This window comes from Canis lupus, chromosome 17 (assembly GCF_003254725.2).
Source record: "Canis lupus dingo isolate Sandy chromosome 17, ASM325472v2, whole genome shotgun sequence".
Classification (NCBI taxonomy): domain Eukaryota; kingdom Metazoa; phylum Chordata; class Mammalia; order Carnivora; family Canidae; genus Canis; species Canis lupus.
This window is the reverse complement of record NC_064259.1, coordinates 13,145,858-13,290,036: the sequence shown is the minus strand read 5'-3', so window position 1 is coordinate 13,290,036 and position 144,179 is coordinate 13,145,858. Positions and strand designations below refer to the sequence as shown.

General features: G+C 38.0%; 3 protein-coding genes, 1 long non-coding RNA gene and 1 pseudogene across 6 annotated transcripts in view; 2 read left to right on the top strand and 3 right to left on the bottom strand.

Annotated features, from left to right (window-relative positions):
- Positions 1-229, top strand: part of LOC112664783 (uncharacterized) — a 4,417-nt gene extending 4,188 nt beyond the window's left edge. Inside the window, exon 3 of the long non-coding RNA XR_003139962.3 lies at positions 1-229. This exon is cut by the window's left edge and continues 1,525 nt beyond it. This is a non-coding gene — a long non-coding RNA (uncharacterized LOC112664783).
- Positions 230-6,943: 6,714 nt separating this feature from the next.
- Positions 6,944-8,154, bottom strand: MSGN1 (mesogenin 1). The gene has a single exon (XM_025454871.3). The coding sequence runs from the start codon at positions 8,152-8,154 to the stop codon at positions 7,588-7,590; it is 567 nt and encodes a 188-aa protein (XP_025310656.1). The 3' UTR covers positions 6,944-7,587.
- Positions 8,155-39,780: 31,626 nt separating this feature from the next.
- GEN1 (GEN1 Holliday junction 5' flap endonuclease) lies at positions 39,781-73,702 on the bottom strand. Of its 2 annotated transcripts, XM_025454608.3 has the most exons (14): positions 73,214-73,702; positions 64,945-65,147; positions 64,112-64,298; positions 59,770-59,946; positions 57,662-57,772; positions 55,278-55,351; positions 51,963-52,051; positions 49,869-50,019; positions 49,519-49,555; positions 49,159-49,239; positions 47,989-48,119; positions 46,252-46,313; positions 44,700-44,846; positions 39,781-44,164 (listed from the first exon to the last, which is right to left on the bottom strand). In XM_025454608.3, exons 2-14 carry the CDS (start codon positions 65,103-65,105, stop codon positions 42,846-42,848), a joined length of 2,727 nt encoding a protein of 908 aa, XP_025310393.1. In that variant the 5' UTR covers positions 65,106-65,147; positions 73,214-73,702; the 3' UTR covers positions 39,781-42,845. The 2 variants fall into 2 exon arrangements, with proteins under 2 accessions (XP_025310393.1, XP_025310394.1); XM_025454609.3 differs by lacking the exon at positions 64,945-65,147.
- Positions 73,703-73,765: 63 nt separating this feature from the next.
- On the top strand, positions 73,766-142,274 carry SMC6 (structural maintenance of chromosomes 6). Of its 2 annotated transcripts, none has more exons than XM_035700983.2 (27): positions 73,766-73,960; positions 81,572-81,711; positions 83,973-84,090; positions 86,510-86,615; positions 92,626-92,762; positions 93,371-93,432; positions 98,216-98,296; positions 99,276-99,377; positions 103,697-103,816; positions 103,919-104,017; positions 107,012-107,158; positions 107,448-107,536; positions 107,710-107,874; positions 108,484-108,662; positions 109,909-110,113; positions 113,206-113,320; positions 114,544-114,704; positions 119,594-119,729; positions 120,647-120,727; positions 121,793-121,963; positions 127,077-127,214; positions 128,168-128,313; positions 131,339-131,464; positions 134,306-134,411; positions 137,404-137,556; positions 140,657-140,754; positions 141,764-142,274. In XM_035700983.2, the coding sequence occupies exons 2-27, from the start codon at positions 81,577-81,579 to the stop codon at positions 141,876-141,878; spliced, it is 3,291 nt and encodes a 1,096-aa protein (XP_035556876.1). In that variant the 5' UTR covers positions 73,766-73,960; positions 81,572-81,576; the 3' UTR covers positions 141,879-142,274. The 2 variants fall into 2 exon arrangements, with proteins under 2 accessions (XP_035556876.1, XP_035556877.1); XM_035700984.2 differs by lacking the exon at positions 73,766-73,960 and adding an exon at positions 80,626-80,646.
- On the bottom strand, positions 94,693-96,100 carry LOC112664786 (dnaJ homolog subfamily A member 1-like; annotated as a pseudogene).
- Positions 142,275-144,179: the final 1,905 nt, after the last annotated feature.

Here is a 144,179-nt window from a genome sequence, read left to right as displayed (position 1 = left end):
CTCAATCAGGAATGCCATTTATATCTTACCACTAGATCTAAGATCAGAGATCCTGCCTCTCTCCCAGATACCGAGTGCAGGCCAGGAAACATGCCATGAACTCCTGAATTCTTCTTCAGTGCATAAATTCATCTTTATTGCCTACCCTTAAAGAATGAGTCAAGCAAAAAATAAAGGTATTTTCTCCATTCAACCCCTTAGCTTGCCATTTGATCCTTTACAATCTGTACCCAAACACCCATAGCCCACATGCCCACGTGCTGTGCCTCTTGCCATTCCTGCTTTAAAAAAAAAAAAAGATTTTATTTATTTATTTGAGAGATAGCGACAAGGGGGGTAAGAGGTAGATGGAGAAGCAGACTTCCCACTGAGCAGAGAGCCCAATGCGGGACTCCAAGATCATGACCTGAGCCAAAGGCAGACACTTAAACCAACTGAGCCACCCAGGCGCCCCCATTCCTGCCTTTGTACCTCAACTTTGCTGTTCTTTCTCCCTTGACATGCCACTCTGCCCCACCGAGATCCCAGTGACCCATCTAGGTTCACATTCAGTGCCAGTTTACCTACAAGGCCAGGTGCCCCATCCAACAGAACTCCTCTCTCCTCCCCTTATTCCCACTGATTTGGGATGCCTTTGTAAAAATTTCTTCTCTTTTTATATTTTGCTTATAATATGCTTATTTAGGGATAGATCTAGCCCCAGCTCCACTTAAACATCTTGAGAACAGAGACCACATTTTGCCCTCACAAGATTATCAGAGGGCTTGAACAAGATCACATAGGTCAAGAAAGATCACAGTGTCACTTGTGTTTAAAGTTGTGGCATCTTGACCACCCTGCACTTGTTTGTTGCCGCTAGGCCTCATACTCAGCCAGCTACACGTGTCGTTCATAATCTGCAGTACCCAGATGATCAAAAGAGTGAAAGAGACCTCAAGCCAGTCCACATGAGTGCTGTGCTCACAAGTGGATAGGATGACCATTGAACGAATGTACCCCGCAACTAAAGATTCTGGCTTTCTCTGCTTAATCTCCCCTCCCTCCCTAGGCTGGGCAGGGGTGGCACAGAACACAGGGAGGGCCAAGTACCGAAGGATGGGGACAGTGGGGAGAGGGAAGGGTGAAAGACAAGACTCATGTGGGTACAACTGGGGAGCAATTTTTTGCAAAGTTTGAAATAAAGGTGCAGCAGGGGCTGTGAGATACAGAGGAACCAGGCAGGAGAAGAAAGAAGGTTTGAAGCATTATCACTCTAGGCTGGGTTTCTCCTTTGTGGGTAGGAAAGAAGTACAGAGTGAGAAGTACAATAGGAAACCCTTGAGCATTTAGTAAATGAGCCACATGGGACACTGCCCATCATTTATTCTACATGTGTTATGTTCAACACCTGGTCTTTTTTTTTTTTTAATTTTATTTATTTATTTTAGAGCAAGAGAGAAAGAGACACAGAGAGAGACCATGAACAGCAGAAAGGGGACAGGGGGAGGACGAGGGAGGACTCCTTGCTGAGCCCCATGGGCACATCTGGAGTGGTGGTCAGGGCCAGTGTGGAGCATGACTGGCGAGGAGTGAATCCTGGGTTTGCTGCTACTAAGTTGCACAGTCTTGGATACGTTTTCACCTCTCTATGCTCCAGAGAGGCATAGTCCTTATCTTATCTTATAGGGTTGTTCGAGTAGCTAGCTCTTACATCAGAGGGGTTAAAATAGCTATTTCATGTAAAGTACTTAGAACGGTGCCTTGCAGCACCTGGGTGGCTCAGTCGGATAAGTGTCCATGTCCTACTTCAGCTCAGGTCATGACCTCGGGGTCCTGGGATGGAGCCCCTGCGTCAGGCTCCCTGCTCTGCGAGGAGTCTGCTTCTCTGTCTCCCTCCTCCTCTTCCCTTCCCCTATTCGTGCTCTCTCGCTCTCAAATAAAACAAGAAAAAAACAGAAAAAAAACAGTGCTTTACCCGAAGTAAGCACACAGTAAATATTCATTGTTATTGTTATTAGTATAACTGCCATATTAAGCTTTGTTATTTCATGCCTAAATGAAACTGAAGGAAAAGAGTGTGTAAACTGTAGTCCCTAAAAATGGGTATTTCTTGAAATCTAGTTTATGCTACCCCTGGAGGCATACACTCGCCCCAAAGTTGTTACAAAAGCCCCACACTTTTCTCGCATTCCATTTTACAAGAGAGAGAGAATGATCATGGTCCATGTCGTGTAGGAGGAGACTAGAAAGGGTATCACAATTTAAAATATGCCCTGATCTGCGTAAATCCTAATTAGTTTGTTTGGACCACGCAAATGCAAATGTCAACTTTTCCAGATGGGAGCATGGGCTTGTGGGAAAGGCTCGAATGCAGAGACTTTTCTTTTCTATTGTTTGCTTGCTGCGTTGCTGGCACATGGAGTTAGAATTGCCAAAGGAATGAGTCAAGAGGACCTGATGGGACCCTGGGCTCGGCACCAATTATGTGACCTTGGGCAAGGTGACTTGACCACTCTGACCCTGTTTCTTTATTTACAAAATGGGCTAATAATAGCCACGTGCTATTGTTAGCTGTCAGGTTTAAAGGAGAAAAAGTATGTAGAGACCTTGGCCCTGAGCCTGACATCTCAGATGATGAATCCACAATGTTGTTGGCTCTGCTGGGAAGAGCCCAAGATGGTGGTTTCCTACAGCTTCCCTGACCCCAGCCCTCCCCTTCTCCCCACTTCACTTAATGAAGACAAACAGAAGTCAGTAGAGTTCACTTGCAGAAGAATTTAGTGGGAGATTATGCTCAAGGAAGGAAGGTCAATAGTTTCCAAACCCAAGAGGCAAATAATTATCTTTTTTTCTCCCCACTTCCTCAGAAGTTCTTTGCTTTCTTCCTTCTCACAGTTTAAGGGCCTTTTTGGAACCAAAATATCAAGATCGAGTCCTGCCAGCTAGTCTAAGAGGCACAGTTTGGGCTTCAAGATTTCATTCTTGAGGTAGAGAACTCTCAGATTCTTAGAGAAGGACAAGAGGAGGCTGCCCCAAGCTCTAGTTGTCCTCAAGCCAGTCTGGGGTCAAGGCCCTGCCCTTTCTGCAGCCTGGAGCGTGTCAAGGAAGCAGATGACACCTCAGAGCAGGCACATACCAAGCTACTGGAGCAGGACCCCAAAGGCAATGACACCAAAACTCACTCGCATATGCATCTCCTTTTGCTATTGATTTTTTTAAATATTCAAAAGTAAAGGTGATTCCATCTACTTGTCGCTTCACGAAGGATCTCCCCTACCCCTGCCCTGGCCTCTCTTCCAATTCGCTAATGCGACAGAAACCACAAGAAGAACAAAGAAACCGCAGCCTGGTGTGAATTGTGGAACACTTTATTGAACACAAATGAACAGAAGTCACATTTCCTCAGTGGTCAGTGCTAGGTGCCAGCAAGGAAGTAAAAGGAATTTCAGAGGAAATGTTGGGGACAGAGGTAGAAGTTCAAAGGGAAATAATTTAGAGAACAAAATCAATGACAGCCTCATCAGAAATGCTTCTGATGGTTGAGAGAAATGAGGGTCCCAGTGATGGGGAAGCAGAGAAAGGGTCGAGAACCCCCAGGAGGGAGCGTTTGCCCAGAAAGCTCTCCACTGCCCAGCCCACGGTGTCCTGGGGCGAGCTGGAAGGAAAGACAGCAGGACTCAGGAGGGCCCGAGCTTTGGAGTTAGAGCTGAACTCTTGAGATAACCAGTCAACCATATGCCACTGGCTAATCGTGGTGCTTTGTGCTACTGAGCTGGCCCAGATCTTGATTCCCTCATCCTCAAGATGGGACCAATAATGCCCAGCTCCTGGGGTTGTTAGGAGGATGACTGAAATAATAAATATGAACAAATCTGACCACCACATAGTAGACCCACACAAATTGCAGTTCCCGGTCCAAGCACCAGAAATAACTTCTTCCTATTTATGACTTTGCCTGGGGCCAGCTGCTTCTAAATGCTCCCTAGAGGAATCAGGGACCTGATCCAGCTCTCCTCCCCACTAGGGAGGCATCTTCCCTGAGAATTGCTGCCGGAGTCAAATGTTGATGCACAGCTGCCTCTCCTGGACAGGGCTGGAGCTGCACAGCCAATCTGGGGTGGACTGCAGCTGTGCCAACCTGGGGCCTTGTCTGTGTGATGAGGTCCAGAGCCAGAAGCTGTCACCTTCTCCACATTTTCCAAATGCCTCCCCACCTGTAGACACCTTAGGAGTCCTGAGGGCCAGCCCAGCTAGTAGATGAGTCTGTGGCTTTCCAGATTTTTGGAGATGAGGACAAGCCACTCCAATTCATCCACAGTACCTGGTCCCCAAGGCAACCAAAATTACCCAAGCTATTTATAAACCATTCTTAATCCTTGAGCTTGAAAAAAATCAAAAGCCAAGAGCATTTGGGTCCCACTTTTAAAAATGGCAAGGAAAACAATGATTAAACTAAAACCTGATCAAAAAAATAAAAAAATAAAAAATAAAACCTGATCAAAGGCTAGATATCCCCTTCCCCAATTACTATTTTCCCTAATCCTCCTCCCCAACACATGAAAACACACACACACATGCATATACACGAATACATATACATGTGCACAAACATACACTCTTACATGAATATCTATACATGCATAGGGCAGAGTCCCTTAAAGAAAATCTTGATACTGTCCAACACATTCTAGTTTATTCTATAAAGCAGCGGCAACAAATATATGAGAAGTTGATGAAGGTTTGCATACATAGAACGACATTTTAATGACTGTGCCTCACCACAACCTGACATCACCTCTGATGACAATGTATTCTTCAGTTATGAAAGCACTAATCAGAAATAAAGTTAGATTCCTTCTTTGCACTATAGATAAAAATAAAATGCAGGTATGTTAAAGATACACATAGAGGCGCCTGGGTGGCTCAGTTGGTTAAGCATCTGACTCCTGATCACAGCTAGGATCTTGATCTCAGGGTCATGGGTTCAAGCCCCATGCTGGGCTCCATGCTGGGGATGGAGCCTACTTAAATAATAGTGCAAAATATGTTTATATTTTTAAAAGATACTTATATAAGTAACTATAACAAATTTGAAAAACTCAGAACATTTGAATAGGCTTGGAAATGGGAAAAATTAAGCAAAAGGAAAAAACACGTAAGCCATAAAAAGGGAGAGTTTTGATCATATATAAAAATGAAAAACTTCATAGAACAAAAAGATACCATAATCAAAATGATAAATATATGATAATGTAAGCAAGGATTATAACAAAATGATAGATTGAGAGAAAACATTTTCAATATGTATAATGTACAAAAGAACTCTCCCAAATTAACAAGAAGACAAGTAACACAATAGGAAAATAACAACATAGACCAACAAATTACAGCAGAGTAACCAAAATGAATAAAAGTTGCACAAAATTAAAAAAAAAAAGCACCATCTCAAACAGTAGATAGGGAAATTAAAGTTAACACAACAGTAACCTAACCATTTTTTTAATCCATTGAATATTTAGAAGATCGGTCATATCCAGTGGCAATGTAGGAGAGCTGGTTTTGTTGCATATTGTTAGAGGGACGGTAAATAACTACAACCTTTTATAAAAGTCATCTAATAGTCTTCATTTCAATTTAAAATGTGCATTTACTCTGATCCAAGAATACCATTTCTGGGGAATTTCCAGGCTACTTAAAATATCCATGGATAAAGCTAGTTGGCTGTGATGTTTGTTACAGCACTTTTTGCTAATAAAAACTGAAACAACCTAACTATCATTCAAAAGATGACTCTAAACAAATTATGCAACACCTGAGCCATGACACATTGAACCTCTGATATCCACTGCACACTTCACATGTGTAGCTCAGAGCAAGCCTGTGCTTCCATGTCCTCCTCTGGAAAATGAAGTTGACAATGGTACTTCCATCCCATATTAATCGTTGGAAGGACTTTTATTATGTATTGCTAAGTATAAATTTTTTTAAAAACAAGTTGCGGAATTAAAAGCATTTTTAAATGTGTATATGCCTCTATTTATTTGATGTGTTTATATCCACAAGGGCAAAAAGTGAAGGAGTTCTACATTAAATTGTGACACATCTACTGCTTTTGTTCATGGGTCATTACAAAGAATAAAAAGCCCTAATAGGAAAAGATGTGACTGGAAACATTAACAGACTACTCATTGAAACAAAAATGCAAATGGTTAATAACCATTGGGAGAAAAATGCAGCCTTAAAAAAAAAAAAAAAAAACCTTAATTCAAAGCCCACTTTTCAATGCCCTGTGCCACTCACATTGGCCAAGCTGAGGGCATGTATCACCCACTCTGTGAAGCAAGAGTGTGTGTTCCTTTTTTTTTTTTTAATTTTTATTTATTTATGATAGTCAGAGAGAGAGAAAGAGGCAGAGACACAGGCAGAGGGAGAAGCAGGCTCTGTGCACCAGGAGCCCGATGTGGGACTCGATCCCCGGTCTCCAGGATCGTGCCCTGGGCCAAAGGCAGGCGCTAAACTGCTGCGCCACCCAGGGATCCCAAGAGTGTGTGTTCCTGTATAGGTGCACATGGGATGGTGAGGGAAGGCAGGGAGGGGAAGATGTGTGTGGAAAGAACCCCTAGTCTCTAAGGGATTCGACTAGAGATGGACCTGAATTCTAATCCCAACCCTTTCACTCATATATAGAATTAGATTAGTCTCTTACTCTTTCTGAACCAATCTCTTCACTTGAGAAATGAGTGAGCGAAGGGATTCAGTGAGGTTATTTTCATACCAGGCTGGGCACAGGGAGTGCCTGCCCCCCCCTCCCCCCCCCCGCCCTAGGCCCACCCTATGGTGCTGAGTCCTCCCCCACTTCCTCCTCCTTCCTACCCTTTCCCAAGCACCCAGCAGAGCAGCCTCAGGTCCCCTGCATGAAGAAGAGGCCCTGGCCTTTGCTTCACTGTATCCCAGTGTAGCCTGCCTGCCTGTGCCTTGCTATTTAACCATGATGTTAATTCCTTTTGCATTTATGTGATTTGGATTCTTGCAAAACAAAAGGCATGATTTTAGTTAAACACATACACACACATACACACACGAGCACACAGACAAAATAAAAACAGGAATGCTGTAGCCCTTTACTTGATACAAATCTTTCTAGATAAGAATCCAGCTGTCACACTGGAGGCTCTACAAGACAGGGGTTCCGTCAGCCACAGAGAGCAAGCGCAACACCCCCCGCCCCCCAAAACGGAAACTGGGAGAGAAGATGAATGGTAACAATTTCACATTATTGACAAAATTCATCTCAAATCATTGACCCTTTAAGATACCTCGGAGGGGCAGCGGAAGGCAAAGTAATCCACCTCTTGGCCAAGAGGCTGGGCTCCCGACAAACCGTGGAAAAACTAGCAGCCAAATAACCTGCTCCTCTGACTGTTGAGTGTTCTGGTGGTTCCAACAAGTCCGGTGGGAATTCCCTTCGAACTTTCCAGGCTCCAAAGCCCCCACGCTTACTATGTGTATAGATATATAAAGAGCCCCACTGTGCGCTGTTGGTCCGCGAGCTAGTCCAGGTCTCTAAAGCGGGGGGCCCCGGCCGGTGGGCATCCGGGGGGGCCGGGCTCAGGCGCTCTGGGGCCGAGGCTCCCTCCCGCCGTTGAGGAGGTCCGTGAGCTCCCCGATGTACTTGATCGTGTACTTCAGGGTCTGGATCTTGGTGAGCGGCTGGCCCCTCTGGCTGTAGACGGGCGGCAGGTAGTTGCGGAGGGTGTGCAGCGCATCGGCCAAGGTCCTCATCCGGAGCTTCTCCCTCTCGCTGGCCTTGCGTCTCCGCTGCACCGACATCCTGACCTTGGCGCCCTTCTGGGCCTTGGGGCCAGCAGCGCCCTGCAGGTAGGCGGGCGGGAAGGCCAGCATCTCGTAGGCCACCTGCACCCCGCCGCCCCCGCCCCCGCCCCCCGCGCTCGGGGCGCCTCCCAGCCCACGCGGCAGCCCCGGGGCAGCGGGCGGGGGGGAAGAGGAATAGGACTCGAGCGACGGGGCCGGAGACAGGCTCTGGGGTGGGGAGGCCTGGCTCAGCTCGAAGGGCCCCCCTCTGTGGTCCCAGTCCCAGGAGGACAGCAGGCCCGGGCTGGCGGAGGGGCCCAGGCCCTCTTCGAGGCCGAGGAAGGGCTCCCGCAGGGTGTCCATGCCTGGGGACAGACGGCTGCAAGTGAGAAAGCAAGTCGGGCCGCAGCTCCCTTTTATGGGGGCGGGGGGGGGAGAAGTGATGAAGTGGGAAAGGGGGCCGGGTGGGGGCAGTTCAAAGGACACACCCGAGGACCGCGATGGAAGATGAACTCTTCAGGTGCCACTTTCTCCTCATCGATAATTAGCATCTTCCAGCTAAAATGTCTTTAAACAAAAAGGCCTCCGAGAGAAGAAAAAAGGAATTATCTTGTTGTAACTAAACCAATTAAGGCTGCATAACTAGACTTAGCATTGTCCTGTGGAACCCATTAATGAGGGAGCCAAAGAAAACAAACCTGGGGCAATTTGCAGCCCGGAGGGGGCGGCCCAGGGCCCTGGATGAGAGCAGCCGGGCGCCCCAGAAGGCCTCCACCCTCGCCAAGACCTGGATACCACAGAGCAGATGGGGTGTGCAGGCGGAGAAGGGGCACGGTGCTGGGGGACAGGTAACCCCGCTGGGCTTGGATTCCCCAGCCTGTCGAATGCAGACCCTGACAGCTCTCACTTCCCAGGGCTGTCAGGAGGAGGGCACACAGCAGGCCACAGTGAAGGCCTTTCCCCCTCGCCCTCCACTTCTGCACACCTTCCTGAGTCTGGTAGGGTGCAGACTCCTGCCTCCAGCACGCCCACACTCAGAATGACAAAGGCCAGCACCCCCAGTCCACCGGGAGCCTCAAGGAGCAGAAAAATATCCTTCCAGAAGCTCAAAGCCCTTGCTTTAACTGAGCAGCCTGGGATTCCCCACAGCAAACAGGCACCATGAAAAGGAAAACCCTTTTAAGGCAGGGAGTTTGCAGAATACCTGGCATTTTGCCTGCCGAAGGTCTTTTAAAAATCCAGCTGCAGTGTCACACCTTGTTTTTTGAAATGTATAGAGGAAGTGTGAAATTAACTGGGGAGCCTGTTTTCCCCACCATCGCTCCAAATGCCGCTGAATGTGTTAAGTTGGATGGGCCTGCTAGTTTGCTTCACTTCCTACCGTGCTCTGAGATAGACCCTGTGTGTTGGAACGAGGTCTCAGATTCTCCATTTGTCCCATGAACGTAACCTATTCTCCACGTAGCTAATTCGACAAATGAGTATTAACATCAGATCCGAGTGAGTTATGTATCTGAGTAGTAAGCACGTGTGCGTTAACATGGTTACGTCCCTTTGCAATTACTGAAAAGAAATGTCAATGGTCCAATTAGAACATTCACGGTATTTTTTAATTCCTTGGGTTCAGGGAAGAAAAAGCTACAGCAGATAATCCATAGAAGAATGCTCTTGAGTTTCCCATTTACTAAAGGACCCTAAGCCATATCTTGAAGAATGAGCATTAATGAAACATAATAAGTGTAATAAATAATCTCTCCTCCTTGCCCCTCTCTGCTCTTTCTCTTCCTTCAATTCTTATGGAGAAGCCTAGGATCTGCTAATACTATTCAAGGAAAGTGACATATATTATAACTAACCTTTATATATATATTTTTAAGTCTCATTTTACAGATAAAAATGTGGAGACCCTAAGAAGTTAAGAGACTCAGTTAAGATTTCCGTGGTAGGAAGTGATAGAGCTGAGATTCCTGGTAAGACCCCAAAGCCCACTTCTTAAAATAAATAAATAATTAAAAGAAAAATCAATGTTTTCTATTTTAGTTGATTATAGTATAGGCAGGTGACCTGAATGTGATTCAAAGGGAAGGAGAGGGGCAGTCGGGTGGCTCAGCGGTCTGGCGCCACCTTTGGCCCAGGGCGTGATCCTGGAGACCCGGGATCGAGTCCTACGTCAGGCTCCCTGCATGGAGCCTGCTTCTCCCTCTGCCTGTGTCTCTGCCTCTCTCTTTCTCTGTTTCTCATGAGTAAATAAATAAAATATAAATAAATAAATAAATAAATAAATAAATAAATAATAAATAAATAAATAAAACAAAGGGAAGGAGACTCTCAGGAGACCGGAGATGGCTGTGATGCTTCTAGTCCTTATGTTCTAAACTGTTGACAGTTTTCTAAGGTAACACTACTCCTGCTCTCAGACTCAAGTTCTTTTTCTTTTCTTTTTTGTTTTCCTCTCTATAGCTTCCTTCTAAAATTGCTTGTTTCTTTAAACTTCTATTTTTAGAATTTTCATTTCCTAAGTGAGACAGTAGCTGTCAAATGTTTGGTACATTAGAGACACTTAGTAAGTCTAGGTGTGTAGGCTTTGCTCTTGTTGGGACTGTCATCCATGGTCAAACTCACTGGTATCAGAATGAGTTACTCTGCTGTGACTTCTCCACCCCTGACCCCACCTCCTAGCAATGCCACTTCCTGGAAACCTATGGTTAAAGCAAAGCAAACTGCTTGGTTTCCATGTTCCTCAGTGTACACTCTCTGGTAAGAAATCAGTTAGAACTAAATGTGCATTTCTCCTGCTAGTCTCCATAAAGTGCTATATGCTCCATCTGTGGAAAATGGAGGTGCAGCGCAGTAAACACCATACGGTGGTTGGGCACACACTAGCTAGGTGTTTTTCTATTTCAATGTCCTTTGAAAATAAGGCAGTAAACTAGCCAATGCTAGACTGGATCCAGCAAAAGCTAGTTGAGGGTGTGGCGTAGCAGACAGATGGGCCAAAGTTCACCTCCTTTACAGCACATGGTTCAGCCTCTCAGGGCTCTTGTATTTTACTTTGTAAAGGAAGATAATAATATCTGTCCTGCCTTCTTTATGAAGTGCATTTCTAAAATAAGGTGTATGGAGCAAAGGATCATCAAACTTCCCTTCCAGGTCTAAAATGTGATGAAATGTGTTACTGTGTGAATGTGCTTGATTAAAAGAGCACCCACCATACCAGCATGAATAGAGACAATTGAGTCTATCATTTTATCTGCATTCTAGAGATGACAATGGCTTGTTTGATGTCACACCAAAAAGCTGTGCCAGAGATGGGAATAGAAAGCGAAATTGTCCAACTCCTAGATCTGTCATTTTTCTTCCCTAGAAACTGTACAGATTTAAGTGATGCATAAGCTTTCCTGTCAGACCACACAGTTCCCACATTACTAAGTTATTAGGATAAATACCTTAATATGCATTTAAAAGTTACTCAGCAAACACTGATAAGCTATCTGACTACGGTTGTAACACATTGAAAAGAAGTCCCCAACCCTGAGAGGTATGCTCCCAAGAGGGCTTGCAAAATGTCCTGGTCCTATTTTCCAAAGAATAACATGAAGGTACAGGTTGCCTCTCAAATCCCAGGCCCATGAGAGCCTTTCCATTGCAGCTCTGCCCTGTGAGGAGGACCCAAGATTTGCTACACAGATTCATAAGTGGCGTTGTATCTAATTTTCACCATGCTAAGCTTGTGAGGGGATGTCCGTCATATCCCTGATAACAGTAATGACAGGCATGGACAACTGGGCATTTTATAGTAGGCTTTAGTTGAGATTGTAGAGTCAATGGTAGACTCTGGAACTGGTCAAGAAGCTGGGCAGAGCCACTTATGACAAATTGACAAATACTGCTCAAAGAATCAACAGAAAGCAGAGGGCAATGGCTGCTTTGATGCTTGAACCTATAACCAACCACCCGTAGTCCCAGGTCACTGCCAGCCCATAAGGCACTTCTGTGCAAATTAAAAAAATCCCCAGCTTGGGCTCCTTTGAGCCCCCACTGACCTCCTTGGCCAGGCTCCTTATTCAGGGCTCCCTGGTGGTCCCGGGGAGCCCTCTGTGATGTGTCTCCTTTGCAATATTAGCATTTTTCATACTTAGGTGACAGCCCAAACATTTTTGGACAGATAGAAAGTGGCAGTAGTGGCAAATATGTGTTCACTGGAGTCATACTAATCTCACATTAGCTACTGAGTAATTAATTGTGACCTTGGGCCTGTTAGTGAATCTTTCTTTGCTTCAGCTTTGTACAATTGCAATACTCATACTTACACCATAGAGAACATACTTTTACCAGGTCTGTACGTTGTAAGCTTTAAGTGTGGCAACTAATATCACCTTAAATATAAACCATGTTCGATTAATTCTTTCTTTTTTTTTTTTTGTTCAATGAATTCTTTGATTCCTTGAGTTAAGAGAAGTTAGAACCATAGTACATGTGGCAAAAAATACATCTCTCTCATCTTTTTTAGCTTCAAGTCACTTTTGCTTAGAAATCAAAATTCCCTCCTTTAAATGAAACCGTTTTTCCTTTCTTTTTTAAAGATTTTATTTATTTATTCTTGAGAGACACAGAGAGAGAGGCAGAGACATAGGCAGAGGGAGAAGCAGACTCCCTGCGGGACTGGATCTCAGGCCCCCCAGATCATGACCTGAGCCGAAGGCATGCTCAACCACTGAGCCACCCAGGTGCCCCATTTTAATTTTTTTTCTTTTCAAACAAAACCAATTTAGATAGAGTTCTTTACCAAAGACCATTAGTTGCCCAGTGCTGGTGGTAGGAGCCATCAGCCTCTAATGTAGTCAGTGAAGGGAAGCATTGCCTATGGATTATAGGAGAATAGTGATAAAGCTGACTGAGTGTTGGTCTGTGTCTATCACTCTGCAGAGCCAACTCTAAACAATGACAAAAATAAAGCGAGCACTCCTCACTAGGAGAGAGCACTCCCACCACCGACTTATCCTTGGTAGTTAGTGCCCAAGAGAATTTTCAACTTCACTCAGCAGTTTGGAAGTGTGACTCAGGGCACTCCAATCCGAGTCATAGTTCTGACCCTGCTTTACTATGGAACCTTAAGTGAGTCATTCAACCTATATGCAGCTCGGTTTCCTCATGGGGCAGTTAGGGTCACCGTGTATACTGTGTTGCTAAAGAGCTAAACAGATTTAAAACTGAAGCTTGCCTTTGGAAAGTGGAAAGGGCTATAAGAATATGTTGAGATGTTTTCAAGATCGGCAAAAGTAACTACTGTCACCAATGAAATCATCTGCCCCAACCCCGGCAATTTTGCCCCATTATATAACACCAAGTAAATCAGCATGGAAGCTGGCTCTGTCAAAGCCTATCTCGTGAGAAGTAGCCCTATCCCCAGACTGTTGAGACACATCAAATGGAAGGTCTATTCCCCCTGCAACTTTCTCATCCCTGAACCATGTGAAGCAGTTTGCGTGGACCATTTGCTCAAGGTAGAAGGGGGGCTCCAGTGAATTTCAACCTCTCATGATGCTGCAGAAAATCCTTCAATAGATTGATAAACTAAAAAAACTAATCCTGGAAGGGTGCCTGGGTGGCTCAGTGGGTTAAGTGTCCAACTCCTGATTTTAGCTCAGGTCATGATCTTGTGGTTATGGGGATGGAGCGTGGAGCATGGGACTCCACGCTCAGTGGGGAACCTGCTTAAGATTCTCTCTCCCTGGGCTCCTGGGTGGTATAGTTAGCTAAACCTTTGACTCTTGGTTTTGACTCAGGTCATGATCTCAGGGTCCTGGGACCGAGCTCTGGGTCAGGCTCTACACTCAGAGGGGAGACTGCTTGATTTTCTCTCTCCCTCTCCCACTCCTGCTCATGCTCACTCACTCTCTCTCTAATATAAATCAGTCTAAAGAAAAAAAAAGATTCTTCTTCTCCCTCTGCCCTGCTCTCCCTCTCTAAAATCAATCAATAAACAAACCTAATTCTGTAGTCTAAAATGAGAGCTACTTTTTTGAATTCCCACCATGTCTGAGAATTAAACCTGTCTATTTTAGATTTATTAGTTTATCTTAATTTTCATACATCTCCATATGGTAGAGGTTATAATTCACACTCTCAAGAGGAGAGAACCTGTGTTCAGAAAGGATCCCAGCAGACACAACAAGAGGACGGAAAGGCAGGATAGTGCTACTGAAGCCTACATGAATGCCACATCCAAGCCTCCTTCCACTGTATACCCTGCACTCCAGAAACTGTCACCCATGTAATGTAATCACTGATGGCATCTGTAAGATGCAGGGGTTGGTTCAAATCCCACCTCCTCCAAGATGCCCTGCCTGCCTGCCTCAGCCCTCAGAATCTCTCCCTTCTCTTATGGACAGTACAAAGCTATGACCCCCATCCATTTGACACCAATATATACTGCCTGATGTTCTGGTTATCTATCCACATGAGTCTTACTTGCTTGCTTACTTACCTACTTACTTGCTTACGTTACAAGTTCTTTGAAGGTATGGATGATTATTTTGCTGGGTCTCAGCATGGTACACAGAGCTAAGAAAGTGGCCATCAATTAGCATGTAAGTTTTTATTTGGTACCTGGTGAGTGCCAAGCACTGTGCTGGGTGCTGAGAATAGAAAGTTAAATTAAGAAGCTTCTGTCTTCGTGTTGCTTAGAGTAGTGAGGGCGGAGATAGAGAAGTAAAAATACTGATGAAACAATGTATATGTGCTGTGATAAATTTAACACTAGGGCACATGCATGACTGTGTGTGACAGCCCTGGGAGTCCCCTGGAAAATGTCCCCATTACAATATTAGCACTTTTAGAGATTCAATGGCTCTCCAAACACCAGTTGGATGGATAGAAAGTGATATTAGTGTCAAGAGGAGAGCCTCTAGAGGCAGAGTAAACCTGAGTCAAATCTTAGAAATATTTACACACAGGGCAGCCCGGGTGGCTCAGCAGTTTAGCACCGCCTTTTGGTCCAGGGCGTGATCCTGGAGTCCCGGGATCGAGGCCCACGTCGGGCTCCCTGCGTGGAGCCTGCTTCTCCCTCTGCCTGTGTCTCTGCCTCTCTCCCTCTCTGTGCCTCTCATAAATAAACAAATAAAATCTTTTTTAAAAAAAAAAAGAAATATTCACACACAGATGGGCACACAAAAGAATCTGGAGGACTTTTCTGAAAAACATGACTTCTACAGTTTGCTTTTTTAAGTGACACTCCTGTGGATTCTGAAAACGATGATCCTTTAGAAGCAAAGCTGCTTTAACAAGGTAAAAGATTAGGGAAGCTCTTTCTCAGTATGGCTTGAAGTTTGGATATAGCATGAATTTGCAGAGAACCACTAGCAGCCCCATGTCTGCAGGGGATCCAGCCAAGGCTGAGGTTGAAGAGGAAAGCCTTGTCTGTAAGGATAAGGCACTTGGATTTTACCAGGCAGGGCACAAGGAGCTTCTGGTCATCACAATTAGGTCAAGGCAGAGGCGGGATGGGCCAGCACAGCCCTGGAACCACATACTACCTGCTTGTGGAGAACATGCTTAGGGGTCAAGGTTATACCAGATATTATTCTAGGTACTTAACTAACTCACTTTAATCTTCACAAAGCAGGTGCTAGTAATATCCCTGATTCTGTTTTACTAAAAACAAACAGAGGCATAGAGGGGGCTCCATGACCCCACTCAAAATGACTAGAGCCCCAGGATTCAAACCTAGGCAGACTGCCTGGGGTCCAGGCTTTTACCCACTGGCTAAAACAACTGAGAACAGTTGGGGGCATCACCATGATGATCCCTGTAAGGCTCTTGAAGTCAGAACTCAAGCTTGAACTACAACTCAGTAAATATGGGAAGACTGATTGGTGCCATTCAATCACATAGCCAATGTACACAGTCCCTGAGATTGGCCCAGGGTACTAGGCATCGCGGAAGCCAAAAAGATGTAGTAGATTTAAGCTCTCTATCTTCATTCCTAAATTAAGCATCCACAGAGCTCTATTCTGCCCCAGTGAGTGGGCTGGCCTCATTCTTATAGTCTAAGGAGAGTGCTGTGTATATGGGTGTGTGACCTGCAGAGGTGCCCCCTTTCTTGCCCATACCCAGTGATGATAACAATAACAATAATAAAGCCTTGTGTGATTTACTTAATTTAAGTCTTATAAAAATCCTTTAAAGGAAGCACTATTTTGTTCCATTTTATGTAAGAAAAAACTGAGGCTTAGAGAAGTTGCAAAGTTGCCCCAAACATGAGATTAAAAGGGGGAAGAGACATGACTTAGTCCCAGGTGGTCTGAGTCCGGAGCACCAGGCTCTAGGGGGTGATTTTACACCATGAGGGAGGACATGAAGGAGGGAGGGTTTCGGAAGGGGCTCTTGTCACATGTGGTGAGGACTGCAGCTGTTTTATAACTTTGGATTCACAGTTCGAGAATAGAAGACATCTGTCTCCCCCTTCCACTTTCTAGTACTTTCCCTGGCCCCAGGCCATGGAATTATCTTTATCAAACAGCAGGTAAGGTTAATATTTAAGCATGTTTTCTTATAATTGGAAATTCAGAGAGAATGTCTTATTATTTTGTAAATAAAACACTTTTCAGTATTAATGTCAATGACAACAGTGATAACGTTTTCCTTTCTTGAAGACTTACAGCACTGAGCCTCTGCTGGGCTACAGATGAGAGCCTCAGATATGCCATCTCATGTCATCCTCACCAGTCCAGTGAGCTAGATCGACATCATCCTCAGTTTACAAGAGAGGAAGCCAAACTCAGACGCTAAGGACCTGGCCCAAGGTCGACAGAAGCAGCTTCTATTTGCAAGGCCACACCTTCACCGGACAAGCCTGCAGCTGGCACACCCAGAGTCAGTTGTCCTAATGCATCCAGTTCCTGCTTCCTTGCCTCTGGCTCTGTGCTCAGCATGGGACACTCAGAGCGCCCTAGTTCTAAAGAGGTGCCTTAGCCTTTGGGGTTCCTACTTGCTCTGGGCTCTACACGCTCCCCTGACCTCTGTATATCCCTCAGTCCCTTGGCCCAGCAATAGCGACACACAACCAGCCCCTGGCCATCCTGGTAGGCAAGGGAGGCAGCCACTGTTTGAAAACAGGACTAAGTTGAAAACCTGGATCTTTTCACCTCTTCACACAATCTTGGCACTCAACTGAAACTCAACAACAACAAATAACCCAGATAATTCTTGTGGGACAAGGGAATATGGTGTGTGTTTGTGTGTCTGTCTCTATGTGCATGTGTGTTTGTGTGTATGTGTATCTGTGTGTGTTAAGAGAAAACACCTAAGTGCTATGTGATATCTTCCTATGTCCTTGAGCTAGTAAAGAGAAGTAAAAGTAGCAATTTCCTATGCAGTTAGGGAGAGAGCTCCTGTGTTGTCAAGCTCGTGAGAGTTTTAGCAAAGCCAGGATGAGGTACTTCGGAGGATTACTTTCATGTCACTGCCATTACTTTCATTACCAACCAGGGAAGTAATAAACATTTTTGGCTTTCCTGATTGGAGTTTGAAGCTCATTGTAAAGGTAAACAATAATATTTTGGTCTTAGTCTTCATAAAAATAAATTATAAAGCATCATGCAATAAATGAATAGATGATTTTCACAGGCTGAGTATTTGACCAGGACAAAAGAGCAGGAAAAAAATAAGAATAAAATAATTTGGCTTATTTCACGGGTGAGATGAAAGATAGAAGATTGATATGCTGAACTACAGAAATCTTTTAGAACAGAAAGAGAAACCTGCATAAACCTCTTCATTCCCAGGAGGATTCCTTGACCTGAAATTAGGTTTATCTTTACCCTGTTGCTAAGCCACATCATAAGGAAGGATAGCATCCTCCTTCACAAGCATTTATAAGGCTTCGTTTCTCCTCCAGCATTTAGATAATCTGAGCTCAAGATCCTAACTCATCAACGCACTCCGTAGTCAAGCACTGTGCAAATTTTCTTTGCAAAATGAATGTAGATAGAAGCCAAGGTAGTGTGGCCTTCTCTCAAAAAAATCCATTCCCAGGAAGCCATATCCTTTGGTGGTCTCTACGTCTCTTTCTCTTTTGAAAATATAACTAAATATGTTCACTTGGGAGGAAAAAACCCAGCCACCCTGTGTGTATAAACTAGGCATTTAGGTGGAAGACAGGAGGGTTGTAGAGAGGGGGCTGCAACATGTGGGTGGAGAAACATCAGAACAGAGTAAAAGGGTAGTAAATAGAGGAAGTGAAGCTAATTCTCCCTTGAGAGCAATGGGCAGGATGTGTTGACTAATCTTAGCTCAAGAGACTATGAGCAGTTCATCTTGGTTCAAAAATCTCATGTCAACAGTTAGTCCCAAATATTTTAGGTTTTCCCCACAGACCAAGGAGGGGAAGCAGCTTTGAGTGCTTCTCCATTGCTTCTTCAGCAACTGGCTAGCAAGATTCAAAAAAAAAAAAATCCCATGTGTTACATTTACACCTACTCCCCTTTTAAGTTGGGTTCTTTATTACCAGTGGTATTTGGGGTGGCGTTTTAATACCCATGTCAAAAAAGTTGAAAGCAATTTGCACTGAGGTTGGTCTCTAAGGGTTTGCCTCTGTTCTTACGAGCCCAAAGAGCAAAAACGTGTGAAATTACTTCTTTAGTCCTCTCCAATGCCAGAAATTAAGACATCGGAGCTCCTGGTATTAAAATGAATACTAAAAATTTTTACGAGGATAGCTGCATAATGACCCTGCTCATTTTCAGAAACATTAGCCTCTCCTTTGGACCATTTTAAATTTAGATTTCCTTATTTGCAAATTGATTGGCACCTAAAAAGCAGATACATGGCAAAGATACAAAGTTGGGGAAATATCTCTCATAAATAGAAGGGTCAAAAGGGTATTGTTCTGAAGAACTCATACAGATAAAAAAACACAGGCTTGCATTGGGGAAATGAACAAGGGAATGAATAAACAGTTCACAGAAGAAGAAGTACAAGGGACTAGTAAACACAGAAGGAAAGATCACCTCCATGGTGATCAAAGACATGTAAATGGAAAGAACGAGAGGTTTTTCACCTCTCAAATTGGCAAAGTTGGCAAAAGGGTAAGGAAGTGGTCTTGCCCACAGTTTGCTTGTAGAGGACTAAACTAGCTAGCTTCATTTTAGTATTTTATTTATTTTTATTTTTTTTAAGGATTTTATTTATCTATTTGAGAGAGTAAGTGAGAGAGCACAAGTAGGGGCAGAGGAAGAGGGAGAAGTAGGCTCCTCACTGAGCAGGGAGCCCGATGTGGGACTCGATTCCCCAGGATCATGACCTGAGCCGAAGGCAGACGCTTAACCAATTGAGCCACCCAGGTGCCGCTTGTTTTAATATTTTAAAATATCCAGAATGCATTTCAGATTCAAGAGTACCTTTGGCATGCGAGCTTTATTTTATAGAACTAAACAAAGTTGCAGTCAAATATTTCTAAACAGGAATATTTATTGGAATATTATGATAGTAAAAAATTAGAAATTACTGTGATATCTAACAACAAAGGAGGGATACATAAATTATGTCCTCTCCATATGATGGAATATTATGTAGTTGACAAAAATCATATTTGCAAGGAACACATAATACAGGGAATATAATCTAACAGGAGAGTTTTTAAGCAGGATATATAAAATTAATGCTTTATCCAATTACATTTTTTCATAGGGAAATGACTAAGGGTTTAAGAGTAGTTGTTTCTGGTAATAGGAATTGAGGGTAATTTTCTTTTTAAGATTTTTTATTTATTTATTCATGAAAGACACAGAGAGAGAGAGAGAGAGAGAGAGAGAGAGAGATAGGCAGAGACACAGGCAGAGGGAGAAGCAGACAGAGGGAGAAGCAGGCTCCATGAAGGGAGCCTGATGTGGGACTTGATCCTGGGACTCTGGGATCATGCCCTGGGCTGAAGGCAGCACTAAACCACTGAGCCACCCAGGCTGCCCTGGAATTGAGGGTAATTTTTAATTATTCATCTTACTTTCTTCTCAAGGAGGAGTCTAGTGTATGGTTTGAAGCAAAAACTGTCAACCAGTGTTCCCAGATTCAAATCTTTACCTTTCTTCATTTATAACTATGCAATCATAAGCAGGTAACTGAATCTCTCTGTGTCTCAGTTTCTTTGTTAGTAATTTGAGGGTAACAGCAGTACCCACCTCACAGGGCAGTTGTGAAAATTCATACATGTAGAGAAATGCCATGATACTTGGCCTTGGATATAGTGAGAACTCCATCTGGTAGCTGCTATTATTCCATATAATATTTTCTAAATTTTAAGAAGTTATTAATTTAAAAGTCAGAATTTTTCATAGCAGCAATGTCCACAGTAGTCAAACTGTGGAAGGAGCCATGATGTCTTTCAACAGATGAAGGATAGAGAAGATGTGGTCTATATATACAATGGAATATTACTCAGCCATCAGAAAGGATGAATACCCACCATTTGCTTTGATGTGGCTGGAACCGGGGGGTATTATGCTGAGTGAAGTAAGTCAGTCGGAGAAGGACCATCATCATATGGTTTCACGCATATGTGGAATATAAGAAATAGTGAAAGGGACTATAAGGGAGAGGAGGGAAACTGAGTGGGGAAAATTAAAGAGGGAGACAAACCATGAGAGATTCCTAACTCTGGGAAACGAACAAAGGGCTGTGGAAGGGGAGGTGGGTGGGGGGATGGGGTAACTGGGTGATGGGCACCAAGGAGGGCACTTGATGCGATGAGCCCTGGGTGTTAAACTATATATTGGCAAATTGAATTTAAATAAAAAAATAAAATAAATAAAATAAAATAAAAGTCAGAATTTTTAAAGCAGTGACTAGGTAAGGATGGCCGGACTAGGTCCATATGTAAAGGAACCACAGTTACCCTCAAGTTCAATCAAAGCATCTGGGTATTACACTTATTTTAAAATAGAAAAAGAAGGAAAGAAGGAAAGAAAGGAAGGAAGGAAGGAAGGAAGGAAGGAAGGAAGGAAGGAAGGAAGGACGGAAGGAGGGTATTGACGGAAGCACTCTTGTAAAGACAGTAGGACCTTGACAAGGAGGCTACTGTAAGGAAGGGCTGCTGAGCCATTGCTGGAACTCTGTGTACCATATGCATGTCATATAGCTCACATGTACACCTTCCCACACTTGCATCACAACAAGATCTCCTAGGGAAAGAGGAAGAACAGTTTTTAAAAGAAAGATTCCCAGGCCCATCTCCTGGAGATTGATTGGATAAGCCTAGGTTAGGGCCAGGTAATCTCTTTTTTTAATAAGCAAGGAAGTTGGAAACCTCGGATTTGGACAGATAAAAGACCACCAGGGGTTCAAGAGCTACTGAGTCCGGCACCAGGAAGCCCAAGAATATGTCCAGCACAGGTCTCTCTGTCTAGATTGGTAAATAGACATAAACCACAGGACACAGGGAGCAGGACTGGATGACTTCTGGGCCTTTGTAACTCCTTGACTTTTTCGTCTGATAACTTCTGCTGATAACTTCTCTGCTTGACATTTAAGGCTATCCATGCCCTGGCCTATCCTGACCCTTTGAACTTTATGTACCTCCCAGTCCTCAAGCACATTCTCTACCCTACTCCACAATGGCTCTACACTGACTCTAGACCGCAGTTTCTATTCTTGGCTTTTGCCTGGGTTGTGCCCTCACCCAAATGTCCCTCTCCCTCCCTTAACCTTTCCGTTCCTACCAGTCCCTCCACGCCCAGGCCAAAAGTGTCCTCCAGATGTCCTCTGTGCCCTGTCCAGCCCCAGTGACATCTATAATAGACAACCCAGCTCATGTTATCATGCTGCCCTGCATTGCTCAATAACTTATTTCACTTGTCAAACTCAGGAAGACGGACCTTGGTCACAACTAATGCAGGAATATTGCCTTAGTCTGTAAAAAGATTTTCATATCTATTATATCTCTTCACCACAACCACAGGAGGTAGGGAATGTTATCACTTCCATCAGAGAGTTGAGGAAACTGACGTTTAGGGAGGCTTCTTGCTCGCCTATGGCAAAGCTATCCATAAACAGCAAAATAAAAAGACTATACCACTGGTAAAAGGAATAGGGGTTCCCCCACATGAAAATTTCCGATGTGGAGGGTTAATGAATGCCTCTCTTTGTTGTCCAGACTAGGGAGGCTGGGGTGGAGGCCAAGCCCTGAGGTTTTAAAGAACAGCTGCATCTCAGGGCTGAGCCTGTGTCATCCACAGACTCAAATGGTAGGCTCATGATTGCAGCTGTCGCTGGCTTTAGGGAGCCCCACAGCTGTTACCAGAGAGGGACTCAAAGAGAGCAGGGAAATAGAATCCTGCAAAAATAATTGTGCTTATGCATATGCGCGTAACACCCTCCCTTCTCAAAGCTCAAAATGTTCTGAAGATGTAATGTCATTATTCCTTATAGGAAGACCGGGTTTGGCAAGTGCAAGTGAGAAAGCCGGCAGAGAGGAGGTAAGTGTCTTAAACTAAGCCTTTCCTGGACGTTCTTAAAAATGGAGAGCAGAGTGTTTGAGGGCACTCAGCGCACACACTTTTCAATGATCAGCATTTGTGATAGGCCTGCAGAAGAAAGTTCTTAGCAGAGCAGGAGCCCTACGGTGTCTGTGCTAAGGAACAAACAATGGGATTGGAGATAAATGTCTTGCTCCCCTACCCTCCCATGCCTTCCCCACAATACCAGCTGCTGCCATCTTATGGATCTTAGTTAGCATCTTTGTTGATGCCCAAGGGACTGTGCCTGCTGATGAGCCCTTACTCTGTGTTCTCTTTTGATATTCTTATTACCTGTCTTACTGGTACCTAAACTTCCTATTCCTTCCCCACATTTCCCATCCTCCAACCTAGACTTATCCTTCTCACTCTCCTGGAAAGACAGGCTGCAACTCCCATTGCTATTCCTTGGCTAGTGTAGGTTTTCTGCCTGGGGTAAGTGGTGCCACCCCACTGCCTAGCCAAATCCTAAGTGTCCTTTCTTGCCTACCCTGACTACCAGCCACCAATTGGGTGGCCTCTGTTGCACTTACAGTAGATGGTATGCAGGCCAACACAAGGTGTGGTGAATGGATCTGTGGCCCCAAAACACCATTCTTTTTCTTTTCTTTCCTAGTTCCAGCACCGTACATCCCTCCCTAATCTATAGTACTGCTTCTCTAGGTGTGAGGCAAAAGCCATGGGGGTGGGAATCCAACAATTTGTTTTTATAACCGATTCTTCAGATGAGTCTTCTTAAGACGGCTAGATTTGAGAACAATTGGTCTAGTGCTTAGCAATCCTCGAGGTTATTTTCCAGGCACCTGATCCAGTTCAGGACATCCCACGGTATTTCCCTTGTCAATGCTTGTCAGCCTCATTGGTCCCACCATCTCTCATTTCTGCAAAGTGAGCACTGGGAGCTCTCTGAGCTGTGCACAATCACTCAATGCCATTCTTACTGGGATGGGAGAGCAACTACCTCCTTCACAGGGTCACCAAGCTAGCTTTGCTCTCATGAAATCACTTCCAGAGTGGTTAATGGGTTCAACTTGCAACACACATTTCCCAAATACTATATTAATTGTGTACCAGAGACCTCAGTACTTTCTGGAGATATACCAGGAACCAGACAAGGTCCCTGTACTAGGACACTCACTTTATAGTACAGTGTGGTAGAGGTCAAGAATAGGCTTTGGGGAGCTAAATACAGCACACAACAATGATTGTGTATGTGCCCGTGTATAATACACTGGCAAGGAGAGCTATAGATTTCATAAAGTGTTGAAAGTTTTGCATAGCTCAAAAAGGGCTAAGAGCTACCAGATGGATAGATAACGATGATGAGTACTTTCTAAATAGAGAAGATGTCGTCACTGGCAAGCTACCAAAATGATGTAGAGTTGAGATCTTTAGTAACTCTATCATTAGCAGGTCAATTATTTACTCCAGGATGGGTGATATCAAGATGCAGAAAAATTTCCTTAGGTGTCAAGGTCAAAGGTGTCCATAGTGGCATGACGAAATGCCACAGTCTCTCCTCCTGATAGTTATATGTAGGTATATCTCAATCTAGAGGAAAATGAAGTTAGCGTGGATGATGGTCAAGAAAAATGGTTTGGGGCAGCCCGGGTGGCTCAGCGGTTTAGCGCCTGCATCCAGCCCAGGACATGATCCTGGGGTCCCTGGATCGAGTCCCACATCAGGCTCCTGGCATGGAGCCTGCTTCTCCCTCTGCCTGTGTCTTTGCCTCTTTCTCTGTGTGTCTCTCATAAATAAATAAAATCTTAAAAAAAAAAGAAAAGAAAAGAAAAATGGTTTGGTAGAATTAGGTTGCAAGTCATATCTTAAGAGCAGTTGGAGTTGGGCCAGGGCAGCTGGGTAAGATCTGAAGCTGCTAGACCAGCATCATCTCCTCCCCTGCTCTTCAGAACAGTGGGACCCACAGCTACATGGTCAATGGGGAATCATTCAGAAAAGAGCTTCCTTAGGAGCAGCCCAATCCGCACCAGAATCTACCCTTGGTGCTCAATAGGGGAGATTTCTGCTTCTGTAGCCATTCTTCCTGGCAGGAACCTTAACAAGAGCCATGAGTTTGGGTTCTATCTGAAAAGAGCAGAAAGGATGCCTCAGACTCTCAATCTGACCCCCAGCTCACCACAATCCAGAGGCTTTGACAAGGAACTGCTGTGGGGGAAGGGAGGAGGCATTCCTTCTCTGGATTGGAGAAGGGATGGGGAGTGGAGGTGGGGAAGCTGCGGCTTGAGCTTTGAACGTGATCTCTCAACCTCAACAGGAAGACCCAGCACCAGCAACAACTTGCTTATGGCTCCCAATTTGGCACTTCTAAGGCCCCCTCTTTGGAGGTGGGGGATGGATTTTCCAAGGAAGAGGGGGACTTGCAGAATCTTCTGACCTGTAACAGACAGCTTCAGATAGTGTGGGGAGAGCCTGCTGTCCTTGATTATCAGAGTGGGGGGCCCCATTGGTCAAAATCTTAGCCAGGTTGTTGGTGAATGATTTTAGGTTACAGACCTGACCTCGAAATGATTGCATTCATCATTTTGTTCTGTTGACTCTTCACTCTTCAGCACAGGAGCAAATTTCCTTGGCTGGTCACCGCCACCGGGGTATTATTCATGCTCTTCTTAACCCCCCCTCTGCCCGCTGTCGGAAAGGAAGGGTCTGTGTCACCTGCAGTGCCCGAGTTCAGATCCTGGTCCCGCCAGGTGCTAGTTAAGAACATTAAGTCAGTTATTTCTCTAAGCCAGGGCTCATCTGTAAGAGGATAATAATTAATTATATCTCACTGGGTTGTAGCAAAGATTAAATAGGACAAAGCACCTAGCACATAGAAGTGTTAATGGGATTTGTTTCCCTTACCTTTTACTTTTTCTTTTAGTGTAGTTGACACACAATGTTACATTAGTTTCCGATGTACAACTCAGTGATTTGACAAATGTATACATTACACCATGTCACCACAAGTGTAGCTGCCATCTGTCCACTTTTAATATAGCAAATATGTAGTATTCTAACAAATCTGGTGCCAGTTACTTTGCACAACTCATTCTCTGAACCTCTGTCTCCCAGCTGGTTTTTAGGATCCCCTCCAGCTGCAGAAATGTAATTGTCTGAGATTCTGGGTTCGTTTCCAACAGGCTTCCAGGGGCTAGAGAGAAGCTGTGGTCAGCAAATCCTATGGGGCTGCAGACGATGGTTCTAAACCAAGGCTTGCAGCTGTTGGGCGGCAGTGATCTGTGCGAAAGATGAGTCGAAGCAAAGGAAAGCTCCAAGCCCAAGAAGAGCTGCAAAGGAAAAGGCAGCTGCCAGTTTGTCCCGAGTAAATCAAATTGTGACATTTATTGGGCTATTTCCAGAATAACACCAGCAAAACTGGAATGCAGGATAATCTTTTCTGAGAAGGATCTTAGCTAAGAGCCTGCAAGAACCAGCCTTGTCTACTGGAGTCCGCCTGGCCTACTGGAAAGGTCACAGGTTAGAACACACAGACCTGGATTTTAATTCTGTCTCTACCACTTCAGTGACTTGAGGCAGGTTATTTAACCTCTCTCCTGAGCCTCATTTTCTTCCTCCCTTAACAACAACAACAAAAGGTAAATCATAAATGAAACTTGCAGGGAGATTGTGGTGATTAGGAGTTAAGAAAAGCACTTGATAGATAGTGGATATTCAATAAATAGGAACTGTGTGACCATGGGCACACCACACCAGTGCACCAGGGTCCTCTGGACCTTGGGCCATCATTTCTTAGGTTTGTACCTGGTACAATGCAGAGAATTGGGTGGGGGAGGAGGAGGCAGGCAAGGTTGGGGGTGGGTGGTAAAGGGGAAAAAGGAGATCAAAAGACCTATAAATATCTGTCAAACTTTAAAATGCAAATCCTTTGCCTGTGGCCCTGTTGGGGCCAAATCTTCCATTATCACCTTTCTGGGAAGAGTTCAAGAGGGAAAAGAAAAGATTAAACATAGTTTTTCCCTTTACAAAGTGTTTTGGTTTGGTTTGGTGTGATTTTGCAGCCAAGGCTGGATATGTGATAAATGTCTTCATTTTTTTTTTAAGATTTTATTTAATCATGAAAGACACAAAGAGAGAGAGGGAGAGAGGGAGAGAGAGAGAGAGAGAATGAGACAAAGACACAGGCAGAAGGAGAAGCAGGCTGCATGCAGGGAGCCCAACTGGGGACTCGATCCCTGGTCTCCAGGATCATGCCCTGGGCTGAAGGCGGTTCTAAACCTCTGAGCCACCCGGGCTGCCCAAATGTCTTCATTTAACCCAGACCTGCAAGCATAGTAGGAAGTTAAGACACTAACTTCATATGAGTTTCTTTGTGGATAGACAATGAGTCCCTGAAGAAAACTCTCCCCCTTACTATACACCCTGTAATCTGCATGATACTTGACACAGAGTACCTACTTGTTGGATGGATAGATGGATGGATGGATGGATGGATGGATGGACGGATGGATGGATGTTTATTCTGAGCATACTAAGTCATCTTCATAAGTTGGTGACCTAGTTCTCAAAGATCCCCTTGCTCCACATTTCACTGGGAGCCATTGTTGGGGTTGGGGGAACCTCTTCTGAGGGGCAACTGTGGCCCTCTGGCAAACTCTTGGATGGTCTCTCCAGTGGCCAAGGCTCTGTGCAACTCCATACCTGGGTATAAATGATGCTACAGAGCAGTTTTGCCTACCACTTGCCCCCAAAGAGTTGGCCTCTTATGTGTTCCCACTGTTGGTGACTTATTTTTGGAGAAAGCATAGAATTCCAGGTGAATTCCACAAAAAGGAACTTCAAGGAGAAGAGAACCAATAATTATCTGACACTCACTGTGTGCCAGGTCCATCCCTCCCACCTCCCCAATCACAAGTTAGAAATAGGGAGCATTCACATCTTTTCTCCTTTCCTCTTCCCTTGCTGGCATTGTTTTCTCATGAAACTGTACTGGTATGTAATGGGTGAGGGGTTTTTTTCTAAAATGGCTCTAATAAATGTCTCCAGTCTGGGACGACCTAAAACACGTGTCATTGTTTAGACTGTATCCCGGATAAACTCACCAATGCTAACTAAGCCTTATCCAAGAACCCAATAGTCTTCCTCTCCCCTTTTCAAATTGCATCCATCATGCAAACCTCCTACCAGCCACTCACCTCTAGAAAATATCTAAGGACTGTCTGGGTCCTCACTGACCACTGCAATCTGATGCTCCCAGATGCCACTGCCTTCATCCAGGTGGTATTATTTTTATCCCAAGAACACATGATTTTGATATTACAACTAAATTATAAACATCTTGGAGGGAGGGATCAGATTTCACTCCTCTATACTCTGCAACACGCCTAGCCCAGGACTGAATCTATGTTAAAAATTCAATTACAAATGGCAGCATGTTGGTGGTCAAAGCATGGGCTTTGGCTTCAGGCAGATTTGGGTTCAGAGATTAACTTCATCCATTCATTCATTCAACAAAGGTGTATTAAATGTGTGCTACATGTTAGGCACTGTTGAAAGCTCTGGGAATTCTTCATTATGAAAGAACAAAATGAAGTTTCTTCCCTTATGTTTTTATTCTAGTAATAAGAACCAAACACAAAAAGATCTAGTAATTTGTGAAGAAAATAAGGCAGAGTAAGAAGTGAGGATGAGAGAGAGTGTGTCCAAGCAGGTGGCTACTTAGCTAGGATGGCCACAGAAATCCTAGCTGAATGTGGATAAGGAGCTTACTGTCCAGAGATCTGCAAGAAGTCCAGGCAGAGGGAGAGCAAGTTCAAGAGCCAGAGCTGGATGGGTTTCAGGAAATAAGAGAAAGTCAGCACTCCTGGAGCAAGATGATGGAAGGGCAAGAGGTTGGAGATAAGGTCAGGGAGATAGGCAGAGGTCAGCCCTCGTGGACACTTTAGGCTGTGTCAGGGACTTTGGAATTTATGCAGAGCATGATGGGAAGTTTTACATGGGTGTGGGTTGGGGGGATGTTAGGATGTGAATTTCAATTTCAGTAGATTTATTTGGCTGACACATGTGCTGTGAAGGGCTCGAGTACTTTGAAGCTAGAAGACACTTTGAAAGCACTTTTGGTAGTTCATGCAAGACCTGCTGGTATCTGCCCTTTGGAGGCACAACACAGTTGGGCGGAGACGTGTGTACTGTGTGACCACAGACATGTTGCTTTACTTCCTTCAGTTGCTTTCGAGATTAGTAAAACATGCATTTATTTGATTATAACAAGGTCTGGCCCATTGCAGGCACTGTGCAAAGGTGATTAAAGTTAGAAACAATGGCTAAAAAGGAGATGCTCTTAACCAATGCTCCACTGTGAACTTGTGGATGACCTACCTTGAGGACATTTGGCCCTGGTGGTTAGAGCTTTGAAGGAAGGGGACGAAAGCTCTGGGAAATTCAGTGTCCTTCTGTCCCTCACATGCTACTCCTTCCTCAAACACCCAATTCTCCAATCTCCCCACGTGTTGACTTTGATAGTTATTTTTTAATTCTGAAAATTAAAGTAACTTTCATGATCATTTCCTGAACATCCACAACACTGCTTCTTTCTAGGACTGTGAACTACTCTGATTTAGTGGCCAGTTTTCTATAAATCAAATCAGTACAGGTCATTGTAGCTCCCTGATGGGTGGTTTCTTGAAAAGTGCCACAGCCTTAGATAAATGTGGAGTATAGAAAAGCCTAATTCTTGCCAAAGAATCTTTAGAGATAGACTAGTTCTGGGCTTAAATGCTGGTTCTGCTGCTTACTAGATGTGGACCTTGGATGAATTCCTCAGCTTCTCTTAGCTTCATATATAATAGAGGGTAAAAGTGCCTGCCCTTTGGAGTTTTTTGGGACATATTTGGTGGAATTTGAAGACTTAGTAAAGTGGGTGGACACAGTAGTAAACAATCTCTGTCATTTCTCTTCTACCAAGATTCACTAATGTTTTACATAAGAGACTTTTTTAAAGATTTTATTTATTTATTTGAGAGCGAGAGAGAGAAAGAGAGAGAGAGGGAGCACAATCAGGGAGGAGGAGCAAAGGGAGAGGGAGAAAGAAAGAAGATTCCCTGCTGAGCAGGGAGCCCTTGATGGAGTTTGATCCCAGGACCAGATCATGACCTGAGCTGAAGGCAGACACTAAACTGACTGAACCACCCTGGAGCCCATTGCATAAGAGACTTTTGAAACTAGAAAAAAAAAAAAAAAAGACTTTGAAATTGTGTGAACCTATTAAACTCTTCAGTGCCCAATATACTCAATCTTGTCTTCCTATGTAAACTAGAGTAATTACTGTGTCAAAAAGAATCATACGGGTTATAATGGAACACATTTTAAAGATTTGTGGTTCATCAATGGATTTGGGATGCCCAAATCAGTAATGCTGACTTTGTACATTAATATACATCTTTCAAGAAGCCATTCATCCCTAATATGTAAATGATTGTGAATAAAGGAGGAAGTATCATTCTCTCCCTACAAGAAGGAAAAAACAAGCTGGAGACTGGGAAGGTGGTTAGTCTCTTCGGAACTAGGACCATTACTCAGACCACTGCCTCTGAGGTTAAAGAGTGTCCTTTGGTCTGTTTCACAGGATGTAGACCTGGTTGTACCCAGTCCTTTGACACCTCCCATAGAACTATCCCAGCTGTGAAGTCTTGGGGCCTCACAGGCCCTGGAGAGGAGATGCCTGTGTTTGGACAACCTGTAAAATAAGCCTTCTGGGATCTAGCATCCACAGAGAAAGCATGCTCAGTTCAATAGAAATAGAGATGATTTTAGCAATAATGATTACAGTGGCGCATTACTGCAACCAGTATTAGTTGAAAACAAAATAAAACAAAAAGGGAAAGCGTGTGTAGTCTACCTTCCAATGGACATTGAATAAATCACTTATTCTTGTATCCAGATTCAAAAGGAGACAGCCCTTTCCAACTTCACTCACAGCTGTTGAGTGGTGGATGAAGAGATCTAAGTCATGAGGATGCAAACACTATAGAATTTTTTCAGTAGGCCTTTTATCGAAGAATTCTAAATACACAGACAGTTTTGCCATTTGGGAAGGTCGACATTTACCTTTCCCAGTCTTGGCTCAGAATAATGCTGAGGAAGCTCAGATACTTAATATCTATTAAAGAAGTTCTGCTTCGGTGCTTACAAGAACTCTTCCAAACATTAGCAAAATAGTCAAAGTCAGTCCGCCCTCACAAGGGTCAGCTTATTTTGCTGATGACCCTCCCCTCCACTGCCAAACAGGCAATTTATTGAATTTATCTGGCCTGGAGATAAATAAGCCATCCATCCTGACAATCATCGGAAAGGATTCCACTTTTTTGGACTCTGACAGGGCTGACTCTGCAGCATGTCAATTTATAGGCAATGTGGCAAGTCCTTGTAAGAGGCTGATGCAAGCTGTTAGCTGAGCCTGATAAAAGCTTTTCCTGGCTAAGGAGGTGATAAACATTGCCGGGTTAATCTGCAGATGAAAGGAGGTTGCCTTCAGTGATATTATTTATACTGTTTCACCCCAAGTGCTACCAGTGCAACAGAAACAGTGAATAGTTGGTTCAGCCTCCCCGCCTTAGGAAGGCAGGCATCTCACTACTATGGCATCTATAAAATGACTAAGGGGCCTGCGATCAAGCTGATGAAAGGAAGCATCCAACCAGATTTGATCTTTATCCATGGAGATTGGAAGACCTAAGACTCTGAATTCACCACCAGGCAATCCACACCCATTCACTGAAGCTCTCTGTGTCAGCTCCTCTGCTAGCTGCTGCAGATTCAGAACTACAAGCTGCTTGCATCTGGTGTCAGAAACAAAAATGAAAAACCATTTACAGGTAATAGTTTAGAAGTCTATCAGAAATAGAAGGGGCCCATAAGAAGCTTTATATATAGATCTACATAAACCTTTCTAGAGAAGATCATATTCACAGTGAGTCTTGGTGGGTGAGTAAGAATTGTTGAAGCAGAGAATCACACTTTGTGCAGAGTTCTGACAGATACAAAAATAAATAATATTTGATCCCTGAAAGATTTCTCAGCCTTGTCTTAGAAAAAGATGGATACAATTATAAAGAAGAATATTGTGCCTCCTGCATAGAAGGCGCTCAACTAATATTTATTGAATGAATGAATGAATGAAATGTGATAAATACTCTCATGGATGTAAGCACAATTTCCCTGGGAGCACAAATAGATCAACTAATTCTGGTTGGAATTAGAGAGAAGCTATGACATTTGGATTGGTCCTTGATAGATGAAAAGGAGTTATTTAGCTAATAAGGAAGGAGCAGGGCTTTCGGGCATTGAGCAACTAACTCATGGGCAAAGACATAAACCACTGTTCAAGGAATAACAAGTGGTATTAGGTGGCTAGAGCCAAGGTTCATGGCTAAGAATGCCTTAGCTGAAGCCAGAGAGATGGGTTGGAGCCAAGCTGCCCCAGCCTTGTGAGCCATGCTGGAGTTCTGAGCCCATATTTTGCAAGGACTGTGCAGTCATACTGGTACAAGGCTCTGCAGCAGGGGGATCACTCACATGGCTAGAAGTTCCTGTGCTGAGCACTGTACCATATTCTGTGAACAAAAAGGACTCAGTCCCTGCCCTCATCAAGTTTATATCCTGGTTTGGAAAATAAACAATGAAATAGACGCCAGAAACATTTATAATGTCAGGCACTGCTAAATGTAAAAGGGAATAATTTTATTTTTAAAATTTACTTAATTCAATTTGCCAACATATAACATCCAGGGCTCATTATATCACATGCCCTAATGCCTGTCACCCAGTTACCCCATCCCCCAACCCACCTCCCCTTCTGCAACCTTTCCCAGAGTTAGAAGTCTCTTATGGTTTGTCTTCCTCTCTAATTTTTCCCCACTCAGTTTCCCCCCTCTCCTTATGATCCCTTTCACTATTTTTTATATTCTACATATGAGTGAGATCATATGATAATTGTCCTTCTCTGATTGATTTATTTCACTCAGCATAATACCCTCCAGTTCCATCCATATTGATGTAAATGGTAGGTATTCATCCTTTCTGATGGCTGAATAATATTCACATTGTATATATATATAGACCACATCTTTATCCATTCATCAATCAAAGGACAACGTGGCTCCTTCCACAGTTTGGCTATTGTGGACATTGCTGCTATGAGCCTTGGGTTACAGGTATCCATCACTTCACTACATCTGTATCTTTGGGGTAAATACCCAGTAGTACAATTGCTGGGTCATAGGGTAGTTCTATTTTTAAGTTCCTGAGGAAGCTCCACACTGTTTTCCAGAGTGGCTGTACCAGATTGCATTCCCACCTACAGTGTAAGAGGGTTCCCCTTTTTCCACATCCTCGCCAACATTTGTTGTTTCCTGTCTTGTTGATTTTGGGCATTCTAACCAGTGGAAAGTGGTATCTCATTGTGATTTTGATTTGTATTCCCTGATGACAAGTGATGTGGGGCATTGATTTATGTGCTTGTTGGCCATGTGTAGGTGAAATGTCTATTCATGTCTTCTGCCCATTTCTTGCCTGGATTGTTTGTTTATTTGGATGTTAAGCTTGATAAGTTCTTTATAGATCTTGGATACTAGCCCTTTATCTGATATGTCATTTGCAAATATCTTCTCCCATTCTGTAGGTTGTCTTTTAGTTTTGTCAGCTGTTTTCTTTGCTGTGCAGAAGCTTTTTGTCTTGATGAAGTCCCAATAGTTCATTTTTGTTTTTGTTTCCCTTGCATTTGGAGACATGTCTAGCAAGAAGTTTCTGTGGCTGAGGTTGAAGAGATTGCTACCTGTGTTCCCCTTTAGGATGTTGATGGATTCCTACCTCACATTTAGATCTTCCATCCATTTTGAGATTATCTTTGTGTATGATGTAAGAGAATGGTCCAGTTTCATTCTTCTGCATGTGGCCATCAAATGAAAGGGAGTAATTTTAGATGAGGTCAGGAAAGGCTGTCTGAGTTGACAGTTGAGTGAAGAACTGAATGCAGTATGGAAACATAGGATGTTTCCTTCACTAAGGATTTGGGAGACCTGGGTTCTAGTCCCAGCTGGATATGATTTGGGAAAATTATTTTAAAATCCATAGACTTCCAGCTGGCTGTTATACACAGAAAAGCATAGGAGGCCTGCACAAAGTAGGTCCTTAGGAAATATGTTAGGTGGCTGATAGATTTTAATCACCAATTATATCTGAACAAGCACCTTATTCTTTTCACCTTATTCCAGTATCATAAACTTAGCTCAAAATGCCATACTGTTTAGGATCCCTTTTCTGATGATGTTAACCTAGAGACAGAGCTTCCTTTTTCTGAAAACACTTCTCCTGCCCTCACCCTGCTTCTTAGTAGAATGTTACAGTGTTCATAATTTTTTTACTCAAAGGGGAGTGTTTGGCTACATTCAGCTTAAATCCAAATCTGAAAGTTTGTTCCCCTTCCAAATGATAGTAGCTGACACAGATACCATTATCTGAGTGCCTATAATGTGTCAGTGGTGGCAGCCACTTTACAGATATTAAAACAACCTTATGGAATACAGTTTATCACTGTGTCTCCAGGACCCAGCATAATGCTATCACATAATAGATGTTATAGAAATATTTGAATGAGTCTCAAAAAAAGTTAGGAAATGCCCCCAAGTTCACATAGAAAATCTGTAGCAGAAAAGAATTTGAAAAGAGGCATGTCCAAGAACATGATCTATGTTACCCCCACTCCACCCAACACACACACAAAAGTAGGGTCCTCCTTATTATGCAATCTGGAAGAAAACTCCAAACCTTAAGACTGATCATACAAAGCCCAGAGTAGTTAGGCCAGAACAGGGCCTTAGTTTGAAGCCAACAGGGAGAAACCAATTCTAGGATTCTGGTAGCTTAGAGGCGGAACTTTGAAAGAGTATTTTGGAGTAAAGCAAGGCCTCGCTAGCAAGACAGTCAATGAAGAGACGAGCAAGTACATAAGCAGCAACTTAGAATAAAAGCCTGTTATCACAAGTGACATTATAGACCAAATCAGCAAGGAAAAGAAACAACATAGAAGGCTTTTAAAAAAGTGGTATAATCTTGACAATGAAGGAAGGGAAATCTTTCAGGAGAAGCTGAAAATTGACATCAGAGTTCATATATTCATGGCCTATTAGATATTAGGCAAAATGAACACAGATCAATCACTTCCAACTAATTTTGTTTCTATCTCGTAAAATCCCAAGAACACCTCCAAATGCCCAGAGTGAACAAATCAAATCAAGATAAGCAGATCCCTGGAGGAATGTGGTGATTTGCTTATTATTATTTTTTTTTTAGGAATGTTTTAAGAAGGATTACTTTTGCTTCTGAATATTCAAAATACCGCAATACAGCCCTTAGAGTTGTTGAGAAGATTAAAAATCTTGTGAAAAACCTCGTTTGTATGTAGTAGGTATTCAAGAAATGTTCATTGTCCCTCTTGCCCAGCAATTTTAAATTCGGCATCTTTCTCCTCGTCTATGACTAGGTTGGGTGTACCTTTGGTAGTTTGTGGGAATTGATGATCTGACATATAAGCTATTATATGTGGCTTATATGTTCAGAATGCTTTAGTATCCTGGACACATTCTTTGATACATTTTTTCCTATTTATTTAGCCTTTTGCCCTAAGATACCTTGGCTCACTTTCTGTTCTAGATTCCTCATCACCTCTCCTCCATTCTTGGCCATTTCTTTGCCTGTATAGTAATTTTGTTCTCTGGAGACCAGGGTTCCAAGTAAGACTCTGTGGTTGAGGGCAGCCCAGGTGGCTCAGTGGTTTAGCACCACCTTTGGCCCAGGGTATGATCCTGGAGACCCAGGATTGAGTCCCACATCAGGCTCCCTGCATGGAGCCTGCTTCTCCCTCTGCCTGTGTCTCTGCCTCTCTCTTTCTGTGTCTCTCATGAATAAATAAAAATAAAATCTTAAAAAAAAAAAAGACTCCACGGTTGAAATGGATTGTTCACTATTCCATCAGCATGCCAAATCTCATGCTTTATTCCATGTCAATGTCACTTCATGCTGTTTCCTCATCCGCTGAAATGTCCTCTGCTCAAAATGCTGCTCCAATCCAGCCAATCAAATTTCAAAGCCTCTACTTCAAAGCCTAATCAACTCTCATGTTCGCTAAATAATCCTCCCTCCTCTGAAGGACTTGTGTAGTGTTCATTTAACAGTTAATTCTGTGCTAGCCAATATATTCTTGTATGTAAATGCGCCACATTTCCCTACCTTGCTCTAGATTGTCAATTCCATGCAAGTAAAAATTGGATTTCACACCACTTTGTATTTCCTGGCAGTCCTTGACATTTGATGTGTACAATACTTATTCAGTTGACCATGAATTAATATCTCTTATCAATGTGCACTATCCAAATGACTTCACTTGGAACCAGGAACTGATTACAGCAAGGCTTGGAACTACATTGAGGTTAAATGTGTCAGGCACCTTAGAGCCTCTACCATCTTATTACAATACTCTTATTCCTAGTGATGTCAGGAGTTGGTTAAATAAGTAGATCTATAGATGAGGAGGGAAGCTTTAGCTAAAGATCTCTGACTCAGAAGCACTTATACAATTGAAGTCATTAGAGTAGAAAATATCTAGAAAGACTGCATAGAGAGTAAGAGTAGGAGAAGAAAGAGAACTGGGATACCAGTATTTAAGGAGCATGAATACTTAAGCTTATGAGTTTAAAATTATAGCCCAGGAGGGACTACATAAACCAAGAGGCAGTGTTGATATGGAAAACAAGAGAAACAGAAACTTTCAAGAAAGAGGGAAGTTCAGTAGTCCCAAATTCTGCAGAAAGGTAAATTTAAGACTATAAGTTGTTTATTAGCTGTAGTAACAGGCAGATTAAATTGGTGACTTTGACAGGAAAATATAAACAACGAATAAAGATGAACTACCTGATTTCAAGACTTACTCTAAAGCTACAGTAATCAGGACTCTGATATTGGGGACTCCTGAGTGGCTCAGCAGTTGAGTGTCTGCCTTCAGCTCAGGGAGTGATTCTGGGATCCGGGATCAAGTCCCACATCAGGCTCCTTGCGGGGAGCCTGCTTCTCCCTCTGCCTGTCTCTGCCTCTCTCAAACAAATAAATAAAATCTTAAAAAAAAATAAAGGACTCTGATATTGGAACGACAGACAGATACATCAGTGGAAAGAAGAACTCAGCAATAGACCTACACTTTCATGGTCAATTGACTTTCAACGAAGGAGCCACGGTAATTCAACGAGTCAAAAGATATGTTTTTATAATAAATTGTGGTGGCATAACTGGGTATCTGTATGGGGAAAAATATTTCTCCATCATATCATATGTAAAAATTAACTTGAATCACAGACCAAAATATGAGAGGTAAAATAACATTAAACTTGTAGAAGAACATATGGGAAAATTAGTTGGGACACTGGTTAGACATTGAAAAGGAAAATTAATAAACATCAAAATTTAAAACATTTCATTCTTTGAAACTCACAGTTAAAATGAGAAGATAAGCCAGACTCAGACAAAATATTTGTAAAACACGTATCTAACAAAGGGCTTATCTCTGGAAAAAAATAAAGAACCCTTATGATTTAATAAGAAGACAAATAACTCAATTAAAAACTGGCCAGAAAATACTGGAATTTCACAAAGATATACAAATGACTAATATGTACATAAGATTCTTCACGTCCCAGTTTTCAGGAAAATACGAATAAAGCCATGAGGAGATGGCTACACACCTACTAGAATGGCTAAAATGAAAAATATTGACAATATTAGGATCTGGCGATGATGTAGTGTGATTGGAACCCTCACACATTGCTGGTGGGAACACAAAATGATTGTGTCCTTGGAAAAGAGCTTGGCAGTGTGTTAAAAAATTAAACATATGTTGACCAATGAACCAACAACCTCGTCCCTAGATGTTTATCCAAGAGAAGTGAAAATGTATATCCATCTGAAGACCTGTATCTAAGTAGTCATGGTTATATTATTCACAATAACTAAAATATAAAAACAACCTTATTTTTCATCAACTGATAGAGAAAAAATTGCAGTATATTAATACTATGTCACCTATTCTACAATGAAAAGAACAAGAGTATTAATATACACAAGATAGATAAGCCTTAAAAACATGTGCTAGGTAGAAAGTCAGACACAAAGACTATATACTAAATGGTCTCATTTATAGAAATTCTAAAAAAGGCAAAACATTATGAAAGAAAGTATTAGGTGTCTGGGATCAAGGTAATCTGGGAGGGTTAATTTACAAAGGAGCAAAAGGAAAACTTGAGGGAATGGGACTTTCCTATATTTTGATTATGGTAGATAGTATACAACTGTATACAATTACCAAATTCATCAAACTGTAACTTACAATGAGTGGATTTTTTTGTATGTAAACTGTACTTCAGTAAAGAAAAAAAGTGAAATTTAAAAAGGAATTGAGTGTTTAGCTATATTTCTGAGAACATAATCAAGATAATTAGCATGGGGTGTGGGATCAGGTGAGGAGCCCAAAATAAAACCAATTACTCCAAAGTAAAATTTCAACCTCATCTCCTTCAAATATGCAGTACTGGGTTGTGCAACTGTAACCTCAGAACATAATGCTGTACACATCCATGCAGTAAGGTCCAATTAAGGTCAAACGTATAGTCCCTTGAAAAAATTAAATATGTACCTTGTATGGGCATTTGGGGTGCCTGGCTGGCACAGTTGGAGGAGCATGTGACTCTTGATCTTGGAGTTGTGAGTTCAACCCCCTGGGGGGTAGAGATATGCAAATAAAACTTTTTCAAAAGTGTACATTGTACGGGTATTTAAAATTGAGATTACTAAAATATGTGGATGCTAGCTCAAACTTTAAACTGTGGTTATTTTACTAAAGAAATGCCATTCCTGTTTGACATACTGTCAAGTTTTTCTAATGTTAGGTCTTCGAAGCAAACGTTCTATTTTCATATGTACAATAAATTCATGCCATTTATAATTATTCTAAACTATTTAAGGACATTTCGGGGATTCTTAAGAGGAAGCTTACAGCAAAATCAAATGTGTTAAGAGACACTCAAATGATTTAGTTCAGATATTTGACATTCCAAAGGTTAGATGGCTTTAGAGAATCAAAAATGCTTCAACATTAAAATCAAACAGGACATTCCCATCCATTACATACCACTAGGCGTCTGTGCAGTTACACATGCAGTAGCACTGGGGTCATTAGTGTAAAACAGACTATACTTACTGATACGGAGTAATTTCTAAGATACATTAATATATTGGTACAGAACACCTCTGGAAGGACCTGCAAGAAATTAGACACTGCTTGCTTCTAGATGCAAGAATTGTGGTCTGGTCATTAGAATAGAAAGGAGATTGACTTTTTCATTCAATATTTTTTGTGCTATTTCACCTTTTTTAATTAACCACATGAAAGGTCCATACCTTAAAAATAACTTACTTAAAATAACCACTGATTTACACCTATGTATATCAGTTCAATTTTGAAAGGTGGAATCCTTGAGAGCACTGATTGCATTTATTTAGGATTCCCCTTGCCTAGGATTTTATATATAGTTAGTGCTCTATCAACACAGTATTCTAAAACAAAGTTAAACTTGATTCAAAGCATTTTATGTGTCTTTAGAGAAAGGTTCAACTGGAGGGTATTATGCTGAGTGAAATAAGTCAATCGGAGAAGGACAAACATTATATGGTCTCATTCATTTGGGGAATATAAATAATAGTGAAAGGGAATAGAAGGGAAGGGAGAAGAAATGGGTAGGAAATATCAGAAAGGGAGACAGAACATGAAGACTCCTGACTGGGAAACGAACTAGGGGTGGTGGAAGGGGACGAGGGCGGGGGGCTGGGGGTGAATGGGTGACGGGCACTGAGGGGGGCACTTGACGGGATGAGCACTGGGTGTTATTCTGTATGTTGGCAAATTGAACACCAATAAAAATAAATTTATTATTAAAAAAAACAAATAAAAATATAACTTCAGAAAAAGCACAAAAACTCAAAAGTATTCCAAATCTGAATCAAATTTTTAAACATGGATTAGTGTCATAAGTACTAGGTTAGTAAACCAAATTTCATATTCGATCTTGGGAAAATCTCTTCACTACTCAGGACTTGTTTTCTAATCTATAAAATAACGATGGCAGGGATGTCTGGGTGGCTCAGCGGTTGAGTGTCTGCCTTTGGCTTAGGGCGTGATCTCAGAGTCCCGGGATCAAGTCCCACTTCAGGCTCCCTGAGTGGAGCCTGCTTCTCCCTCTGCCTATGTCTCTGCCTCTCTCTGTCTCTCATGGATAAATAAATAAAATCTTTAAAAAAATTTAAAATAAAATAATGATGGCAGTGCATATGTGGGAGAGGTTAGAGCATAAACATTTTAGATATTAAAGAATTTATTTATTTATTTATTTATTTATTTGATATTAAAGAATTTAGACAGGTAAAATTCTTGAAAAAATGTCTTTAGAACAGCTTTATTGTGATATAATTCACATACCACAGAATTTGTTGATTTAAATTGCACAATTCAATGGTTTTAGTAAATCGGCATTTTGCAACCATCATCAAAATCAACTTTAGAACATTTTCCTTATCCACTCACTTTCCCCCCCCAAAACTGTCCCATTAACAATCATTTTCCCTTCTTCCTTCTCAACCTCCTATCCTCCACCCCAACTCTCACAGTCCTTGGTAACCATGAGTCTACTTTCTGCTTCTATACAGATTTATTTATTTGGAACTTTTTACATAAATTGAATCATATATGCCGCCTTTCCAAGCGGCCTCTCACTTAGCATGCTTTCAAGGTTCATCATATTGTAACAGGTATCAGTACTTCCTTTTCTTTTTAATGCCAATATTCCATTGTATTGATATGCCCCGTTTTGTTTATTCATCTGTTGATGGACATTTGGCTTGTTTCCAATTTTGGGCTATTATGAATTATGCTATGAATATTTGCATAAAAGTTTTTGTGTAGACATATGCCTTCATTTCTCTTGGGTATATTTTTGGGATTGGATCTGCTGGATCATATGGTAACAATGTTTAACCATTTGAAGAATCACCTTTTTCCAAAATCACTTTTTCCTATTTTACATTTCTACCAGTAGGTTATGAGGGTTCCACTTTCTCCACATCCTCACCAACACTTGTTTTTATGATTCTGCCTGGTGTAAAGTGGTATCTCATTGTGGTTTTGATTTGTATTTTTCTGATAAATAACGAATTTGAGTCTTTTTATGTGTTTATTGGCCATTTGTACATCTTCTTTGGAGAAATGCTTACTCAGATGTTTTATTCACTTTTTATCTTTTTTATTGGGTTGTAAGAGCTTTTTAGACATGTGTCTCTAGTCATAAGTCCTTTATCACATTCATGATTTAAAAATATTTTCTACTCTTTTATGGGTTGTCTCTTCATTTTGATGGTATCCTCTGAAACACAAAAGTTGTTGGTTTTGATGAAGTACAATGTATTTGCTTTTGTCATCTAGGCTTTCAGTGTCACATCTAAGAAATTATCCCTTAACCCAAAGTCAAAAAGATGTTTGTGTTTGTGTTTTCTTCTATGAGTTGTATAGTTTGTAACCAGGTCTGATCCATTTTGAGTTAACTTTGCATATAGTAGGAGTCAGTGCTTAAAATCCATCCTTTTGCTTATGGATATCCAGTAGTGCCAGTAGAATTTGCTGAAAGAATACTGTTTCCCCATTGAGTTGTGTTGGTACTCTGGTTGAAAATCAATTGAACATAAACGTTAGGGCATGTATCTGGATCCTCAATTCTATTTCACTGATCTGTATATCTATCTACCTTGATGTCACTACAACACACTTATCACTGAAACCTTGAGGTAAGTTTTGAAGTCAGAATCAGGAGAGTCAAGTCTTCCCATTTCTTTTAAGATTTTTTTGTCTTTCTGTGCCCCTTAAATTTCCACATGGATTTTTAGAATCAGCCTATTTGTGCAAAGAAATCTGCTGAAATTAGTAGAGAAATTAGTAGGGATGGCCTTTATTCTATAAACTAGTTTGGAAAATATCTTAATATCAAGTTGTCTGATGCATGAACATGGGATGTCTTTCCCTTTAATCTGGGCTGAGTTATGCTTCTGGGAACTATGTTCCCTTTAATCTAGGTTTTCTTTCTTTCAACAGTATTTTGTAGTTTTCAGTGTATATTCTGCATTTCTTTTGTTAAATTCATTCCAAAGTATTTTATCCTTTTTGATGCTACTGGGAACAGAATTTTTTTTTTTTTAAAGATTTTATTTATTCATGAGAGACAGAGAGCAGGCAGAGACATAGGCAGAGGGAGAAGCAGTTTCCTCGCAGGGAGCCCAATGTAAGACTCAATCCTGTAACTCCAGGATCACACCCTGAGCCAAAGGCAGACGCTCAACCACTGAGCCACCCAGGCGTCCCTGAACAGAATTTTCTTAATTTCATTTAATATTATTCCCTACTGATGTATAGAAATATAATTGATGTTTGTATATTGATCTTGTATCCTGCAACCTTGCTGAACTCATTAGTTAGTTCTTGTAGTTTTCAGTGAGCTTGTTAGAATTTTGTATATAAAGACCCTGTCATCTGCAAATAGCAACGGTTTTACTTTATACTTTCCAATTCAGTTACCTCTAGACTTCCTGATTTGTTAAATAAATTAATGTACAATTTAATATTTAGAGTTACTGAAGTGAATATTGTACAAAACCACTTTTAAAAAAAGGAAAGGAAAAAGTAATATATATATATATATCAATAGATTAGGTGAGAAATCTGGCTCCCACACCATTATTAATCAGTTGTGTGATCCTGAGCAAATTTCTAAGTCTTTTCTCATTATACATTCTATTTGCATATTTCTCCATTTGGCATAACTATGAACTCCTGGGGTTAGGTAAGAAGTTAACTTTCCTCAGTTTTTTCAGCCATTACAACCATCATTTTCACTAATTATATTGAGCATCTTCCTCCTTTTCCATTTTTGCCCCTCACAAAGAGAATAAGGTTACCAACAATGGAAGAACACACTAACTGTATCTTCATATTGAGAGAAAATAAAACTCTGAGGAAAGGCACGTTAGAAGACATTGAGAGAGTATAGGCAATTACAAAGAGTTATCTTCATCAGAACAGGCTGAAATATAAATGAAAACTTTAGAGGTTTGTGGAAAAAATGAATAAAAGCAAATGAATGAAGCATTTACTCTAGGACCGTGCTAACATCTTAAAACTTTAAGGAAAAATCAATAAAGATATAAAAATGACAAAAGTATGTTCTAAAAGTATACATTATCTTCAGTTTTTACTGCAAGGATCATCTTTTAGAACCAAAGTTTTAGGCAACATTTTTTATTTCAATTTTAATTAAAATGGAAAAAGTGTCTCATGATATACAGAACCACATTCCATCTTTATGCCAAATGTAGAGACTTTGCCTCTGCTTCTGCTAGTGCTGATGGCACTAAAATAGTAAGTTATATTAAAATATTTTTAATTTCACTTCAAGAGTTTTGGAACCTTAGTTTTAATCGTTGATATAAAGGAAGAGGACTATCCACAGAAGCAGCAGAGTCACCTTTATCCTTATGACACTGTAGAGAACTCAGAGAACCTTTAGCTGCATCTGGGAAACAGCATTCTTCATTTCCAGCTGCTTTATAAGCCTGGATGCACTGTTCAGTTTCTTTAATATATATTTTAGGGTTATTCAACTTGTTGGCATCATCTTTCTTGAATTGGGCTGAGTTATGCTTCTGAGAACTATGTTTCATTTTCTGAGTTGTGTTTTTAGCTTTCTCAAACACTGGGACACTTTCTTCATTAGAAGAATGTCTGTCAAGGCAAACGCTCTTCATTACACTTTTCTGAGTGGTTTGCAAATCAACTTTTTTACTATGATGTAAAGCAGTATTTGGTGGTCCAACTCTAACACCGGAGGTCTTTACTATTGGGTTACTGGCAGTAGAAGATACAGAAGTATTCATTTTATAGTTTTCTTGAAATAGCTGATCTCCTTTTAGAACTTTAGATTTTCTAGATTCATTTTGGAAATGAATTCCTAGAAGATTCTTTGCAAGATGTGATGGACAATCAGAATCACTCTTAGCAATACAAGATTCATTTATGGTAAGTAGGGACAAAGTTTTCAGGTCAACATTTGGTTGCGCATTATCCTGCGGATATGATGATTTTATACGTATTCGTTCCTTTAAAGGCAAATCCTGAAGATGTAAATAAGTAATGCCAGAAAGTAGATGCTCTTCAGCAGTAGTCTTCTGAAGATCCTGACCCAACACTTTATTAATGTTTGTGGCGTACCATTCTGATTCACATGTTAATTGTGCTGGGATATTTTTAAAATTTTCAGGGATGGCTATTTCAAGATCTGACTTTAAACCGAGAGAAGAAGTGTTACTTGGAATAGCTGGAGAATTACTAAAAGAAGTACCTTCCCAGTCAATGGTGCTTAAGTGTAGATCAGCAATTGCTGACATGTTATGGGATGAGGTACCAGGTTGACAAGATTCTGGAATTAGAGACTTACTGACAGCTAGAACTTGCTGCATAGCCAAAGGTCTTGGAGAAGACATTAAGTGCTCTTGTGTATTCAAACAGGGAGTATCTTCAGGTAACATCAAGCTATTCAATGAGGCAGAAATAGATTTCTGGGGTAATGCACCATCAGGGGTAATTTCCAAACTTAACTTGGAATTCTGCTTAGAAAAGACTTCACATGTGGGGTTTAAATTCATCTGTGACTGGAAACTCATCATATTATCTGATTCTGGCTGTCTGTTTTCTTTAGACTTAATTTTCATGCCTAAAAATAAAAATAAATACAATACTATTAAAATCTATTTTATTTTCCTTGAGTAAACAAATAACGAGTTTAGATCAGAAATCTTCTATATTAGCAATTTTTATTTTTGTCTTTTTTGTCTCAGTGCATTCCTGGAAACTATTTATAACTGTGTTATAAATAATCACAGCAACATAATTGTTAATATTATAAAATATTTTCTTTTGGAGACAATGTTATAATTGAATTTGTTTTCCTCATCAAGTTCTAGAAAATAAGGAAAATCTGTTTAAAATCCAAAAGCTGTTATACATACTAGTTGCTCAACAAGTAATAGTACAATTACTATTAACACTTAAGTTAGCAGACAAGAGCAGAATGGTTTACCTATGGCTTTAAAAGAAGTGTATCAAGACAAAGAAGTAAGAGTAAAATTCTAACTCTTAATTTTACAGAACTTCCAGCAAAATTTAGACAAGATAGATTCAAATAGAATAGGTAACTCTTCTATAACATTTGTGTGTGTTCATAAATAGCTATGAAATGCAATACTCACATTTTTGTTTCTTCCCTTTCCCTTTCAGTTCTAAGTTTTGTTTTTGATAAACAGCAACAATCTCAGGATAAGCCGCTTCAAACAATGATTTTTCTTCTATTGTTTGTAGAACCAATTCTCCATGTTGATCTTCTATAGCATAATGTTCTAAAAGATTAAAAATTTAAAAATTAAGTATCAGTTTTAATCATCTGTTGATACTAGTGCAGAAATGATTTTCTTCTGCCTTGCAAGACCTGGAAAAAGATTCCTTTCAAAATGAGAACTTTAAATTCTCTTGCTCTAAAGGTCTATAGGATGGAAAACTTTGCTTAGATAAGATTAGTTGCTTTTAATTTAGTAGAGTGTTAAAATTCCAGATAAAGAATAGGAATAGACAGTTTTCTAAAACTCCAACATTAACTTTCTTTAGTGGTGGCTCCTGAAAAGAACAGAATTGAAAAGATACATCCAGGCTTACTGGGCACACAGCAGCTACTAAATGAAAAGGAGAATGCTTGCAAGTAAATTTACAATATGATATATATAAATAGACTAGATCCTTTTGTTTATCCTACAGGAGGGAAAAATTGCATGAGAAGCCGCACTATACTGAAAATATTAGTTGATGAATTTAAAGTACGAACTATGGAAACAGGTGAACTTACATTGTTTCTTAGTTAAACTGGTTAGGGGTACATTTTCTCCCTTAAGAAACAGCATCCACAAAGGACAATGCTCAGTTCTGGACAGAGAGTACTGCTAAACTGGGTTAATAGGATTTTCTTCTCTTAAAACATACTACAGTTGGTGGAACTGTTCCTAAATAGTCCTCAAAATTCTTCAGCTTTCCATTTCCCTAGTATTGCTTAGAATGGTTTATCAAATTCTTTGTAATTTCATTCTTCAAAATTACCTATAACTTAAACGTTCATTGACAAATTAACTGCCTTACTCATTCACATATAATCACACAATCTGATTTCAAAGTAATAGAAATAAATTTGGGATTACTTTCCTTTTTAAATGATCTGTGGTTTCCTTGCCTTCAGACTGAGAACTAATTCAGAATTCACTACATTTTTGTCTGTAGCAAAATAAGAGTAATTTGACAACTATAAATGCTCATGAAAACTAAACAAAGAAAGGAGAAGAAGAGTACCTCAGGTGCCATGCAGCAACCTTGATTTCTTTAGATACAACCACACAATGAAATCCAATGACTAGACTGTTTGCAGCGGCATTTTTTCCAGAAATATTGATTAAAACTACTTCCATACTATATTCTAAAACATTAATTATAATAGAAATGTAAACTTAAGATATTAAGATAAAATTACTTAAAGTAACTAAATTTAATGCTTACTGTTAGTTAAAACTTAATTTAAGTAGTACAGGAAAACTACGAAATCAATCCTCAGTGCATGTGCTATGTCTCTTTCATTTATGTATGCATTTATATATGTGTTTCTGTGTGTATACATATATATACGTATGTATATTTTACGTATGTATATGATATCTAAACATATATGGTTAAATGTTACAAATTTTGTTTAAAGTGAATACATACCAGGCTTCTCCCATTCTATTTCAAAGCAATGAATTCCATTTCTGATCCGAGATTTAACAATTCTGAAACACAAATTCTTCTAATGAGATCCAAGTGCAGAAGTTATTTTGAAATTTTCAATTTGTAGAATGAATCATTCAATTTTTCAATAATTCAATTACTCAATAATTCAATTTCCATTGATTTTGCTCTATTTTTATAATATTCTAAAAATACTGTAAAGAAGGCACCTGGATGGCTCAGTTGGTTAAGTGTTTGCCTTCAGCTCAGGTCATGATCTCAGGGTCCTGGGATGGAGCCCTGTCTTAGGTTTCCTGCCCCTGCTTCCCTCTCTTCCTCTGCCCCTCTACCTTGCTTGTGCTAGCTCAAAAAAATAAATACAATTAAAAAAAATACCGCAAAGAATTATGGCATAGTTATTCCTTTGACTAGTTTATTCAAAAGATAATTTCATTGTTAGGGGTACAGAGTTGATGATTGTTATATCCTATCAGTAGATTTCATTATTATTCAGTGTTCCTCTTTTCCATAATAATGATTTTTCTTTTAAAGTCTATTTTGCTTCTGTTAACTTTGCAACATCACTCTGGTAAATATTTTCAAATTTTGTGTAGTTTTATTCTGTACATGCCCTATAAATAGCAGACAATTGCTGGATTTTGTTTATTCATCCAATATATTGCCTTTTAATAGAGGAGTTTAAGCCACTTATATTTATTGTGATTACTGATTTTGCTGGATTCATTCATACACCTTATTTTATGTCTTCTGTTACCCAAATTTTTCTTTGCTACTTCCCTCTTCCTCCTTCCTGTGATTTTTTTGGGTTGACAGGTTTACTTTCCTACTTTATGTACTGGTTTCAAAGATAGATTGTATTTCTGGTGTTTTAGTGGTTACCTGTAATTGTTTTATATTTATGCTTTGGAAGTTTTAGTTCATTATCATCATTGTATATAAATCATCAAGCATTATACAGTTATTTATATACATATTTTTTCCAGTTAGTTTATTAAAATAGCTAAATACATTTTATTGATTTCTCTATATTGATTGACCACTTTTTTGTTATCCACATCATTTCTCTGGGTTCATGTTTCTTATTGCTAAGGTACATCTTTTTAGTAGTACTTTTAGTGGGGATCTGTGATTTATTCACCAACCAGTGAATAAGGCTTTACGGATTATTTTTACTCAAGCTTTGAAGTGTTATTCTATCAATTTCTGGCTTCTATTGCTGTCATGAAAGATGTATGCTATCAGACTGTCATTCTTTTGTAGTTTATCATTTTTCTTCGATACTTCCCCCCACCAAACTTTTAGTTGGAAATTTTTAAACCTTTAGAAAAGTTGCAAAAATAGCACAATGAATATTCATATACCATTTGCTGAGTTTTACCAATTCTCAGTTTCTATCCCTCTATTCACTTTTCATTTTTGTTTCCTTTCTGGTTCATTGAAATAGTTCAATGGTTAAGCTTGGCTCTATCATTTTATATTTATTTCTTTTAATAATCTGTTAAAAGATTATTAACTACCTGTTTGAAGCAAAAAGTGTGTGAAGGCATGAACTATGTTATCTTGATTGTAAATCCTGAATAAACTTTTAATATTTCCTACTAGACCTTTACTCCATTTTTATGTAACAAAGAGCTATATATCCTACTACTAAGAAGATTATTTTAGATCATAAGATACTCAAGTGGAAACACCTCTTCATACAACTCTTTATATTACCGAATTGGCTGTAGTTGATTTGAATTCCTTCTACCGAGCTTTCTTTCTATCATGTCATAGTGGGTCAAAAGTACTAACAATTTCTCACATGCATAGTGATCGGGCCATTCCATTTTTTCAAGAGTAAATCTCTGTAAATATAAAACAAATAAAACAAGATTTTGTTATCTCTTGCAGACAAACAGCCCTGTTAGGTGATACAATTTTTTTCTTACAAAATTAACATTAGTTAAAATAGTATCAATGAGAATATTCCCAGAAAGAACAATGAGCCTCCTAAGGAGGCAAAATTGCATGAGAATTAAGTGTGAGGGTTGTCAGTTTGAACCCCAGTATCATATTTCCGAGATGTTGAGCAAATTACTTAATCTCTTTTAGCCTCAGGATTTCCATCATAAAATATAACCCGACTCAGAGATTATAAAGATTGAGGTTACATGTAATATGTTATTTATGATATTAAATTTTAATGGTCAGTCAATGTTTGTTGCCATTAGTATTACTGTTGTTGGTAGGGATAAGCAACAAATACTTATAGTTTATTGAACCACTCTGTTTCCCTAACCACTATACAAGGGGTTATTATAACCCCTAATTTATATATTTAGGTTAAATATCTCATTTAATCTTCATAATGACTTCATAAAAAAGTAATATTATTTCTCTTTTGAGGATAATACATATACAAGGTCACATAGTAAGTGACAGACTGTCCAAATTTAAAGTTAGGTCACTGATTCAATGCCCTTTGGAGAACATGGCATAATGTATAAACTTGTCAAATCACTATGTTGAACACCTGAAACTAATGTAACCTCATGTGTTTACTAAAAAAGAAAAAAAAATCCCATTACCTTTGCAAACTGTATTACCTTTTATAAAAACATACTGGAGCCTCACATTCTCTGGGTATTAGGCCCCAACCTCAGTATCTTCCTGAATACAATGTATCTGTACATGGTATATAAGGTGTCTTCTAAATAATAGCATAATTATGGTTTGCCTTGTGGTCTGCAAAGGTTTCTAGTGGCAAAGGAATGAAGATTAGAAATAAATGCTGAGAACTACATGTGCAGTCAAACCTCTTTCAAATCTCCTCTCAGACCAAAGTGATTATCCCTTCTTATTTTCCAGCTACATAGCATAAAGAAAGTTTTTATTTTCCAGTACCTGAAACAATAATAAATCAGGTCTTTGGTACCTGATTACCTTCACCAATTTATCCTTGTTTAAAAGGAATTCTTGAGTAACCTAGCAAGAGAAAATAAAATAGGAATTCAGATTTCAAACTTTTTAATGATTTTTCTTTTAAAGTCTATTTTGCTTCTGTTAACTTTGCAACATCACTCTGGTAAATATTTACGTGATGTAATCTTTTCAATCTCTTTATTTTCAAATTTTGTGTAGTTTTATTCTGTACATGCCCTATAAATAGCAGACAATTGCTGAATTTTGTTTATTCATCCAATATATTGCCTTTGTCAAATCAAACTTCTGAAATAAAACGCTCATCTGAATGTTAGTTATTACCTCATAGAATGGGAATCCCTCGCAACTGCATGCTTTTCTGAAAATAAATTACATACATGTTGTTAATACAATCAGGCAATTTTTTGACAGACTCTAAATTCATTTCATCCAATCTCTGCTCATTTAATGAAAAATGTCCTTGGATAATATCCCAGTCATCAAGCTTCTCTTTGAATAACTATTACATCACTATCTTCTGAGATAGCCTAATATTTGTACCAAATCAAAAAAAGGATTTTGTGAAATGTTACTAATCTAGACATGAGGGAAGGTTATGTAGAAATAATTCAAGTAGAGGTGTATATATTTATCACAACAGGAAAAAAAGGAGTTAAAAAAAAAGAACTTACTTCTTAATGTTATTCTCTACCGCAATCAATTGTCTCTCATGCTGGGTACGGTGCCAGTCACAAGGACAACAGTATTCGTAATCATGTGGTTCACAGTATCGATTAGTTTTACATAGTTTGCATCCATTACGTACATGATCCTTAGGTGAACCTTTATGCAAACACAAAGTAGGATTTTTACTGCTTTTAAACTTACCTTCTACATATATATTTTGCTTTTTTATCCTTATCCAAATTTTTAACAATGAATACTGCCTTGCAGAGTCCTTAGCATATAGAAAGGTTCCATTACATTTAGATTGAATAAAGTGATGCACACTATAATAATTCTTAAGACAATGTAGATCCTAAGCTACCTATAAGCTCCTCTTATATGACACTGCTTTTTGTTGTTGTTTCTATAGATTATTCTTCCATCTGACACTGTTCATTTGTAACTAGAAATTATCATTTGATAATCAACTATAGAAAACTTTGTGATTTGGTAGCTATACACAAGAAAAGAAGGATATAATTACTAGCATTAAAAAAAAAAGATTATTTACCTAACAACAGAATAATTCATGAAATGGTTTCCTGAATGAGAATATTAAAAGAATATAACAGTTAATTACCTCTGCTAGTGTCTAGCCCTCAGTTACCTGCACAGCTATTTTTAAACTGTGCTTGGAACATGAACGAATTATGACTATGGCACAGGTGTGGGGCCCTAGTTCCCTTTTGAAGGAAAGCATAACCACTTTTAACATTGTTTTTAGAACACAGAAGCGCACACATAATTGATAGGAACTAAAACTGTCATTTATAAAGTCAAAAAACGACAGAATTGAATTTTATAAAGCATCTTATAAAAACATTTATTTTGTCCATGATTTCATCTATAATTTAATAATGTTTACGAACACAAAGACAAATAATTTCTTTTCTTTTTTTACTTGTATTTATTTATTTTTAAAAGACTTTATTTATTCATGAGACACACACACACACACACACACACACACACACACACACAGAGGCAGAGACACAGGCAGAGGAAGAGGCAGGCTCCATGCAGGGAGCCCGAAGTGGGACTCGATCCTGGGTCTCCATCACGCCCTGAGCAGAACGCATATGCTTAACTGCTGAACCACCCAGGCATCCCTACTTTTATTATTATTAAAGAGTTTACGTATTTATTTCTTTGGGAGAGAGAGAGAGAGAGAACATGACCTGGAGAGGGAGGGTAGAGGGAGAGGGAGAGGCAGACTCCTCGCTGAGCAGGGTGCCAGACTCAAACCCAGGACCCAGGATCATGACCTGAGCTAAAGGCAGATGCTTAAATAACTAAGCCACCCAGGAGCCCCAAGAACTTCTTCTAAAAGATGAACTAATGAGATCTCCTACTCTCTCCTGGGAGTGAATGGTGTTTCTGATCCAGTATATTTATTAATGACATTTTTCTTTTACCAAGGCTAATGAAGAGAAGCCAAGTTATTTTCAGTAATAATGAACACATATTAGAAATTAGTTTTAAGTCACTATCCTTATGCAATAAAAACAAATGATTTCAGTTCAATTTTTCCCTAAGGTTTAGCAGAATGATATATTTTTTTTGTTTAAATGGATTTCTATATTGAAACCATAATTTTAAAATCTATGTAATTTGGTATTATAGTTTGAAACTACACTTATCCTATATTTATCATGTATATCACATTATTTCATTCAATTAACAATTACTGAATGCCAACTATGCATATGTAACACAACCCCTGACACGAGGATTTTCAATCTACTGAGGAAGATAGGTATGTAACAAGTATAAGAATAGGATGACGGGATCCCTGGGTGGCGCAGTGGTTTGGCGCCTGCCTTTGGCCCAGGGCGCGATCCTGGAGACCCGGGATCGAATCCCACGTCGGGCTCCCGGTGCATGGAGCCTGCTTCTCCCTCTGCCTGTGTCTCTGCCTCTCTCTCTCTCTCTCTCTCTGTGACTATCATAAATAAAGAAAGAAAGGCTGCTCAGAGCCTGAAAAAAAAAAAAAGAATAGGATGACGATGTGGGTGTCAGACACTAATGTTCTGGAGATATCATTCCCCATATCTGCTCACCTGGATGGGAACACACAGAACAATGGGCCAGTTTTTTAATAGCTAGTGGTTGTGGATCAGAGCAAGATTCTTCACTCCACTGTGTAAATCTGTAAAAAAGAAATGTTAAAAGGAAAACAACACAAAACAAAAACAACGTCACTAAAATGTCATGCTCTCAAATGTCAGGCTATTCTAAAAGTTCCCTTCCTTACCTGCCTACTTGTGTTCCCTTTGGTGGCAGATAAAGTCGCTGGCCCAGCCTGGAACACCCTCAATCTATGTTTTTCAATTTAAAAATGTGGCCCCAAAGACAACTGAATTACAACAGGGGGAAGAGAGAGTAAGACAGTTACAGAAAAAAACAGAAGTAGGATGGGGGGTGGGGAGGCAGGAGAAGGAGGTAGCAGGAGAAGGAGAGAAAAGGAGTATGTATTTGTATATTCATGTATTCATACGTATATATTCATATATTCATTCAGTTTTTGGAGTTTTTTTTAGAGAATCTTAAGTTAGGCAGCAATACATAGGGAGAATGATTTGTATATGTCTATTTGATCTCTTTTCTGTGTGTGCGTATAAAACAAATAGAATTGTGAACATTTTTCTGTATCAGAAAGAGGGGTGAAGGGTAAAGTATAAAACTAAATAGAACATTAAGTTTCTGGGTAAACACTGTTTAAAAAATCTAGACTATGTGAAATTATCAATTTCATAATCTCTTATGAAAACAACAAAACATTATCTGCTCAATGGGTGATTTTAAGGAAAATGTGTATCTGCTAAGATTTCTACTAAATAAAAGTTAATTTTATTTTTGGCTAAAGTTCTAGGCAATATAAAGCCACCAAGGGGATAGTTAAGTATTCCTCATAAAACACAAGTGCAAAAAAAAAAAAAAAAAAAAAAAAAAAAAAAAAAAAAAAAAATAAAACACAAGTGCTCTGAATTATGTTCCTCTACTTACAGAAGTTAAAGGTCTAATAAAAAGCTAAATTATCTCTTCAATTCATTGCGTAGTAGCTGGTACTAAGAGTCATTGTTTGGCTTTTGGAATTTCTGACTCATTCACTACAAAGACCAGGTATAAGCTTGCTAAAAATTAACATAGATGCTGGATAAATCTATTGATGCTAATTTTTAGCAAACTTACACCTGGTCTTTGTAGTAAATGAACAGAACTTCAAATGTGGAAAAAAACAAGGGGGGAAAGTCAGTCTAAATTAATTAATGTTAGAATGATACATTAATGGTAATAAGAAAGGTAATTTTATTCTTTTCAAGTGTTCAAAGATTTCATAAAATGTTGCCAAAAGCACATATTTGCTGAAATTACGTCAATAAGGATGATTTGTAGTTAGCCAAATGCCATACCTTCTTTTTATTCTTTATATCATTCTTTAAATTATTCTTCACAATTCCCAAATGATTCCATGCCAAAGTATACCTTTCTTTCCTGCTTTAGCACAGTACTCATTGATACCAGTAAGGGATTCGGTCAAGTCTTAGATCTATCAATAGCTTTATAGCTGAAGAAGCACTGCGATTTCTAATTTTTTCATGGTCATTCCTTCTTGATTTCTACAATTTAATATTCCCTTTTGTGCACTCACCATCTCAAACCTACTGGTGGCCAAGACGGCTGAAGTGTCCCAGTGCCCCAAATACCTTTTATTCATTCCACACTTGATCATCATTAACATTAATTAGTAATTAATGTTAACATAAACCATTGCTTTCATTAAGTAAATATAATTCATACGCTTTCGAAACTAAACAGCACAGTTGGTAAACTTCCATATATTCTGTACCTTAGCTGTGCAGTCTATACTAATTAGAATTAATATATTACTAAATAAGTGGCTATAGAACAAAGGGCACCCAAGTAAAAACTGTGATCAAGTGTTACTTATTATTAAGTATTTGCAATATATTAGCCATTTCACTTATAGAGAAGAAATATGATATCAAAATATTTTATATCAAAAATAATTTTATTTTTTTGTTTTTTTATTTTTTAAAAAGATTTATTTATTTATTTATGATAGACATAGAGAGAGAGAGAGAGGCAGAGACACAGGAGGAGGGAGAAGCAGGCCCCATGCTGGGAGCCCGACATAGGACTTGATCCCGGGACTCTAGGATCGCGCCCTGGGCCAAAGGCAGGCGCCAAACCGCTGAGCTACCCAGGGATCCCCTCAAAAATAATTTTAAATGTAAAATTATTTTATGGTTATATTTATCTTTAAATAGTCTAAAATAGCCTGTGGTAAAAGCCCATGGTTATAAACAAACACATTTGGCATATTACTACTTGTATTTGTATTAAAACAATGCAGTATGGCTTAGGACATGTAGTCTCATTTTTTTCTTTGGAAAATTCCAGAATGAATATAAATCAGTGATTTTATTTTATTATTATTATTTTTTTTTTTTTTAAAGATTTAATTTTGGGGGGGACACCTGGGTGGCTCAGCCAGTTAAACCTCTAACTCTTGGTTTTAGCTCAGGTCATGACCTTAGGGTCCTGAGACTGAGCCCCAGGTCCAGCTCCACACTCAGTGGGGAATCTGCTTGAGATTCTCTACCTCTGCCCCTCTCCGTCCCTCCCACCCCCACATTCTCTTTCTCTAAAAACTGATAAATTAAAAATCTTCAAAAAATTAAAAAAAAAAAGACTTTAAGTAATTTAAATATGGGGCTCAAGCCTGCAACTCCAAGATCAAGGCATGCTCCACTGGCAGCCAGTCAGCCATCCAAAACTCAGAGATTTTAGGTGTGCTTGGGTGGCTCAGTCGTTGAGTGACGGCTCTTGGTTTTGGCTTGGGTCATGATCTCAGGATGGTGAGATGGAGCCCCATGTCAGAGTGGAGTCTGCTTGATATTCTCTCTCTCTCTCTCTCTCACCCTCTGTGCCTCCCCCCACTCACGCATGCATACGTGTTCTCTCTCAAATAAATAAGTAAATAAATAAAACCTAAAAAAAACAACAACATGATTCTAAATGAAAATATAGATCAGTTTAAAAATATGAAACCCAGGGTACCTGAGTGGCTCAACTGGTCAAGCATCTGACTCTTGATTTGGGCTCAGGTCATAATCTTGGGGTTGTATGATCAAGCTCTATATGGGGCTCTGTGCTGGACATGGAGCCTGCTTAGGATTCTTTCTCCATCTCCCTCTGCCATTCCCTGCCCCCCAAAAAATAAAAATACAAATACAAAACCCTTTTTTTGCAAAGCATAACTGAATACTTTCTGTAATAGTCACTATTCAGTTCAACAAGAATAAAAATGTCTAATGTCACAAGAAAAGAAAAGAGTAATTTTTAGTTACCTTTGAAGTAAACTTTGCCCCTTCAAAATCTGTATAAGTTTCAATGCTTGCTCTTTGCCAACTCCAGGGACTCCCTTTTACAAAGTGGAAAAGAAATTCGAATGTTAATCATTGGGGAATAAAGAAATGAAGTATGACATGTTCATTCAATTAGAGATTGTGCAGTTGACAGAATAAGGTAACTATGTAATGACAGGAAAAGATGTGTAAGATAATTTACCACTTATAAAACAAAAATTGCAAAATAGCCCACCCTGTGATCTAGATTCGTAAGTAAAATAACTACCACATTGTTAATCTATGCAAACCAAAAAGTCACAGGATTATATAATACACCACTGACAGTGTTTATTTTATGGGAATGAGGAACAGAATTTTAGAGGACTTTTACTTTTCAAGTTAATTATTTTGATAACCTTTTTTTTGATAACCTTTTAATTTGATCTAACTTCAGGTTATATTTGTAATCAGAAAAAACATGTTCATTTAATATTTAAAGACCTCAACATCCAAAGAGCACAAAGGAGAGTTCCAAGTTAACTCTTGAAATTAATAGCTTAAGAAAAATTAAAATAACTGTTAAGTTGCCAACACAAAAAATGTCAATAAATGTATATTTGCACAACAATTTCTGGTTTGAGTCTTCCAGTTCCTATAAAAGTTTATGGAGTTTATCCTTATAAGCAGGGTTGCTATTCAGCTAATACACACTGGGATAGACATACCAGTGTTAAAATATTTCCAAATCGGTTAGTAAATAGTTACTGAACAAGCATCCTACGTGCCTGCTGGCCAAAGGCACTTTTCAGCCTGAATCCTCTTCCCAACCCCCTTACACTTAGGATCAGCTACTAAAAGCGTAGCACCTGGCATACTAGTGGTCACCAGAAGTCTGTTTCATGGCTACAGCCTATGTTTTTACATACCCGTTGCTAGATATTTTGCATATCAACTCTCCTTTTATTAGCATTTAGCCACATGTTAAGTTTTTTGAAGGTAAATCATGTTAGTCCATAGGTGGTAAAAATCTTTAAGTAGAGCAAAATAAATAGATACCAGTTTCATTACAAAGGATAGAAAATGTCAAAATAGCTAAGGTTAATACATAACGTAACACCACTGTAGCTAAAATTGGTTTCTGTGAGTTTAATTTTGTAAAGTTTTTCTTACATTCAACATTTGACTGTTTCTAGACTTTAATTATGATATAATTACATATGGGAAATAAGAATCTTCTATTTCAGAATGAGAATTATAATAAAATAATTACTTATATGTTACTTAAAAGTTTCCCTCCTCCTGCTTCCTTTTCCTACTAGTTAAAAGAAGTGTTTCTCTCTTTGGTCACTGATGACATGTTAGAAATGATGGTTAATAATTTTACTATCCTGCTATTTTTTCCTTTCCCCAAGCTCTGGCAAAAAGAACATAGATGTCATCCTTCGTTAGATTCTCTTGGGGATAGCATACATAGTATAATGAGGGATTTAGTAAAAACACAGAGATGATCAATAGGGACATAATGATGGGACTACATAGTAAGAACTACAATACAAGGCATTTCATATTTTTAAATATATTTAAAAATGGGGTTATCCTTGTAATTCTTAATTTATCACTCACCTATTAGTATAACCTGTTTGTTACAGAGTACTGTACTGTGCATCTTAAATAAAATGTTTTCATGAACAAAACTCAATGCAATGCCAGGAGGCAAGGAAGAATGAATGGCTTACCCCAATAATCATGTTGCCTAGCAACAGTAATAACACTGAGCATATGCACAGTTGGAAAGCTGCAAGAAGATTGAAAATGAAAAAATAGACAAAACAGTGATAGAAATTAATATTGGCATGACACAAGAAAAGAGTAATTCCTATATTTTTTTAAAATGGTAGTAAAACTTGAATGTGAATCTCTTAGTCTAGAGTAGTGGCTTACTGCTATTCAAGCAGTGGGACTAGTTATTACTCCATTCTCATTTATAACATTCAGTGTCACAATAAGCCAGTTTTTTTTTTTGAGCCAGTTTTTTAACGTCACTTGAAATGCTGATTAATTACCAAATTGTTTATTATACCAAAAATTATACTCTAAATTAAATTCGTTTCTTTTTAAGATTTATTTATTCATTTATGATAGACATAGAGAGAGAGGCAGAGACACAGGAGGGAGAAGCAGGCTCCATGCAGGGAGCCCGACGCAGGACTCGATCCCGGGACTCCAGGATCGCACCCAAAGGCAAGCGCCAAACCGCTGAGCCACCCAGAGATCCCCTAAACTAAGTTCTTAATCAGATAGCCATATTATGTTTATATTTATGCAGCACATAAGGTATCAAAAAAGACACACTATGACAAGTAAATATAACAGTCTAAGCATACCTTCGGAAGATAATCACAGCCAAGTAGTATTGCTAGTCCAACCAGAGCATCTCTATCCAAACCTAGTTTACTCTTGATAGATGACGCTGTATAACAATCAACATGTGGATCCTAGAAGAAAGTACAATTTAGTTTAATCTTCAAAAAGTAAACACTTATACATTAAACATTACAAAAAATAATTTGTCAGAGTTGTCTCTAAATGCTTAATTATTCCTAAAAGGTAAAATAGGAAAAAATTATCCTGATCACCAGGATCTTCACAGAATCTAATGCTTCAATATCCGGAAATAAAGTCATAATTTCAAAAACTGGCTTAAAAAATAATCTATAATGGGCAACATTTTTCTCTTTATTATTTTTTGACGTCTACAAAAGATTTTCATCTTACAAAATCAGACACTGTAAAGTGAATTTTATAAAAAATAAACATTCCTTGTAATTGCAGTACCTAAAGTTAACTATTATACTATCGTTAGTAGTGCAGTGCATGTTCTTTTTTTTTAATTAGTTCAGAGGTAGAATTTAGTGGTATATCAGTTGCATATAAACCCAGTACTCATTACATCAAGTGCCCTCCTTATTAATACCCATCACCAGGATGCCTGGGTGGCCCAGTGGTTGAGCCTTTTAGCTCAGGGCATGATCCTGGAGTCCCAGGATCGAGTCCCACATCAGGCTGCTTCTCCCTCTGCCTATGTCTCTGTCTCTCTCTCTCTCTGTGTCTCTCATGAATAAATAAATAGATTTTTTTTAAGATTTTTTTATGTACTCATGAGACACACACACACACACACAGAGAGAGAGAGAGAGAGAGAGGCAGAGACACAGGCAGAGGGAGAAGCAGGCTCCATGCAGGGAGCCTGACATGGGACTAGATCCTGGTCTCCAGGATCACGCCCTGGGCTGAAGGCGGCACTAAACCGCTGAGCCACCTGGGCTGCTCTTTAAAAGAAAAAATTAATGCCCATCACCCAATCATCCCTCCCTTCACCTCTGCTCCAGTAGTTTGTTTCCTAGAGTTTAGTGTCTCTTATAGTTTGTCTCCCTTTTATGCATGTTCTTGCAAAAAACCCTTGACTCACATATACAAGTATTTACTATTAGCTATGTTTAGAATTATATGAAAGTACTATTTTGTAACATTTTTGCCCACTAATATACTTTAGTATCAATAATACATATCTTTTTATTTTTTGACTTTTTAAAATGTTTTTAAAGATCAAGACCTGAGCTGAGATCAAGTCAGCTGCTTAACTGAGCCATCCAGGTGCCCCAATACTATCTTTTTAATGACTGCTTGCAATTACATTATAATGGACCCTAAGGCAATGTTTCTCAGTGGGGACACTATTAGCATTTTTAGAGAGCTAACAGAATTGTCTGGCAAGAGGTTTGGCTTTCCTGGCTCCAATCTACCAAATGTCTATGATCTCTCTTATCCAATCTTGAATAGTTACAACCAATATTTCTCCTGGCAATATCTAACTAAGAACCATGGCTATGTTTAACCATTCCCTAGAAATGGGCATATGAGGGGTACCTGGTTGGCGCAGTTGGTTAAGCAGCTAACTTCAGCTCAGGACATGATCTCAGAGTCCTGGGATCAAGCCCAGGGTCAGGCTCCATGCTCAGTGGGGAATCTGCTTCTCCCTCTGCCCCTACCCCTGTTCATATGTGTGATCTCTCTCTCTAATAAATAAATAAAATCTTAAAAAAATAGAAATGGGCATTGTAATTACTAACAATGCTGCAATTAACATCCTTGTACATCTCCTCTTGCATATTTAGAGGTATCTGAGGATAAATTACTAAAAATGGAAGTTATAGGTCAAAGCAAGACATTTCATATGTATTTTTATAATATATTATTGAAACTGATTTAGAATTAAACCATGTGAAACAAATTAAGCCTTTTGGAGAGAAATCCACATTTCAGAGAAAATGAACTATTTATCAATATTTGTAACAATACTGCATTTCATTTAGCAACCGCTATGTGCCAGGCATTATGGTATTTTACACATATTATTTCATTTAATCATTTAATAATTCCTTTAAAAAAGGTACCTTGTGAAACAAATGCTGAAAAAGAGAAAGAAAAGTACCTTGGTATTCATAGTGAAATTCCTATAAACAGTCTGGGCACCATAGAGGAAAGCATCTCCATCATTGGTGAGACAGCCATCTACATGACCACTGGCATTAAGATAAGCACACATGGCTTCAGCTTCCCCAGCAGCTTGGACCCAGGGAATTCCTAAGCATTCCAGCATATCGAGACACTGAAAAGAAAACATAGGTGCAAGAAAACTAAGAACATTTTTACTTTTTTTTTTTTCAGCGTTTAACTGACTTCAGTATTCCAAATATTAATAGTAACTACTTAGGTGTTTTACAAATTATGATATTTAAGATACAAATGGAAATTTGAATAGCGAATACTTTATGGCATTAAAGAATATATGCTAAACTTTAGATGTGATAAGAAATGTATTGTGGTTATGTTTTCATCTATTTTTTAAGAGTCCTCATCTTTTAACAAAGATTCTGAAATATTGAGACTAAGGCAATATTATGTCTGGGATTTGCTTCAGAAAGACATGGGAGTAGGCAATGAGTGGGGACACTGATAATGCAAGATTGGCCAAGAGTTGGTAATTGTTTCAGATTGATGATGGGTTACTTTTATATTGACTTAAAATTTTCTATAATGAAAACTTAACAAAATTGTCAATTAAAAGGCAATCCACATTCAATTAAAAAGTAATTTTAAAATTACATTTTAGGGGTGCCTGGGTGGCTCAGTTGGTTAAGTGTCTGCCTTTGGTTCTGGTCATGATCCTGGGTCCTAGGGTTGAGCCCCACATCGGGCTCCCTGCTCAGTGGAGAGTCTGCTTCACTGTCTCCCTCTGTCCCTCTCCCCTGCTCGTTCTCTCTCTCTAATAAACAAATAAAATCTTTACAAAAAATTACACTTTAGAAAAAATACTAAATATTCAACTTTCAGTTTTGTTCAATGTTATCTCAAGATTTAAAAGAAATATCTTTTTAAATGATTAATAATTAATCACCTTAAGATTTACATCTGCAAAACTATAAAAATTCTTCTCACATGATGGCCACGGTAATATGAGCTCTTCCAAAGAAGATGCTACTATCAAATTTTACTTGAGATGTTACAAGTCTCTTCTTTTCCTCTATCATGCCTGTATAATGAAACTCTCATGTTGTGGGAAACCACACAGGGACCAGTTGTTGATTTGCTCCCAGAAATCTAATATCTATGCAGATTGTTCTTATCAATTTGCTGATTTATAAATATTTCTCTAAGAGCTTCCTTTGTGTTATGAGTTGAATCCAGATGAACAATTTATAGTCTAGCCTTAGAGCCTAGAGCATTCTTTCTTGATGCTCTTGCACTTTACAATGAGAAATACTGGGTATGGTGAGGAAAAGAGGCTTTTTACCTGTAGTTTCTAGAAACTGATATTATAAATATCTTTTGCTTTAACTGATTGCTTGCATGCTATATTACATAATAAAAACCTTTGCCAGATGTTGCCCAAGGTGGATGCGGTTCAAAAAGACAAAGTACTATGTTGGAAAAAAGGCAATTTTCCAAGACTCTGGCTGGGTGACTTTAGGGAGACAATATTGTTACAGATGTTACCTCTGCCTTCCTCTAAATAAGAAATATCCTTTCAGGGGCACCTTGGTGGCTCAGTCTGTTAAGCTTCTGCCTTCAGCTCAGATCACGATTTCAGGGTCTTGGGATGGAGCCCTGTGTCCAGCTCTCTGCTCAGTGGGGAGTTTGCTTCTCCCTCTCCCTCTGCCCCTTCCCCATTTGTGCTCCCTTTCTTTTTCTCTCAAATAAATAAATATTTAAAAGAGAAAGAAGGAAAGAGAGAAAGAAAGAAGACAGAGAAGAAAGAAAAAGAAAGAAAGAAAGAAAGAAAGAAAGAAAGAAAGAAAGAAAGAAAGAGAGAGAGAGAAAGAGAGAAAGAGAAAGAGAGAAAAAGAAAGAAAGAAAGAAAGAAAGAAAGAAAGAAAGAAAGAAAGAAAGAAAAGAAAGAAAAGAAAGGAAGAAAGAAAGAAAGGAAGAAAAGAAAGAAAGAAAGAAAGATCCTTTCATAATAAAGAAGAGAGTCTGGAAGTTATTTCAAATTCCTGCATTATTTGCCATTCCAACTCTTCAAAAACCAGGACAGAATTTGTAAATTTCCCTACTGTAAGTCTCTATCATGTGGAGTGGTGTTGGAGGAAGATTATTTTGTGTTTCATGCTTATACCTATAAGATGGCAGTGGGTTATTAGGAAGTAGGGTCTGGTAACTGAGGGTACAGAGATACGAAAATGAGTTTTTTATTCATTTAGGGAACAGTGACCACTGACACAAAATGCTTAAGAACATCACAATCACTGCAAGAACGAAATAGAAATGCAGCAGTTTTCTCAAGAAGAGATGGGCATCTTTTTGCTTTAGACTGGGTATTTAATGCCCTGAATGTATGTGGGTCATGGATATTTCCAGGAACAGACTATGTAAGAAATAACTAGAATCCAGTACAGATATTTTCTTCAACTACTGATAGTCATTAAGGTAGAAAAATCACTAATTGAAAACCATTTTTAAAGATAACATAGGAATAGAAAATAAAATTTTAAGAGAAAAATGATTGTTATTTCATGTAATATCTTTTAAAAAGAATGAAAATTTTAACTATGATGCAAAAGAAAAATGGAGATATGAATTAAAAGCAAATATGATAGAAAAGTTTATATCTCTAACACAAAGAACTTGAACAACAACAAAAAATAATTAAAACCTCCAAAGATTCTTCAGGCAAAGACACAATGGCCATTTATCAACTGAGACGCTAAAAACTAAAATGTTTAACCTCACCATTAAAAGACCAATACATATTAAATATGTACTATGTGTATTTATATGTATTACACAAAGAAAGAAGTATCTTTGTTTACTAAAATATACAAAGATAAATCTCTTACCACCAATGTTCCTCAGGTGTACTGAAATTGCATTATCTCATATCTGTGCTGGTGGAAAGTGATTGGTGAGAACTATAAAATCATTTCTAAACTTTGATCTATCCATCCCACTTTGGGTAATTTATCTTAAAATCCCAAGGGAAATTATAATTTCACAAATAATAGAGAAGAATGAAAAGTAAATATTATATATAATCATGGGGGATGATTTCATAGCTCTTTATAGTATTTCATACACATTGCACAACCATTACAAATTATGGATTTGGATAGAATGCAGCAAAAGGAAATGTGGGTACTATAAGCTAAGTTACAAATCCAAGATACAAGTTATTTGTGGGGGCACCTGGGTGGCTAAGTCAGTTAAGTGTCAAACTCTTGATTTCAGCTCAGGTCATGATCTCAGGGTTGTGAGATCGAGCCCCACATGGGCTCCACGCTGGACAGGGAGCTTGCTTAAGATTCTCTCTTCCCTTCTCCCTCTGGTGCCACCCACCCCCCTGCCCCAACCGTGCATATGTGCACAGGCACCGGCACACACTGTCTTTCTCTCAAAATAATAATAAAAAAACCATCTGTGCACTATTATGGCAAGTTTAGAAAAATATATACAGTTAAAAAGAGGCAAAAATAATAGTTGCTTTCTATTGTTTTAATTATATATTTTATTTTAGTATAGATGATTTCTCCTTAACTTTTATAAAAATATACATTTTACGAGCCACCTGAGTGGATCAGTGGGTTAAATGTGTGACTCAATTTCAGCTCATGTCATGATCTTAGGGTCGTGAGATGGAGCCCTGTGTTGGCGTCTGCACAACATGTGGATTCTTTCTCTCCCTTTTTCTCTCCTGCACCTTCCCGTCCCCCATTTGCTCTCTCTCTCTCTTAAAAAAAAATATAACAATAAGTTCTTTTAAAAATTACAAAGTCCTAAGGATAGCCAAATATATTTTCTATATATAAACTATTATTAATCCTGAATGAGTGAAGTTTGAATTAATTAGACCTTTAGTCTGGGAAATTCTTTTAAGTACCAAAGATGTCATAATAGGTAACATGTATCAACTCCCTACTTATGTAGTAGTTGCTTTAGATATTGGATATTTTCACCACATCCCTGCAAAGTCTATTCGCATTACACAGGGTAGAAAGTGAGGCAGATATAATTTTAAAAATCTTGCTTAACATCTCAGAATTTTTATGCGTCAGAGATGGGCTTAAACTTAGGTTAGAATATAAACTCTCTTCTCAAAAATAAATAAATAAATAAATAAATAAATAAATAAATAAATAAATAAAAATAAACTCTCTTCTCTATCCTATTTATCATAAGGTTAGTGAGTATTAAAGATGATTATATATAACAACATTTATCAGAGTAAAATGTAATCTCTAACTCAAATCAGAATTATTGAATGATATCTAAACACTTACCTCTTTTAAGACGGATTTAAAATGTGATCTCCCTGCTTTCTGAGACCATGTTTTTCCAGAAGGCCCATACCGAATCTGATTCCTCCTGCTTATGACATCAGCTTTCAGCTTCGGGGGTTCCCCTTCCATAACGAATACCAGTTTTACGTCCATTAGTGTTAAATATGAGATACGAAAAAATAAATTCCTGAAATATAAAAATTAGTAATACATTAATCATCATATACAGATAGCAAAGTCAACACAGCAGTATGACATAATGGCAAGAACATCAGACTAGTATCAAAAAAGTTATATGCAATCACTGAGAAATCATTGAATGTTTTTAAGCAAGAGTAATTTTCGATTGTTCTAAGTGCACATGGAAAATGGTTTAGAGACAGAGGTGGTCTGGAGCTCAGGAAGGAAAACTCCTGAATATGTCATTTCAGTATAGATAAAGAGGATGGTGGCATATAATGAGGTGATATCTCTGAACATCAACAGAATTTATGAACACAAGGTGTATTTTCCAAGTAGAGCTGGCGAGACTTCCTGATAGATTGGATGTAAGGAGGGGTCAAACAGAGAATGGCTCGCAAACTTCTGGCTTCTAGTCACTACAGTTTCCTAGTGGATACATTAAGTAGGCAGCTAGGTCTGTGAATCTGGAACTCAAAGGATAGGAAGTACAGATTTGTGTCATTGATTTAGAGATAGCAGAAACATGTTAGTGTATTTTAAAATCTCAAAACATAAAGCAAGAACAACAAAAAAACAAAGTGGAAACAAAACCAAGACATCAGCTGCTTATGCAATCCTACATTTATATACTAAGGACTTTTATTATATACCTGAGGTGGGGCTTCATGACTGTTCCAATCATTTTTTTGACTGTCTGTGCTTCACATACCCAGAGACTCAGATCAACTGCAATGGTTTTCCCACAAAGATGATGCAAGTGGATGTGCTGCTTAACAGGCTCCAAAATTTGCCACAAGTCGTTCACTCCCATTCTGGTGATTACCTGATGTTACTTGAAACACACTTCATAAGACTGTTAAAAGACACAGAAGCTTAGAACCGAAATTCTATGTATTCTATGTGTGTTTAGGATAATTCATAAATAGAGAATTCTCCTTGTCAGCTTTTTGGAATGAGTCAAGAACATGTGAAACATTAATAGTGGTAGTAATTGATTTACTAGCTACAAAAATATTGATGTATCTAATGGATTAAAAGTTATTTGTGGACCGCTGGTTGGCTCAGTGGTTGAGCAGTCTGCCTTTAGCTCAGGGTGTGATCCCAGGGTCCTGGGATTGAGTCCACATTAGACTTCCTGTGTGGGGTCTGCTTCTCCCTCTACCTATGTCTCTGCCTCTTTCTTTGTGTGTCTCTCATGAATAAATAAATAAAATCTTTAAAAAGTTAATTGCAAATTGTACCATGCTAAGTTTGTTCATTAAACCTACTCATCACCAAATATGGGTTTCTCTGTAGTACCGAAAAACAAAGTTATATTTAAATTTAATGTAACTCAAATGTCAATGGTCTTATCCCTCCTCATTTTCTCTTCTTGTCTATGTTCTCCTTAGCAGTGGTTGAGAATAATATTTCTCACATGGTTACATTAACATTACATGAAATTTAGAAAAGGAAAAAGAGACCCAAACATAGTAATTGGCTTTGTTCCAGCTGTTAACAAGAGATGACAAATGCAGAGATGGGTACCAGGGATGCTGCAAATCGTATGTCTTCTTAAGAAGTCACTCCTTGATATACGTAACTAAAGGGAGAATAGGACTAGTTCTCTATCATAACCAGGAAAAACAAGAAAACAAAAGCAAAGAAGCATGCAAACAACTAAAAAAAATCCCCCCAAAACCCAAGGGGTCAACGAAAGAAAAGTATGAGGAAAAATGAGGAGGGATAGGGTAGGACAGAAAATGGAAAGCTGGAGGCATATGGAATTATCATTTTTAAAAATCATTAGTTCTTCAAATTGCAAGATCACACGTGCTCACTGTAGAAAAATAAAATATCTTTTAGAAGAACAAAAAATTTTAAATCACCTATAGTGCCACTATTCAAAGAAAACTAATACTAAATTCTTCAGCATACAAAACATTTTAAAAACAAAATTGACCTAAACTCTGCTATTCTGGTGTGCTTTGGTATCTTCTGTAGTCTAGTTTTTCCTTACTAAACATCTATATCTTTCTCTTAATTTTTTAAATATTTGATGAGAGTATTATGTAATTGCAATGAAGATTCAGTCTGACTCTACAAACATAATCCAGATTATCATCCTCTGAATAATGACCTTAATTCATTCCAGAAACACAGGTAGGATACAAAAAATACCGCAAAAGTCATCACCATGCATCGAAGCAAAACCAGGGCAGTCATTCTAAATAAAAAAATACTGTCTCATCTATTTAACAGATCCCACAGCAAAGCAAATTTTCTCAAATCATACATGGCTGCAAAGAAAATAAATGCTGGAGTGTTATTTTCTCTGCACTTTTCTGAATCTTAATTTTATAACGTGGTCAGGGTCGCTGTAAATATTATTTTGTGTATTCATTTTCAAAATACAGAACTGCACCAATATTTACTGATAGGTCACTTTACAAAGAAAAATATACACATTTAAATTCAAAGTATAAAGCATTTAGTAGTCAGTTTCACATAAAAAGCCCCTCTGGTTGAATGTTGCACGGTGGCATTAATTTAAAGATAAGTTTTTATCTCCATTAATGTGAAAAGTTGTAGTTAACTCTGGACAAAGAGTGGGGACACACTTTTGTAAGTCATTATTATGAAAGGGAATGAGACTTTTATATTCTTAAACATCAGAATGCATAAAATTCAGAAGGAGAAAGTCTGAGAGGGACATTCTTGTTGACAATTTGGTTTTCTATTTGTGATTCAAGTTGTATACTGGAAGGGATGGCTATTGAAGGAAATTATGCAATTTCTCTCTCTGGAGGAATATTGTAACTGATCACATTTCATTTAAATGTGACCCTGACTCTAGCTGTCAAAATTTTAAATGCAGGTTATCTTCTGATTAGCAAAAGCTCTCCCAGGAATTTAAGATACGCTCTTAGCTGTGAGCAGATTTATATAAAAGGGTATCGATTGAAGCATTGTCTATAATAGCAAAACAATGAGAAGAACCAAATGTCCATCAATAGAGGAATTTCTTTAATAAATTATGGTATGTTCGAATAGAATAGATAATGCAGCGGGAAAAAAAAAGGATAGATCTACATGTGCAAGCAGTCTCCAAGTTTTAAAATGAAAACAGATACAAAATAGGTTCTATATCAGGGATGACTATAGTTTAGGAAGAGGAAGAATAATTACTCTTCAAAGTATACCCCTTTGTGTTAATTTTTTAAATAATCATATGCATATATTACTTTTCAAATTAAAAAAAAAGTTTAAAAAGTATGATCCTATCTGAAAAATGTTGGGGAAATAAAACTAGAAATCTTTAGATTGGTTTACTTCTTGCCTAAATATTGAGACCAAATATGACTATAGTTCACAGGTCAAATTAAAAAGCCAGTTTCTGCAAACTTATGAGTACCTCATATCACATTTGTCTTGAGAATGGCTTTTATAGGATGAGAGATTCACATTTTTCTGGTTTCCTTCAGATTGTGTAGGAGCTAGTCACGTGGACTTAGGCAATTCACATTTTTTCCTCTGGTCTTTCCTGCTCACAGGTTCCTTCCTTCCTGTCTTACCTCTAATATTTCATTACATGAATTGACTATACTTATATAAGTAAATAATAATGAATGAAGATTGCCATCTAGTGCAGTGTTATTTATGATGGCACAGATAAACACATATTTATGTAAAGGACTGCAATGCATATTATATTTCTTCTGAGGATTATAGAAAAAAACAGATATTGATGAAGTAGACTTTTTTTTTTTACCAACTGTAGTTCTCTAAACACTAGGAACATTTTGTAAAGACTTTAATGGAATACTATTCACTAGAGCAGCGAAGCCTGGAAAAAAATAAGGCTGGAAAAAAATATAGGGCTGGAACTGATTCTATTAAAACATTAAAATTCCACAGATTGGATCACTTAATCAAGAGGGCTTTCAACTAAGCCCATAAATAGTATTTTAATGTAACATGATTATTACACTTAAAACTTAATTCATGCTATTTTATTTTCTTTTGTCAGAATAAACCTGGTTTAAAGAATCCACAGTTATGTTACAAAACAACCAGCACTGGTAGTTGAACAGTTTTAAGTAGTGTCTATCTGGGGCATCTATTTTGGCTATTCCTTTATTAAAATGTGAGGGAACACTACAAAGTTGTAACAATAGCTACTTAAACACAACTGTTATGAACAATGTAGGCAAAAAGAAAAGTAACAATTATCTATTGGTTCCCAGACAGCAAAATTTGAGTTACTGTCTCTGAGCTAAAGTGTTTTTTTCCTCCACTTTTCCTGAGTTATGTGGTATTTTCCAGAAAACTGTCTCTTTCCTTGCCAATCTTTTTGGTCACACTATATTTTAAAAATCTATCTCAAAGCTTTTAGAACAACTTTGATACTTCACCTTACAGTCTCCGTGTATCTATTGAGATGGATTTGAAAAAGATGGGAGTCTCTCTTCTGCTCCCCAAGTACACACCTATTAAATAGTAATGCTTGCCTCAGTCTCTTTCATTAGCGTAGAATTGTTGCTACTGTGAACTGTGCTATTTTTTCCACTTTTCTCTGAATGATAGGAATCAAGGGGACATCTTATAGGAGCTAGCTTCTATGACATGCCCCAAAGAATCTTTTTCTCTGAGTAACTTGAATGAACTTCTATTAGACCTTCTTGAATTACAAGGCTTTATAAAGCTTTCACTACTTTTAACTAAAAAATAATGAATTAGAACAATGCCAAACAACATATTAAAAAGGTGTGGGTGGTGGGCATGGGAATTGGAAAGTGAGCAGAAGGAATTATAGGAAGAGTATTTTTAGAGGCAGAGGCAGACTACACTAGAAAGCACATTATTGCTGAGCCTCCTTTGAAGACTCTATAGTGAACTCTTCTCCATTCTCCCTAATATTATTTATCCCACTTCATCTGCCATCTCCTGTGGGCACTTAACTAGAATTATTTGCCTACTTTGCCTTCATGTGGATGCATAAAATGCATTTAACTCTTGATTCCACCACCTCTCCTGAAAACTTTGATTTCCAGTTGCTTAGACCAAAAACTCAGCAGTCCTCCTCGATTCTTCTTTACTTTGCTCCCCAATACCCGCTCTACCAGCAAATCCTCTACCTTCAAAATATATCTGAAATCCTCATTTTTTAAAAAAGACTTTATGTATTTATTCATGAGAGATATAAAGAGGCAGAGACATAGGCAGAGGGAAGAGCAGGCTCTCTGTGGGGAGCCCGATGTGAGACTCGATCCCAGGACCCCGGGATCACGATTTGTGCCAAAGGTAGATGCTCAACCACTGAGCCACCCTGGTGCCCCTGAAATCCCCATTGCTAATGAAAATCCCCTGGCATTGCCTGTATATAAGTAACAGTCTCCCAACTGGCCTCCCTGCTTCTTTTTACTACTCTCCTCTCCCACACAACTGTTCTCCTCAAAGAAGCCAGAGTGATCCTGTTTAAAAACCTAAAACATTAAATCACCTTCCTGTTTGTCACATGTTAATTTACTTCTTCACTTACGGTGCTATCTTATAGCCAGTTATAAAACACACACACAAAAATAAATAAATAAAAAGTAAAACTATCTAAGTGTTTGACATGTAATCCATTATTTTAAAATCCTATTTTAGGATTATCGTCATTAGATATACTATCTAAATTGGTTAAGTTTAAAATGTATGTTCCTTTTGAAGATCACTCCTAAAAGCAGCATAAAGAATATCCCAATAGACCAGAAAGAGGAAAATTATGTGAAATGTGTATTTTATGAAAAATAACACCATGTTTTAAGAATGCAGTTAATCCAAAATGTCTATTCCCACGGTCTATAGTTCTCCACTCCATGCCACTTTCTTTGCTCCAGCGCTTCCTCTGAACATTAAGTTGCAACGGTAAGATGATAAAAGGATATAAAGTTCCAAAAGGGACAGAATCCAACAACTTTTAAGATATTCAAGTACAACTACACTCAGAGATAGAACAGATGGTTTTTGAATGAGGTCATGATCAACCTGATGAGGTTACTTGAAAATAGCTCAACACTAAGTAAAATTAAATACAACATATATCAAACTCACAACTATGTATAATTTTTTCTTGCTTAATTTGAAAAATTTGTGGTGTGGGACATGGTGAGTCTCTGTTCCCATCTTTTATAATGTCATAGTTTTATTGACATCAATCTGTATTGCAGCCAATATATATTACATATAAAGTCTCGTTAACATAGTAACAATTCTTAAGAATTAATGCAGCACAATACTTAATGTAAATCAACAAAGTCAGAACAACCCACAGTAAGTAACTTTATAACCTATTAGTGTATTCAATTTATTTAGTTTACTGAAAAGTGCTTGTCTTGGGATGGAAACCTAGGATGTTGGTCTTGGATGTAATACTGAAGCTGTATGACCTTGGAAAGACATTTAACCCATCTACAAAATGAGAGGTACTACACCAAATGAACCCTAAGATTCTGATAGTCTCTGAATTTCATGAACAATTTTGGTAGTTTGTACTAAAATAAAAACACTCTATTCTAGAACCTACTGCTTGACAGAAAGAATATGAATTTCTAGTTTAAAAAAAAGGGCTCAGGAATCCACTTCAGGTTAAAACAAAACAAATCCTTTGATGTAACCATATGGTGCCCATAAATCAATTTATGCTCCTAAAACTTCCTTAAAAGCTAATAAGCTTTTATTGGTTAATTATAAAACTGAATGAGGTGAGAAAAACACAGAACCTTGCTAATTCCAGTAATGAATCAAATTTTAAAGAACATAAAAAGAGGTCAGTGGATTGATTTATGCAAAAATACACATTTTATTAAACCAACAGTTTTCCAATTTTATTTCAGTTTTAAGCAAAAACATTAGGAAAAAACTGTTTAATGATAAAGTGAAACATTTTAAATTTCCCAATTCCCAAGACTATGTTTTCATATAAAGATAGGTAAATGGTTTATTTCAGTACAAGACTGGATTTTATGGGATTTCCACATAATTTCACTAATTAATGCTGTTTTTTAAATTATTTCTTCAGTTTTATTTTCCTATGAATTTAGTGTAGACTTTGAAACATAACATACCTCAGACTTAAATTATCATTAAATATTTATTAAATGCTTATTGTGTACCAGGCACTCTAGATGCTAGAAACAATAAGGGGAGATAAATCCCTTCATTTAAGGGTTTTAGTAGGGCAAGTGAAACTAGAGGTGAAAAGACAATTACAACAACGTGACAAGGACAGGCAGAGGTACCATGAGTGAGCTATGGAAGTACATAGACTAGGTACCTCACCCAACACTGGGCATCAAGGAAGACTTCCTAAAGGAAGTGACATCTGAGCAGAAACCACCCAACCGTTTCCCATTGTTTACCAAGGAGGAACCATTGAGACCAGATATTGCAGTGTTCTAGTCTAGTTTGACCAGGTCCTACTTTTCATTGTGCCATGGCAAGGGCCACGATGGGAACAATATACATTTGATTATCTTTAGAAGCAAAAGGTGACTTCGATGGAAGAATTCCATTCCTGGAGCCCAGAAATGTCCTCTATTTGGGGGTGAAGCGGAGTAGCGGTAAATGCCACTTTTTCCCATCCGCTAAGGGAAGGCTGCGGAACATAGGAGGTAGAATATTTGACTAGATCAACGTAATCACTTGAGGAGCTGTGTAAAGGCAGAAGAGGCAGGTTAATGTCTGGGCGACTACAGCACTGAAAACTACGCCAAGAAACTTAGAACCTCATTAGTTCGGATATTTCTTGGGGAAGGGGGGTGGTTACAAGGCCACCGTGATTAAAGACTGTAACTAACCACAATGCCTTAAGGTAACTGCTATCATGGAAGTATTTTCAGAGCACATCATGAAAAAAGGAAAACCCCAGTGTGACTACGTCCGCTTGGGCCTGGAATAGGGTGTGGGCATTCGCCCCACAGTGTGCCCGGGAGGAGGACGTCCAGGGGCCGCCCCACAGTGTGCCCGGGAGGAGGACGTCCAGGGGCCGCCCCACAGTGTGCCCGGGAGGACGTCTAGGGGTAGCTCCACGGTGTGCCCGGAGGAGGACGTCCAGTCCAGGGGCCGCCCCCACGGTGCACCGGGAGGAGGACGTCCGGGGGCCGCCCCACAGTGTGCCCGGGAGGAGAACGTCCAGTCCAGGGGCCGCCCCACCGTGCACCCGGGAGGAGGACGTCCAGTCCAGGGGCCGCCCCCACGGTGCACCCGGGAGGAGGACGTCCAGTCCAGGGGCCGCCCCCACGGTGCACCGGGAGGAGGACGTCAGGGGGCCGCCCCACAGTGTGCCCGGGAGGAGGACGTCCGGGGGCCGCCCCACCGTGTGCCCGGGAGGAGGACGTCCGGGGGCCGCCCCACAGTGTGCCCGGGAGGAGGACGTCCGGGGGCCGCCCCACCGTGTGCCCGGGAGGAGGGAGTCCAGGGGCCACCCCACAGTATGCCCGGGAGGACGTCTAGGGGTAGCTCCACGGTGCACCCGGGAGGAGGACGTCCAGTCCAGGGGCCGCCCCACAATGTACCCGGGAGGAGGACGTCGGGGGCCGCCCCACAGTAAGCCCGGGAGGAGGACGTCTAGGGGTAGCTCCACGGTGCACCCGGGAGGAGGACGTCCAGTCCAGGGGCCGCCCCACAATGTACCCGGGAGGAGGACGTCGGGGGCCGCCCCACAGTAAGCCCGGGAGGAGGACGTCTAGGGGTAGCTCCACGGTGCACCCGGGAGGAGGACGTCCAGTCCAGGGGCCGCCCCACAATGTACCCGGGAGGAGGACGTCGGCGGCCGCCCCACGGTGCGCCCGGGAGGAGGACGTCCGGGGTGCACCGGCCTCAGCGGAGAGGGGCGAGCGAGGAGCGGCGGGGCCAGGCGGGCAGGGCCGCCTCCGCACGCTCCGCGGGACTTACCCGGACAACCCTCTCTCCTCGGTTTTGGAAGACGCCCCCTCCGTCATTTACCACTTTGGCCTGAATCCTAACAGTTGCTGCCTCCAGGTTTACAAACTTTCTCAAAAAAAAAAAAAATTAAAAAGGAAAGAAAAGGAAATGCCTTCCCTCCTTTTGCCCTAAGCAAAGGCCAACGTTTGGGGCGCAGCACCCCGACGCGGGAAGCCGCGGGGCGCGCTTCTAATTCGGCGCCTCCCCACGTGGCCCCGCCTCTTCCGGGAAGTAACCGTCCCCTCTCCCGACCGCGCGGTCTCGCCAGGCTTTCCCAGCGCCCAGCCGGTCGGCTCTACGCATGCTTGGAACTGTTGCCGGCCTACTCCGACTCGTCTCCCCTTTCGCTGAGCCGAATCGGTCGGCCCCGCGCGTCCCGCCGACGCCGAGCCCTGCGTGCCTGCCCGCTTCCCCGTCCGCAGAGGGGCACTTCCGGCCCCTCCTCCTGGGCTCTAGTGGCGCGAAAACTGCGAACCGCGCACGCGCGGGCTGAGCCCCGGCGGGAGGGGGGGCGAGGCGCAGGCGCGGAGCGTCCCGCGGTGGGCGCCGGGGCAGCCAGCCTCCTGCCTCCTCCCGCCGCGGGCGCGCGGTTCCCCGCGGCCAACGGCGGCCGGCCGAGGCCGAGACGCCCCACGGTGCCCTCAGCGCCCCGCCGCAGCGCCGCAGCGCCACAGCCGCGCCGGTCCGGTTCCTCGGGGAGACTTGGACTTGTTCGAGGTAAGGTGAGGGCGCGCTGTCGCTCCCCCCGGCTCCGGAACCGTCCCCTGGCGCTGCCCCCTCGGCCGGCGCCCCCCAGCCCACCTGGTGGCGGCTCGGGCACCGGAGCGGCGGCGGCGGCGGCGGCGCCCCGGGTGTCCCCGCGGGCCGGAGCGGACGGGTCCGCCGGCCGGGATCTTCGGGCTGTCTCTGCGGGGCACACGGGTCCCCTGAACCGCGGGAAACTTGCTCGTCGCCGCTGTGGGCCCCTCCTCGGGCTCTGCGGGGCTGTGGGACCCGGCGCCCGGCCGCGGGCGGCCCTCGGCTCGGAGTCGCCGCCTGAGGGGACGGGGACGGGGTCGGGGGGGGGAGGGGGGTCGGACATCCGGCTCTCAGAGCGAGTCGCTCCCTCGGCGCCTGCAACTTAGTCTGTCGAGGAGATGCAGGCGATGAGCACTTAGGTCGGATTTGTTGTCGAGCCCCAGAGTCATGACAACGCAGATTGTATCATCTAGAAGAAAATTAAAACTGTCATGTGTGGAGGTTGCGTGGTGGCATTTCTGTTCCCTCTTTTTCTGGTGGGAACGAGCTGGAGAGGAATCCCGACTGGGAATTGTGGAACCCAAGACTCCAGAGAAACGGCTGCAGGACCAATAAGACTTGAGAGAATACTGTGGTAATTCCTGGAAAGAGCCGCTATTTTGTGTGTAAACCTTGGAAGGCAGAATTTACGCGAGCTCTCATTATCCTGTACATCTCACGAGTAGGAGATTAAAAGCGAGTGTTTTAAAGACAGGCTATAGCGGAATGTATATTCAAAGAAGGAAAAAAAAAAAGTCCAAACTCCCTAACTTTTAGATGGCTGCTGTCTTTTAAAATATTCAATAGCAAAACAAAAACAAAAAAACCCAGTAGCCTATGCATTGGCCTGCAGGTATTAGGTGTAGTAGTAGTTAGTTCCATGGGTGTGTGGTTGGAAGGGAACGTATTAGAACTTCTGTTTAGATTTACTTTATCTGATTCTAGTACCGTGTGAAATACAGAGTGATAATCTTATGCTGAAATATGTATTCAGATTTTCTTCTCCTGAATGGGTAGAAGTACAGAAAATTTGGAGATTCCCTAGAACGTTGCTTTAAAGACATGTTTTTATGTAAGAGAACGAGTGTTGGGAGACCCAGAGCTTTTGGGTATCACCTCTCTTAAGTTTTCCTTCTTATTCTGTAATTGGAGGAAAATAGCTGTAGTACCTAACCCCAGGATTCTTCAGTATGTGTGTGTGTGTGGTGGGAGGAGGGTATTTATAGCCCTATCTCTATCTGTAATAATTATACATCATTTAATATTGAGCCTAGCAACAGGGTAAGTACAAATGGTATATTAAAGTTGTTAAAGTGAGAATCAGTTTTTATTCCCCAAAGGCTAATTTTACTAAGTGTCTAGATGTGGAATTTTATATAAAACCTGCCTAAATTTTGACTTATTTTAAAACTTAAGAAAAGTGAATCAAAGCTGTACTTATTTTCAGGAATCCATAAACAAGTAACTCAAATTTTACCGTAATGATATGCATTATAGTTAAAACACAGTTACTTGTCACAGTTCTCTACACACACACACACACACACACACACACACACACACTCACTAGTAAGTCCAGGTACTTAAGGGTCAGGTATAGTCACTAATATTAATGTTGCCATTCTCATTTACTAGTTAATGAGATACATTTTTTTCTCACTTAACATACTTTCCCTGGTGACCAAATTCAAAATAATTTCTGTAGCTTTCTTAGTACCACTCCCAAATGCACTCCTACTGCTGAGCATATTTTACCGCCTATTGACCTCTCCTTCGCAATGTCGTAGGAGCACTTCAAACTCAGTGTTTCCAAGCAAAATAAATGTATTATTTATCCCTTTTCTTTCCAAACCTGCACTGTCTACTTAAAATGACATTTAGCATTGTGTGAAGGTTGTTTCTAAAAATGAAACACAAAATGATTTTATAAAGCTCAAAGTTTTAATAGTAATATTAGAAGGACACATCACAATAGAATTCTTTTTGTAGTTTTATAAATTAACAAAGATAGATAAGAAGATGACTAGATTAATAGCCAGTTTTGCTGCCTATAAACAAACTCAGTTGTTTATGCCTGGAGGAATCTAGGCATTGAAGAGGTTTGATTTTGGGTTTTGGCAAACCTGGGTTTAGATGGACCTCTACTAAAGTATAGCTACACAAGCCTGGGCATAATGTCTTCCCCTGGAGTCTCAATATCCCTTTTTGTAGAATAAGGGCAGTACTTATAAAGATTTTGAGGATCAAAGCAGATAAATTGTTTATCTCAAAAGCTAAGCATGTAGTAAGTAGATATTTAACGAAATTAATGCTACTCCCTCACTTTACCCATACTTTTACATCTCTTGGTTTCTTCTGTTCCTTTCATCCCTGATCCTGCCACTGCTTTGCTGCACTGCCCCCTCACCCTTTAGTGGCTGGTCTTATTTTCCCCTATTCACTCTCTCTTATTTGTCCTCCAGGTTGAGGCTACAAGGATGTTATTAAAAATAGCATATATGAGTGTTAAATAAATAAATAAATAAATAAATAAATAAATAAATAAAATAACAAATCTGAGTTTTCAGATTTTATTATCTGAAATGCTATGCTTGCTGTTTCCCAGTTTTGCAGATCTAGAATTGTTTGATAGACTTAGGAATTTTTTTCACTTAAATATTTGTATTACTTGTTATGTGTTGCATCTTATGATTTTGTGATATATCCTAAGCAGTGTGCTTAATTAATTAGTTCCATACATTAAAAATGAGATTAATGCAGAATTTAGTATGTTGGTGGTGGTGGGAGGGGCAGAATTGGAGATGAGGTAAACAGTCTACAGCCGATACAGATGTAGCAGCAATTTTCCTTTATTTTTTACCACATTTTCTGTTGATAATTTCAGTTCTATCTGTTCTCACTGCTCTTAGTTCTTACTTGGGTATTAATGGGAAGTAGGAATTATTAGATGGCTCATGATAAAATTTAAAATTGAGAAATTTATATAATCCTGTTGAAGTGTATTTGATCTATCATTTCCTATTCATTTACTTGCTGCAATGAACTCTTGGTTATTGATTTTTCCTTCTTGAACTTATTTTTTTATTGATAGTTGTATATATGTTACTATTCTGCTCTGATTTGCCTCCAGTGAGGGAGAGGAGATATGTTCCTTAATTCTGACTTTTTTATTCTAAATAAACAAATGAAGAGCTTTAAGGATGTATTAAAAATCTCAGAGATTTTTTTTTTTTTTTTGCCTTTTGTATTTCAGAATATTAGAAGTATTTTTCTTTGCATCTATTTATATGTCTCTTCAGCCTTTTGGAAACAATTTTACTGTTTTAACTTGTATCTAACTCTCAGGACATTCATATGTGTTTTTAAAAATCCATTATCATTAAATGACAGAGTGATTTTTATTTTAAAAGGTAGGATCCTTCAGTGTCTGTCAGATGCATGTTACCATGGCAACCTAATAGCAAACTGCAAATCCTAGGCCAAGCACAGCAAATAAAAAACATCGTCATCATGTAGCACACCATCTTCTGTGTAGTACAGAATCTCACATTCATTGTAAGAAGCTTAACCACATTTATCTATATGCACCTCCTCCCCAGAGTTTTACTTGAAAAAGTGCCATTTTTTTCATGGTAAAATACTAAGATCAGTCAGCTGATGTCTGAGTGTCTGCTAACTGCAAGATCATTATTGGGCATTAATGAAACGGTATTGGTAATGCGTCCTCTTTCCTCTCCTACAATAAATAAATTACTGCTCGGTAATTGTAAAGGAAATAGAAGATGGGTAGGAGAGAAGGAATTTTTGGGAAAATAATGGCATGGTGATATTCTAGGGAATTTATGGTAGCAACAAGCTGAAACTAATATACATTGACCCTTGTTAAATAGTTTGAGGAATAGGTTGGATTTTCAAGTTTTGACTTGTGTAAGAGATTCAAAATTAACATTCATTTATTTGTAAAAAAAAAAAAAAAGATGTTGAATATTATGTAATTATGACTGTAATGCTAATATTATTTTAGGCATTTGTTTGGGTTAAATGTCATTCACATATGATCTAACAAATACCTTTTTTAGATGGTATTTGTTTTATCATGATTAGGTTCTTTATTGCCTTACGGATAGGATAAAGTCAAACTGTTTACAACAGTTCTTAAACTTTAATGCACTTACGAATCTCCTGAGGTCTTGTTAAAAATGAAGATTCTGATTCATTTGGTTTAGGAAGGGGCCTGAGATTCTGGATACCTAATACATTCCCAGGAGATATAGATGCTATTTGCTGGTCCTTGGACCATACTTTGAATATCAAATCTATTAGTCATTCTACGGTTGGCTTCTTCTCTTCTGTTCTAACTTAATTGCTTGCTAGCTATGCCTCATAATTTATGCCACTGTGTCATGGACTTGCTTATAGTATCCCCTATACTAAGCAGTTTGCAGAGAGTGGTCCAGGATCCATGAGACTCTTTGAAAGGGTCTACAAAGTCAAACAGTTTCCAAATAACAGCCTGATGTTATTTGCCTTTTTCACTGTCATTCACCTATGAACGAATGGAGTTTTCCAGAGGTTATGAGAAATGTCTCATTTCAGTCATTGCTCTGAGGATTTATAGAAGGTGTACATGTGTGTTCTTTGTTTTAAAAGTTTCTCAGTTTTAATTTACAATATGGTCGATATTGATAGATATAAACAAAAAGCTCTTTGAAGTCCTGAGAACTTTTTAAGAGGTCAGTCACAGCCTTTGAGAACTGTAGCCCTATGGTATTAGGTTGTAGATGCAAAGATTCTTGTCTAGAACTTTACCAGAGCTCTTTGCTTAGCTGCAGTGACTATTCGATCAGTGGGAATTTTGGTGTTTCCATGTACTTTTACCTCCCTGGGTAGGGGTAGAAGATCTCATGTGACACCACCCAATGGGAAATAGGAGTAAGTAGCACCCTATTACTGCCTGATGGGAGTGGATATCTAGGCTCTCTAGGTGGGCCCTACTGACACCATTATGGCTCCCTATTTGGCCAACGTGGCATTCTCTGACACTAGCCCAATTGGGATGTGGAGATGTGTACTTATGGCCTTATAAACTGGAAGTACAGGCTATCTGTTTGGCCTTTGCTAGTATGTGTATGTGTTGTTGGAGTAGAAGGAGGCACTGTAGTTTTTTTCGTGGTATTTGGCTGGAGCAGAGCAATTATGATCTAAATGTCTTCTGTCTTGTTAGGATGCAGTTTTTCTGGTCCTTTGGCTGGAGAGAACAAGCTTTCATTTGGGTCTTTTTGCCCTCTGCACCTGCTGATGTCTCCCCAGCTGCTGTCTTCTCCAAGTCTGGGATATTTGTGGCAAAGCAAAAACTCAGGGAACTTACCATGATGTCATTTCTTGTGTCCTAAGGTCCCTGGCCAATCTACCTCCTTTTCATTCAGAGTCATCTTATGTTTGTTGTATATATAATTGGTAAAGTTTTTGGTTTTACTAAGCAAGAGGAATAGGGAAAAGTATATCTATTCCATTTTCCTGGAAGTGGAAGTCTCGGATTGCTTTTAATTTGTGCTTTGAAAGATTCAAGGATTAAATTCTGGACCCACTGCATATATCCCTTATATTTGGTTGTATAAAAAGTATGAATAAACATTAAAATATTCCCATTAAAGAAAACCTAGATTGGAAAAAGCAAAGATCTAGTTTTTGGAGAAAATATTTCAGTATTTAATTAAGTAGAATTTATATGAAGGAGTCATGACTGCAGATGAGGATTTTACAAAATGTAAGGTAATCTAGCTTTTTATTCTCAGTGTTTTGGAAAATAAAATTATTATGGAAAAAGGATTCAGGAGGATATAGTGAGCCTGTGAAAACTGATGTACAGAAAAAAATTTAAATGATTTCAAAAAGTTAAATTTCAAGTCTCTACTTTCTAATAGCTTTAAACCTACTTCTTTCTCACTTTAAAAAAACATTTTAGGGATCCCTGGGTGGCGCAGCGGTTTGGCGCCTGCCTTTGACCCAGGGCGCGATCCTGGAGACCCGGGATCGAATCCCACGTCGGGCTCCCGGTGCATGGAGCCTGCTTCTCTCTCTGCCTGTGTCTCTGCCTCTCTCTCTCTCTCTGTGTGACTATCATAAGTAAATAAAAATTAAAAAAAAAAATTTTAATGTGTCATGAGGTAGAAGTGATTTCAGAACATTAAAAAGATGGGAAAACCACTCAAATCACTTAATGAGGCATGCATTGTCAAAATAACCAAGTCTGACAAAGGTAGTTCCCCAAATTATGCACAGATATTTCTGCAAGATTGGTTATGTCAATATAAGTTTGCAAAGCAGTGGATTAAAAAATTAAACCCTGTGTTAGGGTGTCTCTTCCTTTCTAACCCTCCTTTTCTTGCTCACATTCCTTCTAATAGAGGCCCCATTCTGGTTCCAGCACATCTCTTTGGAACCCCATTCCACTGTTCCGACACATATACAATAAGATTGGCTTTGTTGCCCTGTGTGCATATCGTCACATATGGCTGTCGTCTCTGTTGAGGACTAACTGGGATCCATCAGTCTAAAATCAAGAGAGAGAAAACCTCATTAACTCTTTTGCTGCCCAGGTACCTGGTGCAGACCTGGTTGCTATGGTATGCTACATGGGGTCTTAAATAGATCAAGAGTAGAACTATTCTTCTTTCTTTGTATCTTAGACATTTTTGATTACCTATATTGTGGATTTTTCTCTCCATTTACTCAGCAAATAATTATTGGGTACATATCATTTTAAGTCTTAAATGTATTTTTTAGAGAAAAATGAAAGTAACAATCAGTATTTAATTTTAATCAGACTGTCAGCTTTAACTTGAGGTCCAGTATTCATACGTTGTGAAAATCTTGTATAATTTTAAATACATTTGTTTTCTAGGCATACATTTTATATATATTGGTAAAAAGTAGATACCATGGACTATTTCTTTAGAGAATAGATAAGGGAAACAATAGTTTTATCTGAAAAAAAAATGAATGGTTGCTCTGGGATAATTTCAAAGGCATTATGGCATCTCTATTAATACATCTAGGAAACTAGAAACCACAGCTTCACAAGTAAAATCTTTTACCTTTTGTGAGTTTAGGAGTCAGAACATTTAGATGGGCCCATATCAATAAAATCTTGGTCATGAATAACTGAAATAAAATCAGATAGTGTACCATATGCACATGATTTAAATAGGTGAAATCATACATTTATTTCCCTGCAGGTTGTAAGTCTGACATGACTCCCAGGGCTAAAACCAAAGTGGCAGTAGGGCTGAGTTTCTTTCTGGACACTTGAGTTGGAGAATATGTTTCGTTGCCTCTCCAGCCTCTAGTGACCACCTGCCTTTTTTGGCTCTTGGCCTCCTTTCTCATGTACAGATGTTATTTTTACTTTTTTCAAAGTAAAAACAAAATGGACATAGTACTTAAAACTTAAGCTTTGTTTCACTTATTTTGTTAAGTTCAATATGTATGTAATAATTATATGGATGCCTACGCTTGATTTACTTCATTGTTACTCTAATAAATGTTCAGACCCGATGGCCAAAAGAAAAGAAAATTTCTTCTCTCCCGAAAATGCCAAAAGACCAAGACAAGAAGAGTTGGATGACTTTGACAAAGACGGTGATGAAGATGAATGTACAGTTTCTTTCACTAATGGTACCTCTACTTTGGTAAGTGCAAAATTTGGCAACTAGCATGGTTTTCATGTCTGGTTTATATGTCATATTCTTGGTAATTCAGTATCAGGAAAAGTGAATGATTTTTTTTTTTTGAACTAAGGTAAAATAATATGACTACTTTTGATGTTTATGTTAATTATTAGAAACAATCAGTAAAGAAAACAGTAAAACAAAGAGCTTGTTCTTTGGAAAGATCAATAAATTTGACAAATCTCTAGTAAGGCCAACAAAGGGGAGAAAAGAAAGAAAACACAGATTACAGATTATAGGAACAGAAACAAAACTGTAGCATCAACTCTGTAGACTTCAAAAGGACAATAAGGGACATGAGATGGTGTTCAACATCATTTATTATTGGGGAAGTGCAAATTAAGACTACAGTGAGATATTACTACACACCCATCAGAATGAGTGAAGTTAAAAACAACAGTGACAGGTTCAAATGCTGGCAAGGATGCAGGAAAACTGGATCATTCATAGGTTACTGGTGGGAATATAAAATGGTATGGCCACTCCGAAAAATAGTTTGGCTGTTCTTTTTTTTTTTTTTTTTTAATTCAGTATGCAGCAACTTACAATATAACTCAGCATTTGTCCCAGAGAAATGAAGATATACCTTCACACAAAAATATATACATGAATGTTTATAGCAGCTTTATTTGTAATAGCCAAAAACTGAAATGACCCAGATGTCATTCAGTGAGTGAATGGTTAAATACTATGGTACACTCATACCATGAAATATTACTTAGCAGTGAACTCCCAATGTAGGAAACAATGGATATTTCTATAACATTTGTGGAATGACAGTGTTTTATAAATGGAGAACAGATTAGTGGACCAGGGGTTAAGGTGGGGGGAGATGGGCTATAAAAGGACAACAGGAGGGATCCTTGTGGTGATGGAAATATTCTATATGGATGTTGACTATATCAGTGTCAGTATCCTGGTTATGATAGTGTACTACAGTTTTTAAGATGAACCATTGGGCAGAAACTGAGTAAAGAATTCATAGGATCCCTCTGTATTATTTCTTACAACTTCATCTACAATTAGATAAAAATAAAAATTTATTTTAAAACTCTTCAACCATAATTTCCAATATTCTGCTCATAAAAGGATATAAATATTTTTGCTTTTTAATAAGATGATGTCCAGAAGGAGAGAGCCAGGGAGTTTTTATTTTTATGTATTTATTTATTTGTTTGTTTGTTTTTTGCCAGGGAGTTTTTAAAGACACTGTTAAAATAGATGGATATTGGTAATATGTGGTTGATGTATTTTGGTGTTTCTAATTACAAAATGTGACCCCTATATGCCAAACTCTTGATTAAAACATTTCTAAAACTCCAATGCTGATGTATGTATATTTACACTATGGGAATAATTTCTGTTTTATAGATTTAGAAACTATATATTCTTTATACATTGTCAAAGTCACACAGTTTATCAGTAGTGACAGAAAATCACAAGAAAAGTTACTTACCTTTTAAGAACATGTGCTCTATTGTTTGAATTGTTTATAGCAAATTCAGTGTTCAAACCATAGCTGGATAGTCATCTTTCAGGGATGCTTTAAATATTGTTTTATATTTTATAGGAAATTTTACTGTACCAATGATTCTCAACCAAGGGGAGATTTTGCCCCCCACGCCCCAGAAGACATTTAACAATGTCTGGACATGTTTTGGGTTGTCATAACTTGGAGTTAGCTGTGTGCTACTAGCATCTGGTGGGTAGAAGCTAGGAATGTTGTTAAAATTCTCAAAATGAGGGCAGCCCTGGTGGCCCAGCAGTTTGGCGCCATCTTCAGCCCGGGGTGCGATCCTAGAGATCTGGGATCAAGTCCCGCGTCGGGCTCCCTGCAGGGAGCCTGCTTCTCCCTCTGCCTGTGTCTCTGCCTCTCTGTGTGTGTGTGTGTGTGTGTGTGTTTGTCATGATTAAATAAAATAAAATCTTTTAAAAAAATCTCCAAATGCACAAAATAGCCCCACTCCAACAAAAATTACCTGACTCAAAACATTAGTATTGTCCATATTAAAAAACTATGTGATATAGTTATTAGATCCTTTAAGGACTTTAGAATGAGTGATTACTCCTAGAAGGTTCCCATTTAATTTCTTCTTACTCATGGAAGTTAAGGTTATTCAGTTACTATAACTGTTCATTATAACACTGCTGATCTTTCTCCAAATGCTTAGATGATTATAGTAAATTTATTAGATTGTTTTCTCTCTCTTTTTTGTTAATAGACCGCAGCAGAAGTTGGAATAATTGAGAGTATTCAGCTAAGAAACTTTATGTGTCATTCAATGCTTGGACCCTTTAAATTTGGTTCTAATGTCAACTTTGTTGTTGGCAACAATGGAAGTAAGTGCTTTTGCCCTCCTTATTTGACTTTGAGGAGTACTTTACAGTTAGAATGCATTAACTTTTTAAAACAGATGGCTGTGAATGCTAAAAATTGAAGTTTTAGATCTATAACTTATAGTCACGAATATTTTCAGTATTTGCTGCCAGCCTGCACTTTAAGAAAATAATGAGTTAACTTTAAGTTCATTATTTATACAGTAAGAATAAACATTTCCTCAATTTTTTTTAAATCCGTTTACCTTGGAATTCATACTGTAGAAGAGTGGACAAGCTACCCTCATTGTGACCAAGGTAGCGCAGCATCTTACATCTATTAAATGTTATAATAGAGCATAAACAGAGTGCCATGGGAACCAAACATGAAAGAAGCTAATTCTCACCATGGCCAATGAAGCTTAAAGAGAAGGTGGTATTTGTGGTGCTACTTGAATGAAAATTACAGATTCTTTAGGTCTCATTGTCAAAGAGGCTGAGATACTCCAAGCAGAGATTACACATTAGCAGAGGTTTGAAGGAACCAAACATGAAAGAAGCTAATTCTCACCATGGCCAATGAAGCTTAAAGAGAAGGTGGTATTTGTGGTGCTACTTGAATGAAAATTACAGATTCTTTAGGTCTCATTGTCAAAGAGGCTGAGATACTCCAAGCAGAGATTACACATTAGCAGAGGTTTGAAGGAGTAGAAGTAGATGTGCATGGACAATGGCAACAACCTTATATGGCCTTATTCTACATGATAAGGAGGGACAGAAACTGACACTGAAGAGTCCTGTTGTAGGTGATATTGGTGAGGATCTTGAATGCCATGATAAAGATTTTAATGTTTTATTCAAAAGTCAGTGGAGAACCAGGTAAAGTTTATGAGTAAGGGGTGACAAGGTCAAGATTTTTGAAACAAACTGGCCATGTTGTTGTGGACAATGGATTAGAAGGGAAGAGACACAGGGTTAGAAAGACCTGTTAGACAGCTTTTGTGATGGGCCAGCGAGCTGTTGACATCTTGATTGAGCCAGTACACAGAGTCTACAGCTGGTGGTGGTGCTAGAACAGGACGGTAGGTGAGTACAGCTTTACATTCTGTTTAGTGTATAGTTGTTCTTTGTTTCCTGTGCTCTATATTCAGTGAAGAAAAAAATGTTTTCAGAAGGAGAGAATGGACAGAGGGATCAGTGCTGCTGGGAAGTCTCATGGGACAAGAAATAAGGCATGACTGGTGGGTTCTTCAATTAGGTCTTTTTTTGTTTTTAAATTTTGAAGCAGTGATTTTATGAATAAAATAATGCAAATAGTGAAGGCAATGAATTTGGAAATGAAGAAGCTGGGACTTAGAGATTTAGAGGCTTGAAAGGTATTCCAGATTCTAAACCAGTAGTATATTTGGGTTAATTTAGGGTATATTGTTGAAAATGATGGGTGTGGTAAGAGTTGATTGAATTAGTTGATTGTGGAGTTCAGAAAATGATTACATATTCTGAGTATTTTAGATTTTGAAATTTTAGCTTATGATATATCTGTTAGTGTAAAAAGAAGTATACTTTTCAGAAAACTAGCAAATGAATAATATTCAAATTAGGAATAGTAATTGTCAAAATATTACACAGAAACATTCATCTTTATGACTGATTATTTTTCCATATTTAAGTTCATTCATTCATTTGGTAAATACCAGAGTGCCTATTATGAGCTGCTTTTGGAGATACAGCATTGAATAAAACAGGCAACATCCCTGTCCCTATGGAGCTTGCTTTTGCATTTAAGGGTTGTTAAAAATAGTTTCTGATTTCTGTGAATTTATGGAGAAAGTAAATTACGCCTAAATTAGAATGTAATAAAAGTTAGATGAAGTAAATATACATGTGTAGTCACAAATATAGGCTTGTTTTTAATAGGCTGATGGACCAAGAGAAACAATGAGAATTTTATGTTGGAAAGATAGCAACCGGGATCCCTGGGTGGTGCAGGGGTTTAGCGCCTGCCTTTGGCCCGGGGCGCGATCCTGGAGACCCGGGATCGAGTCCCACGTCGGGCTCCCGGTGCATGGAGCCTGCTTCTCCCTCTGCCTATGTCTCTGCCTCTCTCTCTCTCTCTGTCTATCATAAATAAATAAATAAAATCTTTAAAAAAAAAAAAAAAAAAGGAAAGATAGCAACCATTTTTACCATTTCCTTATTAGTGGTGAAAATTTGATTTCTGAAATGTACTATTTTTTTTTCCTGATAGCAGCAGCTAAATATCTCATGATAGGTACAACTTTTTTTAAGGTCGCTGAGAGAAGATGATAATTGAAGTGTAACACTTCAGGGTTAGAACTAATTTACATTTTTATTCAGAAATCTTTTTATATCAAATGGTAGAAGGCAGCCTTTTTGTTTCTATCTTTAATGAATGTGATTTCTTTAACACCTGTCTCTTTAGGTGGGAAGAGTGCCGTGCTTACAGCTCTCATTGTTGGCCTTGGAGGAAAAGCTGTTGCTACAAATAGAGGCTCTTCTTTGAAAGGTTTTGTGAAAGATGGACAGAAGTAAGTGTTTGCTTTCTACGTGTATTTTTCAATCCTTTAGTAAGAAACAGCTGCTTTAGATTTCTAGTTCATGTAAACATGATAGGGAATGAACTGGCTTCCCAGAAGTAGAGCCGAAGAGTCCTATTTTTGCATTCCTTTCTCTTGCTCCCTGTTGCCAGCATGGCCGCTGTTGTCTGTTACTCTCCAGACAAAAAGCTTGTGTAAACTATTGCCGTGTACCTGCCCACTTACACTTTTATTTCTCTTACCTTTTTGAAGGAAAGAACTAGTATGATAAATCCATGTATTTCTCTTTAAGGGATTAGTTATAAACATTGGACTTTCCTGGCTCTTGACCCAAACTTCACCAAGTCCATGTTAATAAGATGTAGGCAAAAGCAGAGTCAGTGACCAGCCAAGGGTCCCTGCATAAAATTTCTGCCTCCAGTCCCTAAGAATTCCAAAGAAGTATTCCATTCTCTGTCTTTGATTTTGTGTGCTTTACTCAGGTGGTTTGCCAGTGAGTTTGATTTGAGGACCACAACCACACATCTATTTGGTGGTCCATCTTGACCCTTGGAGAATGGTCATGTAACTACTGTCGTTGGCTCTGTGCATATTTTTCTTCTTTTTTTAAAAAGATTTTATTTACTTACTTACTTACTTACTTACTTATTTATTTATTTATTTATTTATTTATTTATAAGAAAGCAAGCAAGAGCAGGGGGAGGAGCAGAAGGAGAAGCCAACTCAACACTGAGCATGGTGCCCAGTGCAGGGCTTGATCCCACAACTCTGAGATCATGGCTTGAGCTGAAATCAAGAGTCAGATGCTTAACCCCCTGAGCCACCCAGGCTCTCCACTTAATATTTCCTTTTGATATAGCTTACCTTCATGTAACTTTATATTAATTGCCTGATTTGCATCATTGTAGACTTAAGGGCTTTTGCCCATTAGGTGTGCTTTTCAGGCTGAGGTCCTTCTTCTTCTTAATATAGCTTTCAGTAACTCTGAAGGGATCCTTGTGTCTCCTAAAAACTGGAAGTAAACTCTGTTATTCTAGCTCTCAGAGTGAGGCTACTCCCATTGCTCATTTCTCGTGCATTCCCATGCCCAGAACCTCTGGAACTTTGATAATTAACAGTGATCTTCTTTTTTCATATAATAGATTTTCCTTCTGCTCCTTATCATATCCATTTAACTTCTTCAATTTTTTTTTGCTAAAATATAGAATGGGGATGGGATGTGGACCAGGACTGTAGTTTTCTTCTGTATTCCTCAGAAAACTATAGGAATCTTAACCCTAAGCCAGAGTTCCATGTGGACTCAGAAGAAGGGGTGAAGATACACAGAAAGTAATTTCCCATGCTCTCTGGCCTTGGAAAAGAACTATTTACTAACAATTCTCCAGCATATTTTCTGTCTCTCCGTATCTTATTTGGGTGCCAGCCCAGCAAGGTCCTCTCCCCTTCAGAGTCCCCAACCAAATAATAGCTGTAGTCAAAAATTAGTTATTTCAACATTTTTAATAATCCCAGCTCTATTTCAATTGATTATACTTAACTATACATTTCTCAATTGTCCAGTCAGTCTACCCAGCCAGATAATACATTGATCTTTCAAATAGGAGTTTTAAGAAAATAATTTTTTTTCTGTACCACTGGATATTTTATTAATGTTTCAATTAAAAATTTTTTGGTTTTGGTTTTGTTTGTTTGTTTGTTTTGGCCATTTGGGAAGTATCTGGACCGAAGCAGGAACTTCTTTCTGAGACTTATCCTCAGAATATCATTTTTAAAAAGAAAGAGACAAAGGCCAGCTCACACAAATCACCAACTTTCAAGAACACAGCTGCCTGTAGATAGTAATATTAATATATTTTAAAGTTAATAACAGTTGAAAGCTTTAATTTGAACTCAGTCTCCTTTTTTACTGACCTTGTCTGAAAAAGTAACTTAAAAATAGCTTTTTCAAACCCAATACTATTCTTCTCTAGTCATCCCCTTCTTCATTTAAAATTTAAAAACAGCTCCTCCCATGGTAACCTCTCTCAGTAATCCAATCCTCTATTTCCATCTTAGTTCATTTTTCCTTCCCTTCCCCTGTGTCCATGTTTTGTTTCTTAAATTCCACATATGAGTGAAATCATGATGTTTGATCTATCTCTGACTTACTTCACTTAGCATAATACCCTCTAGTTCTGTCCAAGTCATTGCAAATGGCAAGATTTCATTCTTTTTGATGGCTGAGTAATATTCTAATGTGTGTGTCTATAAGTATGTATTCTTTATCCGTTCATCTGTTGATGGACATCTGGGCTCTTTCCATATTTTGGCTAATGTAGACATTGCTGCTATAAGTATTGGGGTGCAAGTGCCCCTTTGAATCACTGTTTTTGTATCCTTTGGCAAAATACCTGGTGTTGTAATTGCTGGGTCGTAGGGTAGCTCTATTTTTAACTTTTTTTTTCCTTAAAGATTTTATTTATTCATGAAAGACTGAGAGAGAGACAGAGAGAGAGAGGGAGGCAGAGACATAGGCAGAGGGAGAAGCAGGCTTCATGTAGGAAGCCCGATGTGGGACTTGATCCGGGATCACACCCTGAGCCAAAGGCAGATGCTCAACCACTGAGCCACCCAGGCTTCCCTATTTTTAACTTTTTGAGAAATCTTCATAGTATTTTCCAGAGGGACTGCACCAGTTTACATTCCCACAAACAGTGGAAGAGGGTTCCCCTTTCTCTGCATCCTTGCCAACATTTTTTTTCCTGTGTTGTTAATTTTAGCCATTCTGTCTAGCATGATGTAGTATCACATTGTGGTTTTGATTTGTATTTTCCCAATGCCGAGTGATGTTGAGCATGTTTTCACGTGTCTTTTGGCCATTTGTATGACTTCTTGGGGAAATTTCTGGTCATGTCTTCTGCCCATTTCTTGACTAGATTTGTTTGTTAGGTATTGAGTTTGATAAGTTCTTTGTAGATTTTATCAGATAAGACATTTGCAAATATCTTTTCCCATTCTCTAGATTGCCTTTTAGTTTTGTTGACTATTTGCTTTGCAAAAGCTCTTTATCTTGATGAGGTCTCAGTAGTTCATTTTTGCTTTTGTTTCTCTGTAGTCACTTTATTTTTATTTTTTATTTTATTTTTTTAAAAGATTTTATTTATTCATGAGAGAGAGAGAGAGAGAGGCGGAGACACAGGCAGAGGGAGAAGCAGGCTCCATGCAGGGAGCCTGATGCGGGACTCGATCCCGGGACTCCAGGATCACGCTCTGGGCCAAAGGCAGGCGCTAAACCGCTGAGCTACCCAGGGATCCCCTGTCACTTTATTTTTAAAATGTGTTCATGAGGTACATTCACTTAATACTGGGTAATCATACTAGTTAATGAAATAAAATATTTTTTTCTCCGTATAGTAGGCCAGCTGCCCTTCTCCTGTTATACTTTAGTTAGTGGTTTTCAACCTTGACTGTTCATTAGAATCACCTTGGAATCTTTTAAAAATCCTATTAGTTACAATTTTCCAGGAGCATATATGTCTTAATTGTGTATTTCTGATTTAAACACGCACACCCCAGCTTAAAGTAATTTAGAAAAGGAGATTTATTGTGAAGATTCAGGGATATATTTCTTACAACCTGCAGGGAAGAAGTTTTCACAAGTGACCAAAACTGAGAGACTTCAGAAGCAAGTTTTATCTGTCTTTGGGCCTTTCTTTTTTGTGTCTCTGCCTTTCTCTCTGTGTGTCTTTAGATGCACGCTGCAACCCTTCTGCTTGCTCTTTTTTGTGTCTCTGCCTTTCTCTCTGTGTGACTTTAGATGCATGCTGCAACCCTTCTGCTTGCTCTACCACCCTCCGTCACCCCCTCACTCAATGGGCTGTGCTGTTATGTTGTGTTCCTTTTCCTCAGTCCTCTTATATCAAGTGTGTGGGTTTGTGAATGTGTTTTTTTCTCTCTCATTGTCTCTGGACTATGTGTTCCCTTCCTTATAACTTCCCAGAGTCTTTGTTACTCCGTGTCTTTGCGTGCACAGTCGTTGACCTCTTACCACTTTAGTCTGTGGGGCTGTGTGTTTAAGGAAGTGCTCTCATGTTCTCTGTGTTTCTGACTCACTGCCAGTGTCTGTGGGTGTGTTTCTCTTTCAATGTGTCTTGATGGTTTCCCAGGAACTTCTCCATTGTGTGCTCCTGCTGCTCTCTGGAGCTTCTCATCAGGAGCCATGTCCCAAACTGGTTTCCCTGGTCCTCAGAGGCCTCAAGGAATCCCCAGCTCTTAAACTGGTTGTGCCTTCATTTGGGTTTGTTGATAAAACGTTTTCACTGAAATCATCTAGATTTATGGAAATGTTGCAAAGGTAGTACAGTTTCCTTTATTCCCTTCATCTACTTTTCCTTAATGTTGACATCTTAGGTAACAAAGGTACTTTTATCAAAGCTATGTAGTTCACATTGGCGCAGTATTACTGAGGAAACTACAGGCCTTATTTGGATTTTACTAGTTCTTCTTAATTTGAATTTTGAAAGAAGAGAATCTGCTTCAGTTACTGTCAGATTTCTGTATTTAGCTCCATCCCTGGGGGACAGGGTGGAGACTGGACTGATGGTTGCTCAGCCCTATCTTTCTGCTTGGGCACTCAGAGAAGGGGGTGAGGGAGCAGCAGCAGAGAAACCCTTCCTTCAGTGGGCCTACTGTAATACCGGCATACAGTAAAGTTCATCTTGCTTGTATTTTTCTGCAATTCTTGTAAATGGAAGCAATTTGGGAATATGATTACAAATTCATGAAAACAAATAATATTAAAGATTCCATTTAATTATCAGTTAAAGCAGTTTCACATTAAAGGACTTTAGCATTTTGGCAGATGTTCATATGAGCTAGGAAAAAAGTTAATCTCCTTTTATGTTTAAGGAAATTTTAATGTATTTAGTAGTAGACTTGATTGACATTGTTTTTCTGTCTCATTTTAACAAAAATTAAAGTAGAAAAATAAAGATTGATATATTTTTTTCCTATAACATTTTACTTATTTTTAAAAAGAATTATTTATTTATTCATGAGAGACAGAGGCAGAGACACAGACAAAGGGAGAAGCAGGCTCCATACAAGGATCCTGATGTGGAACTCGATCCCGGGACTCTGGGATCACACCCTGAGCTAAAGGCAGACGCTCAACCGTTGAGCCACCCAGGCGTCCCTCCTATAATATTTTAAAATGTACATGGCTATAAATGCTTTAAACTTTTTTAAAACTTTAAAAACTAATTTTCATAATACCAATAAAACTTCAATAATTTTTTACCTTTTTTTATGTTTCTTGATACCAAATACTTTCATTTTTTTATTGCCAAGTATTTGAAAGGTTAAAGTTGCTTCTTTTGATTCTGATGCTCTTAGAAAGTTATTACTTCACCATAATTGTTACTTAATTATTCTTAAAGGTCAACTGTTAGCATGATGCTTTATTATGTAATTTAGAGTAGTCAGGTGGTATAGTATTACATGCTGCTTATAGGAAAACGTATAACTTAACATGATTTGAAACCACCAAACTTAAATGGTTTTAGGGTGCTTGGGTGGCTCAGTTCATTAAGTGTCTGACTTCAGCTCAGATTGTGATCTCAGGGTCCTGAGATTGAGCTCCGCTTTGGGCTTTTGGCTCAGCAGGGCATCTACTTGTTCCTCTCCCTCTCCTTCTGCTCCTCCCCACTCTCCGCAACTCATGCTGTCTCTCTCAAATATATAAATAAAATCTTTTTAAAAAAGAGGTTTTTATGTGAATGTAATATTTCTATTATAGATAGGATAGTCAATGTTTTTATAACCCTTATTCTCAACTTTGTTTTTTGTTAGGTGTGTTATCTTCGACATTATTCTGTCATAATCTGGTAGCCATCAATGGCTGGTGTAAAGCTACTTTTCAAATGAATTAGGCAAATTGCTTTGGAGGTTTTGAAAATTATAGCAACCTGGATTGAAATTGCACTGTACCTTCATGTGACTTCTCTTAACCTTCTTGCTTTAGCTCAGCAGATATCTCCATAACATTAAGGAACAGAGGAGATGATGCCTATAGAGCAAATGTGTATGGCAACTCTATAGTCGTGCAGCAGCACATCAGCATGGATGGAAGTCGGTCTTATAAACTAAAAAGTGAAACAGGTTTGTTATGAATGTCTTTTCATTTCATATAAAATGCTACTAAATATTCAGTTAGAGTGAAGTGATTGTTCAGATATTCATTGAAAGGGCATTTCTTCCCAATCTCTTGAAACCATTTTCTTGTCATGTGATAGGTTGGCTGCATGTATTACACACCCATGATTAAATATGAACATATATACACAGTTGTTTTACCACAAGACATACCAGCAGAACCATGATTATCAGTCTGAGTCTTGAAACAGGCTTTACCACTTTGTTCTCAGCTGCAGGCCTCCTTCCACTTCTGTAGTTTTTATCACATGTAGAAAGGGGAGTTAACCAAAGGTGGAAAAGGACATGAAGGAAGAGGAGGTGAAGACCTAGATGAGAAGGAAAAGCCAGTGTTTTGCTATGGGGAGAACAGCACTGTCCTTGTATCCATGCTGTTTCCTCCTCCGTGTGCTTGGGTGGTGATGACTGCAGCATGCAGCTCTCTCAGATCTGTGCCTATTCTTAAGGACATGACAAAAATAGTTAATATTTGTATTTATGAGTGAGTGCTTATTTTTTCTCCATATTTTTGCCCTAGAAATGGTCTGGTCATTTTATTTGTTTCTCTTAATCAGGCACTGTGGTTTCTACTAGAAAAGAAGAACTGATTGCAATTCTTGATCATTTTAACATACAGGTAATTGCTAAATTTTGTTTGAGATTAATGCACTGGTCACTTTCTCATGTGATTTCATTTGTAGTGTTGAAAGAACTAAAATGGACTTCTATAAGTAAGTTGACCATAGGACAAATGTTTACAACTATTGTTAGTGAAGTTGCTTAAAATTTACTAATTCAGCATTTTCAGTGCATGACCCAATGGTATGGGCTAAACTGGATGTTACTAACGGCTATAAAGTTTCTTTGCTTCCTGTTATTCTAGTTGGAATAGCATCTAAGTTTTCTAAACTCAGATGCTAAATTTTTGTAGAAAGGAAATTTATTCTAGAAAAATAAAGCATTTGTTTATGTATTTTGGAGTTATTGGTCGTACCTATAGGAGACAAGTCCAGTCCTTTTTGCTGAGATACTTTGAATAATTAAAAATAGAGCATATGGTCTAATTAATTAGTATTGGAATTGCCTTTGGAGGTCATCTAATTCACCTTTATTTTGTAGATGAGGATAGAACTGGAAAAAGTAAATTGACCCCACTGTCTAGCCGTATTTGTTGGTAGAGCCTGCATGGGGATCCAGGCATCCATGTTTATCCTAATGTACCACCCTCCTTACTTACTCCAGGATGGAGAACACCAAGACTAGTTACTAGGGAGAAAAAAACAGTTCTAAGTCTAGGTCTCTTTTCCATTTTGCTTTAGAACAGATCTGTCCAGGAAAACTTCCTGTGATAGTAGAAATGTTCTGTATTTTGCTATTCAGTGGGTCAACCACTAGCATGTTGCTCTTGACAGAAATGTGTGATTAAGAAATAGAGTGTTTGATTTTTATTTATGTTACCTAAGTATAAAAACTACATGTGGATAGTAGCTTGCATATCAGACAACGGAAGTTTAGAAAAACAATTATATTTGGAGAAAAGCAGATACATCAAATAAATTCGAGGCTAAAATTCAGGACAAATTATAAGCAGAATCAAGAATACCAACAGAGTATGGAATCGGATGTTGGGAGAATTGTGAAGAGCATCCAGTAGAGTTCTCACTGGATTTACCCTGTGTAGAATCTGCACCAAGTGTCCGTCCCTTCAGCAACTGCTTAAGTGGATTGTGGTGGAGAAATCACTTCTGCCAGAGACTTCTGATTCCTTATGTGGACAGCTCTAGTAGAAAGTTTTTATTAGGGAAAGGTTAAATAAAGCCTGTTTCTCTAAGCTCCCACTTCCTTGACGAATGTAAAAACATGTTTATGTCTTTCGAAATATTTTTTTTTATATTTGAGTTTATTCTTCATTTAACTTTTAAAGCACTACTATAGTTGAATATTAAAACAAAAACAATAGCAAGTAGTGAGCTATGATTATAGTCCTTCACTCATCCACTACTGCATATAAAATGCCAGCAGCAGTGTTATTCACTGGCTCCATTAAGAGGTCTGACACTGAACACCAACCCTAGGATGATGTTCATCATCCTCATGCTTCCTCATTGTAATGGCACCGTCTTTCCTGATTGGGATCAAAGTCCACCAGTTCTACCTGGTCCATTTCATCAGTCTCTTCTTCTTCCTTCCTCTCAGGAGTTTTTCCAGCAGAGAAAGTTTATCAGGAGAGAGAAAGCCATTCTCGGGGAAGTTTACCTTAAATTCAATGATTAGGCGACCCTTCTCATACGGTCTACGATAAATTGGCATGCCTTCATTTAGCACACACTTGATATCCCCATGCTTGACAATCTGACCTGGATGAGAGGTGATGACGATGGTTCGGTTGTCAAGAGTAGATCCTGGCTTTTGAAAGCTACACAGGGCTTCAACCAGCTGTATATCCATGCACATGAAAAGATCTCCTCGTCGAGTAAAAACAGCATGGTCCTTCTGATCTAAAACAATGATAATATCTCCTGGTTCCAGTCCTGGTTCTTGGTCTCCCTCACCATGGAATGTTATCTTCTGGCCATCTTTCATGCCTTTGTCAATATGCACTTCTAGAATCTTCTTCTCTCGAACTATCTTCCTTCCGTTGCAGCTTTTACATCTATCTTTAGGACTGATCCGTTCCCCATGGCCCTGGCACTCCATGCACACAGATTGAATTTGCTGAACCATTCCAGGTCCTATCTGATGAATTCTTATTTGCATTCCAGTATCTCGGCAATTGGGACAACATTCGACTGCTCCTTTCTTAACCACCTCGGCCTTCACATTTATCGCAAATCACATTCTTTTGCAGAGCTACTTTTCTTGTTGTGCCATTATATAAATCTTCTAAGGTTACTGAGAGCTGATGTACAACATTTTTACCTCTCCGTTCTCTCTGCATCTTGCCTCCTCCTCCAAAAAACATATCAAAGATGTCCATGGGGGGAGCCAAAACCACCACTAGCTCCACCTTCTTTAATTGCCTGTTCTCCTCTGTCATATAATTCCCTTTTCTTTGCATCAGAGAGCACTTCATAAGCTTGAGAAATCTGTTTAACTTCTCTCCTTCATTTGGATTCTTATCAGGGTGGTACTTCAAGGCCAGTTTTCTGTAAGCCTTTTTCAATTCCTCCTGGGTGGCATTGCATTTGACCCCCAAAACATCATAGTAAGTGGTTTCTTTCACCATTTTCTACAGCCAGTGAGAGGGCCGAAGCCAGTGTGGGGGAGCAGGAAGGAGCGCGTTGCTGGGCGCAGCTCGGGCAGCCTCCGCGTCTCACCGAGTATTCTGGAAAGTTCCGCCTCTTTCGAAATATTTGAAGATTGTTATCATACTTCCTTTAGTCCTCTTCTGGTACTATGCAGTAAACTGCAGGTTCAGGTTCGGTGATCAAAACACAGAAGGTCTAGAGCTACATTAACCTGTACAAGAACCACTAGCCTTATGCGGATATTAAGTATTTGAAATGTAGGTAGTCCAAATTGACATTTACTGTAGTTTGAGATATACATTTGAAGACTTAATGCAAAGGAATAATTCCATTTTTTATAAGTTATTAAAATAATATTTTAGATAGATTAGAAATATTAAAATTAATTTTGGCCATTTCTTTTTATATTTTTTATGTAGCTACTAGAAAATTTTGAATTATCTGTGTGATTTGTATTACAGATCTATTGGTCAGTGGTGGCCTAAAATAACCACGAGGGAGGAGGATATTTAATGTCTTTAAGTACCTGATTATATTTGTCCTGTGCCTCCCCTTCTTATCCTTTCTTTGACGTTTATCTGTTTGTGCTTGCTTTTATGCTTGCTACCATCTTAACAGGTAAAGCTGCAAGATTCCTTTTTTTTTTTTTTTTTTTTTTTTTAAGCTGCAAGATTCTTACGTAATACCTAGGGTAGTAGGAACTAGGAACCCCATTTCAAAAACCATCAAAAAGATGCAGACAAAAGAATATAAATTTTAAATTTTGTAGAAGCTACTAATTCAACGTTGGTTAAAATGTGTGTCATTAAAGCTAGTGCATTAGGTCTTATTTTTTAAGAAGTCATATGGAATATGAAATTAAGATATAGGGCAAATCTTATAAAAAATATGTAGCAGTCAGTGTGATTGATCTATATAATAATAGAGTGTTATGTAGAGGTTTCTTTATAACTCCATAAATGTTTCGTCTTAGAAGATCTAAAATTTTACTTAAAAAGGAAGATTTTAACCATTATTTAACCATTATTATACTAACAGAGTACAATCAGTATTTTACAGATGGTAAATGAAGTTTAAATTTTTTTTTCATTCAGGGTCATCTGGGTGGTTCAGCAACTAAGCATCTGCCTTCATTAAGCTCAGGTCATGACCTCAGGGTCCTAATATCCCATCCTGGGATCTAGCCCCAGGTCAGGCTCTCTGCTCAGCAGGGGAGTCTGCTTTTCCCTTTTCCTCTGCACCTCCTCCCGACATGTTCTCTGTCTCCTCTCTCTCTCTCTTCTCCTCCCTTCTCTCAAATAAATAAATAAAATCTAAAAAAATAAAATAACTTCTCATTTATACTGGTGCTATGTATTCTATAACTTTGCAAATGGGATTATTTTCTAATACATGAATTACTTTCTTATTAACACCAAAGATATAAATGAGTAATGATCTTGAATCTTTCTGAAACAAGTTTAACATATGTATTTATATTTTTTCAACTTTTTCACTTATGCTTTGGTCAGTACTTTACTGTTACCATAACTGTACTTGAACTTGTTAGGTATAAGTAGTTTCATTCAAGAAGTGGCTTATTTAAAATGACTCCTCCAAAAGGTAGAGTGGTTCCAGCGTTTTTATTTATTTCATAACATCTTCATGAAGAAATAACAAATGGAAAGTCTGAAGAACTGCTGTAAGAAAAATAAATACTACTTGGCATCATAATTCTGATTAGAAATAACCAAGTTAGACTTTTTGTATTCAGTTGAAGAAACTAACTTGCCCAGTGCTACATAGAAGGTGAGACACAAAAACCCAAGTCTACTGAGGGCTTTACTTACTGTTGTCTGATTGTTAACCAGTAGCGTAGGAGTGAAATTATATAAAACAGATGAAAGAAATGAGAACTTTCTGATAAAAACACTTCTTCACGGAGTTCTTGTGCTCATGTCCTCATATAGTGGCAGAGTAATTTTGGGTATGGTATTTATTTTAGTATCTTGAAATACTTTCTCTACATTCAGAAGTTCTAATATTTTTTCTTTTCTTTATATATTTACCATAATACTCTAACTTTAGTCTTCTTGATGACACCATAGGTGAATTGTATTCTGTATTTCAGTTCATTTATTCTTAAGGTATTAAAATGAAATATGCAAAAATAACCTCTCTGGTTTGTTTCAGGTGGATAATCCAGTTTCTGTTTTAACACAAGAGATGAGCAAGCAGTTCCTTCAGTCTAAAAATGAAGGAGACAAATACAAAGTAAGGAGCACCAAAGGAAATAAGAATTTATCAAAAAATAATATATTATAGATAAGGCATATATACCAAACATAACTCTTGCCCACATAATCAATGTTGAGTGGTTTTTTTTAAAAGCCACCTATTTACAGTAATATTGTAGGGCTAATTTAGGAAAGTTCTAAGTACGATGGAAGTATAATTTTCTTGGTAAATTCTTGCTTTCACTTTTTGGCTTTTAATTTTGAGAGAGAATGGATTATTCTAAAATTAATCTTTAAGGAAATTCAAGGGAATGATTGGCCATACATAGTAACATTTAAACCTTAAATTATTTAAAACTTAAAAAGCTAACAAGAAATTTGACTACTACTTATGTTGTAATTTTTTTTTTTTTGAGGTTCCAAGTAGCTTTAATGAGCCTGAGCACCTCTTATGTTGTAATCTTTGGGTTTCAGGATTTCCTTTTCTAAAAATTCAAGATCCAGCAAGATCAAGAATACAGAAGTTTTCTCTTTATTCGTATTTGTTTAAAGAATGAAATAATCAGTGAAAATGAGTTTTCAAGATGGTGTTATTCTTCTACCAAAAGTGTTTTCTTTTTTTTTTTTTTTAAGACTTATTTATTTATTCATGGGAGGCACAGAGAAAGAGGCAGAAACATAGGCAGAGGGAGAAGTAGGCTCCCTGCGGGGAACCTGATGTGGGACTCCATCCCAGGACCCTAGGATCACACCCTGAGCCGAAAGCAGACACTCAACTGCTGAGCCATCCAGATGCCCCACAGAAGTGTTTTCTTACATGAGCTCTTAAGAGCTTTGGCAAATGAATGTGTAGATGTGAGCAGAGTAAGTTAAGTAAATTTTAGGTGTGAAGACTTGAGTGTGTTTTTATTATCTTTTTACATAATTGGTCAAAAATATTTGGAGACCAAAGTTTTGTTTTTCACAGTTCCATGGAAATTTACAAACTCCTAATTGTGTTTTTCTTATCAATATAGTTCTTCATGAAAGCAACTCAACTTGAACAGATGAAAGAAGATTATTCATACATTATGGAAACAAAAGAAAGAACAAAGGAGCAGATAAATCAAGGAGAAGAGGTTTGTAAACACAATGAAAATATTTATGAGATCAAATTCTTTTAGTATTTTTAAATAGTACTGTAAAATTATGTCCCTATAGATCTGTATTTATATAAAACTAATAACACTTTCATAGCACTGTATGAAATAGAGGAAGTGTGTTTTTTTATTTTCAGGGTATTAGCCTTTACTTTCTTTGTTTTGGAATAATGGGTATGTACACGTTTTCCTCTGTTAGGCTATAAAGTAGAGGACAGGGCAATATTTTACATATTTGTTAATATATGACTAATTGGTTCTACAGTAAGGTATCAGTGTAAGTAGTTTAAAAACTCTAATATTTCTTTTGATGGGAAAATAAGCACAAGTCTCAAGCTGATATTGAACATAATATTCACTTGTAATCATATACGGTAGGTAATTCTTTGATCACACTGGTAAAATGTTAGCATTCATTAAGCACCGATAGCTTGGTAGCAGCTGTCACATCCATCCTCACCAGTTTGGCAGCTGTGCATATTTGTTTGACTTTGCAATTAACTCAAGCCAGTGTGACTTAATTACTTTTTTTTAACGTCTGCTATATTTTCTTCTTGTACTTTCTTCTTCAGATTCCTGAAGATCCAACCTTCTGTCTGATAATCAGAGACCTCAAAATCATAAGGCTTACATTTCAGCTTTTCATCCCGTACATTAAGCCCCACCAATTTTTTTTTAAAGATTTTATTTATTTATTTATGAGAGACACATAGAAAGAGAGAGGGAGAGACACAGGCAGAGGGAGAAGCAGGCTCCATGCAGGGAGCCCAACGTGGGACTCAATCCCAGGTCTCCAGGATTAGGCCCTGGGCTGAAGGTGGCACTAAACGAGCCACCCGGGCTGCCCAAGTCCCACCAATTTTTGTGTGATGCTATATCTTGTTCTTTTGTTACTTAGTCAGTTTTATACAACCAGTTGAGCTTCCAGCTCTTTCTTAGCTTTTTCTTTGACACAGAATTGTACTAATGATTGAACCAGGTCAACCCTTTTACTTCAAGTTTTGAGGATTGAATATTTAAAGTTAGGTCTGTGGTTGTGTGAAAACTCAGACAGCAAAGATGAGTGTATTTATTTTTATTCCCCACAGTATCCCTTCAAACTCAGAAAATGTGGATATGGGGAGGCACTATAAACCATAGAATTAATCTTGGAATATCAGTGTTATTGGGAAAAGGAAATATTTGCATATTCAAAAATGTAATAGTATATGTTACATTTATTATTTTAAAAATAGCGTCTCAGGATCTTGAAGAAACTTGTTTGCTTCGGACAGCTAGAGGTTAAATACCCACTTTCTCCATAGTATACTTTATTATTAACTATTAAATATATTTTGATTATGAAGTTTAAGAAGCACTTCCCTATATGTAACAGAGTTCCTTATGTATAATATGCACATAAGAGGTTTTTTTCCTAATTAATTAAATGTCCTATATTCTCAAAATAAACTCTGAATTTGAATAGTTAAATCTGTAGGAAGTAGTATGTGAAGGTTAGATAGAAACTGGAAGGTGTTGAGTCAATAAATACCAAGTTCCAGTGTGTGCCTCCTGGCATTGTGCTTTTGTCCATGGCCATATGACAGCAAATACGTAGCAGGGTTCTGGAGTCAGAGTATAGTGGGCACTGCTAAAGGACTCATGACTAGATTTGTGCAAAAGCACCTAAGAGGGTGTCAGTGCTGGGAAGCCGAGACACGGGAAGGATTTATTTGTTCTAAGGATGATGTTTAAAGTAAGAACTGAGGATGAATGATGCCAGGCAAGGGATGGGGAGAGTAAAGAAGGGTGTTGTTCCTAGGAATAAGAATCGCAGCATCTTGGGCAAGAGAGTATATGGTGCTCTCAGAAAGTTGAAAGAATTCCAGATTGGATAGAGTGAAGAGCACAAGAGTGAGAAAGAAGAAGCCAGAACATAGAGGACTTTATAAACCTAAGAGCAGTTGAACACATGAAAGTGGATGATTGGTAGATTACTCTGCTGTGGAAGAGAGTGAATTGCTGTAAGGGAAGAACTAACATAGAAAGATCAATAAAGAAAGTGTTAACAATCGTCCAGATGATGATAGCATAAGTTAGCAGTAGTAGTGGAGAAAAGAGTTTTGAAATGATTTGAGCAGGTGTTAAGTGGGACAGGGAGGGGTGAAGTTGAGACAGATAACAAGGGTGACCAAATGACCTCCAGATCATTGACCTGAGCAATAGACTGAGTTTCTGAAGATAGGAGTCTTGGGACGAGGGAGCCAGTCTTTCTTTTCTTTTTTTTCTTCTTTTGAAAGTGATGAATTTCACTTTGAACACATTGGTTTTGAGGTTCTTATAAAACATCCAATTGAATAGAGGAGTGAGGAATGTAGAAGTCTGGCTTCAGTACAAATTTGGGATTCATCAATGTGTTGTTGGTGTATAAGCTGTGGGAATGACTTAAATTGCTTAAAGAGGACAGGAAAGTCCAGGCCTGAACCATGAAAAATGTTCACAGAAACCATAGAGGCCAAGAGAAGAGAATGTGAGAAGGCAGTAGTCACAATTCTGTGATATTCTGAGTGGCAGGCGCCAGAGGGTTTGACAAATAGTCCCTGTATTTACTGACATAATCTGCATAGAGGCCTGTGGCAAGACAAGTTTCAGGAGTAGTGAAAACGGAAATCAGATTTGTGGAGCTGAAAATGTGAGGAAATGGAAAAGAGAGAGAGAGATAACTTTAAGGAAACTTAGAGGGAAAGAGGAGGAGGAGGTACCCAAGGTTGGGTAGTGGCGGTTTTATTTGTGAACGGGAAAGAGAAGTGAAGATTTAAACGTGATAATGGAAGGGAGTCAGTGGAGAGGGCCAAGTGGAAACAAAGATGAAAAGATAGGGATGAAAAATGAATTAATTCAGACTTCCTGAGAAGGCAGAACCTGGTGGTCAGATCCAAAATCTGTGGGTAGGGGATGGGGGCTAGACTTCCTGACTTTAGTGTCAGGAAGCTACCTCCTCCTGTTTCAGATTTGTAAGTGAGGTCATTGGAAGTTGGAGACAGTGTCCTCTGCTGGCCACTAAATTCCCTGAAGGAGGAGGGAAGGAGAATGAGTGAGGGATTAGGGTGGTGGGGATGTATGAGGCTTGAAGAGAATGATAATGGATTGAAATAATCCTGGAGAATGGGAAAGTGACTGGTAGGGATGCATTAGATCTACAGTATGAGGCCTCCTTGAAGATGGTAAGCACGAGTGAGGGGGAGAGGCCATCTACCCAGGTGTACAGAATCTAAAATGTAGAGGCACTTTAGAAGCTATTCTGATGTCATTATATTTGTTACTTGTTGAATGATTTTATTATTATTTTAATTTTTTGAGAGAGAGTCTGCCTGTGCCAGCAAGCAAGTGAGGGAGGAGCAGAGGAAGTGAGAGAATCTCAAGCAGGCTCCACACCCATCACTGAGCTTGATGTGGTAGGGGGGAAGGGAGGCCAATGCTTGATCTCTTGATCTCAGCCAAAATCGAGAAGTAGAAGCTTAAGCGACTGAGCCACCCAGACACTCCTGATTTATTATTAAGGGAGAACTTAGATTTTTAAAATTCTAACTTAGGTTACCTGACTCAGTCAGTTGGGTCTTAATCTCGGTTCAGTCTTGGTCTCAGGGTTGTGAGTTTGGACCTTGTGTTGGGCTCCACACTGGGTGTGGAACCTACTTTTATATATATATATATTTTTTTTTTAATTTTTTAAAATTAAATTAAAAACTTATTGGGCATTTATTTATTTATTTATTTATTTATTTATTTATTTTATTTATGATAGGCACACAGTGAGAGAGAGAGGCAGAGACATAGGCAGAGGGAGAAGCAGGCTCCATGCACTGGGAGCCCGACATGGGATTCGATCTTATTGGGCTTTTAGAAATAAATTTCTTCTGTGTCTTCCATTATCTTTGGAATGAGTACTGGGTATACTTTGCCCAAAAGAACATAACTAGTCTATTAGATATGGAGTCAAGAGAAATGGGAAACTAAGTTTTATGATTTGTCTATACTTGTGAGATCTTTTAAAGTTTAAGGTTTTAAGATCTTTTAAGATCAAACCTTTGATCTTCATTTGAAGAGTTTCTGGCCATCCTTATAATACAGAAATTAAGAAAATAATTCACTTAGTAAAAGTATACCAAAGAACCAAATATTTTTATTTTCACCTTAAGTCATTTCCTTGCATATCTTTATAACTACCTGTTAAGATAGTGCATTCAAAAGAAATACATTTGTAAAATGTCTGTCTTTTCAATGTTAATAAGAAATATATCCTTTTTTCTTTTTCTAAGCGACTTACTGAACTGAAACGCCAGTGTTTGGAGAAAGAAGAACGTTTTCAAAGTATTGCTGGTTTAAGTACAATGAAAACTAATTTAGAATACTTGAAACATGAAATGGCCTGGGCAGTGGTAATTTTTACTTTATGACCTATTCATTTATGCTTTTAATATGTAGAAAATATTTGGTTACAGTTACTCTTACACATGATTTACTGTATAATTTCTTTGTAGGTCAATGAAATTGAAAAACAGTTGAATGCTATTAGAGATAATATCAAAATTGGGGAAGATCGTGCTGCTAGACTTGACAGGAAGATGGAAGAACAGCAGGTAATTTTTTAAAATACAGATTTAGTAAGTTAAATCATGCGATTACTGATATTAGACTATTTTAAAAGACCTACAAAAGTAGCAGTTTCAACTTATATATTTGTGTTTGAATTTATTACTCAAATGAACTGACCTAAATTTTTCTTCAAGTACTATCGTGGCAATTCTTTTTGATTTTATTATTTTTTTTAAAGATTTTATTTATCCAGGAGGGGTGGGGGATTACAGAGAGCATAACAGGCAGGGGGAGGGGCAAAGAGAGAGCGGGAGTGAACATCTTAAGCAGACTCCTCATTCAGCATTGAGTCCAAAGCAGGGCTTGATCTCTCGACCCCAAGATTGTGAACTGAGCCAAAATCAAGAATCAGACATTCAACCGACTGAGCCACCCAGGCTCCCTGGCAACTCTCTTTTAAAGTGTGTTGTGTTTGTATGTGATCAGCCAGTTGAGCCCAGTGATATAACACTTTAAACTCATGCATGTGGACAGTGGTACTTCCTTACCAACTAAAGATGCTACAACATGAAGCTTCTACTCTTATGTTCAAGATAAAAAGTCTTGAGGTGCTATGATAATAGTCAGCTGAGTACCATGAAGTATGACACTTCAAAACTGAGCACAATGCCTAGAATTTCCAGGGAACTGGGGAAGTTTTAGGGCCCAGAACCATCAGAAGATTTTGTGTAGGTGGAACACAAATGGAACAAGTTGTTAGGTCTGTTAAGGTTAATTTCAATCCAAGAGCCTAGGTGGAAACTGTTATTTATTTATATAAGATTCAAGAGTCTTCCACTGGGGCCTAAAGGTAGAAGTTGGCTGAATGGTAAATAAAAGCAGTAATTTTCTGTTAGTGGTGTGTCCACATTGACCTTTTTATCATATTGCAGATCCACTGTTTATACTCACCTTTTCATTCTTTTTTTAACGGCTTTATTGAAATAGAATTCATACACCATATAATTCACCAATTTAAAATTTGAACTTGAGTGTTTTTTTTTCCAGTATTTCACAAGGGTATATAGCCCACAATGCATAAGTCCTTGCATTTTGTCATGCCAGAGGTATGACAGAGCTAAACTCTTAGCTTTTTCATTTTTATAGGAGCCCCAGCTATTCAGTGTGGCTAATATACCTCTTAGTATTCTGTTCTATTCAAGTGCTTTGGGGCCCCAGGCTTAATTTATAGTATAGAATGTAATCTTCCCCACCTTTCTTTTTCAAATTAAGCGGATATTTTTTTTCCCCTTTAAGTGTTATGTTATATTGGGATGCCTAGGTGGCTCAGCGGATGAGCATCTGCCTTCGGCTCAGGGCGTGATCCCGGGGTCCTGGGATCGAGTCCACATCAGGCTCCCTGCAGGGAGTCTGCTTCTTCCCTCTGCCTATGTCTCTGCCTCTCTCTCTCTGTGTGTCTCATGAATAAATAAATAAAACCTTTAAAAAAAAAGTTTTATGTTATTAATCTATTAAAAGTAGGAGATAAATATGTAAAAATAACAGAAATAGGCCAAATTTCTTACTACCTCTTCAGGTGGTAAATGGAAGTTCAACCCCACCCACCTTTTCTCACTTCAGATTTTCATTTCTGTGAGAATATTCTGGAATTTTTTTCCCCATTCTCATTTCTTAGCTTGTCATAGAGGAAGACGCAAGTTACTTTTCTACTTGAACTCCAACCTAAAAATGGAATCCAGGGGCCCCTGGCTGGCTCAGCTAATAGAGAATATGACTCTTGATCTTGGGGTTATAAATTTGAGTCCCATGTTTGGTGTAGAGATTACTTCAAAATAAAATATTGTTTATTAAATTAAAAAAATAATAAAAATGGAATCCATTTTGAGTAATGTTCACTTTTTTTCAAATGGGAAAAGGAGAATTTTGAGGCGGGGTGATTCTTTAGTTCTGCAGGCCTTTGCCCCTCTTAAGCATTTGGGCACTCTATATAGTAAATGGTAAATTTCTGGAGGGTAAGAACTATCTTATTTTTTATTTGTATCCTTCCTACCATGTCATGTATTTTGACATGGTGATAGATTTTAACCATTCATGTATTTTGCATGGTGATAGATTATAGAATGACTATTAAGTAGAAGGAATGTGAAGAAATAGTGTCTACTACACTCTCTAGCTCTTTCTGGAAAACGTTTGCTGATCCCTGATCCTGATAGCTCTCATATTAGTCTCCTAATCCATTCCTATTGTCAGTGCCCCATTTTGGTTTCAAATTCATTTCGCTCCAGAATGTTAACTCTTTACACTCCAATTGTTTCCTTTAATTTCCCCTCCACCCTGTATGTGCTTCCAAAGTGATTTGATGTACAGATTTGGTCATGTCTTTTCTCTCTGTAATCTGGAGGGTTAAGTTGTAAGCTGATTTTCAGGGAGTTCTGGCTCTTCCACACTTCCGGCTCAGCTCCCACCACTACACTCTCAGTTTAAGCTCCAAGTATTTTCATTTTCAAAAGTAGTGTTATTATTGACTTTCTACATGATTTCCCATCTGCCTCTAACACCTTTCCCCAGCTTTTCTCTTGGTACATTTGGATTAATCTTTCTAGTCTCTGTTCAAATGCTGCTGCTGCTTTGAAGGCATTCACTTGTTCTGGCAGACCTCTGGGGTTCTTTCTCTGTGCTTCCATGATTATAAATAGACATAGCAAGCTTAAGCATTATTGTAACCAAACCGTATAATCAATTTAAGCAATCTGTTCTGCTGTTAAATTGTGTCTGTCTCCCTTTAATTGTGTTACTTGCAGACCATTGTTACTCTATCTTTATATCCTCAGAAGATAGCATGTTTGTTGGATAACTAAATGTGGAATTAAAAATTATATTTTAGTATTTTATATAATTATGTTTGCCTCCCTAATGTTTTGAGATTATTTAGTCTGAGTGAAACTAAGTTTGCTATTTGCTATATTATAATTTAAATTTTTTTTCCTGTTTATTGAAGAAAAGTAAAATCCACTCTTAACAATGTTATTTTCTTAAAGGTTAGACTTAATGAAGCAGAAAAAAAATACAAAGATATTCAAGATAAACTGGAAAAGATAAGTCAAGAGACAAATGCACGAGCACCAGAATGTATGGCATTGAAGACAGACGTTACTGCTAAGAAAAGGGTCTATAATGAAGCTGAGGTGAGAGAAATTTTTCCAACCTGGAATATTAAATACTTCAGATCAAATATAAAATACTGTCCATTTACTTTTAAAAGTAGAGGTTTTGTGATTCGTTAGAAATCTGTGCTACTTTCAGACTTCAAAAAATGTAATGGTTTCATATGGCTGTTTAAGTACTTTATTTAAAAAAAATACTTTTGCATATATTTAGCAAAATCTTCTGATTTGAAGATTTGGCAAAAGTGGATTTGAATGGGGTGTATATATATATTTTATCTTACCAAAGTGTGTCTGATTTTTTTGTTAGGTTTTATATAATCGTTCTCTAAATGAGTATAAAGCATTAATGAAAGATGATGAGCAGCTTTGCAAAAGAATTGAAGAACTAAAGAAAAGGTAAGATGGTTACTTGGCCAAGTTCATGATTACCTCATTTTAATACAGTGAACTCAGTGAAATATGGAGTATTTTCCATATTGTTTCTAAAGGAATTTTATCACATTGCTTTGTATTTTTTAAATGTTCAATTTTCCATGTAACATTTTCTACTTTGGGTTATTTACTATTAGTACCGATCAATCTTTGGAACCTGAACGATTGGAAAGGCAAAAAAAAATATCTTGGTTAAAAGAGAGAGTAAAGGCCTTGCAGGATCAAGAAAGCTCAATCAATCAAGAGATTGAGCAGTTTCAGCAAGCCATAGAAAAGGACAAAGAAGAACGGATCAGAATTAAGTAAGTTTCAACGACCTTAGAATGATTTTTTTCAATGATTTGAAAATAATGTGGTTTGGTCTTTATATGAAGAGAGACAATATGTTTTGTTGTGGTTGCTGTTTCTTGTATTGAGAAAATATTTAAAATTACCTTTCTCAGAGTTTTCTAACACTTGTAGAGCTGGACAATTTCTGAGATTTCTAGTCCTCATCCCTGTGGCATCATTATTTTCATGCTAAGTTTTGAGGACTTGAGACTTTCTCTAGTAACACAGTCATTTTCAATGATTTGAAAATAATGTGGTTTGGTCTTTATATGAAGAGAGACAATATGTTTTGTTGTGGTTGCTGTTTCTTGTATTGAGAAAATATTTAAAATTACCTTTCTCAGAGTTTTCTAACACTTGTAGAGCTGGACAATTTCTGAGATTTCTAGTCCTCATCCCTGTGGCATCATTATTTTCATGCTAAGTTTTGAGGACTTGAGACTTTCTCTAGTAACACAGTCATTTTCAATTTCGTCTTTAGTTAGCCGAGTCATTCACTGGCATGCAGGTGTTAGAGGGAAAGGCTGGATATTTCTGTATAACAGTATCACATATCTCTTCTGTTTTTCTGCTTTTTTTAGGAGGGAAGAATTAGATGTGAAGCATACACTGAGCTATAATCAGAGGCAACTGAAAGAATTGAAAGATAGTAAAACTGATCGACTAAAAAGATTTGGCCCTCATGTTCCAGCCCTTCTTGAAGCAATAGATGATGCCTACAGGCGTGGGCATTTTACCTGTAAACCTGTGGGTCCTTTAGGTATTTGTCACCATTTGCTTAGGATATAGGAAACTTTAAAAATAAGATTTTATTTTCAGGAAAAGATCTTCTGAATCTATGTAAGAGGTGCATAATTATATGTGGATTTTAATTATATTTTAAGAAATAATGATAAAAATCACTTTATAATTTCCCTTTATTTTTAAAGCATAAAGTAACCGAAAGCAAGAGAACTTAGGGGAAAAAAGGTATCTATAGGGTTGAATAATCTGATTTTTTCCCCTAAGTAAATGAATAAATAAATGAGCTAATTTGAATATTAATTAGTTGGAAATAATTGATTAGTTGGAAAATCCAGTGACATAGTAGTACAGTCAGAAGAACCCTCACCACCTGCGTTTTGTGTCACCTTTATAAAATATCTTTTCTTAGTTTCTATTAAGGTAGGACAACATTGTTTTTAAGTCCTTTTCAGGGACACCTGGGTGACTCAGTGGTTGAGTGTCTGCCTTAGGCTCAGGGCGTGATCCCGGGATCAAGTCCCACATCGGTCTCCCTGAAGGAAGCTTATGTCTCTGCCTCTCTATGTCTCTACTCTCATGAATAAATAAATAAAACCTTAAAAAAAAAAGTCCTTTTCAAGTGGAAAACCTGGGTTTATTGAATTATTCATATATATATATATATATATATATATGATTAAAAAAATATTTGTTGAATTCTCCTGAGAAGTTATCTCTAATTCTGTAATATCATTAAGTGAAAATGATGCTGTTAATAGAAATATGTATTGTTGCTAAAGCAAGGTATTACTGTGTAAGTACAGCATTATACACGGTGTTAAGTGTTACAGTAAGGTCTCTTCATGTAAATGCTACGGACCTCTATACCGGGATCAACAGATGAGGCATTTTCTCTCTGTTTCTAAAATTTCAGTATTAATCAGTTTTACAGAAAATAATAAAGAATCTATAAAGAGTTTGGTTTCCTTTTCAAAATGCCATTCAGAGCCTGGAATAATATACACTTCCATAGAAAAACATCTGTTCATTTACACTGGAGTGAGTGAGGCAGTTCTTTTCACAGGATTTGATGGGTTTTCTCCCCAGTGTATCCAATGGATATATGGGGATCTCACATTTAGTTAACATAAGATCTGTAATGTCATGTAAGCTTCTTTATATGAAAATACTTTGGACGTCATTTATAAACTATTATAAAAAGATATTTACATTAATATTTCAAAATATTTATGGGCCTTTTCACAATTTTCTCTCACTTTTAGGAGCTTGCATTCATCTTCGCGACCCTGAACTTGCTTTGGCTATTGAATCTTGCTTGAAAGGACTTCTGCAGGCCTATTGTTGCCATAACCATGCCGATGAAAGAGTTCTCCAGGCACTGATGGAAAGGTTTTATTCACGAGGGACCTCACGGCCACAGATAATAGTTTCTGAGTTTCGGAATGAGATGTATGACGTAAGACACAGGTGAGGCATCAGTAGCTAAATGCCATTTCTGGTTTTGCTTAATCATGTCCAAGATAAGAAAGAATTAAGACATTTTTATGTTAACTAAATCTATAGTACTGATTTATGAAATTTCATCAAGCCACTTCTTTAACTTCAGTCTAGGTACTGGAGATACATAGCTAATTAAGACATGTTCCCTGCCCTTGAGCTCCTTACATGAGGTCTGTGGTGGGAGCCAGTACAGTGGAAGAGATGTGGTGGGGCATAGAATTATAGAAAGTGATACAGACCACAGCAAATTAAGGGGAATGTGGGGGTAGGGATACTAAAGAAGAGCTTTGGCACTGAGTACTTACAGTTCAACTCTTACGGTGCTTTGCAGATTCCATAAAGAGCTGTGGTCATTTTCTTTGATGACCCTAAAAAATTTTCTCAAGGGCACCGTACTTAAACCAGCCTCTTTGCTAACTGCTGACTGGCTAGTCACTTTACTTCCAAATATAATACGTATTTTCTCTTTCATTCTTTGTCAGCTTTGGTAAAATTGGATCACAGAATGCATATGTAGCTCAGATGAGAGAGTAATTATATGTTGGTAGGTTAGCGAAGAAATTAGAGAAAAGAGGAAAAGTGATCATTCTTCAGACCTGATGAATTTGTCAAGTGACGGGTTAACTGCCTTTTAAGCAAATAGAATTCTATGTGCAAAATGCATAGAGCCATGACATAAATTATTCCGCGAAAAATACTGTTTGCGTTATAGATAGCAAGGGCAGATTAAAAGCAGTATTTAGGGAGTGCCTGGGTGGCTCAGCTGGTTGTGCATCTGACTCTTGGTTTCAGCTCAAGTTACGATCTCAGGGTTGTGAGATCAAGCCCTGTGTTGAGTTCCACTCTTAGCAGGAATTCTGCTTAGGATTCTCTCTCTCCCTTTCTGCCCCTCTCATTGTTTTGTGCATAAGTATGTGCTTTTTCTCTCTCCAATAAATACTTAAATCTTTAAAAAAATAATAAAACCATTATTTAGGAAGAAATCAATAAAACTTTTTACTTAAATGTAAGAGAATGAAAGAATTGAGGGTAACCATTAGGTCTTTGGCTGAAGTGACTACTGAGCTGTTGTGCTAGTAATTGGTTTAGAAAAAGTGCAGTAAAAGTGGATTTGTCAATATTGGATAAGTCCTATTGTAGAATTGTCAACTTTGAGCTTTTAGGTTAGAAATAAGTATTTGGGAGTTAGAGGTAAACGGTTTTCCCAGTGTGCATGAAAATTTGGCCTTACATTAGTTTCTAACTTTGATTCCTGATTTCTAAATCCTGACAAAAGTGAAATTTCAGTTGTGCTACCAGACAACATTGGTTATGGTAAAAAATGACCCCTGTCAGGTTAGTTGCATCTAGAGTGAGAGAACTTGAGTGCTTGGTAGAATGCCAATATGGTGACTTGCAATTGGGCGTTTCCCTACAGGGGCCTTGGAAACTATCCCTGGGATATTGCTATGAGAGATTGACTTCTGTGAGGAATATCCTCCTATACCAGCACTGTCCTTTGGGAACCAGGAACAGGGTCCTGAACAGCTGTTGGGACTGCTCCATGATTTGTGTGTGGACTCCCATGAATAGGAATGCCTGGCACTGCCCTACTGGCACACTGTGTTTCCCAGTGATTGTATTTGCAGTCTCCCAGCAATGTATCACCTCCTGTGATGGGGTGCAGAGTGAGCTCCATTTGTGCAGCATGATGTCACTTCTTTGAAATAGGTGAATCGGTGTGCTGTGAAAGAGGGCCTCAGGAGTTAGGTAGGTTTGGGAGAGTGAGAGAGGAAACTGAACCAACATCCACTCAGGATTCAAACACTCGTGGTGACCACAGGATTTTTGGCTTTTTAATAGGTAGAGAATGTATACTGTTGGGTTAATACTACATTAGAATTTTTTAGAATGGGTAGATATTATAGAAGAAGAGGGAATCAACTGAAAAAAGTGCTACTTGGAAAGTAGTTCATTGATTGACCATGAGGCCTAGGCTGGAGGCGAAGAAAGTGAGGCCTGCAAGCCTCCATAGATCTGCTGGATGCAGTTAGCAGTTTTAATAAGGCATGGTCAGCTGGGAAGGCTCTAGCTGTAAATCGTGGGAAGTTCAAGGTTAATGGAGCAGCTCCAGGGCATGACAAACTCCATGTTTGCCTTTCAGAGCAGTTTGGTATTAGGCAGTTCAAGTTGGTGGAGTTCTAGTAGAAGAAGTTGGATGTTACTTTTAGGTGTTGACAGAATATTGACAAGTTGGGTACATTTAATACTCTCTCAACTTCAGCTGTCTACAGACATTTTGGAGGAGTGACTTTTTTGTGAAGAACTTTATCAGTACATATTGCAGTTCAAACGCATGTTTGGGCATGTTACTTTAATGTAGAAAGGAAGAATAAAACACCATTGGAATATTAAAATGAATCAGGCTCACATTAGTTAGACACATTAAGCTCACATTAGTTAGACAAACTCAAAAGAGGAGCCTGGAAAAGTGTATAGCTCCCCAGGAAATACTAGGAAGTGTTTCCTTTCCTATAAAGATGGCTTTATTCCCCTTGAAGTACAGGCTGCTGAACTGCTCAGTGTGCTGGCTACCCATAACTGTGTCTGTGTGCTGTGCACATCCTATCCTGCTCAGCAGAAGAGATGCTCTTTTTCTCTAAAGTTGTTATTCTATGTAGTCTCTGAATTGTATGCTTTCTTGCCAACTGATTTGTTGAACTGTTATTTTTAATTATTTCAACTCTCTCCTGAACCTTAAACTTTCCTACTACGTTGACTTCTCTCCTTTTGAAACATCCTAGGTCAGTGTTTTGCCTCCTCCATCTTAAGAACAAACTCCTTTAAATTAGAGAATAATATTATCAATCCCATGGTTATTATGAGGATCAAATGGGCTAATATTATTCATAATATTCTTAGAGTACCTAGCACTTAATATAAATGTTTGTTCTTTAAACCTATTAACAGATGTTTTCAAATGTTATATTTTCCATTGTCTTATCCAGTCACATATTAAAAAGATATATGTATAAAATTAAAGTTTGATAAATTAATACTTATATATTTTTGTCTCCTAGAGCTGCTTATCATCCAGAGTTTCCAACAGTCCTGACAGCTTTAGAAATAGATAATGCAGTAGTTGCAAACAGCCTGATTGACATGAGAAGCATAGAGACAGTGCTTCTGATCAAAGTAAGATAGGATGCTTGCTGAATTTTATATTACTTTTAAATTTTCAGAACTGGATTGGTTATATAAATTCCTATTCCCATTCTGTATTATAGAGGTATTAATATGTTTTACTACTGTACTTTTACCTCATAGGAAACCATAGAATAATACAGAGCTGGTTGGTTTATGCATTTTCTGCCTAGGGGATCTTTATACTTCTGGCTATTCCTCAGTAAATGTTTCACAAATACATACTATTTTGGTGAATGATGCTATAATTTTTTTGTTGTTTATTCTTATTCTATGTTGTTTATTCTTTTTGTTTATGGATTGGCTACCAAATTCATTTTTTATTTACCCTTTTATATGTGTATTATTTTGTTTTTAAACAAATACTCAATATTTTATGAGTTCTTTTATCAAAACTTTGAAAGTATAGTAAAAAGATCAGTATTTACTCTTCATCTGTGTATTCTTGGATTAGATCTTCATTGGCATAAATTTACTGAGAAAGAACAGGAAATTCAAAACATATCTAATCAAAACAAATGTAGAGTTTGTTTTTCTCATTAATGGTAAGGGAGAAGTAATCGTATCAGTAATTTAAATGTATATACAGTTGTTGCAAGGTCATATTGTAATTATTTGTGGGCTTTGCTCACTTACATGTTAGAAGGATACTTGAAAGAAAATAATGAAGATCTCTTGCCTGTCCCCAGAGGATAGATAGGCCTCCATTAAGCCTGATGCCCTTTTAACTTCTAGGGCTTATTTCCAGGCTTTCCTCACATAATTCAGCATATTAATCTTTTATTGCAATTTGCTGTTCACTGACATCTTTTTTTTTCAGGCTGTAAAAGTTATTTAGAAAAAGTAAGATTTGTATGAACTCTGGCCTAAAGTAAATATTTTCATGTGGAAATGTACTTAATGTACTAATTAATGTACTAAAAATGTACTAAAATTTTTAATTTTAATGGATAGTAATATTAGAACTTAAATCAATTTCTCATAAAGCATTGCTTACTCTGTCCTAAAGACTGTCAGTAGTTTTAATTCTTTGCATCTTGAGAGTTGATTTTCAAACTCTTATTTAACTTTCTGGAATTATTTTACTTATGTTTAAATAAATGTTTAAATAAGAAATACTTGAATCTTAAAATAATGATAGGTAACATTCTGAAATTGTGTATCAGAAATGCTATGGCATAACTTCAAAAATATTTTTTCCCCTTATTTTTCAGAATAATTCTGTAGCTCGTGCAGTAATGCAATCTCAAAAGCCACCCAAGAATTGTAGAGAAGCTTTTACTGCTGATGGTGACCAAGTCTTTGCAGGACGTTACTATTCATCTGAAAATACAAGACCTAAATTCCTAAGCAAAGATGTGGATTCTGAGATAAGGTTAGTGTCAGTATAGCGTTATTTTGGCATTCCTACTGCTTTTTGTAGGGTTTGGTTCCCATCATATTACTCCATTAGTTATTTCAGTGAAGGATTGTGAGTGATCTGTTCAGGCTTAAAAGATCATTTAGTTAGATGTAGAATTCTGGGTTGATGGTTGTTTTCCATCATTACTTTGACGATCGTATTTGCTAAGAGCACGAAGTGTGTTCCCTTGACCAGCTGATTTGCAAGGAGATAGGAGCTGAATTCAGAATATACATCAGCTATACCACTGTCCTGTCATTTAGCTCTGACTCTGCTCAGTGAGAGTTTAGGTGTGTTGGTTTACATTCTGGCTCAAGTTCTGTATTGTGTCTCTGACTGTATTTTGAGTTGCACTGTTCTAAGAAGGCCATTTGGCACAATTAGAACACATATCTAGAAAAATAGAGCTGCCAGAGGAGACAAAGTGAGAAGTTGAACAAAAACTAGTCAGTGTATTTAATGAAATTCATAAACATGGCAGAAAATATTTTTGGTACCAAAAAAAACATGATTTTCTAACAAAACTAATTCAGTTAACAGATTGATAGGTTGGAACTAAATTAGTGACCTGCAAGGCTTTCAGTAGAAGGACTTAGAACTTATCTAAAATAAACACCTAAGAAAAGTGAATAAAAGTGAAAGTCTAAATGACTTGCAGGTGTAGGGGAAATGAGAGTTTTGTTGAAATCTCTTGCTTTCGAATAATTTTAGTCATTTTTGTGTGACTATGACAAGCAGCATAAAGAAAAATAGCCATAATGGATATCAGTCAGAAAGTTTGGTAAAACTTCTTACTTAGCAACAGAAAAAAATTGGATGACCAGCAACTTGGTGGCCTGGCACTAACCAACCCCACATTTGTCACTGAGTCTCTTTGATAGGGTATTTGTGTCCTAAGTCTTTAAAAAAAAAAAAAAAAGAAGTAAGGCACTTTTGGAAAAGATTGTAAGTATACCTCAGCAGCAAATTGTAATCTCTGATTCTAACATTTTAGTGCTAAAGGTTTCAAGTTGATACTTAGCTTCATTTTTTGGCTAATAGTATTTGTATTAATGCGTAGGGGACATATCTTTTGTTTTAAGAGCCAGACGAACAGTGGTTTTTTTTTAAAGGTTTCCCACATTGATAAACTTTATTGATTGTAAGTATACCAAGTTCTGGGTATTATGTTAATTTGAGTAAGTCAGAGAAAGACATAGTGTATGATTTCATTTATATGTGCAATCTAAGAACAAAACAAACAGAAACCAACACATAAATATGGAGAACAATCTGGTGGTTAAACAGTCTCTCTCCAGAGGGGAGAGGGATGAGGAGATGGCTGAAAAGGGGGAAGGAGATTAAAAGGTATAGACTTCCAGTTGGAAAAAAAGTAAGTCATAGAAGTGTAATGTACAGCATAGGGAATATCATTAACAATAAATAATATTTTAACAACTTTGGTGACAGCTGCTAGATTTATTTTGGTGGTCGCTTCATAATGTATATACATTTTGAATCACTGTGTTGTACACCTGAGACTAATGTAATATTGTATGTAAACACCTCAAAAGAGAGAAAGGCTAATAGCTAAAAAAGTCAAGTCTGAAAGAATGTTGGAAGGAGATGAAGGCAGTGGAGGAAATAAAATTCCTGGATTTTCTTCAAAAAAAATTTTTAAAAAAGAGCATATACTAAGTTCTAATGATATTTAGATGACTTTTGTGTCATCTGTTTTGACCTGAACCAATGTGATAGTTGCTTGATATTGGGAAGTTTAGAAAAATTCACTAGTATTTTTTAAATATAGAAGAGTATAAATTGGGAAACAAAAGTAGTTTATAATTGTATTTCTCCATTGTCCTTGTTGACTTTTTAAAAAGCAATTAATAAAGGGAATATATAATGCATATGGTGAGAAAGTTCAGTGTAGAAAAGTATACAGAGTGAAACTGTTCTTACCTCTCTTTCAGAAGTAAATAGTTTAGCAGTTTCTTATATATGTTTCCAGAACAGTTTATATCTTTGTACCATTTATAGTGACTTTTTAAATTGAGATATAATTCACATACTATAAAAATTTACTCTATTTTAAAGCATACAATTTAGAGATTTTTATTACATTCACAGGCTTGTGCAGCCATCAAGGTTGGCTAATTCCTGAACATTTTTTATCACATTAAAAAGAACACCTATACCCATTAATCTTTACTTTCACAATTCCCAACTCCTGGAAACCATTAATCTGCTTATGGATTAGACTATTCTGGATATTTCATATAAATGAAAATATACAATGCAACATTTTGTGCCTGGTTTCTTCCATTTAGGTGTAAAGTTCATCCATACTGTGCTATGTATAAGTATGTATATGGTTTCTACATCTTGCTTTTTTTCTGTCAGTGTTATATCTTGGCAGTCATACCATATCAGGACATTTAGAACTACCTCTCAGTATGGCTGTACCAGTACGCTGCTTAGCCAGTTCGCTGTTGATGACATAGGAGTGTTTGCCATTTCCTCTTATATCATGCTGCAGGGAGAACACACGTGGATCTTGGCATATTTTTGAAAGTGTGTGCATAGCTTAAATTCTTAATAAGGGAAATGCTAAGTAAGAGGATACATAAATTTTTAAATTACTTAATAGTTGCTTCCAAATGACTATAATTGATAAGTTAATATATAATTTACGGTTTGATTTTAAATAATAATATTAAGCAATTACTAATATTTGTAATATGTATAATGAGCTTTAATAGTTATTAAAAATACATAATTTAACATTATTTTATTTTTGTATAAGTTGACCATTTAACAGTGATGGCTAAATGACTAGAAAGATTCCCCGATTTCCCCCCATACTACCAAGTATATGAAGGGTGCCCTCTTTAACTCAGCACTGACAGATTTCTAATGATGAAAAACAGCTCTAGAATTTAAGCGAAAAGATTATAGTGTATTTCATAATTTCATAACGAACAGTGACTTTTTAATAGGCAGAGGGTTTTAGGTCTTAAGTACAAGTACTGATTTGGTTTGATTATCCCAGTGTGGTTTCCCATGATGAAAGTATACATAAGCTGCAAGACAAATGTATAAGGTGGCTCTCAGAATAATTCCGGTGTAGTTACTGCTTACATACGAGATCATAAAAAAAAGTTTACCTGTGGATTTTTGAATTGCCAAAGTACTCTAACATTTTTAATGTAATTTTCCAAAGTGAGTTTTTCAAATTTATTCTTTAAAACAAGTACTGAATGAGTACTTAATGGCCAGGCCCTGATCTGGGCACAAGGCACAGCACAAAATAAAGTACAAAAAATTTCTAATCCTGGAGCTTAGGTTAAGAAGAGGGAGAGAGACTATATATAAATACTAACTGGGTCACGTGCTTTGGAGACAAACACAGCAGAGTCAAGGTTGGATACTGAGGTGTGTGTAGATAGGCAGCTCAGGGGCCTCTGTTCATCCCCTGCAAGCGATGCACACAACACTCAGCTCAGCTACTGCACCTATTTGATTAGGTGGCAAAGGTTCTTGCTCCATGTAAAAATTCATTAAAAACTGAGGACCACTATATGAAAGTGTGTCACAGAATTCATCCTGTGATGCAAAAAGGAAGTTGTACAATTTAGCAGTTTTGTTTATATAAATTATGTTGATTGCTTAAGTTTATTTTAAGTATTCAGGAAATTGTATAACAGAATATTGTCTGTGCTTATTTTCTTATTTTTGATTTAGGCTCTGGGTTTCAAAGTTTGTTTACTTGGTAAATATTTTATTTTTAGTGGAATTATTGTTTGTTAATAAAGGTATATATTTGTATGATAAATATTTCTTATTAAATCTTGGGCTATCTTAAGTTTTTGTATCTGGCTCCATTTTTAACAGAAATACCAGTTATTTTCCTACTTTCCTCATGTTTATCATTTATTCAGCTAACATTTATTGAGTCTTTTTCTGATTTTGAGGATTCTGGCAAAGTAGCACAGAGTATTTCATCAAATTTAAGCCGCTCTGTTATTAAAAAGAAAAAATGCTGCTAATTGAACCATGAACTGGAATATGATTTCAGAGATGTTAAAATGTGGAAAAATATATATCTTACTGAAATACGGCAGACAATGTCAGTCAGAGACAAACTTTTAACTGCAAGGTAGTTCTCTCCCACCAGGCACACAACTCTAGGAGACAGGTGCTTGGGTCCAGGAAGTGGGAAGAGGTGACTTCTCAAGACAGTGACTGCTGTCATAGAGACCCTGTATGGCTTTGGCATCTCCTTTTTCTTCCATCTCTTCTCATTGTCCTCTTCTCCATCCCTTTCACTCCCGCACATTTGGAGCATTTATCCAATGACAGTACCTGTTGAGCTGTCAGCTTTCTTTTTTTCACTTCTCTGTGCTTCGGCATGTGTCTTTCCATGTCCCATAGTTGGTCCAGCCGAGGAAATCTTTAGAAAATACGGTTCAGTTGTCACTTCTCCAAGACTCACTCCTATGTGCCCACGGTTCTGTGTATATATACTGTCCTGTTCATAGTTTAGCATTACAGCCTATTTCCTGATTTTCCCCCTTTTTGTTTGATTCCTTCATGTCTTAATTCTGCTTCCACCTCTACCTATCACTGCATGATGCCTGCCACACAGAAATCATAAATATGTCTTAATGAAATGAGTAAAATAAGATTCCAGTTTAGATACCTTTTTAAATCGCTATATTTTCATGTTACTAATAACTTAGTAGGAATATAGAGCTGGTTTAACAGAATAGAATTTTACAAGTGTGTCATCACAAACAATCTCTTCTATATTTATAAAGACCTAAGTAATTGTAAATTTCGGAAATACAAAAGGTGTTTCTTATCCTCTTCTCTCTATCCAGTGACTTGGAGAATGAAGTTGAAAATAAGAAGGCCCAGATATTAAATCTTCAGCAACATTTGTCTGCCCTTGAAAAGGATATTAAGCGCAATGAAGAATTTCTTAGAAGGCGCCAAATACATTATAGAGAGTTAAAGGTAAAAAAATATATATATATATGTCTTTTTTTTTTTTTCTTATCCACTTCCAAGTTATTTTTAAGGTCCTACCATTCATTTAGTTTTAGAGGAGTTCTCAAACTTTTTCCCTCAAGCCTCTTTATAGTCTTAAAAGAGCTTTCCCTTATGTGGGTTTTACCTAATTATTGAAAGTTAAAATAAACTTCAAGAATATTTGTTAGTTCACTTAAAAAAAACTAGTGTGTTAACGAAAATAACACTTTTATGGCAAATAGGTATATTTTTCCAAAACCAAAAATATTTAGTGAGAAAAATGACATTTTTATATTTTTTAAATAGTATAAAGGGTTCATAATATGTTAGTTTTTTTATGAAAATAGTTTGACCTTATGACCCCTTGAAAGAGTCTCAGAAGCACCAGGAGGTGCTTGGGTCATACTTGTGAAGCACCAGATTAGAGTATTTTACCATAACCTCAATCTGGGTGTTTCAGAAAAGGATTTTCTTACTGAATTCAACGTTGTCATTTTAAATGCTAAGATGGAGTCCTTCCATCTTTTTTTCATGGGAGTGGATTAGCAATAAGGGTGACTATGAAAGATTTTATACACCCCTTTCTTTTGTTCATTTAATACTAAAGTGTCTCTTTCATTAGCTACGGTACCCTCTGTAACAAAAGCAGAGTAAGGGCTTTGTGGACTAATATATCCTTTCTGGGGATTTTATTTATTTATTTGTTTGTTTGTTTGTTTGTTTACTTTATTTATTTAATTTATTTAATTTAATTATTTATTTTTAAAGTGAACCTAATCTCTACACTTAAGGGGCATGAACTCACAACCCTGAGATCAAGAGTCACATGCTCTACTGATTGAGTTAGCCAGGCACCCCTTTATTTTATTTTATGTTACTAAAATCGAAATACTTTTTTCCAGGTAAAAATAACAGAAAGTATTTCTGAAATTCGGGAGCTTGAGAATATAGAAGAACACCAGTCTGTAGATATTGCAACGTTGGTAAGATTCTTTTCCTCAGTTTAAATGTAATGTTAAAGGACAAAACTGTCATTTAGGTTAAAATCTACGATCCTCAGCCTTTTTTTAATCCTTTAATTGGGGCTCCTTTTTATGATGACTGTCTTTATTTGCAAATATGGTAGAAACTACCTGGCTTATTGCATTCAAGTTCTTTAATATTTTGTATATGTAACTTGCATGCATAGTAATTGATTTTGTCTTCTACTGTCGAAACTTAAACAGTGTGCTTCTAAACGTGTTTTCAAACCAAACTGCCTAGCATAGTATGTTTCATAATTAATGAGTGTTAATATTAATATCTTTTAGTCAATTGTAGTTGCTCTCTGCATTATTGGAGTTTTTCCCCCAAGAAATTGGTTTTCATTTTAATTTATCATACGTTTGTTACTCTTGTTTTTTCAGGGAACTATTTATGACATTCAGCTTAGCTTCTCTGAGTTACAGTAAGCAGTGGATTAGATAGATTGAGGTCTGGTTAAAATGAATGAGTATTTATTAAGTATCCACTTTGCACCAGGTACCATATTAAGTGCTGGAGGATATTACAGTGAACAAGACCGATAAAGTCCTGGTACTGATGGAACTTTACCTGAATGAGAATTTGTCTTTGTTTTCTATTAGTAATCACATTCTCCACTGTTTACTTTGTTTCGCTTTAATTCCTTAGATTTCTTAAAGGTATGAAGTATGTCTTGTTTATTTTTGTTTACTCAGCATCTAACATATTGCCTGGCACTAGTTAGGTACATATATACACTGAGTTTTGAAAGAAAGAGTAACTAGATAAAAGTTCTTCTGTTTGATTAGGACTTTTCAATCACAGTATAGTTTAACTTGTCTCCCAAATTTCTTTTTGTTGAATCATTGTCTTGTTCTTCCTGATTGACCACTAAGTGTATGAAAATACACTGGTTTTCTTTGTGTTTGTCTTTCATCAGATTGCCTGGAGCCTATAGTGTTTTTTCTCTCAGAATTTTGTACTGTTTTTCTAGTTCATAATTTAAGTATTTTAATTAACTCCATTTGCTTTGTAAATGTAACCAGGAAGATGAAGCTCAAGAAAATAAAATCAAAATGAAAATGGTTGAGAAAAATATGGAACAACAAAAAGAAAATATGGAACATCTTAAAAATCTGAAAATAGAAGCAGAAAACAAGTATGATGCAATTAAACAGAAAATTAATCAGCTCTCAGACCTAGCAGAACCACTTAAGGTATATGTTATTGTTACTCTCTTACATGTGTATTTGACATTTCAGTTGTGTATCCGTACTGTACTTGCTAGGTATTTCCCTAACAGAATTTCTGGTCAAATTTAATGTAACCACATAAAATGGGATGTAAACCAAATTTTCATCAGTAGGTCAATTAGAAATAAACACTTCTGTTCATGTCTTTAGGACAATAAGTTGCCAAATTTGTTTCCCTTAGAAGATTATAGGGTTTTTTTGTGTGTGATTTTCTTCTTTTTTTAGAACCAGAAGCAGAGATATCTTGTCCATCTGTTCTGCTTCTGTGCTCACCTATTCTTTTGTCCCTCTTTGCTTTCCTTGAGTAATTCAGGGATTAATTATATAAAAATAGAGTTATATATATTAGATATAAAAGCCAACTTGACATAAAATGCTACTGAATTCTTGTTTCTGACACATCTCTGTTAATATTCCAGCTTGAATTAAACTGGCCTTTTTAAAAAAAAATACTTTTTTGAAACTAAATTTAGGAAAATAAAATTATTTAACAAATTATGTACATCTCCCTGTGTGTTTATTAGCTTAGTTATCAGTAGCTTATTGTCATTATCATTTTTATGAATAGTTCAATTACTCTCAGAACTTTAGATTTTATTTATAAGACTGAGAAGAATGAATAGTAGTATATTTTAGGAGTCTGAGAGGGGTATGTTGATGATACAATTTCAACGTACCCCTTTTTTGGGGCAGAAAAACTCCTTTTGAATCAAAATGGATTTAGATATGATAATAGCTTAAAAGAATCATGCATGTAATGTTTATTATACTTGTGTCCATTGAAAATTTTAAAAACCCTGGCTTACAGAGTTGGGAGAATATTAAAGGAAGGTGCCAGAGACGTGCTGCCTGGAAACACGGTGCTGGGTCATTGGAGCTGGTGTCTAGGGGCTGGATTCCTGCCTGATGTTATAACCCAGGGCAGCTTGACTCTTTTCTATTTGTGACAAGAATTTAAAAATGAGAAAACAGTTAATTGATTAAGAAGAATATAAAATTTAAATATTAGAATTGTAGGAAAGAAAATGTATTGGTAATATTGAGAAAAATAATAAAGCGTTTGCTATAGGTGCTATAGGGAATGAGAAGGTAAAAAGCCTAAAATAGAAGAAAATTAGTTTTTGAAAGAAAACAAAGTAAGACAGAGTAAGATAAATATTAAAATCGTCAGGAATAGGTAGAATTCAGAACTCAGGAATTAGAGCAGTGAAGTCACAACAAAGATAGGATTAAAAAATATTTTAAATGGGTCAGGGATGAAACAGGGTGACTTAAAAGGATGAAATGCATTAAAACAACATAGAAAAGGAAATGTTGGTACCTAAATTATTCATCGCAGACAACTTAAAATTCAAAACAAGAAATGACGAAGTGTAAGCTGTGTTCTGTTCTTTTAGGGACCTTTAGGAATGCAACTCCTGGAATTGGGAGTTTGAGTAAGTTTAAGAGCAGAAAATATGGGCAGAAGGCAGTAACGATTCTTGATCTTAGCTCTTTGCATTGGCTGCAAATAACTGAAAGCCAGGAGGTGAGTCCTTCAGTGAACTTGCATGCAATCAGCCAATAGCCCAGAGGCTTTTCCTCCCTAGTGTCGTGTCCCACTAGCCATCCATAACAGCAGGACCAACAGGCTAACAAAATAATTTAATTCCTGAGACACTGCCATCGTGATATATTAGCAGCTTTAAGATGTAATCTGTCTGCTTTTAGGACAATTGTTCATTTTGTGTCGGGGTGGTGAGGGGTAAAGTACTCTGTTTTAGATATATAGTCATTGAAATTTTGGTACGGGGAATATTTTTCTCACTTTGAACAGTTTGTTTTGATTTACACTGCAAACTTAATGCTTTAGTTTTAGTTGCAAGTTAAATTTGTCGGACAGGGAGCATGACCGACATTGAGCCTACAAAGAGAAATGGTCTATATTGTTAGAGTAGGAAGGACTCTCAGTTTCTGATTTAGAGAGTTTGTTCGGGTCAAGGGTGACTGTGCTCTTAAAAATTCCAACATAATGTTTTTAAAAACCTCATAATTGACATAGGTTTATATGAAACAACAGGCAATAATAATACCAATTAAATACAATTTATCCAATGTTGCTGAGTAAAACTGGTTATCTTAAATATCCAAGAAAATACCTTTTTTTAGTGATTATGTTTCTTCTACCATCCTAACCTATTTTTTAAAGACTGTAACTTCTTAAAGTTTAGAAATGCTACAAGTTTAGGGCTACATCAGACTTTAATTTTAGGCCTAATCCCTCTTAGTCCTCGCCTAACCTAGGTTGGTGTCGTTAACTGACTGTTCATATCTTTAGGCCTTCATTTCATCAATAAAATGAAATAAAGTAATCTCTTGCTTCACTTTTGGTTTTAAATTTGATGGTACCCGGGACATACACTTAGGTACACAAGGACAGATTAGTCATGATAAATATGGAGGAAGAGATAGTAACCTCAAATCCATTTCTTTTCGTCCTATTTTGTGAGTTAAGTCCATACCTTTCCACAGTTGCTAGGAGGGAAGATTAACCAGTACAGAAATGGCCTGAAACACTTTACCCTTTGCTCCCTGAAGCAAATGTGGGCCTATTTAGTGTGAGAGTTCCTACCACAAATGATTCAAAAACTCAGTGTTCAACTATCCTGTTTCATTGTAATGTCTCCTATTACATCAGTTGCACCCATTTTAAAAATTCTGTTTGAGGTAAAAGAACAGCTTTTCTCTATTTTCCATGTAACAGTGTTTTTAGTTTTAATTGAACTCTTTTATAATCACACATTAACCATGGGGGATAGTTATTTTTAGCAGTGTGAACAAGATGCAATAAATTGTATTCTTAGGATAGAAGATAGCCTACATCCCGTGTTATATGAGGTAAATGTTTTCAGTTTTTAGCTACTTCACATAATGAAAGTATTCCTTTGGGGATACTTCCAAATGTTCTGTCTTTCTTGATGCTGTTTTGGTTGGTGTTTGTTTCTTTCTCTGTTTCTGACTGTAACTCTTGAGGCTGACCATGATCATCACAGTATGTATGATCAATGGTAAGCCCAAAAAAACAAACCGACAAACAATAAAATTTAATTTGGTGGTCCTTAAATCAGGAGACTTTTAAAAACGGTTTTATTGAAATATAATTGATGTATAGTGAATATATGTAAGTGTACGGTTTGATAAGTTTTGACATGTATAACCTGTGAAACCACAGAGAATGGGACCTGTTCTTCACACTCAAAAGTTTCACCATGTCCCTTTGTAATCTCTCTCTCTCACCTCTGCCCCTTGTCCCCAGTTACCAATCTGCTTGCTATTTCTATAGTCTACATACTTTCTAGAATTATGTGTAGTGGAATCACACATTATATACTCTTAATGTTTTTGATTTGACCTTTTTCAGAACCTAACACATTGTTTAGAACATAGTGTCTACACTATATTTTGAAAGTGAATAGGATAAAAGTTATTCTTTTTGATTATGATATTCATCCATATTTTTACTTGAATCAGTAATTCATTTTATTGCTGGGTAGCATTCCATTGTATTTAATATATCACAGTTTGTTTATTCATTTATCTATTGATGGACTTACGGATTTTCAGTTTGGGGGCTATTACAAATAAAGCTGCCCTGATCATTAGTGTGCAAGTCTCTGTATATCAAACTAAATGAACAAACTGTCTACTAGTCTAAACTTTCTTTTCGTGGTTCTTAAATCTATCAGATTTTTGGTAAATATTTTTTTAAGTTTTTATTTGAATTCCAGTTCATTAACATACAGTGCAAGATTCATTTGGGGTGTACAATATCATGATTCAACATTTGATACAATACCCTGTGCTCATCACAAGTGCACTTCTTAATCCCCACCCCTATTTTGCCCATCCCCACACACACCTCCCTTCTGAGAACCGTCAGTTTGTTCTCTGCAGTTCAGAGTCTGTTTCTTGATTTGCCTCTTTTTTTCCCCCTTTGTTCATTTGTTTCTTGAATCCCACTTTTGAGTAAAATCATACAGTATCTGTCATAATTTCTTCATAAATAACTTTTTTTTTTTAAGATTTTACTTATTTATGTATGGGGTGGGTAGGGCAGAGAGAGAGGGAGAGAGAATCCCAAGCAGGCTCCACGTTCAGCACAAGAGCTCCCCATGGGCTCAATCCCATAACCTTGAGATCATGACCTGAGCTAAAACCAAGAGTCAGACACTCAACTGACTGAGCCACCCCAGACACTCTAATCATCTCTTTTTTTAAATGTGGTTTTACTCTTCTTTTCTGATATTTATGCTTTTTATTTCCTTTTTACATTTTAATTGAAGTGACCTGGGTCTGTAGTGCAGTGTTGAGTAGAATGGGACTAGACATCCTTGCCTTGTACTTGGTCTTAAAAAGAAAGCATTTAATTTTAAAAGTAATTGCTGCTATTTGTGTTTTCATTGTTCTGTTCCTATTTCCTCTCTTAATAGGATTAGACTAGTAATTATGAGTGTTCCTTTTTAAAATTTCTTCTAGTTTTTAAGCCATAACTCTTCTTTTTCTAGTGGTTGCTGTGCATTATAATATGCATCTTTACCTTATCATACTCCATTACTATTTATTTTTAGGGTGATCTTGGGATAGCTTCTTTACAATTAGATTTTGTGCTAAAATATGAGGTTATACTTCCAGAATGATGACTAAACATGTCAGTGATAAATTTTTTGCATCCTTTTTCTCTTTCACCCTGACTCACCTTCTTAAAAAAAAAAAAAACAGATCACCTCTGTAAATATTCAGCACTTGAGTTCTTTTAAGTCTGTTCAGGTTGATGTGGCTCTCCATAAAACTACCTTGTTTACCAAAGTAGAGTTGTAAGCAACATAATATATGGAGACTTCATGATAGGATTTGAATATAATAATGTGACTTAATTTGTTGAAACCCCTCACTTCCATTCATACACCTGGATATGAGCTCTAACGCTTGCCTCTGGAAGCATCGTAACCCTGTCCACTTATTGTCAGTTTTATACCTATGCTGGTAATTTTTTTTAAACAACTTTTCTTTATAGATTATTTTGGCTTTTTTCAAACAGGATGAATTAAACCTTGCTGATTCTGAAGTGGATAACCAAAAACGAGGAAAGCGGCATTATGAGGAAAAACAGAAAGAACACTTGGATACTTTAAATAAAAAGAAACGAGAACTGGATATGAAAGAAAAAGAACTAGAGGTTATCCAGCATTTTTCTTTTGTGTTTTGTTTACAAACTTAGTCATGGCTGTTAAAGTGTTTTCCTTAATGTCGGGTTTTCAAACACAGACACGGGGTCTGATGAATATCCATTTGGTATGGAATGACAGTTGTTTCAGTGAATCAACGAAACCACCCACCATGGAGAAGGCTTTAGCTCACACAGCAGGTCTAATCTCATGTCTCTGAGGGATTTGGAAAGTGACACTTGCTCTCAGCTACTTTTAGCTCCTTATATGCCCAGCGTGGCAAATAGATGGAGCTTTATGTCAGAAAAAGGCACCCCTTCCTCTGAGTAGCATGGGTATAGACTGGGCTGGAATTCAGCTCCTGCATACTACCACACACCCTTATTAGCAGCTGTTAGCAGCAGCCCTGTCTTTAGATAACACTGAAGAGGCAAACTTGGTCTAACCAGAAGAGGTAGATTCCAACTTTTCTTAGGAAAATAACTTTAACTCTGATTGCTTGTCTTACTTGCTTATGACTCTTATGAAATGTTACAAATATAAAATAAGTACTATGTGTAAAGGTAGTTGGAGTTTTTAAATATTTTATGAATATGGGGGTCTTTTTGTTTGTATTTTCAGTACTATTTGATGTTCAGAGGCCATCCTAAAATACAGAAAACTGTCTGACCTCAGTTACGAAAAATGCCACACTTTCCATAACTGCCACTTGAAGTCTATTTCACTAGGAAGATAGGGAGATATTAGAAATTATTAAAGTCGTGCACAGTAATGCAGTTTCCTCTTGAAGATTTGTATAAAGAGTCTAGATTCTCTTCTCAACATAAGGCTTAAAGAAATAACAAGGTATTAAAATACCTGTAAAATTCTGATCCTAAGCTCAGGATTTTACTGTGCATTTGTGGGCACAAGTAATCCAGTGAATTACTATATTTTTAAAGATATTAAACATCTACAACCTTAGGAGAAAATGTCACAAGCAAGACAAATCTGCCCAGAAAGAATAGAAGTAAAAAAATCGGCGTCAATTCTGGACAAAGAAATTAATAGATTAAGACAAAAGATACAAGCAGAACATGCTAGTCATGGTGATCGAGAGGAAATAATGAGGTAAGTGGTTGGTAGCTTTTCTGCTTCATTCTTCATATATATTATTAAGACATAAAATTATATTCTTAAAAACAATGGGAAGAAACACAAATGTAGTAAGAGAAGTTTTTCTTTAAAATAAATAATATTTCACATGTTTTATTTTGTTTTTTAAGTAAAATCTCCACAAACCATAAGAGACTCTTAAATCATAGGAAACAAACTGAGGATCACTGGTGGGGAGGGGGTTGCAGGGTGGGGTAACTGGGTGATGGGCATGAAGGAAGGCATGTGATGTAATGAACACTGGATGTTATATAAGCCTGATGAATCACTGACATCTACCTTTGACACCAATAATAATACACTATATATTAATTAATTGAACTTAAAAGAATAAGTTAAAAAAAAATTAAAAATGTAAAGTTTAATCTCCAGTTTATTTTTTTCCAGTGAACATTTTTTCTTCAGTCCTTAGGGACTAGACTCCTTCCACCAGCTTTACTGGAGGTCAAGGGGCACATCAGGCTGGGGGTGTTGGGTCATGTGGTGCTTCCTGAGAACTGTGCCCAGCTGCCTTGCTATGAATAGAATGGCTTGCACAGCCCTGTAGTCTCACACACAGCTTGAGCAGCACACAGCCATCGAAGACACTGCCCTGGCAGCGACCCTGACGTGGTGGCCTCAACACTGTCCCAAATGGATAGCAACTTCTTAATTGTCTTGCCCTGGGTTGCACCACTTAGGGGCCCTTTGTGACATGTCCAGTATTATTCCATCTTTTCTTGGAAATGAGGACCCGACAGGGCATTACCTCCCATGTTTTAAATTCAGTATAAAGGGGCACACCATGAAAGGTGGCTGTTTCCTCTCCAGTTTCATCTCTGCCACTTTTCTCTTTTTACCTAGTTAAATTTATTAAATATACTTTAACTGTTTATATAAATGCAAAGTAATATGAGCATATGTTACTTTTCATTCTTGCCAGATACAAGAGGTAGCACAGTAAATAAACTGTTACAGATTGCTTTCTTTAATTTAATGATCTATTGTGGAGATCTTTTTATATCAGTACATAGGTATTTTCTCATTGCTTTTTATAATTACATGGTATTGAATCATCTACTGATGGATAGTCGAATTTTAATCTAATCCCTTGCTGTTATAAATGGTGGTGCACAGTAAATAATTTTGTACGTGTCTTACTTTATAGTCAAGGTGTTTTAATAGGATTGAATCCATTTTGGAAAACTCCTTTCTAGGGACTGTGCTTATTTGCATTCCTAAGGGCAGTGTGTCTGAGGGCTTGTTTCCCCTCAGCCTAAACAGTGTGTGATAACCTTAGATTCTTTTTGCCAATGGGTAGATTTCCTTTAAAAAAAAAAAAAAAAAAGAGAGAGAGACCACAATGTAATTTTAATTTCCATTTACTTATTTTGAGTCTGAACATCTTTTCATGCCTTAAGGACCATTTATATCTTTTTCTGTGAACTTTTTGTGTACTTCTTCATTTTCCTGTATTTTTGGTGTGAAACGTATATATTATCTTTTTCCAAAAGGCTATTTGAAATTTTGTTGTCTTATAATTAATTGCTTCCCTAAGAATGGCCATGTGAAGTAATGTGTTTTGTTTTTGCATGTTCAGAATGATTTGTAGCTTTTTAATTGGAATGGATAGTTCCACCTGATAGAACATTCTTTTTCTCCAATAGAACATTCTTTTTCTCCTTTCTGTTTACGAGTACTGTAACTTGTCCAGAATGTCAGATTCTGTGTTCCTTTCTTTGGTGTACACTGTGTTATTTTAATCTCTAGATTTACCTTATTTCTTAAAATTTCTTTTTTGTATTTTGTTTTTAAATATTTTTTGTGCTGTTGTTGGTTTTGCCTAGGCCTTTGTTGCACACATTGTATGTCCTTTGTCTTCTGTTACTTTGTCTAACCATGTTATCTTTTCCCCCGTTTTTTTTTTTTTCTCGATTCTGATCTCGTTGTCTACCAGTGTTTTCTGCACTGTCTCTTTTGCCCTGTGCATCATCTCCTTATTTTGTCTTCTTATCTTTGTTCTTTTTTGTCTAACTCCCTCCCCCCAGCTTGAGTTCTGTAGGTTCCCACTTTCCACCTCCTCTCACCTGGTTATCACCTTCTGTTGTTTACCTGTCTGTCCTGTCTGTTCTCTGAGTTCTTTGATTTATCTATTCTTTCAGTTCTTTTATTTCTGTTTTGTGGTGTGTCTTCTGGGTAGCATTTAAGTCTTGTTCTGTTCTCTTTTAATTCATCGTTTTCAGGTATAGTTTTCATCGGCTTTGTAACCACATTGTTCTAATGCGTTTTCTTTGTCTGTTGGTTGTATTGTGCTGTTCTTTCCCAAGCCTGTTTCTATTAATATCTGTGCGTGGATAACTGTACTGGTGCCTTTTCTGTTACTCGTTTTCTACTTGGATTTTCCTGGACTGGGCATTTGAATGAGCTTGGGGTGGGCAGCTGTAGAGCCTTGGCTAAGGTTGCTTTTCAGACTCGCTCAGGAATCTTCTCTCTCTTGCTACACTAGTGAGCAGTTGCCCTCTGTAATAGCACTTTCAAGTGGCCCTGCCTTCTTTGCCTCTTTGACCTAGACTTGTTCAGGCTGGGGTTGGCCAATCCTAGTGCTCACCCTGTGTTCCTGCACTGGCATCTGTCACTAAGGGAAACATTTCTTGCCTTCCAGTGTGATCCCTTCACTTTCAGAAGGTGGTATTTGCTGGCATTTTCTAAGATCTGCCATTCCGGCCCCCACCTGGGCTCTTGCCTCATGTCTTTCCTCTGCCTTCTCCAGGGCCTGGACTTTTCCTGCCCAGCCTGTCTGTGTACAGGGCTTCCCCTTCAAGGCAGCAGATGCTCATTCTGGGAGTATAGTTGGCCTGGAGACAGGACAACCTGCTATTGCTGGGCCCCTTGGCACTCCCTGCACTCTTCCTTCTTCCCCATTAAATATATTTGAGATTTTACTTATCTTTATGTTTCTTTGAATGGCACTTGTTGACTTAATATTTTGTTCATAAAACAGGCAGTATCAAGAAGCAAGAGAAACCTATCTTGATCTGGATAATAAAGTCAGGACTTTAAAAAGGTTTATTAAATTGCTGGAAGAAATAATGACTCATAGATATAAAACATATCAACAATTTAGAAGGTAAGTGCATTTAAAAACATCACATATTTTACATTTTCGTATTTTCTTTGTTTTCACATTATCTCTTAGAAATAATAAAATTAAATTGAAAGAACTTTACACGACTCAGTTAAAGAAGAAACTGCCAGTGTTTCCTTTATTGGCCAGTACTTAGGGTCCTGTCATTTAATCAGAGAATACTAGATTGGAAGAGACTTTTGAAACAAGCTTATCCAATTTTTCCACTCCGTTATGTACCTTTACTAGGTAACTCAGAGAGGGCTATTCAACCTCTGCTTACATAGGTCCATTGAATAGATGCTCACTGGCTTTGAAACAGCCTATTTCACTCTTAGACATTGCAGGTTCTTAAGGGATACAAGTATTTGATAGGACCTGTTGAGGTAGTATCTCAGTTTATGATCTGATGGAATAGTGTGGCTCCATGGATGTAGACTCTGATTTGTTTACTGCTGTGTGTCCAATACCTACTACTGTGCCTGGAATATAGTAGAAAGTTGATATATGGGTTGAAAGAATGAACACAAGGTCAGAGAAACTGGATATTATTAATATACCCAGAAATACTAATACTCTCAGGAATAGATGGATCCCAGTGAAAATCACAAACAACAGAAATAAACCAGAGGTCCGTTTATGGGTAAGGATAGACCTTGACCTACTTGGATTCAAGGCAGTCCTAGTCTTTGCATTTAACCTCTGTTTTCCACAGTGGCATTCCCTCGTGACCTGCTGTTCACCTGTCTTTATACCCAAAACTCTATAATCCTGAGACTATAGAATTTCAAAAATATATCTAGTATGTTTGAGGAAATTGAGGTAATTCCATAAAGAAAAACAGGCTTTGCATTTTTGGCCATATTCCTTAACTATAGGTCAATATTTGAAATGTGTGCTTCAGTTTTGTAAGTGTGTTATTAGAACTTCACTTAAATAGGATTTATTTTTATCCTTTTGAGACTGCTTGTAAGTTTCACACAGTGGGACCTGAGCAGCTGATCCAGGACCAGCCCTTTCCTACCTGTGAAGCAGTGTTCTTTGGGATACTCCACTGATACCTTGGGAGTTAGAAGGCTTTTGCTGAGACCTGGGGGTATTCCTGGCTCTGGGTGACCTGTGGGGCTTGCTTCTGCTGCTTTGGGATGTTTCTTGCCCCGGTCTCACAAATACAGAGAGAATGGCTCCCTTTGTCAGTCTTCTAGAGTTCTCTGTACCCCCATCTCTAGGCTTTGAGAACTGAGCACTTTACCTTCCCCCAGCTCTGTCTTCAACAGGGAGACCTGCAGGCTCCACCTGCATTTCCACTCTCCTTTACTCTTTCTGAAAGTAGTGATGTGGGACATCTAGAAGGCTCAATTTATTTGTTTCCTGTATTTCAGAGATCATTTTGACTGGAATTGCCTCTACTGTTCACTGTCAGTCTGAAAACTTGTTGCATTTATTTCAACCAGTCTTTTGGCTGTGTCAGGCTGAGAGTAAATAAATCCAATGCCCATTTCTACATCAGAAAGCAGTAGGATTTTTCAGAAGCAGTAGGATTTTTTTTTTATACTGTTATCCAGAAAATTTATATTCAGAATATTTTCTGTAAAAGTATTTGTATTCTAGTTTATTATCTTGATATGTTTCTTCACCACTGATATATTCTATCTTCTTTACCCAGTCTTAGGAGTAGAATGAGAATGATCAAATTCTTAAAATTGTTTATCTCTTTACACTGGAGAACCTTGCCATTTTATGAGGACAGTCTTAGACATCTCATGTCTGGAAGCAATTGAAGAATACTTACCAGTAGTGAAAGAAAGAAAAGTTAACAGAAAATTCTGACCAGCTAGCTATGGTTGCTGTGTCACAAAAGAAAACTCAGCTATCAGATTTTCTGGGGTGGAGATTTAATGTAGTTTAGCAAGGGAATTAGGGGGATAATAAGAAAATGATAATTACTCTGAAGAAATGAACCTTAGGCTCATTAAAGAGCAAAGATGTTAAGAAAATACCAAGTCTCCTCTCATTTGGATCTTCTTTTCTAAATACCATTCCCTCCTTGGAGAAATGGCTGGTTCCGGAGCAGGGCAGAGAAGGTACAGAGGAGCCTCTTGCTGTGCCAGAAAATAAAGAGTACTCAGAAGAAACAGTCATGCTCCAAGGACACAGGAGGCTCCCACTGGCCAGACCTGGGCCCATTTGAGGACAGAACGGATGGTAACTCTGTGGAGAAAATGAAGAATCTGTGACTCCATCCTGATACATAGGAAAGTGAATAAGTACATAAATAATTGAGGAGGAAAGGAAAGGTCTTCCCTACAGTGGAATGCCGTGTGATAAATGGAGTTTGCATTGTGCCAGGAGGTGGATAAGGTATTCTAGGTACAGAACGATTAAGAGGTTGCCCTCACCCTGAATGTCTCCATAAGTTGAGAAGTGATATGCAAATGAATAGGCCATTTATTTATTATCTTAACAGTACTAGAGTTTCATCTCTCTAGGACAAGATTTATGTCTTCTATATTAGGGTGATGCCTCATATGAATTGCTTGAATGATTGATGTATTCCTATGGATTGGCTGTAATGTAATAGAAGATATTAAGTGTGGGATAGCATCTTCATGCATTCTTTAGTGTTTGTTGATTATAAAAGGAAATTTTAAAAAAAAGGAAATGAAGTGGTAAAAATGTGGGAACACAAATAAAATACAAAGACGAGGGGAAAAATCTTAACAATCCTATTGTTAAATAAGCAGCCAGAGTTAACATTTTGGCATATTTCTGTCTGGCCCTCCATGCTGGCTCAAAGATCATGCTGAATATACAGTTTAATGTGCCCAATGTCTTCATTTCAAGGTGTCTGACTTTACGATGCAAGTTGTACTTTGACAACTTACTGTCTCAGCGAGCCTATTGTGGAAAAATGAACTTTGACCACAAGAATGAAACTCTTAGCATATCGGTAAGTATCTTAACTCTCCATGTTGCTAATTTTTAGGAGGATTAGCTGCTGTATTTCCTTTGATGATACATTGATAAGCTTTAATCTGTTGTGTTTGGAAAACAAAAGAACTTACTTGTAAGCTAAGGATAGTGTTGGTCAGAGTGTTGAATATTAGGTTGACCTCACTGGCTAACGCTGCCTTTGTACCTCTCCCCTATCTCGACCTCAGACAGCCACTGTGAAGGTAATTAGGAATTTTGTTTTCAGTGACAAATGTTTACCCTCTTTTCACTCCATGGGTTTCTTGTTTAAATTCATGTAGTATTTTAAATTATGTGGGATATTATAGGAAGTCCTATACTCTGAAAGTCACTAAAAAAATGAAGAAAGGATTTCTCTGAAGCATGTTCTAACGCAGGTAATTGTCTTTGCATTTATTTCTAATGGTGTCTGTAGATCCAGCCTCTTTTGAATAAACAAAGCCACTACATTCAACTTTGTGGAGACTGTGGATTCTTTTAATAGTCACATGCATTGAAAGAGGGAATATGGGAGATAGTATTAAAAGTTATGTAGTCAGGAGGTCAAGAGCAACCACCCACTTTCATAACTGGGGCAAAATTCTTAAGTAATTGCTTATTACTCTTAGTTGCCTTAGATTTTTTTTTTAATTTTATTTCTTTATTCATGAGAGACACAGAGGGGCAGAGACATATGCAGAGGGAGAAGCAGGCTCCCTGCAGAGAGCCCAATGTGGGACTCCATCCCAGGACCCCAGGATCACAACCTGAGCCAAGGTAGACGCTCAACCACTGAGCCACCCAGGTGTCCCTAATTGGCATAAATGTTTATGGTATCCCTAGTTGCCACTTCATTTTAATACTTAGAATAAATAATAATTTACAGCACATATACATACCTAATAAACCTCATATACATTTTTTAAGAATAATAATTAAGAAAAAGAATGACAGTACATTTAGAAATGATCAGAGCGCTTAAGGGGGAACTTTATAAGTATCCAAGTAATGAGTAAGTACCTGAAAAAGTACTCAGTATCATTATTTGTCAGAAAAATATAAATTTGGAGCACCTGGATTGATTCAGTCGGTTAAGCATCTGACTTATGATTTTTGCTCAGGTTACGATCTCATAGGTTGTGGAATTGAGCCCTGCAATAGGCTTTCTTTCTTTCTCTCTCCCTCTCAAAAGAAATAGAGAGAGAGAAAGAAAGAGACAGAAAGAGAGAGAGAGACAGAGAGACATAGAGAGAGAAAGAAAGAGAGAGAGAGAGAGAGAGAGAGAGAGAGAGAGAGAGAGGGAAAGGTTAAACCATAATAAATGACTATTGTACTGCTACCAGTGTGACCAAAACTAACAACACCAGTAACATCTTAGGTTGGTGAGGCTGTGCACTTGGAACACTCATACTTTGCCAGCAGTCATATAATTTGATAAAACTATTTTAGAAACCTGTTTGGCAGTGTTTATAAAAGCAATTCCATTCTTCAAAACTCTTCAAAAACTGATAAAAATTCACCTGATTAAATGGTGATGATTAGAGTCAGAATCATTGTTACCATTTGGATTTTTGTCACGACTGGGAGAGAACACAGGGAATCTGCTGAGATGCTAGGAATGTTCTGTGTCTTGCTTGGAGTAATTACCCAAGTAATTGAGCTGAAAACTTAAGCTTTATATTCTTTACTGTATATGAATTATACTCTAATAAAAATGAAAAAAAAAAAAAGAAAATAGTGGAAATATTTGGATCATTTATCTCCAGAGCTAACTGTGTAGGACAACCAAAGCTAGACCTTCTGACATTATCACCTCTGTTATTCAATAAAAGAATATTAGTGTTTTAGGAATCCTTAAGTTCTCTAGTCTTTGTTTTACAAATAAGGAAACTGAGACCAAAGTCCCATTATAAATTAATAATAGATCAGGGGTAAAATTTAGATCTCCACAATTAATCGAGGGCTTCATTTATTAGATTAATACAAAATGCAATTTTTGAGCAAAAGACCACATCCTGTTACTTAGTTCTTCTTGCTTTTATGTGGGGTAGTTTGGTTGGTTGGTTTCATCTGGCTTTTTACTGCTTAGTTGCTTTTTCATTTGGAGTCTCACAGATTCAGACTTACAGATGATAAATAAATTTCAGTATATGTTTAAATGAGAATTTTTATAACCCTTTTATAAATGAATGCCATTTGAGAGGCACATAATTTTCAGATAGTGGGTGAGAAAAATCTGTGAAGCTGTGTGTCTGCTAAAACACATATGGTAGGACTTTATGACAGACAACCTGATGGTGCCCCGATTTTCCATCTTATGGATATATATGTGTGTATGGAATTTTGCCCAAATGAAATAGAATTCCTTCCGATTTATTTTATGTCTCCCCAGGATATTGTGTGAGAGTTTATTAATTTTATCACTTGCTTTTTTTCATGATATCCTTTCCTTAAATTCTTAATAAGAATTTTTGAAAGAAATTTTACATGTTTCAGTTCACTGCTGCTGTTTATTCCTTGGCCAGTGTGAGCCCCTAAATTTAAGTTGGTCCTGGTGTCTTTTTGATATTCAGTAATTACCTTTTAAAGTAGCTTAGCCACTAGATGTCACTGTATTTCAAGTAACAAAAGATTATCTGAGCACTTAGCAATGTTTGCAAAAAGAAAAAAAAAAAAGATCTCATTCACAGTAGCATCAAAAACAATAAGATACTTAGGAATAAATTTAACCAAGGAAGTGAAATATCTGTACACTGAAAACTGTAGGACATTGATGAAGGAAACGGAAGAAGACACAAATAAATGGGAAGATATCCCGTGTTCATGGATCAGAATTAATATTGTTATAAATACATGTCATTTCTGTATCATTAAATCACTAATGATTTTTTTTTTAACTGTAAACCCATTCTTTTTAATGCTAGCCAACCTTTTTTTATAGAATTTAGTCTGACTTATGCTACACTTTGTGTTTTATGAACTCATTCAAGGTTCAGCCTGGAGAAGGAAACAGAGCTGCCTTCAATGACATGAGAGCCTTATCTGGAGGAGAACGTTCTTTTTCCACAGTTTGCTTCATTCTTTCTCTGTGGTCCATTGCTGAGTCTCCTTTCAGGTGCCTAGATGAGTTTGATGTCTACATGGTAGGTATTAAATTTTGAATTCTCTAATTTTTGTTCTGTTGGAAATGTGTATTTTGAAAGGAAGCAGTTCTTTCTTTAGTTTTACCCACAAGAGAAGGGATCCTGCCCTGACACTTTAGTCCTTAAGAGCTAGTAGGGAAGAACTAAGAATCTAGCTAGTGCTCTCCCTGCTAGCCTGCAGGCCCCATCCTGGGCTTCCACCTCTTCCCTAGCTTATTTCCATCTTCCATGTTAAAAGTGGTAAGCATTTCCTTACCCTTTCTTGGACCAAAAGAGCAGCAGATACAACATGAGGGCAGGAAGTTTGACTTGGAAGTTACAGACCTAGGATTCAGACCTCTTCTGCCACTGCTTACCCAGAGGACTTTGGGCCTCATTTCATGTATAAAATCACATAATTCATCTCTCCTACCTTGTAGGGTTATGGGGAGATGCTACAGTGAGGTATGACTTATAAATGCACTTAGGATGATGGAGGCACATAGCCCTCACAGACCAGCCTTTACCCGTTCTGTGTAGTTCTTCATGCCTCGTTCTTTCCTAAACCCAAACCCACTATACTCTGGGTTTAGACTATGATACTCTGGCAAAACTTGCTTAGCAAAGATTATCAATGTACTTTAAGCATTATTTTAATTCTTTTACATTTTTGACACCAGAGACCAAAGTATTTGGCATCCTCTGTCTCTTATAATGTGTCTTCTTGCCAGTTTCCTCTCTCCTCTTTTCTGGTTCTAGTGTGTTCCGTGCTGCCTCCCCTAATGCCATTCCCCTTCAATGTATGAGGTTCTCTTTTATTTTTTATACTGTTGTTGATTTTCCTGGCTACCATAGCCTACCTACACCTACATGCTAAACACATGCACAGAGTCCCCAACATTACCACCTACATTTAGATACCAGAAAGTCTGAGTGTCTCATCCTGACATCTCTCTTGTACTCCGGACCCCTGTGCCCAACCATTGTTAGATGTCGTAAGGTACAACCACACCTCAGACTCAGCGAGTCTTCCACTCAGAGCCTCTTCCTTCTCCTAAATCCCCTACTCTGATTGGTGGCAAATTGCTGTTACCAACCCAGTTAGCTTTCACTGCCAGACCTTTGATGTATCTGTGATCCTCCCTTCCTTTTTACTTGCCCATCACATCTGACCTTCTGAGTCTCTGCTCCTTCCTGATACCTTCTCTCTGTCTCCCCAGCCCCTGCCTGTCATAACTGCCTCCTGTCCAGACTCCCAGACTTTAATCTTGCTTCTTCCTTGGTCCCTCCCTCACTGTTTTGCCAGATTTACATTTCTAAAATGAATCTGATCGTGGTCACTTACGTGTTAGAACTCTGTGGTGGCAAATTATCTTATCTGGGATGAATGTTTAATTCTTTGGGTGTCTGTGAGACCCTTCATGATATAGTATCTGCCCACTTTGTGGCCATCCTAAGCTACTTGTGATTTTTCCAAACACTATGCGTCTGCCTCTTGTGCTCTTCTCTGTGTCACAGTCTTACTCATCTTTCCAGACTTGGTTCAGATGTGATCTTTATATAGCCTTTGTGACCACCAGGCAGGATTGTGAGCTCCCTTGGCACCAACCTACACCAATTCATGCTATTATCTTTATATTTTATCTTATAAATATTTTTATTATATAATTGTATGTTCTGTACCTGTCACTATTGCATATTTTATACATTTTCATTCTGTTGTGGTCCTCTATTTCTCTATTTTCATGTCTGAATCTCCCACCAAATTATAGCCGTTTTGGAAGTTATCAACTGTCTTTTTTTTTTTTTTTTTTTATGATATGTCTACCTACTTGATGTCTAGCCCATAAGTGTTTACAAAGTGCTCTTTCATGGAATTTATACCTGTGCGTCCTGTATAATCTTTTGGTGTCATTTTTTCCCCACTATGTTACCATTGCTGCAGTTGGTTAGAAATGCCTCTGAGGATTGGTTTCAGGGCTAATTCATAAATCATAGAAGACAGTTGTTTTTACCATGCACTAATTTTGTTCAAAATGCCATTTTGCAATCTTATCACCCATCTTATTTGTCAAATTTAATTCTGAATAACTTCCTTCTCTTTCAGAAACTTAGAGGTTCTTAATTAGGATGGCATTTTGCCCCATTGGAATTATTTAGAAAAATGTACCCAAGTTCTGAAATCCAATCGGAAACAAATACATATATTTTGGTGGTTTGACAGCTTTGTTACTAAATGATAGGCCTCCCCAGGGCAGTGTTTTGAAAGGACAGCATTCTGCTTATGCAAGCTCTCATTATTTTTGTTAACTTTAAGTTAGATTGCTTTACAGATATGCCTGAGGGAAGAATTTATATAATACAAGCCATTGAGCAATAACCAGGATGTTGGTCTGCCTCCAAAACAGTGTGTTCTTATCCATGCTGTACTGCCACATAAAGTTTCAAATAGAACTTTAAAAACATATGCTTATGAAAACAGTTACGTTTTCAACTTTTCAGGAGTTTTCAAGGTACTTCGATGTTTTTTTTTTATCTGTTATTTGAACTTGGAAAATGTAAGCCCACAGTTTAGTTTCAAACCTGTTTAATGAAGCATTATTTTTATATACGCTGATATGCTGTTTAACTTATTTTAAAGATTGAATTGAGGAATTGGTTTGTAAATTTAAATTGGTTCATTGTAGAATGTGATGGGGTAGGGGTTAAAGGTTTTAAAACACCTTAATTGAGGGAAATTTTGAGAGATTTAGTAACTTTATAGTTGTCACTTTTGATACTCTTCTGAGGGTTATTATTACTGTACAGATTATATTCATTTTCTAACATTTAGTTGTGTCTTTGGAATATTTGCTGGTTATTTTAGTTGGTAAATATTTTTGAGGGAGGGAATTATACTTACAAATAATCTGACTATAGAAATTACCTGGAAGATTAGGTATATTCAGTTATTTTCCCCAAGAGTTTTGAATATTACCTTTCCCTATATGAATAGTTTGGCATCACAGATAAAGTAGTAGATGATCCTTGGATAAAAATGCTGGGGTTTGTAACAGCCAGCAGAATGCTGCTTTTGCGGGAACATGATTGATGCAACAGAGATCCTACCTTTGTTCTTCAGGACATGGTTAACCGGAGGATTGCAATGGACATGATACTCAAGATGGCAGATTCCCAGCGTTTCAGACAGTTTATCTTGCTTACCCCTCAAAGCATGAGGTAACTATAAAAAATTCTTTGGTGAATATATACATCAAGGAAGATAAAAGGGGAAAATAAATCTTTTATAATCTTAATTTTTTAAATGCAGATACATAAATCACCAATTAAAAGAAAACTCGGTTCTTGTGTCAGGAGATTTAAGATAATTTTTCCTTCTTAGAGATTTAAAATTTTGTTAGTGTTAATCTCCCTTCCATAATAGAAGCAAGTCGATGTAAATATGGTTATTGACTTGTTACTATTTCTCTTTTGACTCTGCTCCTTTGTGGTTATCATGAACAACTAATAAAGTAATTTTAGTAGTTCTGTTTAGACAAAAGACACAGTTTATGATTTCCTTAGTCTGGGCTCTTTTCCTGGTCGCTTACTGCGACTAGTCCTTCAAAGTGAAGAACTCTATCCTACGGTCAGTCAGCCTGTACTGGTTACTTATGCGGTGTCAGGCATTGTATCCCATAGAGTTGATACTCTGCATCTAAAGTGGTCACTTGATTCTTTGGGGATTGAAGTTTGTGATTGGAAATTTTCAGGTAACTCCTTCCTGGCAGTTAGAAATCGTTGGTATCTCCTCATTTTCTTTTTCTTCTAAACTGAAAGCCCATAGCACTTAACAGGAAGTCTATTTTAATTTTTTTAACATTTTTTTTGGCTACCTTGAATTTTTTCAATCAGCCACTTTTTTTGCAGGACTTGATCCTGGGTCTCCAGGATCAGGGCCTGGGCTGAAGGTGGCGCTAAACCACTGAGCCACCTGGGCTGCCCGGAAGTTAATTTTTAAAAATGAAAACAAATTATTTCTTTCGCGTTGGTGGTATAGTGGTGAGCATAGCTGCCTTCCAAATTATTTCTTTATTGCAACTTGTATTTTCTCCTCGAACTCCAGATATTGCAGCATATCCAACATTATCAGATACAGCAGATTGGTATTTTCAGGAAGTAGTTTTGGAATGTGTTTTATTGTGAAAATTTCCTAGTAATCTTGGGTAATTAATTTTGCTTCCTCTAGTTCACTTCCATCAAGTAAACTGATTAGAATTCTTCGAATGTCTGACCCTGAAAGAGGACAGACGACATTGCCTTTCCGACCTGTGGGCCAAGAGGAAGAAGAAGACCGAAGTTGATCTACAGCTCCCTGTGCCCTGTGCCATGTCCTCATGTTGCCAGATTTGTAAAGGGAAAGAGATTCAGGAGTATTTGATGAAATAAAATGAAACTGAAGATAATCTAAAATAAAAGAAACTCCTTTATATATCTGGCCCCAGTAAAATATGTAAATAAGTCTAGGAAGCCTACGACAACCAGCAATTTAAAATTACTGTTACTTTACTTTGAGGAAATTAATTTCATAGTATTGGTTTTAAATCTTTTTTTAAGTTTGTTTTTTTTTAACCATCTACTTTTATAGATTGTTTTTTCAGAAGTAAAATTTTGTACATATGTACATGTACATATCTGTTTAGTTTGGGTTCATTTCTATGGTATTTTGTAATAATTAAAATAAAAGTTTGAGCATCTGATTATATTTAGTTTTATTTTCCAGAATATGACCTCTTCATTGCAGAGGTTGGGGTGCACAGGCCGTCTGTGGGTAGGGACCAGTTTATAGAGGATTTACTGTCTGGTTTTGCTCATTAATTATGAGGGACCTGCACAGGACTATCAACCTTTGCTCAGAATCCCTGCACAGGTCATTTTGTATCATTAGAGATGCAACTAGAGATTTGGGCTGTACTTTTAATAATTAAATTGCATTCAAATTTAGGATGCTGTCTCTACAGCACTTTGATGGAGTACCACAGCACCACCAACCCTGACCCAATGCCTTTTCTCAGTCCTTGAACATCATCCATCCAACTAAGTGTCTAACCCATGTCACAACGGGATTGTGTCACAGCCCTACACCCTGACCTGTGGCATGCTTGCCTGGTTTAAAACCCCTCCGTTCATGGGCCAGGGCTCTTGGCTCAGCTGAGAGGAGCTGGGGAGAAGGGTTAAGAAAACGGGCTCCCTCCAGAGCAGGAAAGCCCAGCAGACCCAGAGGCCGGCCTATTGATGAGGAGCTGACACCTGTGACCTCAAAGACACATCCTGACTTTAGAGCTGTTTAAGAGTGGGCTTCTTAGAATGATAAAACATAGCATCTTGTAGGAAATGCTGTTTATCAACTTTTTTTTTTTTAAAGGCATGAGTAATACTCTTGCCTATATTCTCTTTGATACTAGGTAAGTGCTAAATTTTTAAGACAGACGTGGATATTCCAGGAGCATTCCCTGTATTGCTAGCGATAAATATTTATGGAATTGAAAAGGAAGTATTTTAAGAAAAAAGGCAGTATTTTAAAAGTATCAGCACTTCTGTTGTTACTGAGGAAAACTGGGTTTTGTTTTTTATTTTAGTGGAGGGGAGAGAGTCTAAATAACCTTAAAGTGAGATCAGTTGGTAAATGATAAGTCTAGAAATCTGTGCTTTTCTAATCTAAGAATTTACAGAAGGAGGAAATGTATACTGAAAGTTAATGAACATCCTCCTAAAACCATGCAAAGTCTGACCTTTAAAAGTTATGTTTAGGGCAGCCCCCGTGGTGCAGCGGTTTAGCGCCGCCTGCAGCCCAGGGCGTGATCCTGGAGACCCTGGATCGAGTCCCACGTCGGGCTCCCGGGGCATGGAGCCTGCTTCTCCCTCTGCCTCTCATTCTCTCTCTCTGTCTCTCTGAATAAATAAATAAAATCTTAAAAAAAAAAAGATTAAAAAAAATAAGTAAAAGTTATGTTTATAAGTAATTTGTATCAAAACTACTTTTTAACATATATGTGCTTTTTTCAAATAAAAAAAATGAAGTGGAATATACCACATGTGTAGACTTATATTAGCTAAATAATTTTAGTGTCTGAATCTTTGTGATAGTTTTTAAAAGTTATGGTTCTGAATACAGAATGGGAAATAGAATCCTCCGTTACAAACATCTTTTGTTAAGAGTCAAAGATTATTCATTGCTTTAGCCTCACAAAGTTTTGGTTTCAACTATCATTAAGGGAAAATACATACCTTCGATTAATGGCCTAATAATAGTAACATTAATTAGAATAAAAGAAGAAAAAAATTTTTTGTCTTTAAATGTGTGTAACTTCTTTTTTTTTAAATTTTTATTTATTTATGATAGTCATCAGAGAGAGAGAGAGGCAGAGACATAGGCAGAGGGAGAAGCAGGCTCCATGCCCCGGGAGCCCGACGTGGGATTCGATCCTGGGTCTCCAGGATCGCGCCCTGGGCCAAAGGTAGGTGCTAAACCGCTGCACCACCCAGGGTTCCCAATATGTGTAACTTCTAAAAATAAAACTTTAGGGGTGCCTGGGTGGCTCAGTCAGTTAAGTACCTGCCTTTGGCTCATGTCATGATCTCAGGGTTCTGGGATTGAGCCCTGT

Bases quoted from the DNA above. Each gene is read 5' to 3' on its own strand.
- MSGN1 (XM_025454871.3), bottom strand. From the start codon at position 8,154: ATGGACACCCTGCGGGAGCCCTTCCTCGGCCTCGAAGAGGGCCTGGGC.
- GEN1 (XM_025454608.3), bottom strand. From the start codon at position 65,105: ATGGGAGTGAACGACTTGTGGCAAATTTTGGAGCCTGTTAAGCAGCAC. The intron at 59,947-64,111 runs GTAAGTGTTTAG...TTTTCTTTTCAG, and splicing joins TTAAATCCGTCTTAAAAGAG to TGTCTCGATATGCTGGAATG. The intron at 55,352-57,661 runs GTATGCTTAGAC...ACTTTGTAAAAG, and splicing joins GCTGTGATTATCTTCCGAAG to GGAGTCCCTGGAGTTGGCAA.
- SMC6 (XM_035700983.2), top strand. From the start codon at position 81,577: ATGGCCAAAAGAAAAGAAAATTTCTTCTCTCCCGAAAATGCCAAAAGA. The intron at 98,297-99,275 runs GTAAGGAGCACC...TTATCAATATAG, and splicing joins ATGAAGGAGACAAATACAAA to TTCTTCATGAAAGCAACTCA. The intron at 99,378-103,696 runs GTTTGTAAACAC...TCTTTTTCTAAG, and splicing joins AGATAAATCAAGGAGAAGAG to CGACTTACTGAACTGAAACG.